This window comes from Bradysia coprophila, unplaced genomic scaffold (genome assembly GCF_014529535.1).
Source record: "Bradysia coprophila strain Holo2 unplaced genomic scaffold, BU_Bcop_v1 contig_193, whole genome shotgun sequence".
In the NCBI taxonomy this organism is placed as follows: domain Eukaryota; kingdom Metazoa; phylum Arthropoda; class Insecta; order Diptera; family Sciaridae; genus Bradysia; species Bradysia coprophila.
In genome coordinates this window covers 19,420-143,896 of record NW_023503456.1, presented here as the reverse complement: position 1 = coordinate 143,896, position 124,477 = coordinate 19,420, and the positions used below count along the sequence as shown (strand labels likewise).

Here is a 124,477-nt window from a genome sequence, read left to right as displayed (position 1 = left end):
AGTAAATTTGGCTGACGAGCACTGTCAACGTAACAAACAAAACTGCGTAAACGAATTTCATTTTTCTAAACGAAACACTGTTAAACTTTCGAAAGCAAACTGATGCTCTAAACAACGTGTACGACACATGTATAGGCGAAAATAAACGGAAAACGAAAAGTCAACAAAAAATTGTGGAGTAACCCATCGATTAATTTAAGTTAATTAACTTTGTTGTAAGAGAGGTGATAATTTCGAGTGGCTATCTGCATACAGTCTGTACAATCTGAAATGTTATAATTTTCCATTTTCTTTAGTTATAACCGTGACAGCTCCGTGTACAGACAGTAAGAGGGACTAATAATGTCAAAAGTAAAGGGACTCATAATGTCAAAAGCAAAGCAAAGTTGACGCTTTCGTGTTAGTGGTGTGTGTGATATAATTTTTCAATGAATTTCGGTCATAATTCCTCTAGGTAGTCTACCTCTATGGTAGAACTCAGGTTCAAATGGTTTGCATTTGATAAATAAATATTGGTTAGTGAGCAACACATAGAAATTCAGAAAACCTGGACGGTATTGACGATGACACTTCAAATGTAATGTATGAAATATCAGCTTGCAGGAGATAAAAATATTTTCGCAATTTTGCCGAACTCCATATAATTACAGACGTGACTCAATGTTGTTTGATTTTTGGGAACTGTGATTTTGTAAATAAAAACTTTGGAAACTTTAAACCTCTAGGTGAATTCAGCTTCTTTGGAAAGTAGCTGCATCAGGCTCTGTTTCTATTCCGCTATGCTTAGGAGTACAAGATACGTATTGTAGTTTTCCGAGCGTTAAGAGAATGTCATCTGAATATCAAATTGCAGGATTTATTCCCTGAACATTCGCTTCACCACGGGGGTGACAGCTCTTCGGGCTCTTCGTTCAAATATGTTTCGAAGAATATTTCACGTGAAGTTAGTTGATATTCAGAAAGTGAAAAGTCAAATTGTTGAATCATAACCAAAAAAGTTCGTTTTGTTATTGTGCTATTGGCATATTCGATTAGAAATAATAATTACAATTATTGATAGACAGTGATGTGTTATTATTTAAAAAAATAAAACGGAAGGTGCAAACGTAAAATACAAAATCATAAACAATGAAGCCAGTTCGGCACGAATGTCCTGAAACTATTTCTAACGCCAAAAAAATTTGGACGAAAAACAACTTTAATCAACATCAGCTCGCCACAATCAGTAAAACAATAGTTTATACACTATTTAGGATGGCATATGGTTTGATGGTCGACATTAACAACAGTATCCAACAAATGCCACATCGTTATAATTCGTCAACCATTGGGGTATATTCCAACCATTGGAAAAAGAATCGAAATAATTCTGCAAGTAAAATCTCTCTGACCGTTCCACATTTTACACTACATAGATCCACTGGCACGATGCCTTGACGATCGAGTACATTCTACATGAAGAGCATCAAGTTCAATGCCTACATCCACATTAAGTATGACAGTGGCAGGCACATGTCTCAGCCGGTTCTATTTCATCCGATTGTATCAGTGAAACGCAGAAGGATTCAGAGAATCAATCAAGCAAGTGACTGTTCCACTTGCGAATCGAGTTGCGATATTTTTTGACTCAATTCATTTCTCGTTCTTCAGACTGCAACACGGCTCAAACATTGCCGTTACGATGTGAAGACCGAAATTCGCACCAAACATCCCGAAATCATTTATGCTGAGGAAACGCGTTGTGGCGAAACTGAAACTACTCCGAAGCGACCTCAAAGAACAAAACGAGACTGGCAGCAAAGACGGATGTAATAGACCGCATGCAAAAGGTACTGGGAATAGTCAAAGACAACAACGAAGAGAATCATCTGTTCAAGTTGATGCAAAAATGGAAGAATCTGTGGCTGACCAAAATCGATTCGCTGCTGGCAATTAATGACGACTGGATTAGTACGACAATTTATGAACACCGTCGAAGGATGCTATGTCACTAGAAATACATTGCAGGTGAGTGTGATGATAGTGTTCTAGGTTCTGTCGTCTGTGCACCACTTGATCTCTGATGAATTATATTCGGATTGACAGGCGGAAAATTTGTGTCGAAACGTGAAAACAATTTAATGATGAACTGAACACCTTGGTTTCGTCATGGTTCAGTCAATTTATTCAAGTCTGGCACTACTGTCGTTGTTCAGGCAATGATAGTCTGGTTATTTTAGTAATCAGCTTATGCAGTTCAAGATTCATCAGAAGTTATAATTTTCCGGTGAGTAGATCATCACTGACTCCAATGAAACATTTTAACGTCATCAGCACAAAACAATATCAAATCGTGCTGATGCTCGGAACAGATTCAGTTTGAGTCATATAAAAGTTAGTCTAATCGTGTTGTAGAGATCGAAAATTGTCATGACTTGTAGCGGAAGTTTGCCGGTTTCCGTTACTAACTTTTGTATGACTTCACTGAACCTGTTCTGAGCATTAAATCATGAATATCAGCACATCAGGTTACACCGAAAAAAATTCCGTGGTGTTGGCTTGCTATAAAAGAGAGTGTATACGTCTGAGCTCATCATTTATTTTTGCAATAGCTTCCATCCGAGAAGGATCTGCTGATGAATTCGATAGTTTGTTATCATTTAGTTTTTTAAACAGTAGATTCAGTTCAACAAATTAGTTTTTATTTACACGTTTCTGGAAAAGATTACACTTCTTTACATATCTGTAATCTATTATAAATCCTCTAGTTATCATGAAATTTTACTTCAACAAAAAGTAAATAATAAAAAAATAACTTCATTTAGACGTAAATTTGAATTAAATAAAAATGATTTAAATGAAAATGAATTAAATGAAAATGAATTATATGAAAATGAATTAATTAAAAATGAATTAAATGAAAATGAATTAAATGAAAATGAATTAAATGAAAATGAATTAAATGAAAATATGAACTGTGAATATTGTGAAACTGTGATTTTCAATTAAATTTGTCGGAGAACTTGCCGATTCCACGTTTTTTCATTCGATGATCGAAGGCCAGCTTCTGTATGGAATTAGCTTTTTCAGGTAAAGAGGTTATTTTCCCTGACAATATTTGGTTGATGTCATTGCAGAACGAAAGAAGGATATGATCAACCGCCAAATTTTTTAGTTTCCGGTCAATCACATCTAAATGATCTTTACATCCAATAAAGTGGACGGTCACTTCTTGGACACTAGCAAGAAGTTTTTGCTTAATGAGATCTTGGGAGCAGATTTTGGAAATAGTTTTCGTCAATTTATCGAGAAGTTTCTCGACACTAAGCAACGTAGCATCATCGTCCATTAGTTCGAAGTTCTCTGTACATTCCGTGCAGCTCATTGTTTTTAAAAGTTTCTGACATATTTTGCTGGCTCCATTTGAAATGATTGTGTGCTCAAGGAACTGTGAATTTGAGCCTTCGACGAATTCTGAGTGAGTGATTAGACCAGTTTCAGAAACAAACTCATAATCCTTGTCCTCTGGATCGAAAATGACAAGCGAATCCAGGTCATCTGCTTCAGGTTGAACAAATGACGATGATGATGGCTCTGTGTACGACAACAAGGTCGAATCATTCGGTTGATCTTTACACACAGACAGGAACTCGTGTAAATTCGTTAGGAGTGCTGAAGAATCGTCGGGTTGGCAATTCGACTTCAATGAATTCGTTCCCGTAATGTTATTTACGATCATCGTTCCGTATCCAGTTCGGTACTGGCTCGCCGTGGTTTTATTATTTTGGTTGCACGATTTCACGCAACCAAAGAAATTTTCAAGTCCATCTTGAGTGGTTTCTCTGGAATCATAGGAAAGGAACACATTTTCAGGAAAATTGATCAATTTTAGATGCTAGTGGAAAGTGAATCCCATTCACACTCACTGTGTCAGTATTTCACATTCCGCTGGCATTAAAACAGTACGTAAATGATGCTTGGAACAGGTTCAAATAAGATCATACAAAAAATTAATCCAATCGTCTTATGAAGACTCCGGGTGGAGATCAAAAAATAGAAGGAATCCCATCTTACGCTAAATCTCTAAACAGGTCAGCTTCAGGTTCGAACCTGAACTCAATTCAGGTTTAAACCTGAAGCTGACCTATTTAGATAGATTTAGATGTTTCCAACTGTTGCATCGGCATGTGCAACGGGAAGCGGAAACCTTTCTAGACAAATCATACCACTTTCGATATCCACCCGAGTTTGCTTCGAGACAATTGGAATAATTTTTGTATGACCTGATTTCGAGCATTATACGTAATTGCTTCTAAGTTATAGCTTAGCCTTTGTGATAATTACTTTCGTTTTTCTCACATCACGCTAGCTAAAAAATAAATTTTGAAGCAAAAAACAGGAAAGAAAAAAGGATAGGATGTTTTGGCATTTAAGGAAGGAAAACCATAAAATGTCACACTGAAAAATAGTGGCATCATCATTTCAGGACTGAAGTTAAACCAAATGTGGATAACTTTAAATGCTAATATTGGACGTGATGAATGTTATCGAGACTGTCGTATTTCCTTAAGATTTCCAATTTCTTTCGGTGCAAATCAACGTTTCGTTCCAGTAAACACCAGATCATATAACTGAGATGAAATGATACCTTATCTGTAGTTTTGGAATATCAGCTTCAAAGCACGTCTTTGCCACCTGTTGGTAACCTCGAATGGTGGATTCAAACTTCTTCAGTACTGATGAACGGTTGTTTCTAGCGCCAGTGCCTTTGTCAACGAAAAACATGTTTTCGAGCATCACCAAAGCATACTCGTAAAATTCTGAATGGATTGACTTTGGCGTTACAGCGCTCTTAAGCGAATCGACGGGGTACTTAACGGAACCGTTAACGCTGTCGAAAAGGTCGTTTATGAATAAAACCAACCGTGCAGTTGTGGTGAAATCATCTGGCAACATTCCATCGTTCACGCAATCAAGCATCACAGTTCCGACAGTGTTGCTGAACACTTGTGTAGCTATCGACACCTTCATCTTCAACTTATTCGGTTTCAGGTGTTCATCCGTCAAATTCGGCAGCTTTCGCCGTAAAGCACGTATACCGTAAAGTTGATCTATATCGTTCCATGTAGCAATTTGAAGTGAAGCGTCGTAATCCGTATTGCCAGGTTGCCAACGTTCACCAATGAAATGAGCGATGTTTTTCACCTCTAAATTATTCCTGACCGCCTTAATGAGGTGAGATGGGTCGTAGGTGTGTGTTATTCGATGTCCATTTACTGTATATTGCAACAAATCTCCAGTTTGTTGGGTTTGACTTGTATTCGGATATACCAGTTCATTGACTGCGCTCGCATTAACGCTACATGTATCGCACACGGAGAGTATCGGTACCAGCCCTTTAGAATAAGATAAAGACGTGGTCAGAGACAGACAAATTTTATGCACATTAAGAGTCATATCGTTAAAACTTCAGGTGATTTTATTAACTTTGGGCACAAGCGGTCTCCGATTTTAATGAGTGATAGCTCGTTGGTAGAGTATATGTACTCCTTGGTGCGAAAATATGGAAGATGTTCGGAGAGTCCGTCTTCCCTGCAGCATCGGTGTTCGACGGAACTGAGTATGGGGTTTTGTAGCTGACCTCATCCACTATCGTTCCACATAAAATGAACCCATACTTTTGTGCTTAAAGCCTAAATTAGTCTTGGAAAAAAGCTGGTGCCAAAATACAGATTTTTCCTTCTTTCTGGGGACTCTACAGCTGGAGCGGTGCTACGGCAGTCATCCGCTATGTCGCGAATATATGTCGTTACGACAGATCCAGTGTTAGTAATATTAAGAGAAAAAACATTACCTTTTTCTTGGCGGATTTTAGTCAAATATAGTGTTAGCGTATAGCACATGACCTAAGGACTCCGGAACAGTAATTAGTTTCAATCGGACCAATATTTGCTACTCGACAGGAGTTTGGAAAAACGAAATGATCAAGTGGGAGCAAACGGTTTTCCAAACTCCTATCACGTAGCAAATTGAAAAACTAATTACTGTTCAGAAGTCCTGAGATCATGCGCTATACGCTAACACTTTATTACTAACACAGGATCTGTTGTAACGACATTATGTTCGCGATATAGCGAAGCGTTTTTCTATTGATAAGGTCAAAGAATAGTAGACGATAAATAATGACTACCGTAGAACCGTCCCGAACGCTGTTGCAGCAGATGTGCCACCAGAAAGAAAGAAAAAAACAGCATTTTGGTACCAACTTTTTTCCAAGACTTTTGTAGGCTTGCAGCACAAACGTATACCTATACTGGGCTCATTTATGTGTGGAACGATAGTGGGTGAAGCCAGCTACAAAACCCTATGCTCAGTTCCATGGAACACCGATGCTGCAAGAACATCTTCCATGTTTTTAGTCATAACTCTTGTGGATCTAGTCGCACCAAGGACTGCGTATACTCTACCTGTAGGTCTTTCCAGGGCCGACATTTGTACAACATTAAAATAATTTTTTCTTGAGTTATTGCCGAAAAACTGTTTTCTGTGCCCTCTGACATGTCTTTACTTTTGAACGCTTTTCACAGAAAATAATTTTTTTTTGGAATAAGTGAAAGATCAGTGTTTCATAGAAAGAATTGAAGTACGAATCCAGCGAGTTGCCACTCATTAAAATCGGAGACCGCTTGTATGACTCTTAAAAGAGCAGAGGCATTCCATTCATTAATGTCATGGTATAAGATAGATACAAATATGAATAATCGATAGACGTGAATCAAAAACTTTGTGAAATTATTAGGATGCTTTAAACGGCTCGACATTTTCGACCAAATCAAAATGACCTCAATTGTATCTATAAATGTACACTGTACATTTGCAGAGTTTCATCTCTATTATCTTATTGAAGCAATGACGAAAAATTCTTCACTTTTATAGTTACCTGTAGCGGATACTCGTTCTATCATTAATTTGATAAGCTCTACCAATTCAAATGAGCTCAAGCCGTTCGTATAAAAATATCCGACCGATTGCTTAAATGATATTTCGATTCCACGAACCATAAAGGTCAATGCGTGAGTCGCAAAAATTGGAACTTTCGGTTTGCACATTTCAACAAAACCTTCTATTTTATCCATCGACTGGCAATAATCCAAGTGTTCATTAAGGGAGACCTCGTCCCAACCGATTGAACAGTATTTGTCCTTTTGATGCCACTGTGCTACGATATTTTCGACGGCAGCCATAACTTTCGAATCGACTCCGGATTTAAACATTAATTGCGCGCTGTAGCGGCCCAAGGTACGTTTAGTGGGCAAACAACACCATTGTTCGTTAAAACGGTAGCTTTTCGGACCTTGTTTGTACATGGCAAGGCAAAGGCTCTTTTGTTCAGGTGTGTAGCGTCTTCCGTGTTTTGATCGTCCGCAGTTTTTCAGTTGCATAGTAATGAACTCCATCAGCTGTTCATTAAACTTGGTCTTTAAATAATCGAGGACTGTAGAATCATTTAGTTTGGTGTTTTTGACTTTCTGCTGTAGGACCTTCACACGTCGCTTGTAGTAACTCAACGTATTCGAGCGTGGTTCGTTCTAGAATCGAAATAAAAAATCTACGTAACACAGGGAATATGTCAAGTACAGACAATATACATAAATGGTTCAAAGTAAAAAATTCAGAGTGTAAAAACGGACAACGGAATTCAAGCAACTTGTAACAACAGCAAGAAGTGCCGATATACAACATAAAGCTGTGAGGGATTCTTTTGAATTTCGACTAAAAATTTAATCAAATAATTGCATTAGGGTTCAAAGTTCACCGAGGTTCAGGGGCGCCGACTCCTAAGGACAAGCGAGGCTCGGGCACCACTACTCGAATGATGAGCACCACTACATCTTTCCAGCTTTACTTGAAAGAGCACCACTACTACCAGATTCGCTTGTTGTATGAGCACCACTACTCCCAAACACAAGTCGGCGTCCCTGCCGAGGTTCCATCGATTCTGATAAATTTTCCGGAGTTCACATTTTCGGCCGTTTATCATCAAATTTTTTGCAGTTAATATTTGCCCCGGAAGTACTAGACCTCAGCTTTCCAATGAACCCATACACGCCCGTGTCTTCTCCACCTTACGGAAATGTAATCCGGACACCGAAACCACATTTTTCGACTTTTGACCGCTTACCATCAGCCAGGTACGGAAGATCAAAAATATCTGAGACCTGTTATGGGGCCTAGACACAAAGGCCTAACTAGGAATATTTTCCCCAAAAAATAGGAGGTCAAGACATTGTACGAGTGTTTATGCCACTCTGGAGTATATGAAGACTATGACTAGATATTTCTAAGAAATACAACATTTCATATGTGCAACACCAGTAGCTTGAAAAAAATGAAATCTGCCATCTAACGTTGTAGTTTGGGTTAATCACTCTGAGTCGATACATTACTAAGGTGACGAAGAATCTCCAATCTCAATTTCCGTAAATGATATATTAAGTAAGGCGGTCAAAAAAGTTACTGACCTGAAACTTCAGGTCAGGTCAGGTTTTCATTTATGAAGAAACCTGATCTGATCCGAACCTGAATTTATGAAACCTGTCAGGCCAGGTTTCAGGTTGACCTGAATTTTTCATACAAATTTTCAGGTCAACCTGTCAGGTTTCAGGTCAGGTCAGACCTGATACTTCTAATTAGGTTTCAGGCAAAATCAGGTCAGGTCAAAGTTGATTGAATCAGGTTCAGGTCGAAACAGGTTCAAATATTTTCAGGTCAGCTTCAGGTAAACCTGACCTGTTCCGAGCCTTAATATTAAGGGCTTTTCTAAGTAAAATGACAAAATTGTTTTCGATTTCCATGGATACCGATGTAAGTATACAGGCGACCCTAAAATAATTTTTCCATTTTTGTGTTACAAAATCAAAATTCTAAAGAGAAAATGAGATCGGAAGTGGAAAATAATGGGAATGATTGAGGTTTGAAAATTCTTCGACATTGTTAAGAGACCTAAGATAAAGTTGGTAACTTGCTTCCCTGAAATATTCTCTTTGATTAAAAAATCATTAAATAAATATACGAGACGATCACATTTATTACACATAAAACAAGACGGCACAAAACAAATAGACGTAGACGACATCCAACATGTCCACAAACCATGGCTTTGGAGCGATTGCCAATTTGACGTCCAGTGCCCTTTTCATCAAACTTGCGATCACTTTCAGGTTGATCCACTGATTTGTCCTTGTCCTAAGATATTTCAAATGATATAGTCGACCAAGGTATTTATAATTCCTTCCGAAAAAAACTCACGGCTGGCAGTGAATTGTGCTGGTGTGGAGGATTGGGAGAATTGATAGTCATCGCTGCTGGAACCTAGATTAGAATTTGAGTCATTAAGTGGTTACACAAAACATGAATGAATGTCTGGTAAGTTACGTTAGTATTATTTGGCAGGAACAGGCTCGGTGCGCAATCCTGCTTCACAATGATCTGTCCTTTTCCATTTTTCGTGAGATCAGATTCTTGGAAGTGTTTTCTACACACTTTGTAGAATGAACTCGATAGTTTGTTATCATTCAGTTTTTCAATCAAATGTACCGCTTGGGCAGCCGCAATCCACTTTTCTGCGATTTGCTTGTTTTTGGGGAAACTGTGGAAATTATTATTTCCAACAGTACCACAGTCTTTTACACAACATTGTATCACCATTTTAATGAAATAATTTTTCTGATTATTAGAAAATTGATTGAAATCAAAATTCCGGAGTCGTTAGTTGCTTATTGTTTAAAATTAAAAAACGAATATGTCAGTTGAGCGCAATGAAGTTAGCTATGCGGTTGATAGAAGTGTATGTGTGCGCCGAGGTAGTAAAAAAATAAAACAATGAGCTGACAGACCCCTGACCGACTATCACGAGATTTTATCATTTGTCAGAAAAGGTCACAAATAATCCATAGAATTTCATTTTATTTTCTAATTTTGTCGAATTTCACATAATAAGTTTGCGCTAACGATGGTTTGAATGACTCTCTGAAATGTTTACACACTAATTCTAATTTATTGATTCCTAAAAGGGTCCCCTCCCACAACAACCACTTCTTTCCGACAGATGTCGACCATACCCCATACACATACACCCAAACAAATAATAGTAGATTACATTGGTTGCGGTGAATGTTATTCATTACATGAGGGATCAATTTGTGATATGAGCCGAACTGACGAGTGTGTTTTAAGCGTTTTAAGCAACGAGGTTTGAAAGTGTTATTTTGACTCGTGTAGTTGCATACCTATTTGACGTTGCAAAACACACACACACACACACACAATATTTTGTATGGGAAAAGGACTCTCATAAACCGGCAGTTATTTTATTCAATTTGTGAGTTATTTTATAGAATTTGTCATTTTATTCATTTTTTTCAGGTATTTAATTCAATAAATGACTCAATTAATTCAATTTGTCAGTTATTTTAATCAAAATGTTAGTTATTGTATTAATTTGTAAGCTAAAAATGTATTCAGTCAGTTACACTCGAACTCGACATGTTATTTCAATTTTTTAACTGACAAATTCTATAAAATTACTTACGAAATCTGAAAATAATACCTGGAAGAAATTATTAGTAAAATCTACAATTTAAATTTGCACTAACTAATCTGACAAAATAAATAAAATAATTGAATAAATTAAAAGTTATATTTAAAAACGATTTTTTTTCTGACAAGAAATTTAAGAAAATGGGACGCGAAACACACGTATATTAATTGGCTAGAGGGATTCTTTTGAAAGTGAACCTACTGAAATCGGACGCATCTCCCAGTGAAATATTTTTTTATATGCCTGGTCCCAAAAATATTTTTTCAAAATTCTTCGCTCCTTGTTGAGCTGAAAGTTGGCTTAGATTAAATTTCGAACTTTTGAGACTTTATTTTGGCATGTATTTTTGTGGGAGCCAATTTGGGCGATTGGTTTAGCTTTTTTGTGCGAGAAATTTGATTGCATCGAGGCTACATACCGCAGTTGTTCCGGCGCCCGGCTTACGCCATAGGCAAGTTCGTATATGTTCGGAAAGTCGTGATGGGATATCAAAGTTGTGATGGATTTTTTTTTATAAATGACAAATTCAATTTTTTAATTCACAATTATTATTTCTCTTTAATTTCTAACTGACAAATTAATTATTATATTTGATATTGCTGATTTCGATTTTTCTTCTAACTAACAATTTTAATTTAATAACTTGTATTTCTTATTTTATAACTCGCGTTCTAATTTGTTCTAAGCTGAACTTCTTACTTTTATAACTGACAAATTAAATTTTATTCCTAACAAATTTATTTTTAGCCCCGTACGAAGTACGAAGGGGCTTATAGGATTACGATGCCGTGTGTAATTGATGGAATTCGAAGCAGACGGTAAGGGCAAAGTGTTTGCCTATGTTCATAGATGACGAATCCGCAATAAAAATTTGGGCCGTCTGTCCGTCTGTCTGTCACGTCGATATCTTGAGTAAATCAAATCCGATTTCAAAAAAAAAAAAATCCCTGAAAGATAGTCAAAATAGTGAGGCTAAGTTCGAAGATGGGCATATTCCGGTCGGCCCTTCGTGAGTTAGGGCCACATAAGTGATTTAAGGTCTTTTGGTGTTATTTGTGGCAAAATAAACGATGGAAATATAAATGACACAAATGATAGGTATTGTTAATACCAATCCAGGAAAAAAAAGTTTTTTAAAATCGGGTGAGTGGACCGTGAGTTAGGGCCTTAGAAGTGAAAAGCTATTCGGCCCTAAGTGTATTTTGCATATAACTCGAGTAAATTTGATCCGATTTTCCTAATTTTTGTTTCATTTGAAAGGTAATCAAAGGCCGAATAGAATGTTGTTGAAAAAAAATTAAATTTGGGTCCTTGGACTAAGGCCACTACTAGGGCCCTATGTGTATTTTGCATATAACTCGAGTAAATTTGATCCGATTTTCCTAATTTTTGTTTCATTTGAAAGGTAATCAAAGGCCGAATAGAATGTTGTTGAAAAAAAATTAAATTTGGGTCCTTGGACTAAGGCCACTACTAGGGCCCTATGTGTATTTTGCATATAACTCGAGTAAATTTGATCCGATTTTCCTAATTTTTGTTTCATTTGAAAGGTAATCAAAGGCCGAATAGAATGTTGTTGAAAAAAAAATAAATTTGGGTCCTTGGACTAAGGCCACTACTAGGGCCCTATGTGTATTTTACATACAACTCGAGTAAATTTCATCCGTATGTCGTAATTATTGTTTTATTTGGAAGGTAATCAAAGGCCGAATAGAATGTTGTTGAAAAAAAATTAAATTTGGGTCCTCGGACTAAGCCGCTACTAGGGCCCTATGTGTATTTTACATATAACTCGAGCAAATTTCATCCGTTTTTCGTAATTTTTGTTTCATTTGGAAGGTAATAAAAGGACGAATAGAATGTAGTTGAAAAAAAAAATTAAATTTGGGTCCTCGGACTAAGGCCGGTACTAGGGCCCTATTTGTATTTATACTCAATAAATTAAAATTTTAGGGCGATTTGAAATTTTGTTTCATTTGAAAGGAACGTCGTACGGGGCTTCGTAATTGCGCTATGCGCAATTTCTAAGATGTACACATTACATAATAATTTTACTTTAACTACATTAACCGGCGTAATAGGCTTACGGTCAAAGTAGGGTGACAGACGCACTAGGGTCATGTACGCAATAGATATACGGGTTTGTACGGGGCTCAGTCGCAGCAAACGCTCCGACTGTTCTGATGGCTCGTTTTACCTCGCGTTTGAATTGTCTTTTAATTTACGCAAATTAATTTATTTACTGACAAAATAATTTTTTTAACTGACAAATTCATTATTTTTTCTGATACCTGATTTTCTCATAACTGACAATTCGAATTTAATAACTCGCGCTTTATAATAACCGTATGGGAAAATAACAGTTAGCACATTGTGCACAAAGTGTGTTTTCCACTTCTTACACGGAAAACTCATATATGCACCCCAGACGAAGAAATCGGGAACAGCTTCACGATTATAGAACATTAGTTGTGTGCTGCATATTGATCTGAGGATCATACAATGCCCGCCTAATGAATATTGTTGTTGTGTGCTGGATATTATTTTTCAGCGTGCAGGTCTTAGCTGTATGCCTGTTTTATAATATAAAATGACGCCATTTTTTTCAATTCAATAAACAACCTGATTTATCGTTTAATAGAAGAAATTGATTTAATTAACTTTATCAATTTTATTTGCGTTACAGTCGAAGAAATTTAGTTTTCGGGTTTTCCAAAGGTATTAATCCTATTTACCCCACACTTTATCCCACAACAATGGAATCCACAAATTTAAATTTAGTTAACACAACGGTCACAATGACGGCGCTGCAGTCACGATTTCAAAATGTGATATAGGGTGGCTAAACTAAATTTTGGTTTTAGCTACATTTTCTCTTGGTTTTTAATAATTACATTAGGCTTTTAAATTAAGAGTATCTTTATGCAATATAAACCGTTTGAGTTTGAAAAAAGATGTTTTGTATCAGTGAACGATATAGGAAAGCGTTCAGTACGTCTCAACAAACAAAAGAACGTACAACATATTTGTACATTTAGCCACCCTACCTCCGTCATCGCATCTATTGTCTTCAAAAACATATTGTGTGGTTGTCATGATATGTATCAGAAGCTTGTTTATTTATGTGTCTCATCTAAAATGCTCGCCAGCAAAATTTTGATCATTAAATTCAACGGCAAAATTGATCTAAATGTTAAAATAATTGTGAATAATAGTGAAGTTACTGTGGTTTTGTTTTCTCCTCATAAAGGAATTTGCATCAGTTCGCTGTAAAGTGCGGAGCACCATTAGAAAAAAAAACTTGTCGCTTAAGAATGATCAAAAAGTTGCTGGACGCAGTAGCTACATCTAATGCTTTGCAGGATCAAGAATAAAAATTAGAGAAACACCAAGAGCCGTCCATTTGAAATCTTCACAATCATCATTTCAACTAAAGGTTTTTTTTAACGAAACGGAAGTTCGCTCGCAGATTCGGAACTTCGGAACATTCTTTTTCGCCGAATTACAATTTGGCATAGTAAATAAATTCAACTCTTTGTATAAGTGAAGCTCATGATTGAGCTAAATCATGAAAACAGAATCTGGTCAGGAATAAGATAAGAATATGAATATGACGAACTTCAAAGTTCCTGATTTATAAAGGCCTGCTCATGCAGTTATGCTTGTTGTTACGATTTCCAAAGAATTTTAATATCAAATTTTAGACAAAAGAACAATTTCCAAATCTGTTTTCTATTTAATTTATTGTATTGAACGACCTCGTTCTAGGGTAATAAAATTTTCTGTGGATAATTTGTAACTTCATGAAGATATTAAGATGAAAATCCTCAGAAACATTATTAGTTTAGTTGTTGTCCGTAATTATATTTTGACTTCGTAGAACATACTGTCCCGTACAATCTTTTTCTAAATAAAAAGTTGGGCTAAGAGTTGCGTTTTTTGAAGAAAAAAAAAATCTTCTGGAAGTTCCCCTCCATCCAGAAGCCGTGAAGTATCGCCAAAGTCAAATCGACAATATTGTATTTTTTGGTGATTTGTCATATTTTGGAGTTTCTTCACACTTTGGCGAAAAAAATAGACCTGAAGAAACGCCATAAAGACAAATTTTCAATTCTCTATGATCCTTGAAGTTTCTTTACTCTTTGAAGATTTTTCTTGTTGATTTAACAAATCAACCATAATGATGAATTGCCAAGAAAAATCGACAGAGCGTGAAGAAGAGAAAAATCGCCTGAGTGTGAAGAAACGCCAAAGTGTAAAAATACGTTTTTGAAATGTCTTTACATTATCTTTCGTAAAATGATGGTTTCCTCGAGATCCTTTATTTCGTTAAAGTATGAATTCCTTAGGATTGAACAAGATGCCTTTACGTTACCTGACATAAAATAAGAGTTTCCTTAGGATCGAACCAGGCAGCATTTCGTAACTTTTATAAAAGGATAGATTCACTAGCTTCGAACAAATAACTCCTTTGAGATAAATTACGTAAAAGGATAAATTTCCAAGGATTGAACAAAATCATCATCATTTGTGGTTGATTTGTTTAATCACCACGAAGAATCGCCAAAGTGTGAAGAAACGCAACAAAGACAAATTTATCATTCTTTGTTTCTGTCGGCGTTTCTTCACACCTTGCCGATTTTTAATTTTTGGCGATTTTACTTTGGCGATTCTTCACGGGAATCTTGATTCATGACGGCTACGAGCTTTAGCGAAAAAAACCCTTTAGTTGAAATGATGATTGTGAAGATTTTAAATGGACGGTTCTTGATCCTGCAAAGCATTAGATGTAGCTACTGCGTCCAGCAACTTTCTGATCATTCTTAAGCGAAAAGTTTTTTTTTTCTAATGGTGCTCCGCACTTTACAGCGAACTGATGCAAATTCCTTTATGAGGAGAAAACAAAACCACAGTAACTTCACTATTATTCACAATTATTTTAACACTTAGATCAATTTTGCCGTTGAATTTAATGATCAAAATTTTGCTGGTGAGCATTTTAGATGAGACACATAAATAAACAAACTTCTGATACATATCATGACAACCACACAATATGTTTTTGAAGACAATAGATGCGATGACGGACGTAGGGTGGCTAAATGTACAAATATGTTTTACGTTCTTTTGTTTGTTAAGACGTACTGAACGCTTTCCTATATCGTTCACTGATACAAAACATCTTTTTTCAAACTCAAACGGTTTATATTGCATAAAGATAAGGTAAGCGAGGTAGTAGCTGACCGGCTAAGCAATTTTTCAACTTTGGTCATCAGTATCTCAAAATGGTTTCGATGAAGCTAAGTTTTTCCTTCGTCAGAATTTAATTTGATCTGTTCCCATTCCGTAGAATATCAGAAATATTGACAATTAATTAATTTTTATTGTAAAAAACTGATTTTACTGAAGCACTGTTTTTGATGCAGTAGCTGACCACTAAAAAACGGATGTTTTTATACCTGACCAGTCTTGTTGCAGTAGTTGACCGCTACAAAATTAAGACATTTTTCACATTTTTCGCAATAATTTCGCATTATTCGACACATTTTCACTCGTAATTCACTGATATTAACCAATTTCAATGATAAAAACTCATAAAAACACAAAATATCAACGAATTTTAATCACATCATTTTGTACACAACAATGCACATGGAAGGTGAATTTGTCACATGAAGAAAAATGTACGGAATTTGGTGCGGTCAACTACACAAACATGGCATATTTTTGATGCAATGTTTTGACCACCATGTAATTAATCAAATATTAACTTTTAGACGCTATTTATGTTAATAATATTAATTGTCGAACTATTTACTACCTAAAAACACCAAAACTTTGTCCATTAATAATTCTTTTGTCAATAAAAACCTTAAATTAGACCACACCGATCTTTCGATTTTCTTAAGAATTGTGCAACTTTGTACTGATATGGTTTCATTTTATGGTTTTATCAAATAAGTAAACATAATAATCGCATTATTTTCATGAAAAAATTAATCTTTAGGCTCTAAAGATTAATTATAACGTTAATTTGCGTATTTTCATTTGTAATTATTTTCCAAAACAGATAAATAATATAGCTGGTCAGGTACACCTACACGGTCAGCTATACCCTCGCTTACCTTACTCTTAATTTAAAAGCCTGATGTAATAATTAAAAACCAAGAGAAAATGTAGCTAAAACCAAAATTTAGTTTAGCCACCCTATATCACATTTTGAAATCGTGACTGCAGCGCCGTCATTGTGACCGTTGTGTTAACTAAATTTAAATTTGTGGATTCCATTGTTGTGGGATAAAGTGTGGGTTAAATAGGATTAATACCTTTGGAAAACCCGAAAACTAAATTTCTTCGACTGTAGCAAAAAAAAAAACAAAAAAATTTTTTCAAAAATTTTTTTTTTTAATTTTATTATTATTATTTGTTATTAGCCGTAGATTTATATTTAAATTCATCATATTAAATTGCTAACAGATTTTTTTTTTGCTTACGTTTTTTCCGGTCACCCACCCAAATCTATCAAGCATCTATTACGCGAATTAATAAATTAAGATTGGCTCACCTAGTTTGTGTATATTACGTAGGTGGAAGCACGGGGTTTCAGGGGGTTTCGAACATTTAGTTTTTTCATATTGCAGATATTGCAGTGTCAAATTCTGTCCAAGATGTGACATATTTGCAAGGTATTGGCCTTTTTCACAAAGTATAATCAGCGTAACCTTCGTAAAAAGAATCTTGAATCTGACAAGAGCACGTGTGCCAACGTGTAAAAAACAAATGTTCAAAACCCCCTGCTGAACCGTGGCGATCCTCTTGTCAAACGGACAGTACATAAACAAATTCCATCATTTATTGCTGAATACCACCAACTATTTCTGTTAACATTTAAAAAGCCTTTAACACCGAAAATGGATTTAAAAGCTCGTTCGTCAAAATTTCTATTGAAATATATAAATGTAACATTATCATTGCATATTAATTCGGTAAAAATAGAAATAACTTTAAATGAAGGAATAAAATTAGATTTGATAATCATCTTTATGCGTATGTTCGGCATGCAGGTAAAGTTAAGTAATACATCCCACAACTAATTTGAAGATATAATTCAGCACACAGCAAATATATACCTGGGAACCTCACAATATTCCTACGAGCTGAATAATATTGTTGCCGGAACTATATTTTGAAAATATTCATATTACATGTTTATTGTAATACAACACACGGGAACATTATTCAGTCTGCAGCAAATATATGCAGCACACAACAAATGTCGAATTTGCCGAATTTTCCGTGTAGCGGAATGTGCAAAATAATAAAATTGTATAAAATTAATAGTGTCCTAGGTTCTAATAAGTGTAGCGAGTTCTATTGTAATTCCAAGAAACTCTTCTTCTCTTATAGGAGACTTATTATATAGTTTAAATGACACCGACCAAGCACTTCCCAAATGTGCTATGAGATTCTTCAAAGATATTTCTGGTAGAGATTTAAATTGAAATTTCTTCAATGAGCGAAACTCTTTAACGAAACTAACTACTTCATCGACGGTGAAACAATTGTTATACCATAAAAAATCGATTTCTTTCAGTAACGGTAATAATTTTGATATTTCCAAGTCATTCATTATTCGCCTTGACTTTAATGTGAATTTTTTAATGCTCGGATAATTGGCTATCAGTGAGTTGGTGAGAATACTGGTATCCTTTAAATGAGAAAAATACTTGATTTCTAATGATTCAAGTTTATCACTTGTAAGTGGTATGATCGTAGGTCTATTAAATACTCGTCCTTCAAAGTGAAGAACGAGCTCCCTTAGATTTTTTATCTGAATTCTCTCCTCTATGGTTTGTACAAAATGTTTCTCTTTCAGACTCAGATGCAATTTTTCCAAGTTTTGAAGATGTTCGTTTGCATATAAATTGTTTTTCGATCCAACGACAACATCCAACCGTATGTTACCTTTTAAACTTTTCAACTGAGGATGGGATCGCAAAAGAATTTCCACATTTTCATAATATTTTCCCCAATCTTGCACGAAAATCGTTAGATGTTCCAACAAAGGGAAGTGATCCGTAAATATTATTTCATTGGGAATAAGATTGCAATCCCACCCTTGATACCTAAATTCACGCAAATTTGGGAACAATTCACTTAATTTCTTTTCAGGTGGAAATGTGTCAATCATTTTTAGTTTTTCGACTTTCTTGAATGGCTTTGTTAGTCCCTTCAAGCTGCCTTCCTTGCAATAGGAAAATTCCATTTTCGTTAAGAACTCAGGACAATATTCATTTATGTATTTGATAATCAGGTCACGATTAACAATATTTGGTTTTGACCATGTGATTTTTAATCCGGAAACCAGATCACCACAACAGCGTAAAAACTGTAGGCTTAAACTGCCCATCCACAAATTATCATCAATTGTCAATAGAAAACTTCTATTTCCAAACACCCTGCTAAATTCTATCGTCACTTGGCGGCCCTTAAACGTCCGTGCTATTAAATATATGGCTACATGTCTGAGCTCTTTATTACAATCCGCAACGTTCAACAGTTCTTCGATATTTAAATGTTGAAGACAACTCTCCAAACAAGGTTTAATTTTATTTGTACAAATTGAATGACCTTTGTACAAATGAAATTCTTTTTTGTACACAAAAAATGACATTTTGTACATACAATTTCCATTTTGTACCATACATTTTGTACTAAAAGAAAACCATTTCGTACTTAAAAATTACTTTATGAACACAAAATGTAATTGTTTGTACACTGAAAAATTGGCTGAAAAGTGCCACAGTGTACATAAAAAATAACAGTGTATATGTATGGGCAAAATTGGCCACAGCTGAAAACATCAGAAAACAAATTCTATATCCAACTATATTTAAGTATGCCCGAGTATACTCGAGTACATCGCGTATATTCGACTATATCCGAGTATTTTCAACTATTTGACTATATCCAAGACTATTCGCCTGTATCCGACTATTCGATTGTATCCGAGTAAATTCGACTATTCGATTGTGTCCGAGTGTATTCGACTATTCGATTGTGTCCGAGTGTATTCGACTATTCGACTGTTCGATTGTATCCGAGTATATTCGACTGTATCCGATTATTCGATTGTTTCCGAGTATATTCGACTATCCGAGTGTTTTCGACTGTATCCGACTGTTCGATTGTATCCGAGTATATTTGACTGTATCCGATTATTCGATTGTTTCCGAGTATATTCGACTATCCGAGTGTATTCGACTGTATCCGATTATTCGATTGTATCCGATTATTCGATTGTATCCGAGTATATTCTACTCTTCGATTGTGTCCGAGTGTATTCGACTGTATCCGACTGTTCGATTGTATCCGAGTATATTCGACTGTATCCGATTATTCGATTGTATCCTAGTGTATTCAACTATTTGACAGTATCCGACTATTCGATTATATCCGAGTATATTCGACTGTATCAGAATATTCGATTGTATCCGAGTATATTCGACTATTCGATTGTATCCGAGTATATTCGACTATTTGACTGTATCCGAGTATTTTCGATTATTCAATTGTATCCGAGTATATTCGACTATATCCGACTATTTTCAACTATTAGACTATGCCCGAGACTATTCGACTGTATCCAACTAATCGACTGTATCCGAGCATATTTGACTGTTCAAATGTATCCGACTATATTCGACTGTATCCGAGTATGTTCGACATTCGACTGTATCCGAGTATGTTCGACTATTCGATTGTATCCGAGTATGTTCGACTATTCGATTGTATCCGAGTATATTTGACTATTCGATTGTATCCGAGTTTATTCGACTATTCGACTGTATCAGAATATTCGATTGTATCCGAGTATATTCGACTGTATCCGACTGTTCGATTGTATCCGACATCGAGTAGCTTAGATCATATCAAGTTCGATTGTAATTGGAAGATATAGAAATCGGTTGTAATTATAAATCACTTGATGCATATAAGTCCACCATCGCAAATGTGAATAATATTATTATTTTTATGGGAGAATCCGCGCCGCAGGCCGTGAAGAAATTGGAAAAATAAAAAAGCGGGGTCGAGGGGCGGCAGCCCCCGAAGAGGGGGTCAAGGGGGAGTATCCCCCCTTGAATGTTCAAAGGATTATTCACACGCTTTATCAGTGTGCTACTTGAAGAAAGCTTGAAGGCAAAATATAAATTTGTTCCATTTAGACACAGCCATTATGACCGAGTTTTTTTATGTCCAGGTTATTTTGTCCGGAGTTATTTAGTCCGAAAGCCCAACCTTGGGTACAATGTTTTTTTTATGTACACTGTGGTACATTTCAGTCAGTTTTTCAGTGTACAAACAATTACATTTTGTATTCATAAAATAATTTTTAAGTACGAAATGGTTTTCTTTCAGTACAAAATGGATGGTACAAAATGGAAACTGTATGTACAAAATGTCATTTTTTGTGTACAAAAAAGAATTTAATTTGTACTAAAGTCATTCGATTTGTACAAAAGTAAATGAACCTCCAAACAATCGAAATTCAAATCCGTAATTTTCATCGTATAACAATTTCCTGTTTACACCATTCCTGTTTACACCATTCCTGTTTGCACCATTCCTGTTTGCACCATTCCTGTTTGCACCATTCCCGTTTGCACCATTCCTGTTTGCACCATTCCTGTTTGCACCATTGCTGTTTGCACCATTGCTGTTTGCACCTTTACAAGCTATTACGAATAAGGCGACAGCTAGAGTGGTTTAGAGTGACTGGCGGTTGCTTTAGAGTGACTATCGGTTGCTTTAGAGGTACTGGCGGTTGCTTTAGAGGTACTGGCGGTTGCTTTAGAGTGACTGGCGGTTGCTTTAGAGTGACTGGCAGTTGCTTTAGAGTGACTGGCGGTTGCTTTAGAGTGACTGGCGGTTACTTTTGAGTGACTGGCGGTTGCTTTAGAGTGACTAGCAGTTGCTTTAGAGTGACTGGCGGTTGCTTTAGAGTGACTGGCGGTTGCTTTAGAGTGACTGGCGGTTGCTTTAGAGTGACTGGCGGTTGCTTTAGAGGGACTGGCTGGTGGTTGAGAGGGACTGGCGGTTGCTTTAGAGTGACTGGCGGTTACTTTTGAGTGACTGGCGGTTGCTTTAGAGTGACTAGCAGTTGCTTTAGAGTGACTGGCGGTTGCTTTAGAGTGACTGGCGGTTGCTTTAGAGTGACTGGCGGTTGCTTTAGAGTGACTGGCGGTTGCTTTAGAGTGACTGGCGGTTGCTTTAGAGTGACTGGCGGTTGCTTTAGAGTGACTGGCGGTTGCTTTAGAGTGACTGGCGGCGGTTGCTTTAGAGTGACTGGCGGTTGCTTTAGAGTGACTGGCGGTTGATTTAGAGTGACTGGCGGTTGCTTTAGAGTGACTGGCGGTTGCTTTAGAGGTACTGGCGGTTGCTTTAGAGTGACTGGTGGTTGCTTTAGAGTGACTGGCGGTTGCTTTAGATGGACTGGCGGTTGCTTTAGAGTGACTGGCGGTTGCTTTAGAGTGACTGGCGGTTGCTTTAGAGTGACTGGCGGTTGCTTTAGAGGGACTGGCTGTTGCTTTAGAGTGACTGGCGGTTGCTTTAGAGTGACTGGCGGTTGTTTTAGAGTGACTGGCGGTTGCTTTAGAGGGACTGGCTGGTGGTTTAGAGGGACTGGCGGTTGCTTTAGAGTGACTGGCGGTAGGTTAAAATTGAGTGGCGGTAGCTGGCGGTTGGCTTATAGTTACAGGCGGTTCATAAAAGGATGAATTTCGTTTATTTTTGCCTATATTCTCTTTATGGCATTTAGTAAGAGGGTGAATAATCAGTGGCGGTTGCTTTAGAGTGACTGACGGTTGCTTTAGAGTGACTGGCGGTTGCTTTAGAGTGACTGGCGGTTGCTTTAGAGTGACTGGCGGTTGCTTTAGAGTGACTGGCGGTTGCTTTAGAGTGACTGGCGGTAGGTTAAAATTGACTGGCGGTAGCTGGCGGTTGGCTTATAGTTACTGGCGGTTCGTAAAAGGATGAATTTCGTTGATTTTTGCCAATATTCTCTTCATGCCATTTTGTAAGAGAGTAAATAATCAGTGGCTGTTGGTTTAGAGTGACTGGCGGTTGCTTTAGAGTGACTGGCGGTAGGTTAAGATTGACTGGCGGTAGCTGGCGAAACGCCAGCCACGTTAAGCGAACCGCCAGCTACCGCCAGTCACTCTAAACCAACCGGCACTGATTATTCACCCTCTTACAAAATGCCATAAAGAGAATATAGGCAAAAATCAACGAAATTCATCCTTTTACGAATCGCCAGTAACTATAAGCCAACCGCCGGTCACTCTAAAGCAACCGCCAGTCACTCTAAACCAACCGCCAGGCACTCTAAAGCAACCGCCAGTCACTCTAAACCAACCGCCAGTTACTCCAAACCAACCGTCAGTTACTCCAAACCAACCGCCAGTTACTCTAAACCAACCGCCGGTTACTGGCGGTAGCTAGCGGTGGTTGGCTGGTCCATTTTCATTAGCCGGCGCTGACCGGCGTCTCAATTTAGTACAAAAAAACAACAAATTATACTCCGAAAATATGAAAAAAAAATGAAGAAACTGCCAGGGCTTCTTGTGGAGTGGTTTCCGCGCCCCAATTCTTGTTGTCCCCAATAAATACAACTTCAATCCCTATCAAACGTTGTAAAATAAACAAACTAAATGAAATAACTTAGCTTAGTCTAAAAGCTTGGCGGCCGGTTTTAAAGACTTAGCGGTAAGATAAAATTGCTTGGCGGTCAGTTTAAGCGACTTTGCAGTCAGTCTGAATAACTTGGCAGTCAGTTTGAATAACTTGGCGGTCAGATCGAATAACTTGGCGGTCAGTTTGAATGGCTTGACGGTACGCCTAAGAATTTGGCGGTCAGTTTGAATGTCTCGACGGTTGACTTGGCTGCTAGCTTATATATGGCGGTATGATAAAATTGCTTGTTTAAATAACTTAACAGTCAGTTGAATTAATTTGGCGGTCAGTTTAAATAACTTGGCGGTTAGTTTGAATGTTTGTAGGTAGGTCTAAAAACTTTGCGGTCCGTCCTAATGACTCGGATGTCAGTTTAAATGGTTCGGTTGTCAGCTTAAATAATTCGGCTGTAAGTCTCAGAACTTTGTGGTCAGTCCTAAGTATTTTTTTTTAAGTAGGGATCGGGCTTACTCTTTTATTAAAACTGGTCAATTCTGGCCAACCATCAATTTTACTCTGATTTTCTTAGCCTAAACATTGCGAATTTTTTACAGGTATCCGTTGTAAGTTTTTTCTGTGTTATGTTTTTTGTATTAATTTGCATATTACAGTTCTATCATTTTTTCATTTACACCTGAAAGTATACTGCGCATGGAACTCCGGACTTTGTGCCATGCTGCTGAGTGGTATTTTTTGAACACCTGATGTTCATTGGTACGATGATTAGAGTATCCCTTATCCTTAAAACCCTGTTTCACAGATATTAACAATAAGTACAAATATACCAAATGAACTCTCATATCAACAGCTACGCTTTTCAACAATATTTTCATTCACATTCTAATCAGAAAAAAATTTGGATTTCGCTTTACCCTACGTGTACTACAGAGCCTACACTTTGATGCACATTGTTTTCATATTTTACTCCATCATATAATTAATTCTAATTTCTCAAATTTCTCAAAGATTTCTCAAATTCTCAAATTTTTAAAAAAATTCTCTAAAATTTCTCAAAAATAGTCCCTGGTTATAGCTTATAATCGACGAGCGGTCAACTATAACCAACTCGCGAGAACACCTACAAATTGAATACAACTCAAAAATCGTCAGCCGAAATCACTTGTCATTTGTTTACAAATCATCAGCCCTAAATGAGCCCTAAATGATAGACTATAATTTTAGTCAGACGCTTTTTGAATATCGTTGAAAGAGCTAATATGACATGTTTGTGTTTAGAGAAAGCTGAATATCATTGGCGGGATAGCAGCCCTAAACTCAGGATTTGCTTCAATTGTCAGCCCTAAACTAGCCCCAAACGTTAATATATACTTTCAACTAGGAACACTATGAATAACATCCAAAACTTCCAATATGACATGTTTTTTCGAGAAAAAATTGAATAACTATGGTATTTGAGCAGCCCTTAACTCGGGACCGGTTTCAATCGTCAGCCCTAAACTAGCCCCAAATCATAGATTGAGTGGAAAGTCAAAAACCTATTCAGTTTATGACAAAACACTTAAGTGACATGCTTGAAAACTTCAAAACGGTATAACTCACGTAAATCGGCAGCCCTAAACTCGGGACCGGTTTTATTCGTCAGCCCTAAACGAGCCCTTTAAAATGAGCCATAACTCGACACAGCCCTAAATGGTGGCGGTGCCAGCGACATGTACCTCTTTTAAACTAAAATAAAAAATTCACGAAAATCAGATGAAATTTACACAAGATAGAAGCAAAAAAAAGCAACCCTAACTTCCGATCCCATCATCCGATATTGACAATTTTTTCCTCTGTTAGGGGAGGTATAGATGTCGTCAGCTGTGCCTAACAATGCCATTGGTTGCATAGCTCCGAAGATTTATATGCGAAAAACCAGTCCCCTATAATAGCTCTAATTTTACGATTACGAAACGGGAGCAAAACAGTTTATCAAAATCTGAATCGATTTACTCAAGTTAGAGCGGTGACAAACATTACAGAAGGAACTATTTTCTCGTTGATTCTCGTTTTGTTCCGAGGTTGGTTCCCAAAATTTGAGATGAGAGATGATACCTCTGGCACTTCTTAACTTCCACCAGATTTTTCGATGGATTTGGGTTGTTTTCGATATAAGTGAGGTGTTCCGAGGGTGATTCCTAAATTTTGTGATGAGAGATGATTTCTCTGGCACTACCTAACTTCCATCGGATTTTTGATGGATTTGGGTTGTTTTCAATATAAGTGAGGTGTTCCGAGGTTGGTTCCTAAATTTTGGGATGAGAGATGATTTCTCTGACACTACCTAACTTCCATCGGATTTTTGATGGATTTGGGTTGCTTTCAATATAAGTGAGGTGTTCCGAGGTTGGTTCCTAAATTTTGGGATGAGAGATGATTCCTCTGGCACTTCTTAACTTCCATCGGATTTTTGATGGATTTGGGTTGTTTTCGATATAAGTGAGATGTTCTGAGGCTGGTTCCTAAATTTTGGGGTGAGAGATGATTCCTCTGGTACTTCTTAACTTCCATCGGATTTTTCGATGGATTTTGGTTGTTTTCGATATAAGTGAGGTGTTCCGAGGTTGATTCCTAAATTTTGGGGATGAGAGATGATTCCCCTAGCACTTCTTAACTTCCATCGGATTTTTCAATGGATCTGGGTTGTTTTCGATATAAGTGAGATGTTCTGAGGCTGGTTCCTAAATTTTGGGATGAGAGATGATTCCTCTGGCCTGGCACTTCTTAACTTCCATCGGATTTTTCGATGGATTTGGGTTGTTTTCGATATAAGTGAGGTGTTCTGAGGCTGGTTCCTAAATTTTGAGATGAGAGATGATTCCTCTGGCACTTCTTAACTTCCATCGGATTTTTCGATGGATCTGGGTTGTTTTCAATATAAGTGAGGTGTTCCGAGGTTGATTCCTAAATTTTGGGATGAGAGATGATTCCTCTAGCACTTCTTAACTTCCATCGGATTTTTGATGGATTTGGGTTGTTTTCGATATAAGTGAGATGTTCTGAGGCTGGTTCCTAAATTTTTGGGATGAGAGATGATTCCTCTGGCACTTCTTAACTTCCATCGGATTTTTCGATGTATTTAGGTTGTTTTCGATATTAGTGAGGTGTTCCGAGGTTGGTTCCTAAATTTTGGGATAAGAGATGATTTCTCTGGCACTACCTAACTTCCATCGGATTTTTGATGGATTTGGGCTATTTCAATATAAGTAAGGTGACTGATATCCCCCAAAAAACCCTAAAGGGTGAAAGTGTGACGCAAGTCCCTGTTTCTACTTACAAAATAACTGATATCGCTGAGGGTGACACTTTCTGCGCCTCAACGCAAAAGTTTTATCAACAAAAAATTGACCCAAAAAATTTAAGAAAGAAAATTTTAGAAAAAATTGCGTCACATGTGGCAGATGATTCAGGACATATTTTTCCCTATTTTAACTATTTTCCTAACATTAGTTTCCTCAACATCTGCCACTTGTGACGCAATTTTTGCTAAAATTTTCTTTCACAAATTTTTTGGGTCAAGTTTTTGTTGGTAAAACTTTTGCGTCGAGGCGCAGAAAGTGTCACCCTCTGTCGTCATACGTATTTTATCCGGTGAGGCGGCAGCAACGCACTCTGTTATCATTTCTCTGAACAGGACAGGTGCTGATTGTTGTAGAGTAGAATGAAAGAAAATTGAAAGAAGGAAAATTTTAAAATTGTGTTATATTATCTATACACAACATTTACATTTAACAAAGCATTTTGTTTATATTTTTGTTTTTAATAATAATAATCATCATTGGGTCATTTTCATTTCCATCTCCATCTCGTCAATATAATTTATTTTAATTGTTATAATTATTATTTTAATGTGTCTCTTTTCCGGCCGTTGTTGTTGTAATGACTCACTTTCTCTATATTTCAAGAGCAATTTTTAATTTATAAGAATATAAGTGTGTGTGTGTGCATTCTTTAATGGATATTCCCTGGAATAATCATTTTCAATTTTCTATTTAATTGTTCTTTTTATACTTAAAATTTTATTCGCTTTTTTTTCTATCTTTCAGCTTCTTTGTTTGTTGTTGTTGTTGTTTTTTAAATAAATTTGGATGCTTGTCGAATTATTTTTTTTTATAATTTTTGTTTTCACTCAAATTTATATTAGCAAATCTTAGGCCTACTAATTATAATTTTTTATGTTTTTTTTCTTCTTATTTTAATTTTTTAAATCTGATTACTTTCTCTTTAAAAACTATTTTTTTTTACCAACTAATCACTTTAGCGAAAAAATGAAGCGACATATATATTTACCCTACAATGTACAGTATTATGGGGTAACATATTTATTGGGCCGATTGAATGTTCACTTAAAAAAAAAACGAAACAAAAAAATTAAAAGAAAAAAAGTTTCATTGGCAGACCAATATATTATTAACATATTTCTATAAATTTTAATTACAATTACAACATTCTCATACATATATTTGTCCATCCTCCATTTGTAGGTTAAAAATATTTTTGAACGATTTCCATTTTCCATTTCTTTTTAATTGTAAAAAAATATATTTTAAGTTTTAAATCAATAGAATATTATCATTGGGGATCAATTTTATGTATAAATTTTTTTAAGTTATATTTAAAAGTAGCGAATATATTGGTGTGAAGATGCTGCGCTGAAAAAGACTATTAAACACGGAAAAAGAAAATATTTCCGTGACGAGAGGCCGATTTTATTTTATTTTTTTAATTAAAAATTATTATTCAATAGAGCTGTGGTGTTGTCAGTGGTGATAATATTTTGTAAATTTTATTTTAAGATTTGTAAAGAAAGCGTTTCGGATTTGGTGTAAGAAAAGTAACAACTAAAAGTCCAATTTAGTTCCCAGTTGTTTATCGCATTAAAATTCGACGAGCCTTTTTTTTAAACATCAGTCCTAACTCTAAAAGAGCTAGCAAGTTCGGAAATTTCATTTATTCGCTTGAGTTGTTCGTGTACAAAATGGTATAGTAGGTATTATGAGTATTGTACCAGTACCACTTTCGCCATGGACTGAAGAGAAATGACAACAAAACACTCACGAGTGTTGTGCAAGAACGAACGAAGAACGAAACTTCGAAAGCTCACACATGATTGCTAATGATTCGCTAGACTTGTACATGTAACAGGATATGACTAGCCTTGTTTCCTTGCCACTGTCGTCATGGCCTGATGAGATGTTGGCAAAAATAATTCTTTCAAACTTTTGAGGAATTATGAAATTGCATTGCACGGTCTCTCACATCGAAACAGTGGCAGAAACCATGTCGCTGATAAGAGAATAGTATATTTCGTACCTAGGTCTAAAGCGTGTGAGAGGTTTCCAGACAGAGCCGAAGGCGAGGTCTGGCATCGAATACGCTAAAAAAGACTTATAGTCCTTGGTACGAATAATATTTTTCATAACCGACGGGTCCTAGCTATGAAAATGACATTTTCGAACTGATCGAAATAGTGGTCCTACTATCTAGAGTGAATTTAAAGAATATCTATCGTTTTGAGACTACATGCAAAGCAATGCGCACAGCATTAACATAGAAAATATTTAAAGGCTGATGATATCAGACTAGGCTTTGTATTTGTTTCGTTAAGACAGGAGTCCTATCCAGGGCTGTAAACTTTATGAATGTGACGTAATCACCATTTTCTGAGATCCACCACTTCTGATAATTTTACATGTAACAAAATTCGTCACATCATCACGTCGTGGAGAATCATCGCATGATGTGATGTACCAACATTTGGAGAATTTTTGACGTTTGACATATGTGGGTTAATGCTAGCAGTAGTGCTATGCTATGTGTGACGTTAAAACTGAGCAGAAAACTGTATTATTTGTTCATTTTGACAAGTCACTTTCATTGTTTTACTTTGTCTCAAAAGTCCGGAACGACGAAGACCTTCGACACATTGTGGGCCTCACACAAGGCAAAAAAAAAACAACATAAATCCGAGAGTTAAGGTTGTAAAAAGCAATTGAAAATTCACAATCCTGTCAGAGTCTATAACATTTTCAAAGAATCTTTCTTGAGATCTTAAAGAAATTCGTTTGGGCCGAGAGTTTTTCAGATTTCGAAAAATATGAGATCCTTTGAGGATCTCATCATATTTAAGTCTTATAGACGTACCCCAGTGCACAGTGTAAGTTTATAATGAGCTCGGGGATAGTTGTTGGTCCGGCTGTTGACATTAAATTTATCAGCGCGGAAATTGGGCTAATGAAAACTGTGACAGATCAAACATGACATCAAAATTTAATTTGAAATGTCAATGTCTGTAGACGAGTGCAGAGCTACGCTTATTGGGAACGACTGACTTTAGTATCATTTATGACGTGCAATAGGTTTTTTACGTCCTTTTCTTTCAGGCCCGGACTTTCCATGTGAGGCGTCTTGGACAATCACAAATGCGCCTTTGGTAATTTTATGGAATTTGCTATATTGTCGCCTTTCAATAGAGCTTCTTGACGTCTTTTGTACATTTCAAGCGCGTCTTCTCCTACATTTAACCTGAGCGTCTTTTTGTAGCCAGTTCGGCCCTGTTTCTTTACATACAATCTGGGAACAGTAAAGTAATTCGTCAATATTATCTTGTCTCTAATATCTAATTAGATTGTTTGGTTTTTTTAAAATTATTTTTTAAATTTAATTTTTGTTTTATTTCAATAATTTCTTCTCATTTTTATTAAATTTATAATTCAATTACTTTCTTTCATATAATATACGAAAATTCGCTGTTTCTATATAAAAAAGCTGTTTGTGTGTGTGTGTGTGTTAGTAAGTTCATTTCATCTAAATAAAATTCACAGTGTGTGTTAGTTCAAATATTATTAAATTTTCTTTTTTTACTTTCATAATTTCATATTCAATTAACATCTATTTGTTTATTTATGGTAAAAATAGTTTATTATTCATTTATACTTTTAGATAGTTAGACAATTTTTCTTTTCATTTATTATAATAGTTACTGTCGATGCCACCGAAAAATAAGCCAAATCTCATAATTTCTGTCACTCACATGTCAAACTTGCACTTGCCCATCTCTAAACGAGGAGACGTCTGTCATAAACAACCCTTACACAAAAGATAAGTTTCCAATGTTTAGATAATATTTCGAAGAAGACATTATTATAGCCGTAAGTGATCATTTTCAACTATTTCGTGGTTTCGCACTAACAGCCTTTTTATGTCTAGGTAGCTGAATCGATAGAGCGATGGACTCGTACCCTATAAGGCTCGGGTTCGATTCCTGTCATAAACATTCTTGAAAGGGTTTTTCCTGATCATAAATGAGTACTCACTGCTCTCGACCTTATTAGGACTCAAGAAACGCTCTATTGGCTTTAGCAGGTTTCGAGAAAACAACTAGAACGATGTTTTTATACGTCACTTGTTCAATTCACAATCATGACATCTATGCGACATCTGTGTTCGAATAGATGAACTATAATTGTGTAGAAAAACCAATAGCAAGTATAATTACCCCAGACAGTGGCCCTCGTGCGTGCTCTATTCAAGTATAGAGGCTTTACTAGCACCGATAACAAGTTGAAACTGAACAACGCCTCGAAGTATACAAAGAATCTATGAGGAAAGTTAGGCGCTTAATTGATAGATCGCCTAAATGTAGATTAGACATAATGTATGCAAATTCATCATAGGAGTCATTCAGTGTGTACATCGTTCCAGTCACCAAACACATAGGGCATGGATACTGTTGACGTTTTCACCACTTGTCAGCAAATTATCTTTAGCTGAATGTGGCGCTTTTGTAGTTTTCAGTAAAAAACTTCATGAAACAACCGTGTTCAGCTATGAGAACTCGGATGGCGCTTTTGTAGTTTTCTGGATAAACTAGTACGTCCACCATGCCCTATTGTAACTATCCAAAATATGAAGCTTTAGTGAATTGTTTTAGGACGTTACCAATGGGATATAATCACACGGGAATCGAACTCGAATTATTTTGTTGAAAGGCTTGTTCGGAACGAGTGAGCCATATGAAAATTAATGGGTGTCGTTTCGGCTCATATTTTACTTAGAAGAAAATTAGTATTGCGACTCGTCTTGGAAAGTGAGTCGTTTCAGAAACGCCTAATCATCTGTCATTTATATGGTGACACGTGAAATGAATGAAGTAATAGATTTTGTGTCAAATATTAGGTTTATGAGTTTCAATGAAAGAAGTAGCAGATTGAATATATTAAGATTCTAAACGGTTTTTACAGATGTGGTTCAGTCTGCATAAGAGTTGAATTACTGCAACATTTAGGAGAAAACTCGAAATAATATAGATTTTGTCCACATTTCGGTGCGATCGGCGGTTGGTTTTGTTTTATATTTAAAATTTTAGGTGCAAAAATGCACGCATATCATCTATATATAGAATAGTTCACTTTTTGTTTTTATTTTATTTTTAATTTTTAGTTTTTTATAATTTTTTTTAATTTTATTTATTTTTTATTTTTCTTAATCCATATGTATGTACAGATAAATTTATTTAGTTTTCCATATTTTTGTTGTTGTTTTCGCTACTAATCTACAATAATAATAGTTTTTGCATTTTTTTTATTTTCATTTTTCTTCTTCTTTGAACAATCATAAATAATCATTTTGTTTTTTCTTTATCGTTATAATAAGTTTAATCATTTTTTTTTTCTGCACCAATGGAGATATGTAAAGTGGTTTTAATTTTTCCTTTTCTATTTTTTTTCCTCTTTCTCTCTCTCTAATTATTTTCTTTTCTTATAAATTTTCCCTTAATGTGCGGTTAATGTGTGAACGTTTTTCTCTTCTTCTTCTTCTTCTTCTTCTTTAATTTTAATATTTTCTTTATATTTTGAATTAGTAACAGCTGTTAAATTGAGTGAGGAATTGAGAGTAAATGAGTTGTTGTCTTGCTTAAAGTTCTGTATTTCGTTGTTTAATTAATAGAAATTTGATATTTTAAAAATTAAGTTTTTCTTTGTTGAGGAAACGTTTTTTTTTCTTGTTGTTTTTATTATTTGAGCATGTGTGTATTGTGGTAAAAAGTCTGGATGTAACTGGATCGTTTATTAGTTTATTATATTAAGTTAACCTTGCAATGGCATTGCGTTCAATCTTTCGGCTACTCAGATTCAAACTGAACAAATCGAATTAAGGGCAAACTTAACAAATCGAATTAAAGTCAAGACATTAGGCCAGACATCGGCCAGGTCCGTTGATCAGTGTTTCTAAAAGCTTGAGGTTTTTTTTCCAGAAAATGGAAAATCCATTTTCCTTCCGGAAAATTCATTTATATGAAAACCATTAAAATATCTCCGAAAATACATCTTAAAAAAATGTCTTCTGTGTTGGGTATAGTATGGCTTAGTTCAGTGGCCATATTTTATGGAAGAAATTTTTTTACTGGAACGGAAATGAGGTCGGAATCAGGCTATTCCGAAAAAGTGTTCCGGAAAATTCTTCAACTGTGATGCTGTTTTCTCTGACCATTTCCAATCAATTATCAAAAATGAGGCTTCATTCGAAAGCTACATTCGATCACTTCTCATACTGACCGGCCGAGCGTGGACCCTCCAAGACAGCCAACTGTAGAGTCCGGGAAAGCCAAGTATGTTATTTCACAGATTTTCGAAAATTCTTCAAGACTTTTCAAGAGGTGCATAGCTGTACTTTGGAATTTGTTTTTGCCTGTTACTGGGACAGCCGATACTTCCTTCCTAATTTGGCTCCCTTCCATTGAGAGGACTCTATTTTCCGTGACCAGATTCTTTGATTTTTAAAAAAAATTAAGTTCCGTTTTCATCGACCTTTAATTTTTATTGTTTTCGAAAAGAACAGAGATAAGTTCCTAAAAGAAGTTTTCCACTTAATGTCCACCATCTTCTGTGTCCTAGAACTCGAAAACTACAGGTGATAGAGGTGATTTTCTTGATTCCCTTCTGGACTTAATTACCAAGGAAGGTAATATTAGGTCAGTTCCTAAACAAAAAACGTTTTTTTATTCTGTTCTATCAAATTTTTAAAAAAAGACGTATTTTCGGAGATATTTGATTTTGAAGGCTTTCAAATAAGTGGGTTTTCCTGCGGGAAAATCGACCTGCACCATGAGACAAGAACTATTTGTATGAAAACATTTTTCCAAACTTTCCTAAATTTTCCCGAATTTTTCTTAAATTTTCCCGAATTTTTCTTAAATTTTTCCAAATTTTCCCAAACGATTATTTTTTGGAAAATTAAAGAGTGAAAATTTGGGAAAATTCAAGAAAAAGATTTTTTTTCACGAAATTCTATGAATAGAAATTGTCTAATTGCAAGTAGTTTAAAAACAATGTTTCCGCTCTCAATTTCGCGAGGTGAGCCGCCGAAAAATTTATTGAGAATTTTAAAAATACAAAAAAAGAAAGCTTTTTAAAAGTTTTTTTTAGATCTCCGAGTCAGAATTTACAAAATTGATACAGGAACGATCCGTACTAACGTAAAATAAAAAATAAATCGCTTGTAACAGCAACGCCAATAATGCCAGGTGCGATTGGACTATACATCATTAGTATAGTAATAAAATTTGTGTTTTAGTTTACTAATTTTTGATACCAACTACAGCAATCATCATCTACTATGCATGAGTATATTTTTTAATTAAATTTTTTTATTTTAATTTAAATCTTTTTTTTTAGTATTTTGTTTTAATAATATTTTTTATTGGGTATATTACAATTAAGGCAGCAAAGACTGGGATCACATTTAGCGAAGTGAAACACTCAATTTTATATTTATATTTTCATTGGTTTATAATTGAAAAAGTTTTTTCTTTCTTTTCATTTTTTTAAATCTTTTTTGTGAGTTCCTTCTTTTTACGTAAATTTACATTTTAGTTACTTATTGTTTCAATATTTATAAGGGTTTTCAGAAAATTGAAATTAAGTTTCCTTTTATTTTCGGCTTTTTTACAGTATAGAGCGTCTCGTCGCATAATAACTTACCCGTGGCCAATTATGTTTTGAACTAGAACTGTGCAAGCTGACGACTTATTTTTATATTTTCGCTGGAACTTTAGAGCGATGTACGCTTTGGAAAAAAGACTACATTTAGGCGGAAAAATGTTCGCTTTTTGACGATTTCTCTGAGCCAAAATCTTTTTTTGAAAAAGTAAAATCATCATTAAAGCACGCAAAAATGTGTTACCTTTAAAGGAAAAATGGGTTTGTGTGTGATAACTTATTCCACTTGGAGAAACCTGTGCAGACTGCGTAAATTTATGTAATCTGCACAGGGTTCTCCAAGTGGGGTTATGTTATGAATCACCAACCAATTTTTCTTTTAAAAATAACAGATTGTTGCGTGCTTTAATGGTTTTACTTTTTCGAAAAAAGACTTTGGTTCAGATAAATCATCAAAAAACGAACATTTTCCCGCCTAAATGTAGGCTACAAATTTGCAAATGATACATTGCTCTCAATCTATGTAACGTCTATGTAACATATGTGTCCAATGAAGATAAAATGAGGAAAGTTAAATACACTTCTGTCAGGAAACTGAGAATCTTTCCAATTACGATTGTATTTGTCATAGTGACATCAACGCCCTTACGCATAGTTCATTTATTGTGATTTGTCATGTGTATTGAACAAGATAATTTTTTCAATGAAGAATTTATGAGAAGAATTTTCAGAATTTTCACACATTTTCCAGAACTTTTTAACATTTTTTTTAGAATTTTCCAACATTTTTACAAAAACATTGTTTGGGAAATAATCGGAACTATGGGAAAATCTAGGAAAATGTGGTAAAATTCAAGAAAATATTTTCCCAAAACCAGTCCCTGCCAAAAACATTAATTGAGTAACGACAATACAAGTTGTTAGTTTGCGAAGGAGAATGGGTCTCGAACGCGTATCTAGTGCGATACGTATGTCGGGCATGTTCGATAATTCGATCGATTATTTGGAAATTTTTTCATCAATCGATGATATTTGTCAGTAAACATGTCAAACGTATGTATGCTTTAGTGTCAAAACAATAGACTGATCGTCTAACTGTTGCAAAGTTTTCTGTGTACCCTCCTGTATTCTCTTCATTTTCAGATTCTTTAGCTCGATAGAAATCAGAATAATCTGAAGGTTTCGGGCGACCCGCACAGCTCTAGTTTAGGATATTCTTTTTTTTAATAATTTGATTCCAAAAAACAAATTGGCTACTTTAAAATGAGAAAACGGCATAGTTTTGAAAAATGGGCGGCTAAACACTTACCCAAGCAAACATGTTCCCAGTTTACTTAGTAATCGAAGGACATTCGTTGAAATTTTTCTTTAGGAAAAAATCTTGCAAAATAAACACTTTAAGCAGCTGAGCAAATGTGGAATGGTGTCTTTGAACTAATAGGAATTAAATGGAACGTTTATTCGTCAATTAATGCAGAACCGTAATGCCTCAAGAAAGCCTTTCGAAGCCTTGGTAAGAGTTTTTGATCAGATGATGTAGGACCAAGCTTTTGTTGGTTTAATAACCGCCCATTGAAAGGAGGCTTTTAGTGGATGCCTATACTACTGGGTTACCTATCCGTACGTCTGGTTTTATTAGATATTCTATGCTTTCTTAAGTTGTCTTTTTTTAGTTTAGAATGTCAATTATATGTAAAAAGTTGGTTTTTAGTTTTTATTTATTTTTTAAAAAGAAAATTTTAATATCGAAAAAGGAACCAAAAATGAGTCTCTGGCAAAAAAACGTTCAATTGAATGGTGTGTTTTTTTTGGAAGAATATAGATTTTTGTTTGAAGTTTAATATTGTTTTATAGACCCGAGATCTCACATGCCGATGAGTCACCGATAAGGCTACAAATTTGAAACCATATGCCACACTCTTTATACGCGTACTTACGGAGAGAAATATTGGTTCTCTTACACGGCAGAATTTTCTGTTTAAATCAATTTTATTCTTTGTCGACCATTAGTCCGCCAGTTCTGGAAGAGGAACAAAAAAAGGCGGCGAATGGACATGTAGCGACAGCCAGACCAAGTTTTTTTTCAAAATCAAACATTTATTATCCACCATTTTCTTGGCCTCGTCATTCTTCTTTTGAATTCAATATTTACCCGCTGCTAGATTCAGGCCTCCCAAATTGGTATTTAGCCACACTGGCTGGTGATTGAACCACATCCTTAATGTCATTCCGAACAACGCCTATAGGTTGGCAATCCTTTTGTGATTGTGTCTGGTGCTACTTATAAACCGCCTATAGTTAGACTTTGATATTTGTACACAGATTCATATTGTGATTGGGTTGCGTCATTCTTTTTGTACGACTCGTAGAGGGAACCAAACACCCCAACTACTCAGATTGTGAAGCTGCTACTGGTTATGACACAAAAGAATACGAAATGGTGGAGTGGATGGAAAAATTATCGAAAAATGTTGACGGAACTTATAGATGGACCCATCTCTGTTTTGATACAAATTTGATTTACTTCCGTAAGTTTTTGTGATAAAAAATTCCCAAAATTTTATTAAATTTTACACGAATTTGCCAAATTTTGTAAAATTTCCCAAATTTTGCAAAATTTCAACAATTTTGCATAATTACCAAAATTTTGTAAAATTTCCCAAATTTTGCAAAATTACACAAATTTTGCATAATTTCCCAAATTTTGCACAATTTCCCAAATTTTGCATAATTTCCCAAATTTTGCAAAATTTCCCAAATCGAAGCATTATAATTTGATCGATTCTACTCATTTAATTCATTTTTAAATAATTGTAGTTTCGAAGAAGTCATTTCGAAAACATTACAGTATAAAATCTTAGACACGTGCATTTGAACGGATTACCCGCAGGTATACCACGAGTAAAGAGCTCTAATGCGCATATGTAAGCTTTTATACTGTAATGTTTTCGAAATGATTTCTTGAAAAACTAAAATTATTTAAAAATGAATAGATTGATCAAATTATAATGTTTCGACTTTAATTTCCCAGATTTGGTAAAATTTTCCAAATCACGTAAAATCTCTCAAATTTCGCAAAAATTTTCAAAATTCGCAGAATTTCCCAAATATCGCAAAATTTCTCAAATTTATCAATCCTTAAGTTTATGTGATAAAAATTTTGCAAAATTTTATTAAATTTCACAAATTTTGCAGAATTTTCCAAACTTTCTTAAATTTCACAAATTTTGCAGAATTTTCCCAAATTTTGTATAATTTCCCAAATCACGCAAAATTTCCCAAAATTATCCAAATTTCTTAAATTTCACAAATTTTCCCAAATTCGCAGAATTTCCAGAATTTTTTTAAATTTCACAATTTTTGTTAATGTTGATAACGCAATGGAAACGACGGTTCGAAGGAAACTCCATATCACGGCATAAAACTCCGAAATCGGAAAATGTTTAAGATTTTGAACTGAGGTATCGCAAAATTAATTCCCAAATTTCCCAAATTTTCTAAAATTTCACAAATTTTTTAAATTTTTCCAAATTTTGTATAATTTCCCAAATCACGCAAAATTTCCCAAAATTATCCAAATTTCTTAAATTTCACAAATTTTCCCAAATTCGCAGAATTTCCAGAATTTTTTTAAATTTCACAATTTTTGTTAATGTTGATAACGCAATGGAAACGACGGTTCGAAGGAAACTCCATATCATGGCATAAAACTCCGAAATCGGAAAATGTTTAAGATTTTGAACTGAGGTATCGCAAAATTAATTCCAAAAAATCGGTCGCGTACTGTTAATCCGTGAAAGATTATGATCTAGGTCCATACTTCTATCTGTGTACGAAGTGAACTGATTGAGAGCACTAGGACAGTGATCAAACGATAAAATACCGGAACAGACAGTTGTTCGTTTTACGTACAATGTGACATGGGCTCTTGATCTATTTTATCTTAAATTTTTGGTTTCGTAATTGTGTCTTATTTGATTTTCTTTTTAATTTTTAATTTTTTTATTATTATTTTAAATATTCATATAAAATGATTTTTAAATTTTATTTATTTATTCCGTTTGTTCTTAATCTTTCGGTTTTTACACATTTTAAAAACTTTTCAATTTAGTTTCCGTTTGATTCCGTCAAAATTATATTTATATTGTAGTTCTTCTTATTGTTGAGAGTTAAATTTTATATTTTTATTTAGTACGTTTTTTCATTTTCATTTCTTTTTTTTTAATTGTTTTATTATTCGTAAAATGGTCATATATACTAAGCTTAAATGATATGTGTTTTAATGAACAATTTAGTCGCATTCAGTCAATAAAATATTTTTTTAAATTTTTTTTATCATTTTTTTCTCACTATTGTCTGACCTAAATAAACGACAACGCAAATGACCCTTTTTAAAATTGATTTGTTGGTCATTTTGCACTTGGGTGAACATTTTTTTTCATAAATTTTTTAAAATTATTTTTTTTTTCTTTGGTCTATAATCAAGGTTTGTGCACAAATTTTTCGTTTTACTTTTTCATTATTTTTTTTCAGGTTACTTGACGATGCACCAGACGATTTTGTGCTGTCTATGGGTAACATTCTCGAAAAATGTATTCGAAAGAATGGAATATGCCTTTTGAATTTTAGTTTTAGAACGAAACTGATTCGTAACATATTTTTCGAGTTAGGCCTATAATTCAATACTCATGTAGTACATGACATGTACTGTCGTCGAATGAATGCAACCACGAGGCTTGAGTTGCCGTATGATCTGGAATATTGTTTTTCCTTTGTCGTTTTAGGAGTTTTGGCAGCACATCAAGTGTTTTTGATAGAAACTGTAGCTACACTTATCGACGCGAAAGAGACCTAATTCAAATTTTCCTATTGTTAACTGTCAAACTTGACATTAGAACACAAGACAATTTTTAATTAGGTCTCTTTCGAGTCGCTAATGTGTAACTAGACTAAGCGTATTCCGTGTTGGCAAATGAAATCGGTCGCAAGAAGCTGTGATGCTGTCACATGAAATATTGATATATTTTGTGGAAATATTGACTTGTACAATATGACACCGCTAAAATCGAGACTTGTCTCATTTTCCAGCACTAAATTAGCATTTTACCGTAGACTACCCTTAACGGTAACATGACTTTAATTTTTGGTGTCAAAGCTCCCAAAACCACGTGTTTGAAGGAAAATCTCAGCACATGTTGACAGCACAAAACTCATGGACAAATGAACAATAAGTTATGGGCCTAATTCGAAAAATGTTTTGAATCCGTTTTGGAGTAACTGCTTAAACGACATATTTTAGGCTGAAAACAAACGACGCATTGAACACGTGTTTTGGTCCTTGTTTTCATGACGAAATTGTCGCAACTGTTAGATAAACTGTTAGAAATTTCCCTATCAAAAATTGCGATTGCTCCATCTGTCAATGAAAACTAGGACCAAAACACGTTTTCAATGCTTCGTTTGAGCTATCCTTTAGACTTTCAAAAAAATGTTTCTTTCAGCTCGAGATTGTTACCCTTAGACAGCACTAAATGGTGGGGGGTACAATGACATGTACTTTTCATTTTCTTCTTCTTTAATTTAAGTTTTCGTTTTTTAATTCAGAATATTCCGATTCATTTAACTTAAGTTTTCACTTAATATTTTTCTTCTCTTTTATTTGGCAAACAATTCCTCGAAAAAATTGTCTATTTATATTGAAAAGGAATTGGTTAAATTGTTTTATTCTTAATTTTAATTTTTCTTTTTGTGTTTACTTTAATAAAGCATAGCCAATGTATAGTTGAAACGCCCCTCTCTATATCAAATTTTCTTTTTTTTTCACTAAATATATTTTTCTGTTAAAAATTAAAATCAAATGAACCAAAAATAATTTATTTAAATTCGCTTTAAAATTGAATTACATTTTCGAAACGTAATATGCAAATGAAAAAACTTATTATTAGAAATAGGAGACTGTGTTCATATAAAGCGCCACTATTTGCACATGGTTCGCTTGTAGGATTAGCTGATGTTTGCGCTAAAAAAAAGAATTTTTAGTCGACACATTTCTAAACAACAACGTTCTACTAATATCTATGGGACTACGTTTAGTAGGGCGTATCGAATTTTATAAATTTTAAGGTCAAATTTTAAGGAAAACGTAGATCATCGAAAACTCTGTCCAGGCATGTGGTTAATGGATCCGAGGGAGCCCGGGAAGAAGTCCCCCGGACGACTTTAAGTTTCCAATGTCATAACTCGGAAAGTTGAGAGTATTTTTGAAAACAATGTTCTAGTGGAATGTAGAATTGAAAACTCTACAAAGCTTCTGAAGAAACCGATGGTCCAAAAGGTGCCACTGCCAAGATTGCCTTTCGAAAATTTGACATTTTTGGTTTTTGACTTATATTTCCTGAGAGACAAATGATTATGTTTAGCTTGTGGTATGAGGTGGTAGGGGAGGTCGAGCACTACCAGTACACTAGGCATGTCCCGGTATGCAATTCATCTGAAACCACTTTTTTAACATTTTTGAATGAAATTTTTAAGAGTGGCCACGTCTCCCACGAAGCCAGTGCAGCCACTGCAACTGGTGCTGCTGAGTCAAGGACACTTTGGTCAGTAAGTTATACATAATATTACATGACAGTAGGAACTATTATCCAAAATATTTATGATTTATGTTTAAAAAGCCAATCCCGCGTCATGCAGAATTAAACGACATCACCACCCGATGTTTACGTTCAGTCCACATTCCAGTAAAACCATTACGCCATTGAGTGCAATACTGCCAATATTCAATAAACCAAAAATTCACTGATGGTGCATTAAATCGGGCTGGGTATTCTTCACACACATCCCAGATGCATTATACACTCAGCGGTAATGTGGGCTTGCATTACATAATCTTTAGTTGCCTAGTCAAATACACATAGTGCAAAAATCACCAAGTGAAGAAGTTCTGAGAAAGACTGCAATGTGAACGACAACAAAAACATGTATTTGCATTGAAATATTGGCAGTGACAAAAATGGTCTCAGTGTAAGGAGACTCACAGCTTCATGCCTATGCATCAAAAAGAAATCCCAAATGTATGCTTTTCAGCAAAGCATCGATGCCTCTTAAGAGCAATGGACCAGTTGTGTAGCCCACATTTAGTCGGAAAAATATTCGTTTTTTGATGATTTCTGTGAACCAAAATCTTTTTTTTGAAAAAGGAAAACCATTAAAACACTCAAAAATGTGTTACTTTCAAAGGAAAAATTGGTTTGTGAGTCATACCTAATGCCACTTAGAAACCTGAGCGGATGAAATAAATTTACACAATCTGTAAAGGTTTGTCCAAATGGGAGAAGTTATGACTCATCAACCAATTCTTCCTTTAAAAGAAACACATTTTTGCGTACTTCCATGGTTTTACTATTCCGTCAATTCTTTTAAGTTTCATCTTCAACCACACTTCCCCCGGAGCCCATAAATGGCGTACGTGACTTTTAGCAGGTGCGCATGGTTTATGTTGTTTCCGTGAGGAACCAATATATTCCAATTAAGCTGTTTTACGGTTCTACTTTTTCAAAAATAGATTTTGGTTCAGAGAAATCATCAAAAAACGAATACTTTTCCGCCTAAATGTTGGCTACTCGAAGGGGCCATTGCTATTATAAATTGAGATTGGCTCGTTCGGTTCGTGTTTTTTATGTAGGTTGAAGCACGGGGTTTCGGGGGGTTTTGAAATTAATTTTCGCTATGTTGCTCACATTGCAATGTCAAATATGTCTAAGGTCGTTTAATTTGTGCTAGGTGAGTTCCTTTTTCACTAAGCAATCAGCGTAACCTTCGTAAATAAAAAATCTTGAATTTGTCAACAATGTGTGGCAACATGTAAGAAACAAAAATCAAAACCCCCTAAAAAAAGGTGGCGATCCACTTGTCAACGAACAATACATAAACAAATTCCATCCACTATAAGCGAATCATAAGAAAACGTAAATTGAATTTTGTATGAAAATTTTCCATTGAAAAATTTGTAACATTTTTGTCATGATTCGCTTAGAAATCATTCATAAAAGATATCCTTTTTTTTCAGTGCTGCCAGCAGATTTGAATCATTAATGTCTCTAAAAAATGCATTTTCGTGAGCCAAATATGTGTTCTACTCGCCTTATTCGAAGGTAGACCACACATCAGCCTCTCCTGAACGCATATTCAGTTAGTTATTTGTGATTTAAATCTGCTGGCAGCACTGAAAAAAGCGGATGTCACTTTTGAATAATCCCTTAACATGCACATGCATGAAGTTAATACTAGTCTCCTTAGGTCTTGATTTCCTCTTACGAAAAAAGCACTCAGTTTTCTCTCCGTTTACACTTAAAACAATAGAAAATAGACGTGGTTTAGCTAAACGGAGGCAAAGCGGAGTGGTTTTTTTGTAGGTGGAAATCAAGCCTTGCACTGAGAACATTTTTGCCACTGCCTGCTGAGACGATCTTGTTGTCGGTAATATTTACATTGCGCTGCAGTCTTTAAGGGTTTTGAAACAGTGGCCTATGTGGGAAGGTTTGTTGTTGTAGTTTTTCTCTTTTTGGGAGAAAAGTTCTCTTTTCTTTACTCTGGAAACCTGTGTCTAATAACCGTCCTCATTTCGATATCGCAAAGATATCAAAAAACAGTTCAAATTGAAACTGTTCAAATCCTTCACGAGGGTAATTTTGCCAAATATGTTCGTGAGGAATGGTTGTGCACGATAAATTTAGCGACCAACAGACGAAGACATTTCGAAGAAGACAAAATCAAATGGAAAAAACATAAAATGCTAAACTTACATGTCGCTTGTATCAATTGCGGTAAATATTCTTTCCAAAATGCACATTGTCTAAGCCGTGGTCCTCGTCCCACATGAGTCGTATTTATACCCAACTCCAAGTAATGTTTTCCAGTTGCAGTATGTTTAGGCCATACTTGAACATCTGGTGTCGCACCATTCGGATCTCTGGATAATACAGCACCGACATGGAGAAAAATTATTAATAAATTTCGTTTATCACACCTAAATCCCTGCGATGCAACATATTGCAAAGCGAAACAACACTCACCCGTACTTAGCAAAATTACTCCAGTATCTCATAATTTTGCGACTAAAGTCCTTTTCCTCCTCAGTGTAACTGTGATTGGGATTTAATGGCTCACCGAAAATGTAATTAATTTCATCGCCATGCATAACGCCAGTCCATCGAGGCCAGGGATTACTTTTCGTTCGATGTGTATACAAATACATGTAAACGTTAAGTCCTTCTTTGGCATATCTGGAACACAAACGGATTTAGCGAATATCATTAATTATATCCGAAAATTATGAACGCTGCTGGTACAGCTCTGTATGGTCTGTTGTGCCCGTTCGCACGTTAAATGTATACATTTACATATATCGATGCTTACCTATTAGCAAATTCGTTAACATTGCATGTGAAATGCAGGTCACCCACCATTTTATCGAGTGCATCTCGATTGCTGTGTACGTTATCTGGCTCGATCCAATCGGTGTATTCGAAGATAATAGCCTGTCTAGCTGGATTATTCACATACGGATTAAGTTCTTTCACAGCCTGGTAAAATTCTTCACGAGACACCGTCACACCCTCCTCTTTGCGTAACAGTTCCGTTAGATAATAAATGATAAAATAGTAACCCTCTTCGGTGTTGCTGCCAGTTAAGATTTCGGTCTTTTTGAAGCGGCCGTGGGCAAGACTTTTCTGTGGTGTTTCATCCAAAAATGCCCCATCCACAACCGGTACGAAGGGAAACTCACAGATTCCTATAATAATTGGCACAGCCGAGTTTTTATGTGGTTGCACCAAAAAGTGACGATAAATTTACCTAAAGTTCCCCATTCGTTATCAACCAACTCTTTAGCGTCCTTTGTGCGTAGACATTCAACGGTATCGGTTAGCTTGTGACGATCATGTGGACAATCGACAGCTTCTGCTAAACGTAGAGCTCTATCGATGTTTTTAAAATAAAAAAAAATTCTGGCAAAACATTGAATTGTCGTTTGTCGTCTTACCTTAAAATAGCCTCTTCTCTGGATATTAAAGCCCAGGGAGCTGTTGGTGAGCCACTCTCTAATATGGCTCGTTGAAAAAGATCTCGTGATAGGGATGAAAGTAAGTGCATCGACACCGATACGGCGCCGGCACTTTCACCGAACAAAGTGACTCGGTTAGGATCGCCACCAAATTTATGTATGTTGTCTCGTACCCATCTAAATGTTCAATATTTTTGGAATTATATCTTTCTGCTGAATTTTCTTAATCAACCGCTCGCAGATCAGCTTTGTGAACCTTTACGAAACCTTCGAATTGATTTTATGGCTCAACGGTCGGATTAATAAGAAAGGCATTTTAGGATTTGTAACCTGTATCTTCGTGCCACGAAGCAGAACTCTTCAACCCCTTCCCTTGTTCGTTGCGTGGAAGGGCGCTGAATAATAGGATACTGTGGAAACTTTGGAATCGATGAGAAATGGGCTGAAGAATCATTCAATATGAACCAGTGGGAGAGTTATAGAATGAAAAACATCCGACCGAAATCGGACGCATTTTCCAGTGGACGTTTTTATATGTGGGAAAGGTATTTGACCCTAGAAACCAAAACCACTTTAAAACAAGAATAGACCGGCTTAAGCCTGGTGAGGTCTTTTTTCTTTTTCTCGATTTTTTCTGGAGGCAAGCAGGAAGAATAGTTTCATTAGTCGATATCCAGATGTTGAACAATAAACATCTCCACCTAAATAATTTCATCAGTCGGTGTGCAGCTCTCAAACAGTAAACATCTCTTCCACATCTCTATCAGCATGGTCGTCAACTACCAGTTTGGTAGTCAATTACCAAAAATTAAGCTTTAAATAGGCGAGCATGTAGAATAATTTTGTCAGTCGTCGTGTAGTTCTCGAATAGCAAACATCTCTTCTCCAAAAATTACGCTTGGTAGTCAATTATAGCCTTGGTAGTTAGCTACAAACTACCAAATTTTCGAATCGCAATGTTAACTGAGAGCTATCGGTTATCAGATAACAAACAATTATTATTTGCTTGGTGTTGATTTGCTCATAGTGGCTTTGCAATTTGGAATATAAATCCAGCTACCAAAACTACCATAACTACCAAAGCTACCGACTGCCAGATTTTCTGTCTATAAAAAGGCGAGCAAGGAGAATCATTTCGTCAGTCGGTGCTTACTTCTTCAACAGTAAACATCTCTGTCGAAAATTACGTTTGTTAGTCAATAATATTCTTGGTAGTCAGCTACCAACTACCAAACTTTCGAATTGCAATGTTAACTGTGAGCTATCGGTTATCAGATAACAAACAATTATTTTTTGCCTGGTGTTGATTTGCTCATAGTGGCTTTGCAATTTGGAATATCAATTCAGCTACCAAAACTACCAACTTCCAAAACTACCAAATACCAAAAATAGTAACTACCGACTGAGAGCTACCAAAACTACCAAATTTGTGGAACAGACAGACCGACCGACAAAGCGGCCATAATAGGGTATTTTTTCTAGAAGAAAAAAGACCTAAAAAATCCGTAAATCTACTGCGTACGTGGCCCTAGTGTGTCTGTCACCCTACTTTTACCGTAAGCCGACAGACGAACGGGTTCGTACGGGAACGGGGCTCAGTCGCAGCAAACGCTCGGACTGTTCTAATGGCTCGTTTTGAAAGTAGTTTTGGCTTCTATGGTCCACTAATGGTTCCGATTTCGGTGGGCTGTTTTTCAAAAGAATCCGTCATATCAGTTATTACCAAGTGATATGTTATTGCAGTGGTATGACCCACAAATATTCAGCGAAGATGATCCCATTTGAACTTTTTGCCTCTAAAAGCAAGCTTCACCTTCCAATCATTTGTAGATGATGGAGATTTCATCTCCTGACACGCGGAATGCTAGGAAGTCATACAGATTACTCTTTGAGATGTTCAGAGAAGCACCTGAAATATTTGCTTCATTTGCATGATGATGTGGGAGTAGACACAAAGGCACTGACAACAGACCGTCGCAGCCTAATCAACAGACAGCAGAATAAGAGACATATTTTACAAAAAGTAAAAGTTAATGGAATTCACGCGCGCGCTTATGAGACAGATCATTAAATTTTATGACTTCCGTTAAACACATTATTGGCATCTCACCTAAGTGCTAAATTTTGATCAAAGAGACCAGCATTTCCTGGTGCATCTGGGGTTCCCAGGTAAAGGAAACCAAGACTCGCCACTCTGTATTGCATTGACACGACAATGACATTCTCTTCAGCAGCAAGTGTTCTGTGTGAATATAAAACGGTTTTAGTTCACGTGCAAAGTTATACGAACCGAATGAGTGCACCTACTTGTGATCGTACACATCTAGCGTTGCAGTTCCCGAATAAAATCCACCTCCAAATATCCACCTACGTGCAGAATGAGTGGATTTAATGGAAAAGAAATATTTGAAATATGAATCCATGTGGATACGTACAACATAACAGGCGCATTTTTCGGTCTAGGCCTAGGAACCACCACATTTATGTAGAGACAATCTTCGGATAGTGGCGTATTGGGATTCCACATTGTGGCGCCCGGAAAATCGCCAAACACAACATCCACAATTTGAACACAGGAATTCGAGGGTGTTGTTGCATTTCGAACGCCAGCCCATCGTTCGACAGGCCGTGGAAGTCGATAACGTAATGCACCGATCGGTGGTTGCGCATATGGTATGCCAAGCCATGCATCGACCTTTCGTCCGCTGCCCGATGTCAGCACCGTGCCCCGAATTTTACCTTTATCCGTTGTGATTATCATCGGATCGTCGTCGTCCGGATCTGCGAACAATATTTCAATCAAGTCCAGTTCATTTGCACTGAAAAAATTTTTTAGCTCTCTGTTACCATGCGACGATGATTCTCTTCTACTGACGCCTCTCCGGCGTGTCGACGCTTTGGTATCCCTAAATTGTTCCATTTCCAATGTGCCCAGCTCTGCATCTAATACTCTGACGGCTTCACCATGACCAAGATATGGGGTAAAAAAGGCATCTTTATAATAAATTGAAAACATCAATGGAATCTGAAAGTAATTGAACGGTTTCGCAACATACCATCATCATTTGGCACCGACGATGATTGTGAATTGTGTTTTTGACTTAATTGAATTTGAGCATTCTCTAATTCACGATGCCGGCATTCGACCAGTATATGGTCGAATACACCGAGCATTCCTATTGTACATAATAATAATTGGCGTAGTCGTATAGGCCGCGGCATTAAACCGAATCGATAATGTCCACTGTGTTTCTCCATTTTGGAGAATTTTTATGTCAACACCGGGAGTTCATCACTTGCACCATATTACTTAGCGGGTGTCCGGTTGGTTTTGGCGGTTCGATCGTCTTCTATGGTCTCTCTGCAAAGTAATCGGAATAGATCTTAATTATTCTGTCGGTCGTTACTCAATTAAAATCTCCTTAAAGTAGGAAAAGGGACTAGAAGCGACTATGTCGGAAGACCTGTGCAAAATTTGAGTTTCTTTTTTGTTATGTCAACACACCCCACAGTCAACCGTGTTAAAATAGTACATCACGTCCTTGTTGGGAGATTTTCATTTTGCCGAGAGGGAGGTTTTGTAGCCCGAGCCGAAGGCAAGGGCTATAATACCTCGTGGCAAAATAACAATCTACAAACAATTACGTAAAGTAACTTTATCGCATACGCGTTGTGGTTGCTAAGGCTAAATGACGGTTGCGAACGCATAATGTTCGTTGCGAATGTGCAATGTTGGTTGCTTAGAAATATTTTTTTGTTTCGTTTTCGCTTATGCGATAAAATAGAGTATGCGCCTATGAAGCCGGAGTCTCGGGAAGCCTCGACAACCGCTTCATAAGTGTATAATATTTATCACTTGCGAAGCCCTGCGAAAACGAAATTTTCAAGTAAACTTTTTTATTGCCTGCCCCATGCGAAAGTTGACCATTGAATAGCAGTTTACCCGCAGCGAAAATGATCCATTATATGAAGAATAATTTCGGTTCATTTAACGTGAATTCCTGTGTGACTTTATCATTTTGCTGGCAATTGACCAGAATACAGGCATCCCATTAAATTTTGTCTTGTCCGAATTTCGGACATTTCGGACAATTTTTATAAAAAATTTCGGGCAGTTTTATTCAGTTTTTGGACACTTTTTTGCAACATTTCGAACTTATTTCGTAGCACATTACAAGACCTTACATGTGTCATTGAACGAATAGGTTCCAAACGAGCCTAGTCTTTTTTATAAAAATTTCTTCAGCTAGATTCAAGGCAAGCCATGTTCAACTGTCTGTTCTGAGCTTTGGCTTTTCTGAAACTTGGAATTCAAACCAGATTGAAGTGGGTGTGGTTCAGATCAAGAGATGAAAGTAAGCAAAACTGGTTCATTCTTGTTTTTGAATGAAAAATCAACATTGATGCGCCGCAGGCAACATTTTTTTTTCTTAAATTATCTTTAGTCAAAGAAAAAACAGAAAATTACTCCGGGTCAATGAATTAGTTGACGAAAATTATGTTGAATAACTTATATAGACAGCGCCGCAGGCGATTTTTACGATATATATTATCGGTCAAATCTTGAAGAAAATTTCGGACATTTCGGACAATTTCGGACAAATGTTTAAAATTTCGGACATTTCGAACAAGTGGGACGCCTGCCAGAATACATGGGATGCTGATATCACAAGTTCTTGCACAACATTCGTACAATGTGTTTTTTTGGTATGTTCCAGCTTTGTGGTAGATTCACCACTTGTCCCGTATGTGACTGCATTGCTAGCGATGAAGTCGAATAAAAGTTTATTTTCATTTCGCTTATGATTCGCTAGACTTATACTAGCAACAGGGTATGACTAGCCACTTGTGGCCTGTAGCTCCGTCTCTAAAACTCTATTGGCCTGGAGCAGTGATCTTAACGGGTTCCGACTCTATAAGTTCGTTCATCCAAAATGAGTACTACTGGCTGAACGGCTAAGGCCAGTTTGTTCTCTATCTCGAACAGTAGCGACTCCTGTGGTGGATAACCAAAATGCTCCAGGGAGTATTGCAGTAAGGATTATGGCGGGTCCTTACTCCACCTTTGGCTTTGCTGGTGGATGAACACTGGTATATAAAGATCGTCAATTGACGCGCTGATTGAGTGTCCCTCAATCTATTCCTCTTAGAGAAGATGAGGCTTAACAGCTACGGGTAGGTAAGCTCGTTAATCTTTTATTATGTGGTTAGTTGTTTCCTTGCCACTGTCGCCATGGTGGCCTGATGAGATGTTGGCAAAAAAAATTCTTTAAAACTATTGAGGAGTTATGCACACAGCACTGTCTCTCAGATCGAAACAGTGGCAGAAACCATGTCGCTAATCACAAGTACGTTCTGTTTTCTCGCAGTCGGTTGTGATATAAAATCTCTACACCTGTCAAAAAGAAAGCTATCCTCATGTAATGAGTTACTTACGCAGCATCTATTATAATCTACTACTTTCATCGTAAAGTTTGACCACCCCGTTCTCATGTCATTTCCAACAAAATCATTGAAAGATGTACCTGTTATCAGGCATTTTGAAAGGAAAGAAAAACTTTCAAAAACCACTACATCCTATTTTGTACGAAAATGACGTCAGCAAAGTAAAACCATTTAACCAAACCACGTTGACATACATAATAACTAAAACAACTACAAACTCAACACTATGTCATCTTCAATAATTGTAATGTCTTAACCGAAACAATTGTGGCAAATTATACACACAAAACTATACACTTTCTGATGACGTAAAAAACTTTTCTGTCTACTGAGGGAGGAAAAGACAATAAAAAAGTTTGCAATTCAGAAAGTTCTTATTCGCTTGTTGTTCCGTCAAAAAACCTTAAAAGAGTAAAACGAGACGCAAGTCCCTGTTTAATTCTGTTAATAAAATGCTCTTGATTTGACTGAAGAAATCAATCAGTAAAAGCATAGAATTCTGAAGTTGGAAGCGGTCGGGGAGGAAAGCTTCTTGTGAGTTTCATCCTCATTTGACCTCAGGAATGTAGTTCCTGCAAAAACCAACGATTTTGGTCTTTTCTAATCCTATTCTCAGGATGATTTGCTAGGAACGGTTCCTGAGAAACCCACACCCTTTGAAAAATGTGTTATCCTCACTGAAGTCCACTGAATCGCTGCTGGCCGACCAAAGTTCTGGAACACATACGAGTGAAATTATCGAGGTGGACCAAATCAGGGAATGATATTGAGGAATTTTGAGAAAAAACTTTTTTTTCTTCACGTTTCAAAAGGTCCTCTAGCCGAATCTGTAATACAAGAATTTTTGTCTTCAAATTTCTCTTGTAATTTGCGACACGCCCGCTATGCTGCCGCGCGAGCATCATATTCTCGACGCTATACCAAATCGTTGCTTGGTGCATTTACAGTAGAAACAATACCAGTATTGTGCCGTACACAATTTTCGTTGAATAGGCCGGCTTCCGATTGTTTAGTTGGGTTGAGAGAGATAAATTTTGCTTTTAACCGAAAGCTGTCATCATTATACTTTTCGAAAGTTTGTTATTTTCTCGTGTTCTAGTTAAAAGTCTAAGCTTTCATTTTGTGAATGTGGAGGAAACCATCTGGAAAGTTTGATGATCATACGACAAATGGTGCATTGTTCGTTGGATGTGGATGGTTTTAATTAGAAAATTTCAAATTGTATGCAATTAATACGACACAACTTTCAAGTTGTGGAAGTGACATGGAAAACTTAAAGCGAAACGAGAATGGTTATATAATATACTATTCGTGGCTGTTTTGGTACTTTTGAATATAACATCCTTTTCGAGTATAATGTACTTATCTCTAGAACATTCTACATGGTTGGTAACGGTTGCTTGGTTTTTCTGTCAATTTAATGTTTTGAAACTTTTGGGCTACGGAGGATATGTCTCAACGAAATAGCGTTTTATCGAGGACCGCACTGAATTTGCAACTATTTCTTTGGTCGTGCAATTCTTTTTTCGCGCAACTCTTTTTCATCGAACACACCGATGAACGGAAAATCGGTTGCATTATTATTATAATTACTTGAATTCAATAAAGATAGAAATGAATGGTTGTCTACGAATAGAATATTTATAATGGTAGATTACATTGGATGCTGCGGAGGTAGTTCATTACATGATGGATCAATTTTGTGATACAAGCCGAACTCACTCGTGTGGTTTTAAGCAACACGCTTTGGAAACGGTTATTTTGACAAGGGTAGAGTTTGCATATCCGAGCCGAAGGCGAGGTATGCAATTACACGAGTCAAAATAACCGTTTCCAAAACGAGTTGCTTCAAAGTTCATCAAAAACAATATTAAAATTTTTAGCCCCGTACGAAGTACTGGGGGCTTATAAGATTAATATGCCGTTTGTAACACGTCGAATTGGAAGCAGACAGTAAAAGCAAAGCATTTGGTTATGTTCATAGATGACGAATCCGCAATAAAAACAAGGCATCAGAACAGTCGGAGCGTTTGCTGCGACTTAGCCGAGTATGCCGAATAGAATGATGGCGAAAAAAGTTTCAAATTTGGGCCCTTGGACTAAGGCCGCTACTCGGCCCTAAGTGTTTTTTGCACATAAATCGAGTAAATCTCATCCGATTTTACTAGTTTTTGTTTCATTTGAGAGATAATTGAATGCCGAATAGAATGATGGCGAAAAAAGTTTCAAATTTGGGCCCTTGGACTAAGGCCGCTACTCGGCCCTAAGTGTTTTTTACACATAAATCGAGTAAATCTCATCCGATTTTGCTAGTTTTTGTTTCATTTGAGAGGTAATTGAATACCCAATGGAAAGTTGGCAAAAAATTTTGGGTTTCTAAAATAATGTCGTAAATTGTTGGTTTTATTTGAAGGGTACTTCGTACGGGCTTTCGTAATTGCGCTATGCGCAATTTAAAAAATGAACAGTTTCAGTAAATTTGACAATGCCCAACTTGACTTGCATTTTGGTAACAGACGCATTAGAGGGTTGTAGACGTATTAGGGTTCCGGGCTTATTAGGGCTACGGACGTATTATGGTTGCGGACGAAATAGGATTACGGGTTGTACGGGGCTAAGTCGCAGCAAACGCTCCGACTGTTCTGATGCCTTGTTTTAGATTTCGTCATGATGTTAAAAAAATTTATTAGTATTTTACATGACTAGGAATAAAAAGATGAAAAGTAGAGGTTCGGTGTGAATTTTGTTGATCCGAGGTGAAGCCGAGACTTTTCATTTTTATCCCGAGATATTTAATGGATTTTACATGCTGAGAGCGTCGAAACTAGTGATTGAAACATGAAAAGTTTTCGGTTTTCGACGCATGTAGCATGTAAAAATTATTAAATCGTTTTATTCCCAAGATATTTTAGCGAAAGATTAGCGATCGATATTAGCGGCCGCTGCTAGCGCCCTACCTTTTTTTCGTTTAGCAAATATGTTTAGCGACGCTAACATTTTTCGAAATTAGCGTTAGCGTTAGCGTCGCAACCTTGGTAATGACAATGGTGAGACCACATATGAAAATGGGCATATTATGGTCGCCCCTCTAGGGCAATTAAAACGCTACACTTGTAAGTGATCCGTCAAATGAAAGGTTTTTACAATGCCGATCGACAAAAAAAAACGTTTATGGAAATTGGATGACCGACTCGTGAGTTAGAGCCCTTGATGTGAGCCAGAGCGCGAAGCAGTTTTGGCTTGTTAGTCGGTCAAATTTGAAATTGACCAATCACTGAAAAAAAAAGTTTATGAAATTTGGTTCACCAGAGCGTGAGCTAGATCTCTTGGAGTGATCCCACATCCAGCTACTCGGCCGTACAGTGAAGGTGGTGTTTGCCAATATCTCGAGTACACTTTGACCGAATTTCATGTTTTTTTTTGGTTTGAAAGGTAATAGAGAAATGTGAAGCCTCAGTACTATTTCCGGTCTCCTAACAAAATGGCTGCTGGCGGTCATATTAGATTTTAGTAAAAGTAATATATCTTGAGAAAAATGGTACTTAGACAGGTTCTGTTAACAGAGAAGTAATTGGTTATGTGTGTGGTGTGTCTCGAGCATACTGTATATCACGCATATGGACAAAATTTGGGTTCTTAAAATTCCGCCGTAAATTTTTGTTTTATTTGAGATTACGGGCTGTCGTAATTGCGCTATGTGCAATTTTAAAGATGAAGAAGATTGCACGTGGTGCACTTGGGCTAAGTGGACAATAATGCCAAGTATGCAATAGGATTGCGGAAGCATTACGGTAACGGGCGCATAAGGGTTATAGCTGTATTAGGTTTACGGACGTATAATGGCTACGGAAGGATTAGGGACATGGACGAATTAGGGTTACCGACGCACTAGGGTCACGTTCACAATAGGTTTACGGGTCGTATGGGCCTCAGTCGCAGCAAACGCTCCGACTGTTCTGACGGCTTGTCTTTATTGTGGATTTGTCATCTATAATCATCGGCTTTGTCCTAACCGTCTTCTTCAAATTCCACATGATACAAACGGCATGGTGTTCCTATGGGCCCAATCGCCCAATTTAAACGAGTAGCTCGTAGAAAGTACGTTTTAAATGTACAATTTACGGATGAGTAAACCATTGGTCTTATCGTGTTTTTGGGAGTTTTATCCGTACATCGATGTACACTTGATCCGTAGACTGCTGTATATCAAATAAGTTAATTTTGATGTGGTTAGCCAATGCTTGGATTTGTTAAGTAAAAACTATTTGCTGGCGGAAGACTGCCAAAACGATTTATAGTGTCAGGTATCAATATAAACGTTCCTTTTTATAGATTTGGCCGAGATCGCTCGGTAATTATGTTTGATTAGTTGCGAAAAATTCAATTGCAGAATAAAACTTAGATAAAATTTAAAAAAACCGACAAACATTTTGGTAATTAGAAAATGAAACTGAAAAGACACAACCATGTTACTGGTCCAATCAATAGTTCACTTTGCTTTTCAACCGTACATTATAAACTGTTCGAAATTACATTCACTCTTCTCAGCAACCCGTTAGTTGGTCTAGTACGTCTGAGCCTAGCAAGTAAGAGGTGCCGGGTGCAAACTTTTTTAGGTCTTTTTTCTTTTAGAAACAAACCCTATTGTGGACACTTCATCTGTCCGTCTGTCTGTCTGTCTGTCCGTCTGTCTGTCCGTCCATGTGTCTGTGTCACAAATAAAAAATGAGACGATAACAGCCTCGATTCAAAATTGCACTACTATGAGCAAATCAACACCAGGCAAATAATAATTATTTGTTATCTGATAACCGATCGCTCATAGTTGGCATTGCAATTCGAAAATTTGGTAGTTGGTATCTGACAACCGAACGTAATTTTCGGCAGAGATGTTTACTATTCGAGAACTACGCACAGACTGACGAAATTATTCTACCTGCTTGCCGATTTATAAAACGAAAATTTGGTAGGTGTTAGTTTTGGTAGGTGATAGTTTTGGTAGTTGATATTTTTGGTAGTTGCCAGCTGAAATTCAAAATTGCAAAGTCACTATAAGCAAATCAACACCAGGCAAATAATAATTATTTGTTATCTGATAACCGATAGCTCACAGTTAACATTGCAATTCTAAAATTTTGTAGTTGCTAGCTGACTGCCAATATTATAATTGACTACCAAACGTAATTTTCGGCAGAGATGTTTACTATTTGAGAGCTGCGCACCAACTGACAAAATTATTCTGCCTGCTTGCCTATTTAAAGCTTGAATTTTTGGTAGCTGACTACCAAACTGGTAGTTGACTACCATACTGATAGATAGGTGGTAGAGATTTTAACTGTTTGAGAGCTGCACACCGACTGATGAGATTATTTAGGCTGCTTGCCTATTTATAATTCGATAATTTGGTAGTTGACTACCGAACTGGTAGTTGAATACCAAAATGGTTGTTGAATAGTTGAGTTTGGTTTGAATACAAAATTGGTAGTTGACTACGAAACTGATAGAACGATGGTGGCGATGTTTACTGTTCAACAGCTGGATATCGACTGTAGAAACTATTCTTCCTGCTTGCCTATTTGTAACTCACGTATTTGGTAGTTGGTATCTCGAGAAGTGAGAAAATTGAGAGAAAGAAAAAAGACCTCACTAGGCTTATAGCCGGTCTATTCTTGTTTTTGCTTGTTTTCTCGTCAAAAACCATAAAAGTAGATGATGTGATATGATTGTATCATTACGAATCATCAATTAAAGTTGCATTTATTCTTAAATAAACATTTAAACGTCATTGCCTGTCTGACATTTACTGTACGTTTTAAATGTACATAGTGTACGGATAAGTAAACCATTGGTCTTATCGTGTTTTTAGGCGATTGAAACGTAGAACTTTTTTTTGGGTGTACGGGGCTAACAATGCGTTTCACCACTTACTATTCTAAAAAAATCTGTTTGCTAAGAAATCGCCGGAAAAATACCTCAACAATCTGCTAGAAAGATGCCACGCAATTTGTCGGAAACAATTTTTTCCTCCATTCTATCGTTTAATTGAATTCTGATGAGGATATCAATTTATTATTCAGTGTTTATTAATAGAATGCATCCACTTATTGTTTATGGGCTTTGTTTATTAGGTCACATTTGCTGTTGCAATCTTAATGCAATATTGATAGCACATTAAGGGCACGTAAATTCCATTACCGGAGAAATTGTTACGGACATTTTCAAATTGAATTGGATATGGTAAGTGGTTCGATTCAAGCTGCTTTCTTATAATGTCACAATGTGCCGTAGAGGAAAATAATTTGAAATATTGGCTGACGTACAACACAATGCCATTACATAATTGTGTGCACTAAAAGAATTAGCTCTGACATACCCTCCAGCAATAGTCTTCATAACTTCCTTCTCAAGATTATATTATTGTCGCATACCAACAGCAATATATCAAAGGATACGTCTTCGTTGTTCAACCCTACCTACATCCACTTTGTGCATAATATTATTTATATACATTGCTAACTCCTGGTGCTCTGACGAACACATACGTTCATATAATATTAAGCAGAAAAAGGTTTAAATTTCAACAAAAGCTTTCTCATAACTTTTTCCATAAATTTTTCATAAAACAACAACGCACTCGGAAACGGTAATCAAAAAGAGGTCAATGCAGGAGCACATTTCATGTTAAATTGTACAAAAGGCGGCGGCAGCATTCACTTCATTATGTTGGAATGCAGATAGTGTTTTTTTATTCTCTCTGTTCAAATTAATTACGGCGACCTATTCTGGCAAAAGTAAAACAATGAAAATTAAATTAACTTGGGGAACGGTTGGAAACGCGGGACGCGACGACGAAGTTACGAAAATCATTTTTTCCGTGAAATATTGTTATTACTTTTTGCAAATGGAAATGTAAATATGGAAAACTGTGCTTTTATCACGCACGACCGTCCAAACCAAATTATAAAAACGGAACACATTGGCAAAAAAAAAGCTGATGAAGGATGAAGAGGATCATTTTTAGAGTCATCTCTCTCGCTCTCTCTCTTTTACATCTCGCATAAATATACAGTTAACTTCAATCCAGTTTCTGACACAATTTGTTTCAGCTGATTTTCGGCTGGTGCACTGATACAGCTTCACTGCCTTTTACGTGATTAATATGAGTTTAGTTGTCACAATCACGCGTGAAAGTGGTAATAGTAGATTATTCACTTCGCCTTCGGCTCATGTCCCGAGTGTCTAAATAAACATGTGGGTAGAGGTGAATACGTTCTTTTTCACTGCTATTATTTTAGTAAATTTGGTTTTGATGAAATGTCAAATCGTCTCAATAAATTTTTAGTCTCGAATAATATGTGTCGAAAATTTGTAGTATTTCGCGTAAAACGAAGTGATTTAGTTTCAAATTCAGTCAGAAAATAGTTCAAAGTGTGCTCATTCTAGTGTCTAAAATGTAAGTTAAGACAAATTTTCCGAAATAATTTTAAATTCGAATTAATTTGGTGAAACATTGCGGGTGTCGTAAAAATGTGTTTTTTAAAAGTAATTTGGTTTCCATTGTTCAATTCAGTGTTAAATTCCCCGAATTTATGTGCCATTTAGGTAAACAAAAACTAATGGTGTTACCGGAAACGTACACACATTCAAACTAAAGCGTTTCCGCTAAAACGCAATTTTTAAGATTACCGCCTACATTTTATTTCTACTGGGTCATCTCTTCTGCAACTCACACCACACCAAGCGACAATAGATCATCTTCAAGTTACGGTACTTTCAAACGTAACCTCAGATAATTTTCGTTGTATGAATTTAAAATCCTGTGTAAAAAAGAGAGCGAACAATAGGCGGTGGTTCAACCAAAGTATATAAACACCGAAGGTAATGCAGATCAGCGGATCAGAGAAATTGCGGATCCAAACTTTCAGGTGAATTCATTTTCGTATGTTGTCTAACTTAGACTTGTGCAACATGACGGCCCTAAATCCTTCCAATTCACCACTAGATACAACTTGACGCAAACGAATGTTATATGTGTGCAACATAACGCCGCTAAATAGTTCCAAATTTACCACTAGATGCAACTTGACGCAAACAAATTCAATACGTGTACAACATGACAGAGCTAAAATTCACCTGAAAGTTTGGATCCGTGTGTAACTGAGGATTTGCATTACCTTCAGTGTTTATATACTTTGGGTTCAACTAGGCTTGGAAAATTTTGTATGACGATTTCAACTTAACAAAAAAAAATGTTTTCAAGTTGACTTTTCAAACAATATACATGTGTGAATTGTCAAGATTTGTGTTTCACCCGCCTTCGTAAGTGTCTTAACCTGTTCTATCAGAACCTTGGATGTAATTTGGGTGTAAAATTGAGTGTGAAGTGCTTTTTTCAAAGATTTTTTTTTTGTAAAATCTTTTAAATATGACAATATTGTGAGAATGCCCGATGTACCAGTTTCTTATTTTTCGTATTATGCTGATATACCGCCCATGTTTAAAAAATGTTTTTTTTTTTGAGAAAATGCTTTTATTTGAATTTGTGCACGTTTCCGGTAAAAAAGTGATAAAGTCACCACTATTGTGGACCTTTTAAAATGCCATCATTAGTTAAAGTTGATTGGCATAGGCTAAAACGTCTGTTTAAAAAATTACGAAAAAATCGTCATTCCTTAATGTTATAAAGCAGGACACGTGCCACATACATGTATGTACATACATGTCACATAGTCCCATACGTTTTAGTTCCATACGTCTTACTTGCATTCGTCTTAGTTCCATACGATTTAGTCACATATGTCGGGAGTCAGGGTCCTATAAGTCTTAGTCCCACACGATTTAGTCCCATACGTCTTAGCCACATACGCATTAGTCCCATACATCTTAGTCCTTTACAATTTAGTCCCATGCGGTTTAGTCCCACACAATTTAATCTTCTATGACTTACTTAAAAAGTTGCCCCACGCCGTGGGCAAACTTCAATAATGTAAACCATTATAAAGGATGACGACAGCAAATAACTGCAGGATCGATACAAATGAAACATTACTCGAACCAAAGAAATAGAGTTTTATCGAAATATAGTGGATCAATGGTACAAGCGCTATCGCATCAACGAGTCATTTTCCGTAGAGGCGTTTATATTCGTGCGCATCTGCTTGTCAGAATGCATTTAGAAGTTGTTTTGGGACAAATCTAAGCAGCTGATGCGTCGCAAACGTTTGACCAGATCCACGCTGTACTAAAGCGTATTATAAAACGATAAATTATATTTTTGCTTAAATCAAGCAATCTATCAATTTAAACACAAATTCTGAAGACCTTGTTTTATACACCTTACAACGAACGTGTCATTTCCATACACGATTTAAAATATTGATTGCGAAAATGCTTCCGGAAATTGAATGTTACTGAATACTGTCAAGATGAGGTTTTCTTTTGATTTTACAAACGAAAAACATAATTTCATTTCCACAATCGTCGTCGTCTTGTTCATGTTCTGTTTGCCAACAAAGGTTGATCCATAAATTTGTTCACTCAATTCAATATATAAACAAAATTGATTTATTATAATTCAGCCTTCGATTCGACCCAATTTTGCATGTTTTCGCTCGATACCATTCCCGCCAAGATTTTCAGTCAAGCTGGTTAAATTCCCTCGTGAATAATTAATAAAATAATTAAAACATTTGAATTACGAAAAACGGTACTCCGGCATTAGACAAAAAAAATCTATTGATTTTTGCGTTGATTCAAGAACTAGGAACACAACACCCATCGCATACGTCTCTGAGTTAGAGTAGGAATAATGAATGCAATGGTACCACCAAGGCCCAAACCAAACATAATGAGAATCCGGGATGGTAGTGTCCACCGTAAAAAATGTCCGCCATTGACGCCACTGGCTGTAACAAAGCACATCTGATTTTGAGGTTGAAATTTGGTGTTTGTGATACCACCAAAGCCCAAACCAAACAAAATAAGTGTCATAGGGATGCACGGATTCAACAATCAACATCAGTAAAAAAAAACAGATGATGTCTCTATTTCCTAACTTCTTTCGAGCCTAATTTCCGTTGCTTCGACGTTTTCAACATTTGTTAATTTGACAGGTTCGATTAGCCGAAAAGTAGGCGGAGAGGTCAATCATAGACTGTTATGATCAGAGCGAGAGATCCGAAGACTAGTTAATTTAACTTGCCTTGGGGTACTTGTCAAAATATTGCTTTCTCTTTCAACGTGTTACGTTGAGAGCGAGAGGACCGAAGACCAGTTTATTATAAGTTGCCTTGGGGTACTTGTCAAAATATTTCTATCTCTTTCATCATAACACTCTATAGTTATACAGAGAAACGATAAGTTGGTATGCCTGTGGCGAGATAGAAGGAATTTTTTCAAAGGCTGTATACTTTGGGGAGGTCACACAGATCGCCATTTTATTAGATACGCGGGAACACACCTTTTCCATGCAAACAAATTCACCAAAATTGAATTTGTATGGCGTGGTGAAATTTTTGTATGAAACGTGGTGTGTAACCCGCGTATCTGCATCTGCGTGACCTCCCCAAAGTATACAGCCTTGATTTTTTCGACATGCTCCTTCTATCTTGCCACAGGAGTACCAACTTATCATTTCTCTGTAGTTATATTATTGCCAGAGAGATGCTAATATGACGACTGGGTCGTTTCGACAGATAGAGGGAATATGTCGAATGACATGTCGAAACGACCCAGTCGTCATATTAGCATCTCTCTGATTATTGCTACCGGGTTTTAAATCAAACGTTACAGAGAGTGAACCAAGGTAACGCTCCGCTGCAATATAAAGCGAAAACGTTCAATTTTAATTTCTAATTGGAGATGTTGTTGCGAAAATTGGAAAAGTAAAATTTTAGAACGAAAGTCCGAAAGATCAATAAAACCCAGTAGATTGTTATGATCAGAGCGAGAAAACCGAAGACCAGTCAATTATAATTTGCCTTGGGATACTTGGGAATGTTTATTTAAAGTTCCATCAGTCCCATCATGTACTACAAATTGTAGTCTACAATACATGTACAACAAGTATAATGTAACGTGGTGTCAGCAGTTCTCAGCTGCGGACACACAAACTCACTGGGCTCACAAACTCACTGGGCCCAGGGGTGGAGGTGCGGACACACAAACTATATATTACAATATGTAAAATGTATCATACTGCAATATATACAACAAGTACAATTAGTAAGTATTTTATATAATTCGGCAGACACACAAACTATTTTTTTTACCAGACTCGTTACTCTAGCGAGTAACGGGAATAATAATAACATGTCATGCACATCGAAAAACAATGCTGCTGTAATTTGGATAAGAAACTTAACTTAAATTTTTCCAGAACAATAGAAATTCTTTTGTTAGGACAGAATCCATCATTTTCATTGCTGCCGCCATTTTTTCTGTTCGCTTCAGTTTCAATTGTTTTTATTCGTTTTGTGTGAACAACTAAATGAAATTAGCTAAAGTGAAACCATTAAAGCACCAGAATCAATAGCAGGAATCTGTGAAGTGTGCATTTGTATTATGAAAGTTTATGTGTGACGAGAAATATGTGCAATTTATGGAAAAATTCGGTTGAAAACGGGCATTTTAAAAGTTGAAAAAACAATAATCCGAATTACTTTTTCAAAAATCAGAAACCATTATTGCATCCAGAAACGTGTAAATTAAGTGTGTAAATAAACCATAAGCCTCCTTGTGTTGTACCCTAAGAGAAATCACTGCAACTTTCAGACCCTTTTTTTCGGTTTTGTGCTATGAAAAAGGGGTGATTCCTCTTAACCGAATAAATTTACTGCTGTCTCGGGAAGAACAAAGTGGAAACGACTGATGAAGGCTAGCCCATTCTAGCTAGCATAATATATTATATGAATGAGAGATGTATCATGCCCGCTCGTTAGTAAGCGGACGTGACGCAAGTCAACTACTACAATATTTTCCAAAAAAAAGATTTAGGGTCTAAGGAGCAACTTTTTGACTTCCTTTTGAGGGATTCTTTTGAAAAACAGCCTACCGAAATCGGACGCATTTTCCAGTGGACTTTTTTCAATGTACCTAGAAAGGACTTCGACCCTAGAACCCAAAACCACTTTCAAAAAAATTCTTCGAAGCTTTTGTGACTGGTGAAAGGTGATCAAAAACCGAAAACTTGCACTTTTATCACCAAAATTTCTCCGGGTACACGAGCCGTACATGGTCGTATGGGGTGTCATTAGAAAGGTAATCACATGTACTATTGAGCCGAATAGAGACTCATTGGTTTTAAAATTAATCCACACTGAAACATGTGCAGTTGAAGTTTTCAACCGAAAACTTGCACATTTCTTACCAATATTTCTCTACTTACACGAGCCGTACATGGTGGTGTGGGGTATCATTTGAAAGGTAATTTTATGTGCTTTTGGGCCAAATAGGGTCTTATGGGGGTTTGAAAGCATCTACGATGAAATATGAAAAGTTGAAATGTTTAAGTGCCCTTTCACCAGCCATAAAAGCTTCGAAGAATTTTTTTGAGAGTGGTTTTGGCTTCTAGGGTCGAAGTCCTTTCTAGGTACCTATAAAAAGTTCCACTAGAAAACACGCCCGATTTCAGTAGGCTGTTTTTCAAAAGAATCCCTCTTTATCTTACTTACAAAATAACTGATATCGCTGAGGGTGACACATTATACGCCGCACGCAAAAGTTTTATCAACAAAAAATGACCCAAAAAATTGTAAAAAGAAAATTTTACAAAAAGAAATTTGCGGCACAAGGGGCTTTCAGCTTTCTTCCGTTTAAATTCTTTCAGTACATTTTTTAACCATTTTCCTAACAATATGTTCCTCAACATCTGCCACTTGTGAAGCAAATTTGTTTTTGTAAAATTTTATTTCAAAATTTTTTTGGGATCCATAGATCTGCTACCTGAATTGCAAAATTGCAAAGATTTTTCCTACCATAAATTTCCCTTCGCAACGAATCGATTATGTTTGGAACAATATTGAAAAATAAAAAAGTCACTTACGTAAGCTTGAACCAAATCCACATTTTATTTGATTCCTAAACCCATTCCACTCCACATCCACTATACTATTTGTTTGAATAAAAAAATAAAACATAAAAGTAACCCATTAACCCATAAATAAAAGCCCCCCTTAGGTTTGTATTATTCCACTCATTTCGATCCATTTGAATCCTTTTTTATTTTATTTTTATTGTTTGCTTTCTCTATTCTTTCGTATGTGTGTGTGTTTTTCCTCCGATGTCCTTATATAAACAATTTGAGAACGAACACACAAAAGAATTTAATTGTTTCAATGATTGCAATGATTGCAATGACATTTCTATGAAAAGAAGAACTGACATAATTGCTGTCAGTTATGCAGCAAACAGGTCACTGCATCTCGATTCTAATCACAGCACAGTGTTATTGCACAAATTTCGTTGATTTATTGGCATGTCCTATTTTATTTGTCGCATTCAGCATCTTGTCACTCAACCTTAACTGTCCATCCTGTGCTACTTCTTCTTTTCGCAGTAGTTTGATGAGGCCAATCAGATCAGAGTATCTTATCGTGAAGGTGATGTTTCTAAAAAAATTGAAGCTTTCCAACTTTGACAAAAATAGTTATTTCTTTCTGAAGACTCTTCATTGAAGAGCTTAAAATAGGAAGTTCGAAATTTCCTATATTTCACCTAAGTGAAAAGGCTTTGTTTCAGGCAAAATATCAACATTTTTTATCTGTCATAAACAGTCCCTACGATCCGCCGTTTTCAAAATTTTTAGCGACTTAAGGCTCCGACTGTTCCGATGGCTCGTTTTACCGTCGGATCAGAAAATCCGGGTGGTTAAAGTAAACAAGGAACTTGTGCTGATGTCAATGTTCGTTGCAACAAACTATTGCATTCTCGAGAAGCCCCTATTAACATTGTTGACTTCGGAAGTCGAACCTTCAGGATTATACACTGGTCATATGCGTGCGATTTACTAGAATGAGACTACCCAATGTGAGGGCCAAGGGGCATTCTATCAGAAACTGTTGAAGCCTTGGAAGGACTTCGACAAGGCGATGGACTGGCAGCTTTATTCTTCAACATTGTTCTTGAGAAGGTTCTTGAGCGACGTAAAATCAGCGGTGCAGTTTTCAGAAACTTGAGTCAGTTGTTGGGATATGCTGACGACCTAGACTTATGACGGAATGTTGACATCGTTTAAGAGAATTTCACGAAAATTGAAGATAAAGGTGCTGAGTTCGGTCTAAAGGTCAGTGAGAGAAAAACCAAGTACATTTTCAACTTCATTGTCTGATGGCAGGCCAACGGACCATACGCTGGAATGGAAAACCCTTCGAGACTGTCGACAGCTTTATTAACCTTGGGTCGCTGGTCAATAGTGATAATTGCATCGGAGATGAAATACGTAGAAGGGTAACGCTTGGCAACAGTAGTTGCTAGTCTTCAAAAACTTTTTCGGTCAAAAACACTCAACCCACTCAACCACAACCTTAAGTGTGAACTGTACAGATCGCTGGTTCTCGACCAGTTGTAGCATATTGACCAGAGTGCATGACACAACGAGATGAAGTTCATCTGATGAACAGACACTTTTGGTTTTTGAAAGGAGAATTCTTCGATCAATTTTTGAAGGTGTCAATGTGAACGGCAATTGCCGAAGAAGATACATCCATGAGCTACTTCAGCGTTACAATGAGCCCGATATAGTCAAATTCATCAAAATCAATCGACTAAGCCAAAATCAATAGTAGGTTGTAGTACCCATCTAAGTAAGTAAGCATATGCGTGCGAGTATATTTAATACATCTTTGATCCCTGTATGCGGGTGAGAAAAAAAAAGTTAGAGCAGATCTGTCCTCGGACATACATCGATAAAAATCCTTACAACGTTTCGAAAATGGTGACCTTGCTTTAGCCATAAAATGTACATTTTACATGATAGCAATTTTGATTGTAATCTTACATTCCGGCTCTTTTCTTTTTTGCTTTCGTTTTATTTATTTGCGATTCTTTTTCCTTTAAAAAAATCAATACTAGTGACCCTGTTCCGTACAACGGCAACATCACATTTACCACCAAAACATCGAAACGACCCACCGCAGCCACTCACCACCGTTCATCGTTACCATCATCAGCCGCACACAAAAGCTCTACATATATTCCAAAATGCTATTTAAACATATAATAATGTTGGGACTATACAAACACAGATAACAGCCGTACGTATATATACGGTCTAAATGATACTCTTATATACGAAAAACGAGCCATCAGAACAGTCGGAGCGTTTGCTGCGACTGAGCCCCGTACGAAGCCGTATATCTATTGCGTACGTGTCACGTACTACATGACCCTAGTGCGCCTGTCAGCCTACTTTGACCGTAAGCCTATTGCACCCGTTAAAGTGAAATTATTATGAAATCTGTGCATCTAAGAAATTGCTCATAACGCTAATTTTTTAATATAGGGGCTCATTGAAGACCAAAATTTTTTAGTAGTGGGGCGCACTGAACAAATTTTAGTTTTAAATAGTATGAACCGAAATCCCAATAGTGGGGCCCGAGCCTCACATGGCCTTAGAAGTTGACCTAAAACTTTAATTTTTTGAGTATAAATACAAATACACGTAGGGACTACTAGGTAGCGGCATCAATCCAAGGACCCGAATTTAATATTTTGTCAATTAGGCCTTCAATTTATTACATTACAAACAAAACAAAACAACAAAAAAATAGGAAAATCGTATGAAAGGGCATAGCAGGGTTAGCATGTAAAAAATGCCCCCAACGGAACTAAAGCCTAATCATTCAAAAGGTCTTGGCCTAGAACTACTTTTATTGTAGTATGAAACTCCAAAATAGAGTTATAGTGGATTTATTGACGAAAATGTGAATTTTGTTTTTTTGGTAACATCTGACATTTTTTTCAGATTTTTTGGACCCCTAGTTAAGGGTGAAAAGATTCGAAGAAAAATTCAATGATTTTTTTCCATACGTTAGACACAAAGTGCTACCATCATTTTTGGTTCATTGCATTGTGTTCACGGGACGTACATTATGTGATTTTTTCAGATTTTTCAAAATGGTGGGACACACACCAATTTATCGAAGAATATTTGAATGAATTTTTGCACAACTAACCAAAAATCCAAAAATTCTACAAAGAAATCACAGATGTTACTCTACAACATACAGACATTTTTTGAGAATTTTTCCAGAATTTTCAGTTACAGCCATCGAGAGATATAAATTACAGACAAAACTCACCCTCATACCCAAAAACTCACCCCTAGCGTGCTTTTTAGGGCTATATTTTACCAAAAAAAAAATTTTCGCTCCGACAGCCAAAGTGCACTACAAGCTATCGGGGCACATAAACTACACTCAGCACTCGTCCTGGATTGCTCCGATAACCTTAATCGGCTCGCTACCACCAATTCGGTCACTGTTGCATGGGTCCCGGGACATAGTGATAACGACGGTAATGAACTAGCCGATAATCTTGCAAAAACCGGATCAGCAGTCCCATTTATTGGGCCCGAACCCATACATAAAGCAGCGCCATCTTACTTTAAAAATCTTATAAAAAATTGGGTGCAAAACTCCTTTAAAAACCACTGGTTAGCTATCACATACGCTTCGTTCGCAAAAGAAAACATTAAAATCAACCCTAAAAACTCAAAATACATTATTTCTCTAAGCAGAAGGAACATAAGAAGAGTCACAGCGCGTTAACAGGAAGCGTATATTCTGCCTCACAATAATATCTGATATTTACCTCCTCAAAGCGCCCTGGACTTCCTCGATCGAACTTCTAGATTGTAGATAGTCCAGCGTGGGTACGCACAACAGGCGCCCACTAGAAACTTAGGTGCTAGGGTAGCTACTTTACCCACTTACAGTAACTAACTATATGCAAAATATTCGGCCCCAGTCCAAGGACTTAAATTTAACATTTTTCCAACCACATTCTATTCGGTATTCGTTCTCCATCCAAATAAACCAAAACATATTAAAATCGGATCAATTTTACTCGAGTTATATGCAAAACACACTTAGGGCCGAGGAGCGGCCTCAGTCCAAGGACCCAAATTTGAAACGTTTTTCTCACCACATTCTATTCGGTATTCAATTATCTTCCATATAAGACAAAACTAGCAAAATTGGATGAAATTTACTCGATTTATGTGCAAAAAACACTTAGGGCCGAGTAGCCTTTAACTTCTATGGCAACTCACGGTACACTCACCCGATTTTAATAAACTTTTTTTTACCTGGATTGGTATCGACGTGTCATTTACATTTCAATCGTTTATTTTGCCCTAGATATCCTCAAAAGACCTTAAAACACTTAGGCGGCCCTAACTCATGATGGACCGACGCGAATGTGCCACACTATTTCGACTAAATTTCGGGATTTTTTTTTTGAAATCGGATTTGATTTACTCAAAATGTCGACGCGACAGACGGACAGACAAAATTTTTATTGCGGATTCGTCATCTATGAACATAGACAAACATTTTGCCCTAACCGTCTGCTTCGAATTCGATCAATTACACACGGCATCGTAATCCTATGAGCCCCTTTGTACCTCGTACGAGGCTAAAAAGGACTCTTTATATACCTTACAATAACGACAACCGCTTATAAGTAAAGTCATCGTATGTCTTTAGTTCTGATGAGAAAAAGCAAATATATTTTTTCGGTCTCGGTGTGTCTTGTGCGCCTTTTTTCCCCGTTGTTGTTGGATTATGGTGTGGATAGGATTGTAGCGATTTTCCGAAAATTGTATGCGTTATAATATACAAATTGGTTTCGTTTTTGGATACAAATTTTTTAGTTGAGGCCAAATTCTTTTTTTATTTTTATGATGTTAGAGCACGCAACGGAAAAAACTTTATTCGTAAAGAAATTCAATTTGGTTTTGGTTTTTGCTTTTCTTCATTTTCGTCTTCGTTTCTTTGCTTATTTTGCGAAAGACAAGGAGTCGAATTTATGAGAACATCATAAATTATGAGGATCATAGGAATTAAAGATTATATGGCACCATTATGGAAATATGTATAACGTATAGAAGACCCGAACTATCTATGGTATAGATGGTGAAAAATCGATAAATTTACATATAAATACAATTTTTGGCATGGATTTCAACAAATTTCGGGCAAAAAAACATGTGCCAAATATAAGAATATATTTTCTGTTAAAAAAAGTTCACGTGGCATATACGTATACTTCAGTTGTTCATATACGTATATGACTTTAGGGGTGGGGATTAAATTTGTGTTCGGTTTTTTTATTATTGTTTTACGGGTTTCCTATCGTAAAAATTTGGCTGAATTACCCTAAGCACTAATAAATTAGTTTGTGTGTAGATACCTCCCCGTGTACCGTTGCTGCCTCTCTTTGCTGTACACCGAAACATTCTACATGACCGTAGCGTAGCCAGGTACGTTACAGGGGAGAGGATGCAGATCCAGAAGAATAACTTACTAAATTTTTCTGTTTAACTCGTCAAAATTGCTATTAACTACGAAAGCTATTGTCCCCATTTTTTTCGCTGTGCGGACGAAATTTTTATCCAGAGAATGTGACGAAGCTGTCCTCTCCCTCAAATGACCAAAAAAACATAGCTAATGCCGACCCGTACGAAACACTAATTCGTTTCAAAAGCCTTTAATGTGAAACTCATCCCCAATCCCCAATTTTTTTTTGTATGGAATCTGGCCAGCCTCAATCCACTTGTTTGTTACAGATTGTAAATTATTGTGGCTTGTAAACAAACGCCGCAACGAAATTTCTAAGTAATTTACAAATGACAAAAATGACAAAATATAAGTGCTATCACTAAAATGAAAATGATCCGTTTATAATAAGAGCATCATAAAAGAAAAGCGGAATCTTGAACTAATAAATTTGTAATTTAACGATACAGTTCATTGAGGAACTATAACCGTTTTCGTTGAACAAATTTTGTGTGAAATTATTTTCAAACCTCGACAACTCCCAAATTAGGAAACATCTATTTGGCGTTACAAATCATTTCCCGTTTCTAGTTTTCAGATCAATTCTTCTCAGTGCAAGTGCAAGCTCGGAAATATATTCCATTTTTTCCTTTTGCCTGGTCTATTTTGTAATGTATTACCTCTTTTACGTCAATTTTCCGATTTCCCGATGTTAAGTATACGTTTACCAGGAAGTACAGTTCACAGCGAAGTAGAGCAGGAGACAGGAGATTAGGACAATCTTTATTTCAAACTTATTTAAACCTTTGAAACCTCATCTCTAGGAAAAAATGTAAACTAAAGTAAAATAAAGTGGCCGCGCAGCGAAAAAATAATAATATTTGTTAAAATTTAGTATTTTTCTTGATCGTGGAATTGAAGATTTTGTTTTAAAGAATCTACTAGGTCCCACCTCTTGGGTGGGTCAGGTCCCTTGACTGGCTATTTTTTTTTCTATAATTCCAGCCTTAGTTTTCTAACCATTTTTAAATTAGGTGGTGTTTTTGAGATCACAAAATTAAAGTCACATGAAAAGGTGATGTCTCTTTTATTCAGAAAACAGCAGTCATCACATGCTTCATTTTACTCATATTTATTTAATTTCCTGAAGAAACAAAAAGAGCTATGAGTTGAAGGTCCAGCGAGCGATGTCTTACTTCTAAGTTGAGTCTCCTATATAGTCTACTAAAAGCGCTGAACAGGTGGCGCATTTCTTGCTTACCTCTTTAAAAAAAACTCATGTGAATTACGGCTCTGGCAAAATTCACACTCGTGCAAACACTTTAGGAACGAAAAATTTCTTTTAAGAACGCGATTTCACGCAAAAATTGTCGTATATCGCAGATTACCAGTCCAATAAAGTCCAATGTTCGAATTTAACCACATGAATTACGATGCTGGTCGAAAACACTTAATATTTTCAAATCTGCGATTTTCGAAGCCTCTGAGAATTACTCGAGTTATCGTGTTATCAAGCAAGCAAGATTGTTCTAGACTTCCAGAAATCCAGATTCACTTACTCGTCGAATAATTTTTTTTTCTGGAAATCCGTTGCAAAAATGTCGCGGTAACAAGTTGTGTTTACAATTATACTCCAACCTCACTACTCCAATATTATCCATCTACGAACTTAAAATCGGGTAAAAATTACTTAAGTTATCACGATAACAAGGAAAAGCGTCTGAGTATAATTTGGCGTATTCTTTTTTTTACGGGCTGCATCATTGTGAGCAGCCTTTTTTTTCGCATATTTAAATAAAAAAAAATAATTGTAAATTAGAAAAAAAAAAAAAAATTTTCGTATTTCCTGCCTACCTCTTGAAAAAATATAACTCGTGTGAATTACGGCCCTCGCTTCGCTCTGGCCACAAAGTTCACATTCGTTCAAACATTTTAGGAACGAAATTTTTTTTTTAAGAATACGGATATCACGCAAAAATTGTCGTATATCCCAGATTACTAGTCCAATTAAATTCCAATGTTCGAGTTTAACCACATGAATTACGCTACTGGTCGAAATTGATTTTTGAAGCCTCTGAGAATTACTCGAGCCATCGGTTTCTCAAGCAAGCAAAAACTCTTTTGGGAAGTACTTCTTAATTGTTAGACCAGAAATCCAGAATTTGTGTAGAATTTCTCCCATCTCGTTGTTCGAACATTATCCATCTGCAAACTCAGCCTCAAGATTTTCAATCTTCGTCGATTAAGACAAAATCTTTGAAAATCGGATAAGAATTATGGAAGTTATCGCGGTAACAAGTAAAAAAATCTCTTGAGAATTACTCCCATCTCATTACTCCAAAATTGCCCATCTACGAACTTAACCTCATGATTTTCATTCTCCGTCGATTAAAACCAAAATTTTGCAAATCGGTAAAGAATTACTCGAGCTATCGAGTCCACAAGGAAAAGCGTCTGTGTAGAATTTCTCTCATCTTGTTGTTCTAACATTATCCATCTGCAAACTCAACCTCAAGAATTTAAATCTTCGTCGAATAACACAAAAAATTTGAAAATCTGATAAGAATTAGGGAAGTTATCGCGGTAACAAGGAATAAAATTCTCTTGAGAATTACTCCCATCTCATTATCCCAATATTGCCCATCTACGAACTTAACCTCATGATTTTCATTCTCCGTCGATTAAAACCAAAATTTTGCAAATCGGTAAAGAATTACTCGAGTTATTGAGTCCACAAGTGTACGGACGTTTTCTGTATTTAACGTTTTTTGCCAATGTAGAACATTTTCAAAATATCAAAGTGAACTTAGCATTACGGACATTTAAGGGTATTTTCTTTCATAAGACCCTGACTTTCAGTCAAGGGAATAATTTAGTATCTGTAACTTGCCAGGGAGGCGCATATTTTCTCAGGGAGGGCGGAGCCCCCTGCGCCCCCTAGCTACGGCCCTGGGTCCAATCATACAAACAAATCTCATCATACGGGCTTGCACGAGCGCATAAACACGTATAAGTACATTTGTTCATATCAGTGGACTAGCTGAAGCAAATTCATGTCTAAATTGCATTGACGTCGCGTCGCATATTCGTTCGATTAATTTATTGAAACACAAAATGCTATAAATAAAAACCATCCAATTCAGGCAGACACACGGTAGACAACATAGCAAATTATGCCGTTGAGTCTCGAACAGTGCACATTTCGTTGCTAAATATGGTGAACTCTTTTATGGCTGATTTGTAAATTTTAATAATAAATCTCAGTTGTTCTCAAAATAATCACATTTTACCAAGTGTGACTAGTGCTATGTATGGTAATTTCAAATTGTTCGGTATTTTACTTCTACTTCTGATTGTAAGTTAAAAAAATATTTCATCAATTATTAAATACAGGCCGCTTGACAATTAAAACGCAGAGCTATTAAAAGTATTTAACCAAAGCACTGCTTCTAGCACGAACATAGAAAGTATCATGACATCAAAATAGACTGTTATGACGAGAGAAAAGGAAATACATATTCGGACCAGTTATTTTAACTTGCCCTGGGGGATATGTCAAAAAATTATATGAAAATATGCAATGACAAGTCCCCAAGGCCAGTTATAATTAACTGGTCTGCGGAACTGTGTCGCTCTGATCATAACAGTCTATATAGAAGTTTCTCGAGAGCATTTCTTTCGTTAAGATAGGAATCATTGAACATTAATGTTTTTTCGTGTTTTTTGATATTCTCGTTAGACATTAATTCATATATAGGAATCATACTTTCTTCATACATACTTTACTATTTTCCATTGCTGCCTGTGGTGAATATCGAATTACAATTGAAAACGCAGCATAATTGTCGATTTCATCAATGCAAAATTTCTCGTGTGCTTTCGGTCTGATGTTGCGGTTGGTTTTTTTTTCTCGCGCTACATTTCAAGAAACACGAAAACAGCTACGTTTTTGAATAATATGTCAAACTTTCCGCAACTTTTTTTCTTCTTTCATTTCATATTCGGAACACATTTATTAGGAAAATTGTTCCGTAATTTATTCATAAATTCAAGATTCAAGATTGTGGTCCCGAAGTTATTTTAATTTAAGCATGTTCATTGTTAACTACTAACATCATTTATATTAATATCCATATAAAGAGTTAAAAAGGAAACTGTACTAACATTGTTAACAAAACGACAATTAAATTAAAAGGTCTCTTGAATTCATGATATCCTTCTAGTAGACGGTGGAAAGGTGCCACATAACTACTACATGTCTATGTATATGTGTTTTTCGAATAAATTATGTAAATTGTGTCTTTATTATTCATATTCAATGGTGATACATGCCTTTGCGATATAAGTTATGATTTGATGTAAATATATGTTTTCCATTGAACACCGTCGTGTGGCTATGAATTATAACAGTACAGACATGGAAATTATATGGAAGTTCCATAATGGAACGAAAAAAGAAAATTTATTTAAATTCTAACTCTGCTGTTTTCTGGAGTTTCTTCGTATACTCTCGACTATACTCATTGTATACTGAATTGGTTGGAGACTTGATGCCAATATTCTTCCTATACTTTACGATAAAATGTCGAAGCGTTGCTTTGTTCTTATCTGTTGTATGCAAGATTCTGCTTGGTATACATTAATGAACTTTCGAGCTTAAATGAAATTGGGTTTTCAGTTTTGTGCAGGCGATATCTAACGGTAACAGCGTAAATATCTGACAAGAGTGTCATGGTATTGGAAATTGTGTAATTCCATTCAGGGCCGGACTAACCCATGGGCTAAGTGGGTTGAGCCCAGCGCTTTGGATCAGCTAAGAGCACTAAGAGTGAGTGAAAGTTTTGAAAGTACGAAATTTTAAAAACTCCTCGCTCGCTACGCTCGGTTTTTACTTATCATCAACAGCCCGTGACGCTGGAATTGTTAATCTGGCCCTGATTCACTTGACCAATTTTTTATTTAAAAGTAACACCTTTTTGCGTGCTTTCCAAAAAAAAGATTTTGGTTCAAAGACATCATCAAAAAACCAATATTTTACCTCCTAAATGTAGGCTACAGATTTGCAAATGGTCCATTGCACTTAATAGTATTTTTCTTGTTATGTCATTTTGCCTTGTTAACCAAAGCGAATAATCCAGAGAAATGATAACAGATGGCGCTGCGCCGGCCCAGCCGGATAGAATGATTATGATTATTCAGAGAAATGATAAGTTGGTACGTCTGTGGCGAGATAGAAGGAACATTGGAATGACAGTTGGAGAGAATGTGAGAGAGTTATACACAAATTCTCTCCCATAGAAGCCACCTGCCATTCCAATGTTCCTTTCAATGTTCCTTCTATCTCGCCACAGGCGTACCAACTTATCATTTCTATGTTTCTATGGACATACATCATTTTCATGACCTTGTAAACGTCAGACACGATGTCAGCTGTCAGACATGTCGAAAAATATCGAATGAATTGAACGAACGATTTGCACGTAAAAACCAGGAAATTGAACGCTTTTATGTCAATTAATTTAGGTTAAGGATCATTTGACGAAAAATTAAGTGGGGCGACGTCGAAGTCAAAGAAAGAGTAATTCCTTTTTCACCGTGTGAAACTGAACGCAAGATATTTATTTTTCCTAATTATTATAAAAGATCTCTTTGTTTGAAAATCGTCGCAAAATTTTTCAAATTTGCCGCATTCTGTTCGGTGAGGCGGCAGCAACGCCATCTGTTATCATTTATCTATTCTCTGGATTCCAGGGTCTGGAATAAACAGAATAAAAATAAACGCTAGCGCTCTGGTAGCATTTCACATGAGTTTAAGTTTTATTGAAGACATGAGCCATTTTTTAGCCGGAACATTTTTTAGACAATAACGCTTTGAAGATTTTCAGTGAAACTAGACGAAATTGAATTAACAATGAGAGATCAAGACTGTTCTAGCAGTTCTATTACTAAGCATATTTTTGTGGCCATCAAACCTTCAATTCATTGAAATAAATCAATAAATCATTACTAATACAAAAACTATTCAGACAGGCAAGGAAACTGACCCATCCAACAGGTGGGACCGAAGTAAATAAAGAAACAATAAATTGCATCGCCCGGTTATACAGTCACCATCATCATCATATTTATCAAAACATCATCATCATCATCATCAGAGGCTTCGTCGCTGACATTATCACATTAAAAAATATAACTCACATTTGGTGACAGCAGCACAACGTTGCCGGAAATGCATGATTAAAATATGGTTGGTAATATTCGAGCGTTATTAGTTTTTGGTTGAGAGTTACAAATAATTCATTTTTACAATATTATTAAATGTTAATAAATTAGCTAACAATCAGCTTGTTTTGACTGAGAAACTGTCAGGGACTGTTTTTCGGAAAATATGTTGCCATATAGTTTCCCAAATTTTCCAACATTTTCCCGAATTTTCGGGAAATAAAGAAAAATCTAAGAAAATGTGGGTCTGAAATTGTAGGAAAATTCAAGAAAATATGGGAAAACATTTTATTCCTGTAGAGGGATTACGGCATCAGTTTCAATTCTCTTTTCTCAATTCTATCAAAACTCTTCTGATTGAGAACTGTTCACCATTTCACTGAAAGATGTCGCTGTAACAAAAACAATGTCAACAGAAAAATAATTAATTTTTTACTCGACGGATTTTAGTCAAATAATATTCATTCGTATAGCGCATAACTTTAGGACTCCGGAACAGTAATCAGTTTTTCAATCGGCACTATATCGGCTTGATGATAAGGGTTTCAAAAAACGTTTGCTGTCGTTTGATTCAGACATTTTATTTGACTAAGATCCGTCGGTAAAAAATTAATTATTTTTCTGTTGACATTGGTTTTGTTGCAGCGACATCTTTAGTGAGATAGTGAATCGTTCTCTATCGGTAGAGTTTTTGATTGAATTGAGAAAAGAGAACTGATGTCGTAATCCCTCTCCTGGTTTTGACGAACTACAGAGGACGACACTGAAATTTGAACATGAATTTGCATCAGTTTTTTTTAGCTGGGTCCACTCATTCAAATAAAAATTGTTACAATCACGGGTGTGGTAGTGGTAAAACCGAATAACGACGTATACGCAGTTCTGATTGTATGAGTGGATCAGCTGAAAAACAGCTAAAGCGAATTCATGTTTAAATTTCACTGACTTCCCCTGTGAGACCGAAGCGCAGCTGTAAGAAGAGGAACAATATCACGCCCGCACGTTAGTAAGCGGACGTGACGCAAGTCCACTACCAAAAAAGTTTTAATTTTTTTTTGGGACAGCGGAGCATGTTTTAAGCAATTTTTTTACTTTTCTCCCTTGGCTTCAATGGCCCAAACTAGGATATCTAGAATCTAAGATTTATACGAGCTCAACGAGCTATCACACGTTACTGCAGCTTCAAAACTGACTGAGATATTGAACTTCTAAATATTGATGTTTGTATGAAAATAAGCAAAATTTGGAGTTTTCAGAAAATTCCTCAGATAATTGCCTACGTTAGTTAGTTAGTTAGTTCCTATGGAAAAGTGGATCCAGCAACTCCTAAATGTTTCAATAGATTTTCCTGAAATTTTGGTTATAGGCTAATAATGGCCCAAACAAAAGAATGGAATTTTTAAAAGTTGGAAAAAATCCATATCTTTTGAGCTGGAGCTCTCCAAAGTCTCCACACAAATGCCATAAAGCCAAAAGCCAATTTGTATGTTTGTGTGTGTGTGTTGTATATTTTGGTGTATGATATGGACGGTAATGTGGTGAAAGGTGTGTGTTGTTTTGGGATGTGTTTCTTGTTGAAAATTGTGGGGATCAGTAAGTATTAACTTTCACGAGATAGGTTCTTTAATTTTGGGATGACAGATGATTTCTCTTGCACTTCCTAACTTCCGTCGAATTTTTCGATGGATTTGAGTTATTTTCGATGTAAGTGAGGTGTTCGTAGGTTGGTTCCTAAATTTTGGGATGACAGATCATTCCTCTGGCACTTTCTAACTTCCACCGGATTTTTCAATGGATTTGGGTTATTTTCGATAAAAGTGAGGTGTTCCAAAGTTGGTTCGTAAATTTTGGGATGACAAGAGATTCCTCTGGCACTTCCTAACTTCAATTGTATTTTTTGATGGATTTGGGTTATTTTCGATAAAGGTGAGGTGTTCCAAAATTGGTTTCAAGATTTTGGTATTCAGACTGATTTCTCTAGAATTTTTTAATTTCCATAAGGTTTTTTGATGCTGTCGAAACAACATACTTACAAAAGTGGTAATATCTGTCAAAAAACCCTTAAAGGGTAAATGTGACGCAAGTCCTATATTTTGCTCACAAAATAACTGATATCGCTGAGGGTGACGCATTGTGTGCCGTACGCAAAAGTTTTATCTGCCACTTGTGACGTTAATTTATTTTTGTAAAATTTTCTATCTCAAATTATTTGTGCCAATTTTTTGTTGATAAAACTTTTGCGTACGACGCACAATACGTCACCTCAGCGATGTCAGTTATTTTGTAAGTAAGATGAAGGACTTGCGTCACATCTACACTTTAAGGGTTTTTTAACTGATACTTGAATACTTTCAATTTTAGTAACGATTACCACTGAATACTACAGACTCTGGATACTATGTAATGGTTATTCGACATTAGCTATGCCATCGTGCCATATGCTCTAGATAAAAGTTCATTTTAATTTAGCTACCAAATTTACGTATCGATTTAATGTGACCTCAAATCATTACGTGGCCAAATCAATAGAGAGTGTTACAATAACATTGCCAGGAGAACCGTGGACAGCCTTATTCAAGAAAATCATTTGATTTATCGTCCTGTCCATCAATCTATACCATTATAAAATACGAAACTGTTTGTTAAACACTTTAATCGTGCGTATTTACGAACGTACATCGGACAAAAAAAATTATTCAAATATTTTCCACTCACAATAATCTACCTACAGAGCCGTCAATCATTTTAATGAATTAATGAAAAGGGTTTTGTTTTTGTTCGCATTTGTACATACACACAACATCCACAAAATATTTTAGTGGTGGTATGGGATGGGGTATAAAATAGTAATGTTAATGAAAGCGTTAATTGTTTTGTTTAGAATTTAATGTACATGTTATGTTTGGTATAGACGCCTCCCCCTCAAACTCCAGTCATTCAGATCCTTTACGTTCTATACAGAAGAGAAAAGTTTTGAACAAAACTTTAAAGTAAATGGAAATGGTTTACTGTGACGACTATCCGAACCCTTGCCATTACCGGTGACAGAATCGCAAAATTTAAAGGCTTAGTAAATATGCTCAGTAAATTTAGAAAATTTAATATTTCTTACGACTATTCGACATATGGTCGTAAGAAGAAAAAAGAAGAAGAAGATTCGACATATACGAACGCACTGTACCGGAAAGTCAAAGTAACTGGAAATACAATCCCGATTCTACTCGGGTCTACAAAATTAATTTGATTAAATTAATTCTACGAGAAATTGATGGATGTGTCCGAAGTTTAGAAATCAGAATAATAAATGGAATTACTTTTTGCAACTTTTCCGGCATGAATTGTTTCACAGGTGACGAAATCCATGTTGTTTAGCGGCAGGAACAGTAGTTGGACCTCGTCGGATGTTTCGCCCTCTAATGTTGAGGAGCCTCTTTCAGCACCATCTTGTAACGTTCCTTGCACTTTGGTGCATATTGATTTCGTTATAAGCAATTATCGTGGCTACAAAGTTGAAAAATCGTTCAAAATCAGAAAACAAACGATACTTTTCAATTATCGCTTCCAGCAGTGACAGTAAATTCTACGAAGCGACATAGAATACATCTTCTTCTTCTTCTTTTTCTTCTTTTTCAGCCTGTTTCTATCCACTGCTGGATGTAGGCCTCTCCAACTTCTTTCCATTTCGTACGATCCATTGCCATTTGCTGCCAGTTTGTACCTGCAATATTCTTAATTCCGTTTGTCCATCTCTCTGGTGGTCTACCTATAGCTCGTCTTTTATATGGTCGCCAGTTCATGATCTTTTTGGTCCAACGTTCGTCTGTCCTTCTTGCAATATGTCCCGCCCAGCTCCATTTCAGAGATGCTATTCTTGCCATGACATCAACGACCCTGGTTTGTTGTCGAATCCATTGATTCGTCATTCTGTCTCTGAGTGTTATTCCAAGCATACTCCGTTCCATGGCTCTTTGTGTCACTCTCAATTTATTTTCGGATGCTTTCGTTAAAGTTAACGTTTCCGCTCCATAAGTGAGCACTGGAAGGACGCAAGTGTCGAAAACTTTGCGTTTCAGACTGTTATTCAATTTGCTTTTGAAAATGAGTCTGAGTTTTCCGAACGCTGCCCATGCAAGACCAATCCTACGTCTTATTTCTGCAGTTTGGTTGTCCAGACCTAACTTCAGTTTATGTCCTAGATATACATAGCTGTCGACTCGTTCAATGACTGTGTCACCAATTTTGATTTCACTATCGTCCCCGATAATGTTGGTCATGACTTTTGTTTTCGATCTTGAGGCCAACTTTGCTCGCCTCTTCACTTAACTGTTGTAGCATAAGCTGAGCCTGACCTAGATTCGCTGCTATCGGTACAATGTCATCAGCGAAGCGGAGATTGCTCAGGTACTCTCCATTTATCTTTATTCCCATTTTAATCCAGTTTAACTTCCTAAAAACACTCTGCAGAATCGCCGTGAATAATTTCGGTGAAATGGTGTCACTCTGCCTTACACCTCGGCCGATTTTGAATTTCTCCGTGCTCTTATGAAGTTTTATACATGAAGTAGCATTTTTGTACACATATCGAATTGTATTGCAAATGCAAATGGTCGTTGCCTATCAAAGTGCACAGTGCCCGACGGGGTAGTGTTACTCTTTTTGAACATTCTTTTCCATAAAGCTTTGCCCATTCTTTTGAACCTATCTGAGTAAAAGGTTATTGGCGTCTTTTTTAAAGGACGTCCTTTAAAAGCTTAACCTAGTAGCTAATAAGAATTCTGTGATCGTTCTATCCTTGGACTTCCTGATCGTGTTGTTTCACCTCAACGTTGGTCCCTTAACCCTAATTAGTTTCGGCTTCCAGCTCACGATTCATTCAGCCTTAAGATTGATCTATCTAATCCTATCTTATATACTGCTACGTCCTCGTTAAACTTCATTCCCTCCACTCTTTTTCAAACTGGCTTGGGACAGTCTTTGGCGGTGTCTATTTTACATCAAAATAAGACCTAGTCTGAAGCGGAAGAGCGGCGCTACGAGATATAATAGAGAGAATTTCTGTTACAATCAATTGAAGGATAACTCAAAATTTCAAAGTTAAACTAAGAAAATGTTTCGTAAAAAGAGTGCGCACGCTTTTTGAAAACTCCCCCTCTGAACCACACATTTTTACACGATTTTCGGAATCCTCCTTCCAGTTTCAGGTGTGTGCACACTAATTGAAGGCCCCTTATGACAATTTTATATTAAGAGGGTATTCCAAGTCTTGAGAAGTTTATATTCGAGATATATTGAGTGTATTGAGTATAAATGACAACTGTCAACAGAACATAAATTTTGACTTATTGTCAAACAAAATGCCATTGTGTAGCCAATGATCTCAGGACTCCCCTAAAGTAATTAGCTTTTCAATTTTTAATAACATGAGATCATGTAAACGTATACGATTATACTCGATATACAGTGTTTAAGCAGAGAGTTTTTTGACCAATCAAGTGTAAGTGATCTCGGGGTATAGCTGTCAAAACAGGAGGCAAAATTTGAATTTGTTTTGTATTTTGCAAACAAAATTAAATTAAAATTTCGGAAAGACCAATTCAACCGAATGAAAGATTATAGTTTATTTACTATTCAATTGTTTTGAAGTCAAACACACTACATCTACATGCAATTAAAACGAAGAAAACTCAAAATTGTTTTCACATGAAAACATACTGCCACGCAAATTCAAATTTTCAGCTCACTTTATTGTGACAGCTATACCCCGATATCAGTTATATTTCCTCTACTTAAACACCGTATAGACTGTTATGATCAGAGCAAGAGAACCGAAGACTAGTTAAATATAAGTTGTCTTGGGATACTTGTCAAAATATTTCTTTCTCTTTCATCATAACCTCTATACTGAAATCAGTCAAAAACACTCAAAAGAGTAAAAGTGACGCATTATTCGAAAACAACTGATATCACTGTAGGTGACCCATTCTGTGCTTGTACGCAAAAATTGTAAAAGCAAAAATTTGATCGAAAAATTTCTAGAAACAAATTTTACCAAAAAAAATTTGCTTCACAAAGTGGCAAAGTTTGTCTGATCAAAATCCGTCGAGTTGAAATTGAACTATTTTTCTGCTCACAGTTGTCAAAATAAGCTAGATATACGGAAATATACTGAGTATATTTCTGTATATCTCACTTCATGAATTCGTCGAATAACTTTTTCTTAGAGTTACGTTCTGTGTGGAAGAGGTTGAAATCCTGTTCGTACCTAATTGTCACTGTTGATCAAAGTCAATCTAATGCAAATAAAACTAAAACTCGTCTCAACTAAATCGGTACAAATTGTCGAAACAAATTTAAAGTGCTTTTCCAACCCCGTTATTATCCATGGAATTTGGACGTCAGAGTAGGGAATATTTTTGAGAAAAATTTTCTTGCATTTTTCCAAAAAAAATAGTTGGGAAAATTAGGAAAAATGTTGGAAAATTCCGGAAAATATGAGAATTTTTTTCCTAAAAATCAGCACTGCGGCAGATGGAATAGAAGATTATTCGGGAAATCGGATAATCGTAGGCCATAAGATTGAAAATTGTGATTTTCGTAGACCTTCTTCATTTTTTTTTTTTTAAAAAAAACATGGCATGAAACCATGTTTTGACACCTTTATTGGTATGCTATAGTACAATCTTAACTTATATGTTAATTTATTACTATTGATGACAAATGTTACCAACTGTCTCTCTGTTAGAGACAACCAGCCGAACGTGTGTGAGTTTTTCCATTCCATTGATTGGATCTCATTTTGATGATGGTAGCATCGTTCACTGCGACATCTGTATTTCAGCAACCCAGACCTTGAGAACATTCTCTTCAACGACATAGCCAAGCACCTTACTATATCGCTTGCTTGATTGCTGATTGAAGAGCTTTTCCCATGATAATACCGACCAGAAATTCTATGAGAATGTCTTCTACGACGTAGCCAAGCACCTTACTAAATCGCTTGCTGACTGCTGACTGAAGAGCTTTTTGTTCCCACCATTTGCTGATAGATGGCGATTGGTGTCTGATGTATTCGCTCGTTGGATTCGTATATCACATAGCATTAATAATTTTTTTATTAATGTGTCAGCGATTTCGAACTTACGAACTTTCAGCACAATAATTCAGTGTGAGGCTAACGACTTACACACTGCGCTATTGAGTCGACCTTCTTCATGGACAAATGTTACATTGCTACTAAATGAGTTTCACGCACACTAACGACTGAAAAACATTTTCGATTAGTGCCCAATCAAAAAGAGCTGGTGTCGCAATTATCACAGTTATCACAATTCTTTTAATCAATTTGGCTAAACGACTTAAAAACGGCAGACTCAGTTTCCATTTGCTATACTATATGATACGTTCATCCTGTATACCCTCAAACACATTTACGCAACAAAAAGCATCAACAAAAAAATGTAAATTGATAATTTCATGAACCTAAAACCGTCCTATCCTCAAAAAAATACGTCCAAAATTTTCGGTGGCTGGCTGCTACTAACCGCAAGAAAATATTTGTCGGGAAATTTAATACTGTTTCGTTTAATTTTCATTAAATTATTGGCCGATGCTATTCGCCCGCGTGTGCTATTGGTGCCCCAAACGCTATTCTACCACGTACGGGCTAATAGCCTACAGGAGACGGCTGTAAATGCATTCATTATTACATTGTCAATCGTACCTACTACTACTACAGTCACATTTTCTGTGTGAAATTTAATTCAATTTAATATTTTGCAGTCTAAAAGTGCATCGAAAATACTGTACCACAATTCAATGCGCCAATTCTGACTCTGACTGCAAATTAACCAATTTAAATGATTTCATCAAAAAAAATTCAAATATTTACTGCGACTTCTGTATTACGTCAAATTCAACCTTGCTGTTCACTTTTATTTATCATTTTGTTCTATACAGTGTTAAAAGAGCGTAAAAGAGAAGAAAATGACCAGTTACTTAACAATGGATGATACGTCGAAATTTGTTTATAAAAATGCAGGCAACTGGGCACAAACCAGCGTATTTAACTGAGCTTGATGGGAGAATACTCATTTTGACATTCTATTGAGAGCGATCTTGTACATTGTTAAGTCAAATAAACAAAGCAAAAATTGAAAAAGTTGAATTTTGTCTCTAACACGGAGTACTTTTTTGGTAAGAGGAAATTAAGCATTAAGGCCCAAAAGCTGTTCGCCGCTTAGGGTAGAAAATACGCATGCGCACAAAGAGAGTTCTCTCTATGCGCATTATTATTATAACGGCGTGATAAATGAAGTGTCTGCGATTCCAGCTTTATGCTTAATTTCCTCTTACGCTGTTTACGCTCCGTTTGCACTCCGTTTACGTTTTAAACAATAAAAAAGAGGCGTGGTTTAGCTAAACGGAGCGTAAACGGAGTAAGAGGAAATTAAGCATTAACATCGATGATCCTGGCTTTTACAAAACATGATGGAGCAATGGAGCATCGATTGTTGTAGGCCATTTTGTAAGAGGCCTCATCAGTTTGATCACGCGACAGTTTATAAATGGGATCATTATTTTGATTACGACAGTCCTTTAAGGGGTTTATTACAATTTTTAGCATGTGGCAACCGGTACGTTGAATTTATGGCCCGGTTTGTTTTTGATAAATTGCTTTTAAAGGCAGAAAAGAAAGACTTTTGACCCGGACATTCTTCACGGCCGCTCACAGGTTGATCCGCGGTAAATTCGGTAAATTCAATTTTTGAGTACATTTTTCGCATTTACCGACCAGAAGCACGTAAAGCACTGTACGTCCGAGGTTCCAAATTTTTATTTTGACGAGTAAGAATACAGCCCTACCCTTCGTGTCGGGCCATAACGTTCCCACTCGTCAAAATGAAAATTTGGAACCTCGGTCGTAATGCGCTAATACTCATCGGATTACAGTGTAATGTAAATATGAATTTGCGGTCGAATAGTCTGTATTAGAAAAATCGCACGCGTGGACGAATAGTGTGGAGGAAACTAATCACACACGCGGGCGATTAGTCACTTCGTAAATTATTTGACTGAGGTGTTCCGGCTTATCCCATTAAAAGGTACACACATAATATGTTATACATATGTACCATGCAGAAGATGGTGTGTCTATTGTATGTACCAATATGACCCTAAAAAAATGAAGAAGGAAACGCTGAACACATCGAACATAATATATCTAAATAATATATTCCGTGAAGTGTGCTTCAGATCATATATGTACATAGATTTAAGAAGTGTAAAGGCTTCATTCATTCTATACACATGTAAATATGTTCATTCTGCGACGATGAAGTGTAAGGAATGAATATTGCCAAGTGTGGAATGAATATATATTTACATGGGTAGAATGAATTCCTCCGAAAAGGTGTTTTTATATACTTTTACCGGTACGACTCGTGTTATGTATTGACATGGTGGTACATAGATATATATATACATTTAAACTCTGCAGCATATACAGCAGAGCGAGAGACATGTACGTATATACATATCTAGATTGTATGATGGGCGAAAATTCACGTATAGATTTTCTTTTTCTCATTTTCTTTTCCCATTGTTCTGGATACACCGTTGTAGTATCTTTTGAATGTCCTTGATCCAACCCAGTATAGTATTTTGGATGTTTGCTCGATGTTTTTATACATCGCTGTTACTAAATATGTAAATATATTGTGTATACCGTCGTACACACGGAATATTAAGGGTATATAAGCGAAAAATTTTTGACTTATGTGTACATACACATAGCAGCAGAACATACAAATTTTATTTGTTCGGTGTTCGTTGGATATTACAGGTTTAAAAGTCGTATATTATTTGTTCATTACCAGGCTATATGTATGTACAATGTGAATACACAGATGTAAAATCATTTCACCTCCTGTTTGGCTTTTGAATTATAGGTGTATCCGTACGCTTAACCTATATTTGCAGCTTTAAATGACTAAATAAAAGAAAAACTTTTTTTTCCTTTTGCTGTTCCAAAGAAAATGCTTTTAATGATTTAAAGTTGTTGGACGATCGGTTTTTGTTGCGAACATTTTTCCTGGCAATGGAATTAACAAACGAACATAAACCGGTCCATAAAAAAAATTCTAGTGCTCCATAGACCTCATAAGTTTTTCGAGGTCTGTGGACCACTAGAATTTTTTGTGGACCGCGGTTTCTTTCGCGCTCCGCAGAATCGATTAATCAAATATTTTTTACGCTTCTCCTTGCATCGGCTCAGTCAACAACAAAATGTCCCTTCAGTTTTCTATAAATTGTAAAGCATATAAAACCCGCAAAATTCATCTGAATTTTAATTTTAAAAATATTCCACAACAAAAGTGTGTTACATACTATCACGGTCTGATAGTTCAGCAGCGTTATGGAGTCACTGATGCGGAAAAAATTTGCCGAAGCGTTGCATTGAAATGAATTTTTTGTGTTCAATGATTATAATACACATCATGGCACACCCAATTCAATTAGGACTGTTGAGACCGAAAATCAGGTGTTGGAAATGGAGTAGAGGGAGTCGAATGAAAGAAAATTCACTGAAGATTTTCAAAGAGTAAATTCTCACGAGAGGTTTTAACGATTGTTGCTGGATTTTCAAGATAATTTTTGAAAATTTCTTGGATAGAGGATTTTTGGAAAATTGCCTTAGATTTTGAGAATTTTCTATTGAAAGCATTTGAACCTCTCCAAGGACCATTTTTCGTTTGACAGAGTATTTTCGACTATATCCGTCCAATAATGACGTCCACAGTTTCGATAGATGAGGAAATACCTGCTTGTTGGCATACACATAATGAGTACTTCGAGGGAGGCGAGCCAAGAATGGAGGAAATTTTTGTAAAGTAATTATTGGAAAACTTGTTACAAACAACATAAATATTCGATTGATGCACAGATAAAACAACATACGTCATGTATTTATAAAATGGCTGGCAGCCAGCTTCACTTTTGTCTTACTTTGGACGCGTATGCTGCTAACGTTTGACATGTCCGTCGTGTGCACGGTGTACACATACGAGTGATACGAATAATCACGAGGATATGTACGTCGTATGTGTCATACGTTAACAGCATCCGCATCCGAAGTAAGACGGAAGTGAAGCTTTGTGCCAGCCATTTTGTACATACCTGACGTATGTTGTTTTATCAGTGTACAAAAAGAAATTGATTTTATCACTTTTTTTGTATACACCAACACCATTCCCATTCCCAACGTTTATTTCATTAGCATTCGTTAGTCTGTTGTTCCTATAATTGTATAAATCCAACATTCAGTTTCTATGAGTTTTGATCTATTAGCTCGACGGATAAAATCATTCATTAATCTCATAAAAAGATTTGATTATTGCAGTTAACTGTTGTTTGAACTATCACTATATCGAACGGGCCTATAAAGGAAATTAGATTACGTCAATTAAAATTTAAAATTGAGCGGGTGTTGAAACGGATTAATGTGGAACCGAATGCAATTCGACAAATTGGATTGATTAGGAAAATTTTTTGTTTTATGATTTCGATGTGCATATTTATTGACTTTGAAGAACGTCACTGTTTGTCGAATAGGACTTGTTAATACATTCGAAATTACGTCATGACCGGACGAGTCACCAAAAGGTGTCCGTGGAACTTCTTCGACTGTCTGACCTCTTCTTTGATCTTGCATAGAGTAGTACTCTATTAGAGTACACACAAATATGCAGATAGACTTAGTCAAGTGATTAGCTTTAAAAAGCTCTCTGCAAGCCTTGAGCTGCAAACAACGAACGATTACAAACTAAAAATGACTACAGTGCGATGGAAGCGGACATGAAATGGTTGTTTTTGACATCGAGTGCAATGCACTTTCTTAGGCTCTAAAATATATTTCGTTGTAGGCTTTCTTACGAGCACACACACACACACACACACACACACACGGGCTGGCATCTTGACGTAGCAGTCATTTTAAATTTGCCTTAGTTCGAGAAGCTGAGATTTCTAGTAAAATCGAGCTAGAAAACTTCGGAGAATTCTTTTGAAAAAGTCTTTTTATAGAATATTCGAATCTACTGCCGTTAGCTATCATGTCGCTATTTGTTGCTATTTTATTTATCTACTTTGACTCAATGTCTACACACTTGATCGAAGTGAGTGCACAAAAAAATCTTTAGATCAGTTTCTTTTGGCTATCCTCAACGCAATCCAATAATAGGAGGCACAAGAACAGATTTTTTAACGGTCATTTGGCTTCTTATTTTGTATGGAACGTCCGTAACGCATTTATATGTGAATTTTAGACTGCTGCTTTAACAAGACACCTTAACATCTGTTAGTATTCTCAAATTTATCGACAGTCTGCTATTTCCTCGATTTTCATGTTCGTTTCACAACTTATTGAGCACCCGTAAATAAACTCGGATCGAATCGCCGATTTCGGACCCCCTGCTATTCTGATACCATCAGTTTCCAAATATGTTCTATGTTAATGCTTGAATCAGAGCTCAATATATGGGAGTCTCCCCTGGCACTAGTGTGAAATAGTTATATGTTTACCGAGGGGAGAAAATAGGAAATTCCAAAAAGAGTGATGTTTGCGGCCAGAGCGAAGCGAGCGACGGTTCGAGTTAGAATAACATATTTCTCCCAGAGGTCAACACACAAAACCACGAAACGGAAAGATCGATTCGTGATATCATTTTTCAAAACATAAAACAAAGTGACAGTTCCATTGAGAAAAGTTCTATTTTTTTCCCCACTGGAGAGAAAGTGCAGTTTTCTCACTAGAAGTGTCATTCGACGCAGGGCCTATTATTTGGGAATAATTATTTGGTAAAAGACCAGACGGCATGACGTTGATACCGTGGTAAATCACTCTTGTGGGATGTGACTGTGAGGGATACTATGGTTGCTTCTTATATTAATGATTCTTCAAAGAAAGCTCGCACAATCGCAGACAAAGCTGAGAGACATAAGCATAACCATTATATTTCTCTAAAACAAAATTATTTATTAACACCACTCGCCTTCGAGACTCTAGGTTGTATGGGCCCAGAAACGAAGAAATTCATAGACAATTTGGGAATTATTTCCCAAAATTCTCAAATATTCCCTACAATGGAACTGAATTGAAGATGTCGTCTGTAGAGACGCAGACGTCTTTTCACTTAGCAATAGCTATTGCTAAGTGAAAACACTGCCGTTTGAATATTTGAACGGTCAGTGGATATTATTCTTATGAAATTTTTAATACACAAAATTACCTGTTTTAAGACGATGGAGGAACTCCAAAACTTTTACGTGTTACTTCAATGGAAATGGCACTTCGCTCATATGGAATATGCATTGACATTGCCTAATCACATAAAGCACATTACGTTCGAGGTTCCCAATTTTTAGTTTGACTTCAAAAACCTTGTCATCTAAGTCCCATTTCTGATAAATTAATCTGGTTTTAGTCGGCCCTGATTCTAAAAAGACAGTATAATTGAGTCCTTAATCCACCCTGGAGCGGTAGTACGGCAATCATTTTCTATCGTTTTCTCTTCTTCTACTTTGCCGATAGAAATACGCTTCGCGAATAGAGGTCTTTCATGGCTTATTATTTGGGAATTAATTTTGGAAATGTTTGAGAATTTTGAGAATATTTAACAATGTTTGAGAATTTTTGTGAATTTGTGAAAATAAACTTCTGATGAATGACTCTAAATGCCAGTGGTATTAGACACGACTTACAACGCCTGGTTGATAACAATAAAAAAGAATAAAAAAGTCGTCAAGAAAGCACAATTTTCTCATTGCCTATTGAAGGTGGTAAGACAATAAGGCAGAACACAACGTGCACATGAAATAGCATTTTGTGCACCGGACAATTGAAATACGACTTTTTATTAATCACAGCACTGAAATGTATACTTTTGTCAATCTAAAGCGAGAATGAAATTTTATATATTTTACTCGTTACAGTCGTTTTCCGTCACGGGTGCTTGCAGGAAAAGTTACTTCCAGCAGGGCTTAACGAGTAAAATACCATACACGTACATGCTGGTTAGGAAATTTTTTTTTGCCAAGTGCAAGGCTGCCAAGGCTGTCACACAAACCAGCATGTAATGTACTATTCCCGCACGAATTGTCGTAGACTAATTGATTATTTGAGAGTTGGTCTATTTCAGTTGTTCTGTGCACCAAACGTTGTTTGTACCTCGACAGGAAAATGATTTTTTCAGCATATTTCCTAAAAGAGCCAAAAATACTATTTTACACTGTCAACCTGCGTATAATAATCCTGCTAATTACGATATCAAAAAGGGCAAGAATGAGTTAAATTCCGTCACAGTAACTTTATTATGACCGCATCGCCCCATCATAAAGGAAAAGTAATATGGTAACCGTTGTTGAAGAAGAACACCACCACCATTGGTGGCATTATTATAAATAAAGAAAACAAATTTCGAATTAACGAAATAAAATTTGTTATAATCAACATTACCACCGACCACAATATGGCACGTCGTCGGTTGTAATGACAACCGGTCGTAGGGGAATTTTCCTTTATATTATTTGATCTAATTTATTCATTGGGAAAAGGTTAAAATTAATAAAAAATGGACGTGGTTTATTTCTGTTTTCGAAAGGCATTTTCTATCCTATAAAAACAATATTTCTTATTCATGTTACCGAGTTTCATATACACACAGACATTATACACACTTTTCCATATATATATAGTCCATATATACGCTACAGAAGGTTTAATGCAGAACTTTATGTTTGACTTCCGTTATGTGTAATGTTTAAAATTCACCATATGGTCTCCTTATATAGTGAGTTGAGTATATTCTAACAATAATGTCCATATTGCGTAAAATGGATTTTTAGTTTACTTTAATGTGAAAAAAAAAGATGTTGTGTGGAAAGTTTCAATTAGTACCTATATACGACGTGCATTTCACTCAACAATTTTCTTTCTTTCTTACTTTATGGAATTTTTGGTGCAATTAAATTTTGTTCAAGGAGAAGCTTCATAAATGTGTACAGGTTGATACAACGTTTTGATTAGCGTTGTAGCCCGTATATATAGTGCGGTTCATGTTATGGGCATTTTAAAAGGAAACCTTGAAAAGGAAAAAGAAAAAGAAAAACTTGTTTCCAAACCCCGTTTTCCCCATGTCATTTTAAATAATGGAAAAACGTTTATTTTCATACGTGACTGCCTTTTCTCGGTGCGGCAGTCACTTTGATTTTCCTTTGCTCTTACACCATTTCAAACATAGCTGACGCCGACCCGTACGAAACACCTATTCGTATCAAAAGCCTATAATAAGAATCTCTTCGTTTTCTTCTCTACTGAAAAGCTATTCGCCCTTTAAAATCAGTTATAATCTCTTTGCCTTGTCATCAAATAAATATCGACAGCCCCGTACGAAGTCAAATTTCATAAATTCCTATTTTCATTACACCAACTACGAAAGTTGTAATTTTCGCTTCCCGAATGAGATGCGAAAGTATAAAAATTCAACTCTCAGTTAACCACGACATCACAAGAGGTGCGAAAATACTTTCGCCCCTCAAGCGAGGATGCGAAAGTAAATGACAGCAACAACATGTGTTCCGTCTGGTGTCGTTGTGATCACTGTGATTGTTGTGATAGAAAAGAACGTTGCCAATAATTTATAAATTTTTCTTTTACCAGGGGGCTCCCGCCCCCTGGACCCCCGCATATTTCAGCTTATTTCGGAAAATTTCATCAGTTGGAACATTATAAGGAAGCTCAAATTACAGTTTTCGTAGTTGTTGTAATGAAAAGTTGTGTGGATCACATGGCACGACGTAAAAAAATTCAACCAGTGCGATTGCCGCCCTGGCCTTCGGCCACGGGCTGCAAACTTCGCACATGGTTGAATTTTTTTACTTTCGTCCTTTGTGATCCAAATAACCATTAAACACCTATATATCCGACTAGTTTTCGAAGTAGCAAATTTTTGGCGAACACTGTTCCCGAGTGAATCAAAGAATCTTTCATATCCAAGTAAATCCCAAATTAAATCCATATAAATCTTGAAGAGTGCGTGACCCCTCTATATATCGCTATATTTCACTATAAATAAACTAAACATCTCACAGATGAATATCCTATTATATAGCTCTATATGCCCAAATATAGCTCAATGTGGTGTGACCCAGGTACAGAGCGCCAAGCAGTTTTTGCTTCTAGGGCTTCCAAATTTGAACATATTTCGTCTACTTTCGCTGTATTAGATAACCGTAGATTAACCGTACCAATCAGGGAAAAAAGACTTTGAAATTCGATTCACCAGAGCGTGAGCTAGGTTTCTTGGAGTGAGCTTATATCAGGCTACTCGGCCGTACAGTGAACGTGGTGTATTTTGACAATATCTCGAGTAAACTTTGACCGAATTTCATGATTTTTTTGTTTGATAGGTATTGACGACTGTAAAGCGTCAGTACTATTTCCGGTCTCCAAACAAAATGGCTGACGGCGGCCATATTGGATTTTAGTAAAAGTGATATATCTTGGAAAAATGGTATTTAGAGAGTTTCTGATAACAAAGAAGTAATTGATTCAGGGGTTATATATGTGGGCATCTATATACATCTATATTGAGCTATTTACAGGCATATAGATCTCTTTTCAGCTACAAAATAGTATATTTATCTGTAAAGTCATCATTTATAGTGAAATATAGGCTAATATGGCGTGATTTGGAATATTGGAATTTCGTAAGGTTGCCTCCGGCAATTCCTTGTACATGATAACAAGGAAAAGAGTGTGTAATGCAAGTGATTTTAAAAGTCTCATAACTTTTCAGCAGCGCAGAGAATGAAGTGAGAGAGATGAAGGGTTCCATATTAAAGAGTTTTGATACGGATAGGTGTTTCGTACGGGTCGCCGTTAGATTATTCCGTTGACTGTAAGTCATGGGTTCTACAAAAGAAAATACACCGTACGTAACACGTTCACTATGATTAAAAATGTATGGAAATGTGATGAAAAAACGTTAAATGTTAAAATTTTGTGCCCTTTGTTAACACGATAACTTGAGTAAATCTTAGCCGATTTTCAAAAACTTTTTTTAATCGACGAAGTATTGAAATCCTCAGGTCAAGTTCGAAAATGGGTGGTATCGGTTCAACCATCTGGTAGTAGTTCTCGAAAGAAGCCTTATCTGCTCTTTGTGAACACCGTAACCGGGGTAATTGTGAACCGATTTAAAAAAGCACAGTTTGATAAAGTCAGTTTGATAAAGCACAGAACTCCTGAGGTTAGGTTTCAAGATAGATTATATTGGTTTAACGATGTAGCTGCTGTTGCTAAACGAATTTTTGGATCTATTTCAGTAATTGTTTCTTGTTATTTTATTTTGTCTTGTTAACAAAAGCGAAAAAACCACAAAAAACTAACGAGTGTGAAGTTTGCGGCCAGAGCGAAGCGAGGGTCGCAATTCACACGAGTTTAATTTTTATTGAAGACATTCATCATTTTATAGACAATAACGGTCTAATATGAGCATAAAACCAGACCAGTAACAGAAAATGAAGCTTTGAATCAAAAATTAGTATCGTTTTGTAACGTTCCAAGACTTTACGAAGATATTCAGGAACACTAAACAAATTAAATTATTAATGAGAAATTTAGACCGTTCTAGTAGTTCTTCTTAATCAACCAATAAAAAATATATTAAGAAACTTAGGTTCAGACAGTCAAGGGGTCTGACCCACCCAACAGGTGGGACATAGTGTTTTTAAATGATATAATGGCTGTAAATTTCAATTTTTGAGTATCAGTGCTTTGATCGTGACTCTTTTTTTTGCATATCACTTCTTCTGTAAGTAGAATATGAAGGACTTGCGTCACGCTTTCCTTATTCAAGAGGGTTTTTTTCTCTGTGATCTGATTTCTGCCAACAATAAAATCCGTTTGTGTTTGATCAAACTTAATTTCTATGATATTTAAAGTTGCCGAATGACATTGTGACTGTTCTAATACCACACAAAAAAAATATAAAGAAAATCCCTGTGCATTACATCTATTAATACACGTATACAGCAGAAAAACACTTCTTTTTTCATTCTGTTGAACAATCTTTTTCATATACACAGAGCTTTTCTCAACTCCCCCTCAAAAAGTATTTTATCTAATAAATATTCTGATACAAAGACTGGAGAAATACATTTCGAAAGCCACCACTACGTAATTTTTCTGATACGATCATCTTCTGGTCCATTTAATCTCATCCTCCATTTATTTTCAGTTTCTGAACGAATACTGTCCGTAAAATAATATTTGGAATTCATGCTCCTCACCTTACAGTGTGCGAATAGTGAAGAAGAGACTATTCGCACATTGTGTCTATGAATCGAGTAATTTACCGAACCAAAGAAAAAAAAATCCGAATCGAATCACGTTTCTGTTCTGTGCGTCTCCGATCTTAAATTTCTTGTTTCTAATAACGAATGCATTGGAACCACCAAGGCCCAAACCAAACAAAATACGAATCTGGTATGGTAGTGCTGGATGTCAGCTACACATTAAGTGCAGTGTCCACCGTGAAAAAATGTCCGCCATTGAAAAAACACTTAATTTGTCTTAACACAAACGAAAAACAAATTCGTCTGTGTTCAGTGTTCGCATTTATTATATGTACAGTCAGTATAATACCTCTCTCTACTCTACTCCATCTCTATACGTTATATTATATATCCACACTCTGTATCTCTATATTTCGACAACGAGAAACAATTCCTAACCAACCAACCAACCCGAAAAAATAATAATAACAAAATTGAGTTGACTAAGTGTATGGACGAAACTGGCTGGAGTAGATATGCGGCTGGAAATATACATATACTGTTTCTAGCCGCATCTTGTCTCCACTGGAATTTATGACTTACTATCTACTTTTACCCCTGCCTTGCATATCAATTGTGTTGCACCCAAAAAAAACATTTATGTATAATACCATCCGCATTGCATCAAACGAATATGTGTAACAAACGTGTATATTGTTACGAACGATACTACAAAAAAAACATTTTTTCGTTTTTTTTAACAATAATTTATTTAGGTTGAATAGGAACCTATACAGATCGTGAATGTTTGGTATATAGATTTTGGCACACCGTATGCAATTAAATTGTCAATTAATACAGAACCAACACACAAAAAAAAGAAGAAGAAAATTATCATCTCTCTCGTTAAGTTATATTGTATAGTGTTCCTCCGCAATATCTGTTCTATTTATCTTCGGTATACACGTCATACGTGGATGGATATGTTTATATCTAGGCGCTGAAACTTTTTGTATATACACTCTACTCATCCCTATTCCGCCATTTTGTTTTTTTTTATTTGTCTTCATTTATATTTCACCGATTTGTCATTTTCAGGAAAACTATTATTCAGTACAATTGATGTCTTTCTCTTGTAAGATGAAAAAAAAATTAATTCCATTTACAAACCCCATGTCAGTTAAAGTTTAATTTAATGTTCTGTTGGTATTAGATCAATATAAAAAGAAAAAATATTCCGAAAAATTGAAATATTTTTTTTTTCTTAAGCTTCAGACATAAAAAAGAAATGAAAAAGGATAAATCCATCGAAATCGGTATACACACAAGAGGAGTGATAAAAGCTTACCCTTTTTTTGAAAGCAAAAAAAAACCAAACAAACAAAAAGCTCTCCTATGTAATCAGCAAATAAATCAGCAAAGTCCCCGGATAGTTAGTTACTCGTATAATTATAATTTTTCATATCATTCACCGATTTTGTCTTTAATATAACTTTGGATCGGGAAAATTTTGTCCTAAACACACGTACACTCGAACACTGGCTGTTTATTCGAATTGTAATTTTTCCTTTTATCAAAAAACAATTTTCAATTTGAATTTATTGTTTAATTTTTCATTTCGAAATGTTCGTATTTTTCTACTGTCTGCTTCAATGTGATTTTTAAATCTAATGTCACCACTAAAAGTTTAATAATTTTTTATATTCCACAAAAGAAGAACTTTTTTTCAATTTCTTCTGTTAGTTTTCTCTCGAACACCGCAGTTTGGTACCACTATCTGAACTGAGATTAAAGAATTCTTTCGCATAGTTCGGTGGTTATTATAATTTTGTGAAAATCAAGAGGGGAAATTAACGCATGCTCAATTTTAAATAACATTTTTTTTTTCGTGGAACATTTCTATGGAGCTGGATAAATAGAGGAGAGAGCGAGCATTATATTCGTATCAAATTTGATGACGTCAAAACGAAAAACGATGATGTCATCGACGACATACGTTGCTTTTCGGTTCGGAAACAGGTGGGGAAAGTGTGCCAAAAGTTCAAAAATTTAATTGTTCACTAAAGAAAAAAAAGGCGGCATCGGTAGCGTTTTTTCACTGTGGCCATCCGAACTGACAGTAAAAAAAATCTCATAAATTTTATTACATATTTTTCGGTGGAATATGATGGAAAAGGAATGTGGAACAGAAAACGAAAATATTTGAATTATTTCTGCTGAACATGCAAAGTGTAACGGACACACTACTTTGGTTTTCGGGTGAGCGGATATAGCAAGTTTTGGTTTAAATTATTCGATATATGGGACAGTCCATTTAAATTGTGACATTTTGGAGATATGTAAACTAAATCTAAACCGATTTCGGAGAACTTTTTCTTCCCGAGTGCAGCCCGAGTGAAAATAATCTCAAATCCTCACAGCTTTTTGTATGAGGGTGGGAAGTCTAATTTCAGCAGATTCAGACCTGTTTGAGGTCTCACTACTATTGAGATTTTTCCGAGTTTTTCTCAGAGACATCAAGAAAATAAAATTTCCAACTTTCTCCCAAAGTGAAAACAACGTTTTTCATGCTAGCGATGCGAAAATCCTTATTGCTTTTGTGAAAATGACGTTTTGTTGTCATTCTGAGAGGCGCCATTTTAGGTGAGAAAATTATAATTTTGCCCCTCTAAAATGGCGAGTACAGCCATATTGGTTGAGAAAATAAACATTTGTAGGCCTGCTAAGAGAACCGTAAGTAATTACATTTCGAGAGGTGAAAGTAAATATACATGTTTGCTTTCGGTCCTCTTAGCTGGCCTACAAAACTCAATTCGTCATACGGAGAAGTACTTTGGGACGTCAGACTTCAGTCTGACGTAAATGACTATTGTTCAAAGTGGACAAAAATGAGGATTTTCACAAAACGCTTACATGAAAAACGTTGTGTTCACCTCGGGGAGAAGTAGGAAATTCCACCTTGACCGAATTGTAGCCCTCGCTTCGCTCTGGCCGCAAACTTTCGCAAACGAATATGGCTGAACCCGCCATTTTAGGCATCGTTAAATCGATTTTTCATCATGACGCCATGACGACTCATTTTTGGTCAAATGGAGAAAAATGTAGACCACAAAAAGATCTACATTTTTCTCCGTTTAGCCAAAAATGAGCCATCATAGCTTCAGGGTGAAAAATCGATTTAAAGAATGCTTTGGCCAGAAATATGTTGGATTCTGTTTCTTCGCCCTGTTTCTTGTAAATAAACAAACACCGCTTTTTTCGCTATATTTCGAGATTTGGTCTAGCTCTTCTTCATGCTATATTTCGTAAAAATGAAAAATGAATCTAATTACAATTTGTCTTAATTTAAACTTAAATTTGGCCAGAAATATGTCAGTAAGTTTTATGATTCCCTACTTTAAAAAGAGTAAAGTCTCACAGATGACGAAATTTGTAACGCAACTATCTTTGGACTTGCCCATATATGACTGGAATGTGTATGGTGTGTATGAATTACTAACTACATGTTTGAAATATTATATATATTCAACTGAAGGCGAGATGGATTCATATGGACAAATTAGAGAAATTATTAAAATTACATTTTTAGTACTCGTAAATATCAATTTTTATCATTTCTGATGCAGTAAAAATAAAAATAGCTTTAGCAGGGTCAACTTAAAGTCTAAATGAAGAGTTAAATGCAAACACGGACATGTCACACTAGCGACTTATAAAAAAATGAAATTGAATTCATTTAGGTCCGTTTCTATTAGACTTACGATATTTTTTGCTTGAATCACAGAACTGCTTCTGGCATGAACATACACTGAGGAAAAAGATTTGAAAACTACAGCTGCAGTAGGTAACAGATCAGCTGTAATTGGTCTTCTTCTTCTTCTTCTCCTTCTTTTTCTTCTTCTCCTTCTTTTTCTTCTTCTTTTTCAGCCTGTTTCTATTCACTGCTGGATGTAGGCCTCTCCAACTTCTTTCCATTTCGTACGATCCATTGCCATTTGCTGCCAGTTTGTACCTGCAATATTCTTAATTCCGTTCGTCCATCTCTCTGGTGGTCTACCTATAGCTCGTCTTTTATATGGTCGCCAGTTCATGATCTTTTTGGTAATTGGTAATGTTTGGAAAAATTGCCCACAGAAAGTGAAGTATTACCTGTGGTGAGTAATTTTGAAAAAAGTTACTCAATGACGGTAATTTTTTAAGAAAAAAACGAAATCTTTCGAGAAAATTGGACAACAAAAATTAAGATAAAACTTTAACACGACTTACTTATTCTCCGCTTATCGAAATTTTTAATTAAAAAAACGCAATTGGTGGGAGCTAGTTATTGTAATAGACTCCACTCCGCAAAAATATGGAAGTCATTCGATCTGCTTCTTCAGTTCTATTTTATTTCGAGGATTCTTTTGAATTTCGACAGGCCGAAATCGGTGCTATTCTTTCCGGGACTTATATGGATAGTTAGGCTCATATATTTTTGATCTTCCATAACTGGCTGGTGGTAAGCGGCCAAAAGTCGAAAAATGAGGTTTCGTAGTCCGGATTTCATTTCCGTAAGGTGATGAGGACACGGACGTGTATGGGCTATGGGATCGTTGGAGTACTCTCGAAGCAAATAGTACCTTTAATAAAGTTTGATGATAAACGGCCGAAAATATGACATCCAACAAATTTCTCAGAATCGATGGAACCTCGGTGGACGTTGACGAGGGCTATGACCTCACTAATGCAATTATAGACAATATTCGAAGGCTGATGAATGCGCAGTAAGCTTTACGTTTCTTTTGTAAAGATAAATGACTTTCTTTCGTTGTATGAGTCCAAAAATGCAATCCTAAGAGGTAGCTCTTATCACTAAGGCCTCGAAATTTGACACTTGTCAATTCAGTGTTCACGCTAGGAGCAGTGCTGTGGTTTAATCTGTCAAAAGAAAAATTTTATTGACACCGTCAGCCATTTTGAGCCGGAGTCCAATCAATGAAACTTCACTTTGCTTATAATCTACGAATAATATTCTCTACATTCCAGAGCCGTAGGTAGAAGATATATTCATCTTAGAACACCAACGCCTTCGGATTCATGCCTAACAAGACATAGCCTGAAAAAAAAAACGTGGAGGTATGCTTGGAAGTTATGAGGAAAAAAAACATCTCCTCAACTGTTATACAAGCTGTCCGAAAAATTTGCTCTTTTTATCGAACAGTATAGGATGTACCTTCCATAAAAAACTAAATCTAGCAAAATCGGATGAGATTTACTCGATTTATGTGCAAAAAACACTTAGGGCCGAGTAACGACCTTTGAGCCCTCCCAACAAGCCCGCGTTGCATCTTACCCAAAAACAATGTTCAGCAACTTTGTTCTACTCGTCAATACCTTTCATTTAAAATATCACAAGCAGCTATTGCGTGCGTACTTCGGTAGATATCGTCGAAAGACTGAAAAACACCTATAGGGCCCTAGCTCTGGAAGGGCCGACCCTACCATGCCCATTTTCGAACTTGACCTTACTTTTGTCGATACCAATCGGGGAAAAAAAGAATTTTGAAAAAAGGTTCTGATTTGCTCAAGCTAGAGGGGCCACAGACGGACGGACGGACGGACATTTTTTTTATTGCGGATTCGTCATCTATGATCATAACCAAATGCTTTGCCCTTACTGTCTGCCTCCAATTCGACGTGTTACAAACGGCATATTAATCTTATAAGCCCCCAGTACTTCGTACGTTTGTACGTTTGTTGACGACATTGTTTTGGGGTAAGATGCAACGTGGGCTTGTTGGGAGGGCTCAAAGGTCGTTACTCGGCCCTAAGTGTTTTTTGTACATAAATCGAGTAAATCTCATCCGATTTTGCTAGATTTAGTTTTTTATGGAAGGTAATTGAATACCGAAAAGAACGTGGCGAAAAAAGTTTGAAATTTGGGCCCTTGGACTAAGGCCGCTACTCGGCCCTAAGTGTTTTTTGCACATAAATTGAGAAAATCTCATCCGATTTTGCTAGTTTTTGTTTCATTTGAGATATAATTGAATGCCGAATAGAATGATGGCAAAAAAAGTTTCAAATTCGGGCCCTTGGACTAAGGCCGCTACTCGGCCCTAAGTGCTTTTTGCACATAAATCGAGTAAATCTCAACCGATTTTGCTAGTTTTTGTTTCATTTGAGAGGTAATTGAATACCCAATGGAAAGTTGGCAAAAAATTTTGGGTTTCTAAAATAATGTCGTAAATTGTTGGTTTTATTTGAGAGGTACTTCGTACGGGCTTTCGTAATTGCGCTAAGCGCTATTTTAAAAATGAACACTTTCAGTAAATTTGACCATGCCCAACTTGACTTGGATTTTGGTAACAGACGCATTAGAGGGTTGTAGACGTATTAGGGTTCCGGGCGAATTACGGCTACGGACGTATTATGGTTACGGACGAAATAGGATTACGGGTCGTACGGGGCTAAGTCGCAGCAAACGCTCCGACTGTTCTGATGCCTTGTTTTTTTTTACAAATTGCTGAGTGTTTTGTGAAAAACTAAAAACCATTTTAAGCTCACAGGTACTGTGCCCGATATGCAGTGGAAATAGATAACTAATTTCGAAAAAATGTTTTAATCTTGGAATTTTACGACAGTGGAAATGTTGGTCAAAGCTTTTCAGTGTCGATCGTCATTTTAGAATATTTGCGATGAGTATCCCATATCCCAAGTACGAATATTCAAAAGTTATGCTAGCATTTCAACCAAATAAAAGCATTTGAAGGGTTTGATTTTACATGCATACCCATTACCAATTGAACATTTATTTCCTCCCCGCAAAATTTAAAACTTTTTCGCACATCCTGCAACAACAGATTTAGAAAAAAATATCTAAAGAACGTCGAATCAGCGTAGGTCACTATGAGGACAATTTAACCAAAGAAAATTTCAAGAATACTGAACAGTTCTCGTGATATTATAAATAATTCACGTCCATGGAAGACTTTGTTACTGAAAGCAGTTATATTGTCATGAAGGAAAATAATCGATTTTTCCAATATGAAAACGGTTGTGTACAGTTTCGGTCCCAGTTTAGATATATCCTTCCCGCCCATTTTTCATGTTTGAATAAATTGAAATGAAATTCAATTCATAGAACACTGGAACAGTTTTTGTTTAATTCCTAAAACGTACAACAGAAGTGGACATACGGGATAATAAATCGTTTGGAATATAAGAGTTGGAATCGACAGGGCGGCTCATTTTAAAGCTTTCAAGTTTGGCTTTTTTAGTTATCTTAGCATACTTTGTTAGTCAGTCCGTTTGTCCGAGCGTGTTTCCTATCTCCAAAACGCTTCGTTAGAATTTCTGCAAATTTTGAGAGTATATTCTAGTCGCCATTACATCTAGACATTACACACGCCATGAAGTTCCCATTTGTAGCGTGCGGACGAACTAAAACATAGCTAACGCCGACCCGTACGAAACACCTATTCGTATCAAAAGCCTTTAATGTGAAACTCTTCATTTCTCTTACTTCATTTTCTTCTCTGCTGAAAAACTATTCTCCCTTTAAAATCACTTACATTATCCACTCTTTGCCTTGTTATCATATACAACTAAATTGCCGGAGGCAATATAGACAGCCCCGTACGAAGACAAATTTCATAAATTCCTATTTAAACAGCTATATACCGCTATATTTACCTATATTTCACTGTAAATAAACATTTCACAGAGGAATATGCTATTATATAGCTCTATATGCCTGTATATAGCTCAATATAGCTGTATATAGGTATATATAGATGTCCATATATGGAATCCCTGAAACCCCTCACACTTAACACATTATTTCCATGTTAACAGAAACTCTCTAAGCATCATTTTTCCCACTTTATATCGTTTTACTAAAATCCAATATGGCCGCCGGCAGCCATTTTGTAAGGAGACCGGAAATAGTACCGACGCTTTACATTCGTTAATACCTTTCAAACAAAAAAAAAATTAATGAAATTCGGTCAAAATTTACTCGAGATATTGTCAAAATACACCACGTTCACTGTACTTCCGAGTAGCCAGATAAGAGCTCACTCCAAGAGACCTAGCTCACGCTCCGGAGAACATAATTTCATGAACTTTTTTTTTAACCTGATTGGTACGGTCAATACCTATCTAATAAAGCTAAAACAGACGAAATATGTTCAAATGTGGCCGACCTACAAGCAAAAACTGCTTGCCGCCCTGTGCCTGTTCCACACCAAGGGGTCTAACTCACGAGTCGGTCATCCGATTTCCATAAACTTTTTTTTTGTCGATCGGTATTGTAAATACCTTTTATTTGACGTATCACTTACAAGTTTAACGTTTAAATGTCCGGAGATATCTTCGAAAAACCGTAAAGCACTTATTGGGCCACAGCTCGGGAGGGGTCGATCCAAAATCACTCATCTTCGAACTTAGCCTGTCTTTTGACATTACCAAACGGGAAAAAAAAGAATTTTCAAAATCGGATGCGTTTTACTCAAGTTATCGTGCAGACGGACAGACGGACAGACGGACATTTTTTTTTTCGCGGATTTGGCATCTCTAGACAACCACAATAGGTTTCCCCTTACTCAGGGAGTCCAATTCGACGTGTTACAAACGTATGCGTAAACCTATAAGACCCCAGTACTTCGTACGGGTCTAAAAATTAACTTTTGATATTTTGTAGACGAAGTTTTGGGGATCCCAATATAAGTGGGGTTTCGCGGTTCTTGCGGTCAAAATTTCGTTTTGCGCCTGACGATCATAATTCGACGCTTTTCGTCACCTCTAATGATGAAATGTTCGTTTTGTCGGTACTGCTCACACCAAGATGGCCGCGTCCGAAAAAGTAACTTTTTTGGCCATTGATTCTTCTTCTTCTTCTTTTTCAGCCCGTTTCTATCCACTGCTGGATGTAGGCCTCTACAACTTCTTTCCATTTCGTACAATCCATTGCCATTTGCTGCCAGTTTGTACCTGCAATACCTTCTTGCAATATGTCCCGCCCTGCTCCATTTCAGAGATGCTATTCTTTCCATGACATCAACGACCCTGGTTTGTTGTCGAATCCATTGATTCGTCATTCTGTCTCTGAGTGTTATTCCAAGCATACACTGTTCCATGGCTCTTTGTGTCACTCTCAATTTATCTTCGGATGCTTTCGTTAAAGTTAACGTTTCCGCTTCATAAGTGAGCACTGGAAGGACACAAGTGTCGAAAACTTTGTGTTTCAGACTATTGTTCATTCTGCTTTTGAAAATTAGTCCGAGTCGTCCAAATGCTGCCCATGCAAGACCAATCCTACGTCTTATTTCTGCAGTTTGGTTGTCCAGACCTAACTCCAGTTTATGTCCTAGATATACGTAGCTGCCGACTCGTTCAATTACAGTGTCACCAATTTTGATCTCTCTATCGTCCCCGATGTTGGTCATGACTTTTGTTTTCGATAAGTTCATCTTGAGGCCAACTTTGCTTGCCTCTTCACTTAACTGTGGTAGCATAAGCTGAGCTTGACCTAGATTCGCTGCTATCGGTACAATGTCATCAGCGAAGCGGAGATTGCTCAGGTACTCTCCATTTATCTTTATTCTTATTTTACTCCAGTTTAACTTCCTAAAAACACTGCAGAATCGCCGTGAATAATTTCGGTGAAATGATGTCACCCTGCCTTACACCTCGGCCGATTCTGAATTTCTCCGTGCTCTTATGAAGTTTTATACATGAAGTAGCATTTTTGTACACATATCGAATTGTGTTGGAGTACCTTGAGTCTACTCTACATTCGTCTAACGCGTCCAATATCGACCATGTTTCCACTGAATCGAAAGCTTTTTCGAAGTCTATGAATAGCAAGACTATGTCGATGTTGTATTCACGACACTTCTCAATAAGCGTTCTCATCGCCTGCAAATGGTCGTTTGTGCTGAAACCAGATCTGAAAGCAGCTTGTTCAACAGGCCGTTGATTGCGTCCGTAAAAGTAACTTTTTCGGACGCAAAAGATGATTCTTAGAATTTCAAAGTAATTTCAACGTTTATTCTCGCAATACTGTAATACCGAATTGACAGGTGGAACTGCAATCGCCGAATTTACTCGTGCACCGTCGACATAATTGACTGGCTCAACTTCATCCATTTGTCCAACCACCGAATCGACTACAGCAGTGTCGACAGAAATTATGTTGCTCGCAGAAGATGTGGTCGCATCACTTACATCAACTGAACTGACTGTTGATGTGGGTCGGATACCCAGGATATGTCCTGCAATTTTTCGTTTGTTGTTGATCGATGTCTCGATATATTTCTCGGCCATGCTTTCGTTCATCCAACCGCAATGTCTTCGCATATCACTTAAAAGCTTTTTCGTAAATTGGTGCTGATTTTTTAGGGAAAAGGTTCCGAATTACTATCTCAGCCTCCATCTCAATATCGAAAAAGTCGTCTTCGGTTTCGGATCCGCTCATTTTGCTTTTTTTTGCAACACTAAATTATTTTACGTAGCCTTGAGTCGACACTCAAAATTGAACTAGAATGTTCATGAGTCGTTTACGATTATTTGGTTTCTGTGCAACATTGATTTTTACATGACGGCCATTTTTGTTTCATAGAGTTTTTTTTTAAATTCATTTATTTTATTATTCCTTTATTATAATGTGGGGAATACTATTAGTATATGCGAAACAAATCACAAATTAATCTTACAGATAAATACAAATACATCGAAAACTTGGTCTAAGAAATTTTAGTTCAGCGATTAGAAATCAAATCTTTATCTAAGCGTTAGGCTATATCACAGAGTCAAATAAATAAATAAGTTCAAATTGCACATCTCAATTCAAGTAAAAGTAAGTCGATATCACATTATAATCACTGGTACCTTTCATCACTTCGATCTTCAACTTAGACCTGAAAGTTTTTATACACTTCAAACTTCGAAGGTTATTACAGAGGCTGTTGTATTCATGCGTGGCTTGTTTCAAGATTGGATGATAGTCGGGGCATCTTAAGTTGTCCGCATGGCGAGTATGGTGGGAATGAACATCGCGATTGTGTCGAATTGTGAAATTGGTAGCTGAGTGGTTTTCATTTTTATTTATTTCTATTTAAATTTGTGTTTCGTCTCATTACGATCGTCAGGCGCAAAAAACGTAGTTCGTAACATGATGAAAGCAATATTTTTCAGGACACGTCGTCATAGCATCATAATATGCTAAATTTGCAAATTTAAAAATCTCTGTGGCATAAAACGTTGTATGCAACTCGACGCAAAGTACTTTATTAGGCTCACGATGTGTATTATAAGACACTGCCTGCGGCCGTGCTAAAAGTGAAAATTGCCTGAGGTGAGGAGTCTTTATCCGCTGCTATCTAGGAAGTCGAAGTAAACATAGCTAACGCCGACCCGTACGAAACACCTATTCGTATCAACTGTGAAACTCTTCATTTCTTTTACTTCATTCTCTACTGGAAAGCTATTCGCCCTTTAAAATCACTTACATTATCTTTCTTTGCCTTGTTAGCATATACAAATAAATTGCCGGAGGCAATATAGACAGCCCCGTACGAAGTCAACTTTCATAAATTCCTATTTAAACAACTATATACCGCTATATTTACCTATATTTTCCAATAAATAAACATTTCACAGATGAATATGCTATTATATAGCTCTATATGCCTGTATATAGCTCAATATAGGTGAATAAAGATATATATAGATGACCATATATGGAATGCCTGAAACACCCCACACACATAACAAATTATTTCCATGTTAACAGAAACTCTCTAAGTACCATTTTTCCCAATATATATCACTTTTATTAAAATCCAATATGGCAACCCGCAGCCATTTTGTTAGGAGACCGGAAATTTTACCGACGCTTTACATTCGTTAATATCTTTCAAAGAAAAAAAAATCATGAAATTCGGTCATAATTTACTCGAGATATTGACAAAATACTCCACATTCACTGTACGGCCGAGTAGCCAGATAAGAGCTCATTCCAAGAGACCTAGCTCACGCTCCGGAGAGCTTGCCGCCCTGTGCCTGTTTCACACCAAGGTGTCTAACTCACGAGTCGGTCATCCGCTTTCCATAAACTTTTTTTTTGTCGATCGGTATAGTAAATACCTTTTATTTGACGTATCACTTACAAGTGTAACGTTTGAATGTCTGGAGATATCTTCGAAAAACCGTAAAGCACTTATTGGGCCACAGCTCGGGGGGGGTCGATCCAAAATCACTCATCGTCGAACTTAGCCTGTCTTTTGACATTACCAAACGGGAAAAAGAAGAATTTTCAAAATCGGATGCGTTTTACTCAAGTTATCGTGCAGACAGACAGACGGACAGACGGACATTTTTTTTAACTGATTTGGCATCTCTAGACAACCACAATAGGTTTTCCCATACTCAGGGAGTCCAATTCGACGTGTTACAAACGTATGCGTAAACCTATAAGACCCCAGTACTTCGTACGGGTCTAAAAACATCATATACAAAGCGATGATACGCCCCGTCATGACGTACGGCTGTCAAGTCTGGCACAAAGCGGCCTACACGCATGTGAGGAAGCTCCAAGTTATTCAAAACAAAAGTCTCACGCTACGTTTTTGAATACGTACGGAATTTCACAAGGAAGTTTGACATCAGTGTACGGTTTCGGATTTCGAGCTGATAAGAAATCTGGTCGATGATTAGTCTCTTTGATGGTTAGTTCGGAATCGGATATAGTATTCCTATGTATGTATAGTAGTATATATGTATGTGTTTGATCCGCTTTATGAATTTAGTTTAGTTTTATATAAAGTTCATGTGGAGGCTTCAACTTTTTTCCTCCGATTTCCGGGATGCGCTCTTAGCAAAAATGTTTTTATCCCTTGTAAAGGGAGATCGTGTCTATTTGTTGCAAAATCTTTGAAGAGGAAGATTAATTGCCACAACCGAACCAAATTGACAATGAAAGCTTTCGATTCAGTCTGGCACAACGGTCTGATATATAAGCTGAATGCCCGGTTTGGCATACAGCTGCCATCACACACCAAGAAACTCTAAGTCATCCAGAATAAAAGTTTGAAGCTCATCAATAAACTTCCATGTAAATATCCGACACTGATCAACTACACCGAGACAACCAATACGAGACAGTTCACGACTACACTACACAACACAACGCTTCGACTTTTTAGTTTCTAGTTTTTAAGGTTTTTTTATATAATCGTTTGAATGAAGGTTTTCGTCGCTTCCCCTTCGATTTATTGCGCTTCCTTAGCAAATGTTCTCCACGGTAGAGTTGATTGTTTCATTTGTTGTAAAGTTTTGATAAGGACCAAGCTAAATCTCAAAATGTGTTGAAGGTCGTAAGACGCCGTGATTTTTTTTGGACGAATAAAGATTGAATTGAATTGAACTAAATTGATTGCACAGCACATATTAACTAATTAACAAAATATTTTGAAAAGAAAACTAATTTTCACCAAAATTGTATGAATTATTACAGAATCGACGCGATACTAAATTTTTCTATTTACACTATCCCAACAAAAATCTCTTCGAGAAAAGTGTGACGCAGTCTTTGAAGTACAATTTCTAAAATAAATGATATAATTTGACGAAAATAGAAAATTTGACGAAATTCGAAAATTTGACGAAAATCGAAAATTTGACGAAAATCGAAAATTTGACGAAAATCGAAAATTTGACGAAAATCGAAAATTGGACGAAATTCGAAAATTTGACAAGGAAAGTAATTCTCTATCTGCCACCATTCAAGAAATATCTCCAAAACCCCAATTGACCCACCCATTTCCAACTTTCGACATTTTTCACATATGCCCCTCTGTTCTACTCGTAAAACTCTGAGACTTTGCCGAAGAAAGTAACTCTCTATCTGCCACCATTCAAGAAATATCTCCAAAACCCCAATTGACCCACCCATTTCCAATTTTTGACATTTTTCACATATACCCCTCTGTTCTACTCGTAAAACTCTGAGACTTTGCCGAAGAAAGTAACTCGTTATCTCTCATAATCGCAAAAATATTAGTCCTTTCATCCTACGCTCGAGTAGCTCAAAATTTGGTCACTCTAATCACTCTAGCTCAAACGAATCTGCCCCGATTTTTTTAATTATTTTTTTGTTCGAATCGTGTTACGAATACCTTTCATTTGATGGGTCGCACGCCTCTGGTTTCAATACAGCTAAGCTACAGCCGAAAACGCGTTCCCGACCCTCGAAAACCACACTCAGAAACCACTTCGAGGCCAATAAAACAAAATTCTGGTTTTTCCTGGGGTAATGGCGTATCACAGTTTCATTTTTATGCCCACCATGAGGTTCCTGCAAAATTTCATGGAGATTGGCTGACTAGTTTCCGAGATCGACCGTCGATAGATAGACAGATAGATAGACAGATAGATAGATAGATAGATAGATAGAAACATACAGAGTAAGTTGAAAGATTTTGATTGTTTGGAAAACGTTAATTTGGTGCATTTTCTATCAAAATGACCAACTTCAAAACGATGTATCTCCGGCAATTTTAAAGTTACATAGTCGAGTGATAGCTCGTTTTGCTCGTATTTGAAGCGCGAGTAAGATAGAATAGGATTTGTGGTGATAAAGGCCAGCTATATATAGTTGCCGCGTCTCAAAAAAATTTCTTCGTTCTTTTTTTGGAAGTTAGACTGCGTCAAGTCCTCCGCTATCGCTCCGGACATGATAGATAGATAGATAGATAGATCATGGAGATTGGCTGGCTAGTTTCCGAGATCGACCGTCGATAGATAGATAGATAGATAGATAGATAGATAGATAGATAGATAGATAGATAGATAGATAGATAGATAGATAGAAACATACAGAGTAAGTTGAAAGATTTTGATTGTTTGGGAAAAGTCAATTTGGTGTATTTTGTATAAAAAGTGACCAATTTCAAAACGATGTATCTCCGGCAATTTTAAACCTACATAGTCGAGTGATAGCTCGTTTTGCTCGTATTTGAAGCGAGATTATGATAGATTATGTTTTGTGGTGATATAAACCAAAGGGTAGAAACTGAAATGTTCGGCTATATATAGTTGCCGCGTCTCGTCTCAAAAAATTTTCTTCGTTCTTTTTTTGGAAGTTAGACTGCGTAAAGTCCTCGGCTAACGCTCCGGACATGATGATTGTGAATGATTCAAATTCAAAAGCCGGGTTTCTATGATCAATAGTAGATTACGCCCGTGGGTCCAAATTTTTATTTTGACGAGTCTTAATAACAAGAATAGACCGGTTAAAGGCAACTGGAGCTGCCAACTACCAAATACGTGACTTTTATATCAAATTATAAATAGGCAAGCAGCCTAAATAATTTCATCAGTCGGTGTGCAGCTCTCAAACAGTAAACATCTATACCACCTCTCTCTATCTCTATCAGCATGGTTGTCAACTACCCGTTTGGTAGTCAACTACCAAAAATTCAAGCCTAAAATATTCAAGCAGACAGAATAATTTTGTCACTCGGTAAACGCAGTTCTCCAATAGTAAACATCTCTGCCGAAAACTAAGTCAGCTACCAACTACCAAATTTTGGAATTGCAGCGTTAACTGTGAGCTATCGGTTATCAGATAACAAATAATAATTATTATTTGCCTGGTGTTGATTTTGCTCATAGTGAATTTGCAATTTTGAATATCAATCCAGCTGGCAACTGTCGACTACCAAATTTTCGATTTATATAAATATAATCGATGATTTGTGACACCTGGACAGACGGACAGATAAGTTTTTTCCTAAAACAAAAAAGACCTAGAAATTTGTACCCACTTAAATCACGTAAAGTAACTTAGAGATTTACGATTTTTATTAAATAACATAGCTAACGCCGACCCGTACGAAACATCTATTCGTATCAAAAGCCTTTATATGAAACTCTTCATTTCTCTCACTTCATACTCGTCTCTACTGAAAAGCTCTTCGCCCTTTAAAATCACTTACATTATCCACTCTTTGCCTTGTTATCATATACAAATAAATTGCCGGAGGCAATATCGACAGCCTCTTACGAAGTCAAATTTCATAAATTCCTATTTAAACAGCTATATACCGCTATATTTAACTATATTTCACTGTAAATAAACATTTCACAGATGAATATGCTATTATATAGCTCTATATGCCTGTATATAGCTGTATATAGTTATATATAGATGTCCATATATGGAATGCCTGAAGCACCCCACACACATGGCCATTTTGTTAGGAGACCGGAAATAGTATTGACTCTTTACATTCGTTAGATGGATTCTTTTGAAAATCCACCTATCAAAATCGGACCCATTTCGTCTGGGATGGATATATACATGGTTTGAAAGGTCTTTGCCAGTAGACCTTAAAACAGGCCTCACACAGTCTCGAGCCACACCTGGTTGCTGGTGGAAGATCTCCGAAGTTGGAAAAATAGTCTTTTTCATCCGAATTTTTTGGTCGTTATAAATGATCGTTCCGGGTGAGATTGGGCTCGTTGGAAATCTGAGCTTAAGTACTTTCGAGTCATGCCTAGTTTGATTAGATTCATTGATATATGTTTGCAAAAAATGCAAGTTCACTGTACGGCCGAGTAGCCGGATAAGAGCTCACTTCAAGAGACCTAGCTCACGCTACGGTGAATCTAATTTCATAAACTTTTTTTTTCCTTGATTGGTACAGTTAATACCTATCTAATAAAGCAAAATTCGTCTAAATCCGTTCAAATTTGGCCAACAAGCCTCCGAACTGCTTGGCGACTCACGAGTCGGTCCCGATTTCTATAAAAACGAGCCATCAGAACAGTCGAAGCGTTTGCTGCGACTGAGCCCCGTACAAACCCGTATATCTATTGCGTACGTGACCCTAGTGCGTCTGTCACCCTACTTTGACCGTAAGCCTATGCGCCGGTTAAAGTAGTTAAAGTAAAATTATTATGTAATGTGTACATCTTAGAAATTGCGCATAGCGCAATTACGAAGCCCCGTACGACGTTCCTTTCAAATAAAACAAAACTTTCAAATAGCCCTAAAATTTTAATTTATTGAGTATAAATACACATAGGCCTAGTATCGGCCTCAGTCCGAGGATCCAAATTTATTTTTTTTTTCAACTACATTCTATTCGGCCTTTGATTACCTTCCAAATGAAAAAAAATACGAAAAACGGATGAAATTTGCTCGAGTTATATGTAAAATACACATAGGGCCCTAGTAGCGGCCTTAGTCCGAGGACCCAAATTTAATTTTTTTTTCAACTACATTCTATTCAGCCTTTGATTACCTTCCAAATGAAACAAAAATTACGAAAAACGGATGAAATTTGCTCGAGTTATATGTAAAATACACATAGGGCCCTAGTAACGGCCTTAGTCCAAGGACCCAAATTTAATTTTTTTTTCAACAACATTCTATTCGGTGTTCGATTATCTTTCAAATGACACAAAAATTACGAAAAACGGATGAAATTTACTCGAGTTGTATGTAAAATACACATAGGGCCCTAGTAGCGGCCTTAGTCCAAGGACCCAAATTTAATTTTTTTTCAACAACATTCTATTCGGCCTTTGATTACCTTCCAAATGACACAAAAATTACGAAAAACGAATGAAATTTACTCGAGTTCAATGTAAAATACACATAGGGCCCTAATAGTGGCCTTGGTCCAAGGACCCAAATTTAATTTTTTTTCAACAACTTTCTATTCGGCGTTCGATTGCCTTCCAAATGACACAAAAATTACGAAAAACGAATGAAATTTACTCGAGTTCTATGTAAAATACACATAGGGCCCTAGTAGTGGCCTTAGTCCAAGGACCCAAATTTAATTTTTTTTTCAACAACTTTCTATTCGGCGTTCGATTACCTTCCAAATGACACAAAAATTACGAAAAACGAATGAAATTTACTCGAGTTGTATGTAAAATACACATAGGGCCCTAGTAGCGGCCTTAGTCCGAGGACCCAAATTTAATTTTTTTTCAACAACATTCTATTCGGCCTTTGATTACCTTCCAAATGAAACAAAAATTACGAAAAACGGATGAAATTTGCTCGAGTTATATGTAAAATACACATAGGGCCCTAGTAGCGGCCTTAGTCCAAGGACCCAAATTTAATTTTTTTTCAACAACATTCTATTCGGCCTTTGATTACCTTCCAAATGAAACAAAAATTACGAAAAACGGATTAAATTTACTTGAGTTATATGTAAAATACACATAGGGCCCTAGTAGCTTTCCACTTCTAAGGCCCTAACTCACGGTCCACTCACCCGATTTTAAAAAACTTTTTTTTCCTGGATTGGTATTGACAATACCTATCATTTGCCGTGTCATTTACATTTCCATCGTTTATTTTGCCATAAATATCACCAAAAGACCTTAAATCACTTAGGTGGCCCTAACTCACGAAGGGCCGACCCGAATATGCCCATCTTCGAACTTAGCCTCACTATTTTGACTATCTTTCAGGGAAAAAATTTTGAAATCTGATTTGATTATTCAAGATATCGACGTGACGGACAGACGGACAGATGGACAGACGGACAGACGGACAGACGGCCCAAATTTTTATTGCGGATTCGTCATCTATGAACATAGGCAAACACTTTGCCCTTACCGTCTGCTTCGAAATCCATCAATTACACACGGCATCGTAATCCTATAAGCCCCTTCGTACTTCGTACGGGGCTAACAAAGCATCAGAACAGTCGGAGCGTTTGCTGCGACTTAGCCCCGTACGACCCGTAATCCTATTTCGTCCGTAACCATAATACGTCCGTAGCCGTAATACGCCCGGAACCCTAATACGTCTACAACCCTCTAATGCGTCTGTTACCAAAATGCAAGTCAAGTTGGGCATGGTCAAATTTACTGAAACTGTTCATTTTTAAAATTGCGCATAGTGCAATTACGAAAGCCCGTACGAAGTACCTTTCAAATAAAACCAACAATTTACGACATTATTTTAGAAACACAAAATTTTTTGCCAACTTTCCATTGGGTATTCAATTACCTCTCAAATGAAACAAAAACTAGCAAAATCGGTTGAGATTTACTCGATTTATGTGCAAAAAGCACTTAGGGCCGAGTAGCGGCCTTAGTCCAAGGGCCCTAATTTGAAACTTTTTTTGCCATCATTCTATTCGCATTCAATTATCTCTCAAATGAAACAAAAACTAGCAAAATCGGATGAGATTTACTCGATTTATGTGCAAAAAACACTTAGGGCCGAGTAACGACCTTTGAGCCCTCCCAACAAGCCCACGTTGCATCTTACCCAAAAACAATGTTCAGCTCGTCAATACCTTTCATTTGATATATCACAAGCAGCTATTGCGTGCGTATTTCAGTAGATATCGTCGAAAGACTGAAAAACACCTATTGGGCCCTAGCTCTGGAAGGGCCGACCCTACCATGCCCATTTTCGAACTTGACCTTACTTTTGTCGATACCAATCGGGGAAAAAAAAGAATTTTGAAAAAAGGTTGTGATTTGCTCAAGCTAGAGGGGTCACAGACGGACGGACGGACGGACAGACGGACATTTTTAGCCCCGTACGAAGTACTGGGGGCTTATAAGATTAATATGCCGTTTGTAACACGTCGAATTGGAAGCAGACAGTAAGGGCAAAGCATTTGGTTATGTTCATAGATGACGAATCCGCAATAAAAAAAATGTCCGTCCGTCCGTCCGTCCGTGACGAGTAGAACAAAGTTGCTGAACATTGTTTTTGGGTAAGATGCAACGAGGGCTTGTTGGGAGGGCTCAAAGGTCGTTACTCGGCCCTAAGTGTTTTTTGCACATAAATCGAGTAAATCTCATCCGATTTTGCTAGATTTAGTTTTTTATGGAAGGTAATTGAATACCGCAAAGAACGTGGCGAAAAAAGTTTCAAATTTGGGCCCTTGGACTAAGGCCACTACTCGGCCCTAAGTGTTTTTGGCACATAAATCGAGTAAATCTCATTCGATTTTGCTAGTTTTTGTTTAATTTGAGAGATAATTGAATACCGAAAATAACGTGGCGAAAAAAGTTTCAAATTTGGGCCCTTGGACTAAGGCCGCTACTCGGCCCTAAGTGTTTTTTGCACATAAATCGAGTAAATCTCATCCGATTTTGTTAGATTTAGTTTTTTATGGAAGGTAATTGAATACCGAAAAGAACGTGGCAAAAAAAGTTTCAAATTTGGGCCCTTGGACTAAGGCCGCTACTCGGCCCTAAGTGTTTTTTGCACATAAATCGAGTAAATCTCATCCGATTTTGCTAGATTTAGTTTTTTATGGAAGGTAATTGAATACCGAAAAGAACGTGGCGAAAAAAGTTCTAAATTTGGGCCCTTGGACTAAGGCCGCTACTCGGCCCTAAGTGTTTTTTGCACATAAATCGAGTAAATCTCATCCGATTTTGCTAGTTTTTGTTTCATTTGAGAGGTAATTGAATACCCAATAGAAGGTTGGCAAAAAATTTTGTGTTTCTAAAATAATGTCGTAAATTGTTGGTTTTATTTGAGAGGTACTTCGTACGGGCTTTCGTAATTGCGCTATGCGCAATTTTAAAAATAAACACTTTTAGTAAATTTGACCATGCCCAACTTGACTTGCATTTTGGTAACAGACGCATTAGAAGGTTGTAGACGTATTAGGGTTACGGACGTATTACGGCTACGGACGTATTATGGTTACGGACGACATAGGATTACGGGTCGTACGGGGCTAAGTCGCAGCAAACGCTCCGACTGTTCTGATGTCTTGTTTTTATTGCGGATTCGTCGTCTATGAACATAACCAAATGCTTTGCCCTTACTGTCTGCTTCCAATTCAACGTGTTACAAACGGCATATTAATCTTATAAGCCCCCAGTACTTCGTACGGGGCTAAAAATGTTGTCCATCGGTCTTAAAAATGTCTCAAACCCTAAAGCACTTATTGGGGCCCAGCTCGGGAGGGATGGTCGTCGACTAAGGCTAGAAACAGGTCGACCGATGCTGACCTGAGCCTGAAATTGGTTGATCTGATCAGGTCGGGTCAGATTCAGGTTGCTCCTCAAGAAATGACTTGACCTGACCTGATCTTACTTTTGAAAAACCTGTTTGACCTGAATTACCTGAAACGACCTGATCTTAAAATTAAATTTTTCACATGGGAAATCTTACAATTATGTTGTAGATGATGAAGCAAAATAAAAATACAGAGGAAATACATTTATATGTAGAATTTACTGAAAAACTTACAGACAGGATTTGGCGTATGTATGCAAGTCGATCGTTTCTAAAAAAAATTAACTTTTCGAATCGTAATACGAAGATTTGACAGTAACGATTTGTTTCGTAACAAGATTCAAGACTCAAAACTCTAGTATCAATAAACAATTATAGTTTAAGGCATTAGATTGATCCTTCTTCTATTGCCTCAAACTGTTGAAAATTTGATCTCCGTCTCCAGCAAGTTTTATTCGTTCCCCATAGAAACTCAGGCGTCCGCTGATAGATGATTTTTCAGATTTTGAAAATTAACAATAAGCGAACCGCCGAGTTATATAGGAGGACAACCAAAACTTTCGGCGATGGATAGAGCATTAAAATCTGTGGAACAAATCCGTTTCCGCCCGTTAAAAAATATTGATAGTGAAGGTCGTTCGGAGGCTTTTAAGTTCCAATTTTTTAAAGCATGTCCTTAACGCAGAAATTGTCTTTTCTTTTAAAGATGCACGGAACAGTGGCCCGATCACAGTTGTGTGCCTTGAAGTACTTATTCAAGGCTATCATAATGAGATTTATTGAAAAGAGATAAAATCTGCAAGTGCAAGTAGCATATATTTCAATATTCTGTTATTTAGTATTTAGTAGATCGTTTTATCGCGGTAAAAATCGAAATCTTTAAGGCAGCTTTTATATAGTGAAAAATCCAAATTCTTTGTTCTGGCATATTTATTGTCCAGGTCAATTCAGATCATTCAGGTTTTTCCAAAATTAGGTTTTCAGGTCAACTCAGGTTCAGGTGACCTGTTTCAGGTTTCAGGTTGACCTGACCTGATTCCGAGCCTTTTGTCGACCCACCCCTGGACACTTCGACATAATATGTGAATAGCATGAATAGTGTCCGCCCCTTGGGTGTCGACCCGAAATCACCCAACCTTGAACTTAGTCAAAAGACATTACCAAACAGTAAGTTTACTTTTGTATGCAAACATATGTAAAATGTTATTTTTGTCACTGGATGTGATGTTATCAAACGAGCGAAGCGATTTTGATATTGACATAGTGAAATTACTATGTTTTCTGTCGAATGAAATTATCAACGCGTCGGGATGCACCATATGCGTATATATTACCAGTCAACACAAATATACTCACTTATTTTTCACCTTTTCCACTCATAATATTCTCTTTTGTTTCACCCACAATTCATAAACATCGCGGAATAGAATATTACATAACGAATTAAAGTCGCATATGCTCCTAGTTCTCCAATTTAATTAATTAAAATCTGATTTTTTTGTAAAAAAAAAAACTTATAACAAGCAGAACACTTCTATTGATCTGGAATTTTGATTAGCTCCCGCAAACCCAGTCACATAAATCGACAAACATTTTAAATGCAAATTTAACCGATTTCTGGGATGAAATTGGAAATTCCAGATCAAATGAATTGTGAAAATAAAATCAGAAATTAATTTATTGTAATTAAAAAAAGCCACCCATGGCTCACTAACACGACGGAAGTTATCGAAAATCGATCCGACTTAAATAAGATTTTTAAAACCCAAAAACTGATAAAAATGCCCGTTTTTGTGCAATGAAAAATGTAACTTTGCTCAAATGTCCGTTTTTTGTGCGGTCAAATGGGTTGGTAATTTACGTCGTTACAGCCAGCCAGTTACACGTAAATTCAACTTGACGACCAAACAAAAAATCCAAAAGCTAACGAAGACTTATTATTTCCCCCACGGGTGTTTTTTATTTAGCGTATGGATGTGTCTACAAATCGTACAAATGCTCGTCAAATACAAAAAAGATTAAACAACTAAGAATAATAAATAGGAAAAGTGACAAAATAAACATCTAAGGCATCACAGAACAGGGAGAAGCTATGCTTCAATCACAAGCAACTTAAGAATTCTTGAAAAGATATCACAGCTTAAGCGTTTTTAACCAATCCACCGCTTCGGTGGTCATGTTGGAGAAGTCACTGATGTTGCCACCGTATTTATAGACTGGGCAATCGTGCAATATGTGTAACATTGTTTGTTGGGGAAAACCGCAGCAGCAGCTCGGGTCGTTTGTGAAATTCCATCTGTACCTCATCGCGTTACAATTTCCATGGCCAGTTCTCAGCCGGTTTAAGTTGCACCATATTCGACGTGTTAGCGAGAATTCCCGTGCTTCGTTGAGGTGAGAGTCGAAATCGAATAGTGGGTTCTGTATTCCGGCTGCTGTCCATTGCAGTTTCCATTCAGATCTTTGATCAAAGTTGTCTGTGTGTAGTCTAATGGCAGAGGCAGAGGCAATTGGCGGCTTCCTGGATTCAAGTCTGTTGACAAACGGAGTTGCCAGATCGTTGTGCAATGGTATCATCGAATTTGCGTGGACTTTGCGGTATTGAGACAACAATGCATTTTGTCGCCTGATGTCGGGTGGAGCGATTTTACTAAGTGCAGGTAGCCAAATGACCGGTGTTGATTTAACTGTACCCGTGATTGTACGCATCGTCTTGTTTAGTTCAATGTCGATCTTTCCAGCATGGACACTGTTCAGCCATGTAGAGCAGCAGTACTCTGCGCAAGAGTACACCAGAGCGAGTGCTGATGTTCTCAAACAGGCCGCTGACGCACCCCATGACGTTCCGGCCAGCATGCGAAGCAAATTATTTCTCGTTGACATTTTTGATCGAAGTTTAGTGATGTGCTGGTTATAGGTGAGCGATCGATCCAACTTGACGCCCAGGTACACCGGCTCAAATTCATGCTTTAGACAAATGTCTCCAAATTTGACTCGTAATTCAATTTTCGCTGCTCTGTTATTTAGATGGAAACATGAAACGACAGTTTTCTTTGCGCTGGGAATCAGTCTCCATTGCCTGCAGTATCGTGCTAGAGCTGACATGTCTTTCGATAGTGCTGAGTTGATTGCTGCGAATTTAGCATGCTGGTATGCGTAAGCCATGTCGTCTGCGTACAGAAACTTTCGCGATTTCGATGGTGGTAAGTCGCTGATGTACAAATTGAAAAGCAAACACGACAGAACCGATCCTTGCGGCAATCCGTTGTTAAGTTTCTTGAAGCGCGTGCATTGGTCATTGAGCAGAACTTTAAACAACCTATCACTGAGCATGTTGTTGATCAAGCTGCAGATGTGTAGACAAGGCACGGTCTTGAGTAGTTTAAACAGCAGGCCTCTTTTCCATACCGTGTCGTATGCTGAAGTCAAGTCGACGAAACAAACACCCGTTTTGAGTTTTTGTTGGTACCCCGACTCTATGTGGTTAGTCAGAGTCAGCACCTGCTCCGAACAGCTCCGTTCTTTACGAAAACCAGCCTGCTCAGGGGGAAGATGTCTTTCAATTTCCGGTGATATGCGGTGGTATATCAATCGTTCGAAGAGTTTAAATGTAACTGAAAGCAACGCTATTGGTCGATAGCTCTCTGGGGCCATATCCGGTTTCCCAGGCTTGAGAATCGAAATAATTTTTGTCTTTTTGAAGGCCGACGGAAGTGAATTCGTAGCCAAAACGTTTGAAAAGAAACGAGCAAGCCAAAGTCTTGTTCGTGGCCCACAGAATATCAAAAATTCTGGATATGCTGAATCAAGCCCACTGGCTTTGCCGCTCTTCATAAAAAGTATCGCAGTGTTGACATCGTCGACAGTGAAACGGCTAGAGAACTCGTTAGTGGCAGGTGTTGTTTTTCGAAGGTTATTGTACTCACGGTTTACTTTCCTCGTGAAGAGTTTGTCCGATGGTGCCTTCGATGTGCGCACAATGTGTCTAGATATACGATCAGCATTGATTTTTGGCTTATTTCCGGCGAGTTTTGAGCCTCCACCGAGCTTCCGGATCAATGACCAGCCTTTCCTGCTAGAGCGGGCTAAATCGATGTTCGTTACAGTGTTTATCCATCTTTGTTTACGTGCCTCGTTCAGCGATGCAAGAAGTTCCTTAGCCGTCTCTGGGTCTTCGTTCTCTTCGAACTCGGCATACAAACGATCTGAATCTTCATTCCAGCATGGTATGTATTCTTTTCTATATCCACGTGGGATGCACTTCTTTGCTGTGTTGATGACCAGTTTCGTAAAGCGATCGTAGTTCTTCGGTACTGGTGGGATGAAGCGTGTGGCAGCGTCTAGCAGCATGGAGTATTTCACCCAGTTCGCTTTTTGGAAATTCCACCTAGGTCCACCTAGGTCCACCTACACTTTACCATAAAAATTGTCGTAAAATACCATCGATGTTAGGCAATTGCCGAAGACAATTAAAAGTTACTATAACAGAAAATCGTTGTTGCCGAAAACTATAAACATTAACGAACTACATGAAAAAGGCAGCAGATTTTGGTTTTGATTTTGTCAAATTGAATTTCAGTGTAGATCCTGGCTGTAAATTACCATTTGATCGATTACCAGCTGGTCCACGGGATAATTTACTCGTTAAGCGCATCTACTTCTTTAATTAAATTAATTAAAATTTGATATTATTTAAAAAAAAAACCTTGGAACGAGCCGAACAATTCGTATGATCTGGAATTTCCAATTGTATCACAGAAATCGGTTAAATTTGCATTTAAAATGTTTGTCGATTTATTTGACTGGATCTGCGTTGGGTAATCAAAATTCCAGATCATAAGAATTGTTCGGCTCGTTCCAAGTTTTTTTTTACAATAAGAATCAGATTTTAATTAAATTAATTGGAGAACTAGACGCAAATGCGACTTTAATTCGCCACCCACCGGTTCAAAAAATATTTCGGTACATGTTGTGGTATTGTCGGTAATGAGCTCATTCAGAAAATTAAAAAACGATTCGATGTTTTTGAACGACATTCAACAGGGCTGGTACAAATATCAAAAATGTTCTAAGCAGCGACAATAAAAATTGTTCTAATTACACCCCTGTGTATTTCCCACAACGATTTAAACGTTTGCGACGATTAATTTTTCTCCGAGTTTCGTTAAAAAAGTAAACAATTCACTCAATTTCCAGAGTTTCTCTCTATTTATCTCTCTCAACAAGAAAAAAAAAACGAAAAACGAAAAATCAAGCAAGCTGGTCCGTCTACATTCCATCAGTTTGGCAGAGAGAGCATTGCAGTGTAGACGTGTTTCCGTGCGCGATTTATGAAACAAATGTGTTTTAATAAACTGTTGAGAATATAGTGATTACACTAGATATTATATCGAGACTCTGTTCCGTGTGTTATCGTTTTTTTTTGTTGCGTACATTGGGGACACACACCACAAAGTGGGGTTCTAAAAGTGTTGCAAAAAATATAAAAATTGAATGTAAGAGGAAAGGAAAATTCATTCTTTATAAGAAATTGACACAATAAAGAAAAAGAAGAAAGAAAAGAAAAACGAAGTTAAAAGTGATATTTCACATAATTATATATAAACCATTCAGTCGGTGGGAATTTTAGTGTCGCAAAACAAAATTGTTTATTCTAAAAAAAAAATTGAATTGTACTGAATGGAGTGTAGGCTATTATATGAATAGCTATACACACAATTTTGTGTTATTGTAGGCTGGCAGTATACTTAATAAGTGTGGAAAAATTGAAGAAGAAGAAGAAGAAAAAAAGTGAATGTTGTGTGTTGCGGTTTTGTGTGTAATATAATAAACGATGTGAGGTAATCATAATATTGAGAAGAAATAAAATCAGCAAAATATATCACTGTAAATATATATCACGGTGTTACATATACCCATGCATACATATATATGTATAACATACTTCCGTAGCATATCAAAACAGATGTCGGAATAAAGTTATTTTTGTGAGTTTTTGTGATTTTGTTTGGATAATTATGGTATGTAATCCGAATGCCTGAAGACTAAACAAATGGGTTTACTGCCATAAACAGACCGTTCGAATTATAGGATGCTTTGGATATTGGCTGTTAATGTGAGTATACAGAAAAAAAGGACATACCGTCAAAATGACATATTAAATTGAGCTTTTTGTTTAGTGGTTAAGTACATACATCAATTGGTATTTGCAAGTGATTTGTATTAGATACGATACCATCAGTGTTACAGCCGTACTAAACAAATTTATTATTCGTATAGACAGTCCACACACACACACACACATCCATGCACAAATTTAATTATTTTTTTCTTCTTCTGATTTTATTATGTTCTCTCAGTTCACGAAAGTGACGTAATTTTTTGTATTTCTTACAAATTACGACGTCGCTTTTTTGTTTATTGTTATTGTACACAGCTGTGTACATTTTACTTACTGATTGATGATATGGACCGTCGGAATCGTTATGTGGTTTTCGAAAATGGAAAGCACTTTGCTATTATTAATAGTTGTTTTTACTCTACGGAGGAGCAGCAATCGTACATTTTCGTTCGTTTTATAGATTTCTGTGCTACACAGAACCACTTACACACGATACAGAGAATACAACATAACGTCGAATATGCCATCGAAATTGTATCACATATGTACGAGCAACATTAACCCCACCCACACAAAAAATAAAAAGATTTTCTGGCATTTTCTGAGTATTGATTTTAATTTCTAAATATTGACATGCATTTCGCTCTGGTGCAGTAAAGTGCACGGTGTAAAATAAACGAAAAAGATCAGATTGCACAGATTGCACACGGCAATCATGTACACAGGTTTCGTCTTGCAAAATTTCATAAGGTACACACAAGAAGCACGTAATAATGTATACCTCAACGTTTACATTGTGTGTTTTCTTCTTCTTTCTTTTTTTTTGAACCTGTTGCTTATCATTTGCTGGGAGAAGGGATTAAATTGATATCTCGCTTAGAGGTAAAGTTTGTCAAACTGTTTTCATAGTTGTTTCGGGTTACTGTTAAATTGGAAAACTTAAATCTCTGTATTATTATCGAAAGATTAAAACGAAATCTTGTCGAGTCCAATCTTTCCATTTAAATGATATTCGTTCCTGTGACGAACTCATAGCTATCTTTTGTGCGGAGGAAACAGTTTTGTTGCTGCGTGAAGATTTTCATTATCAGGGCAGTTTACCAGTGAAAATAAAAGAGATGCACAATTGATGGTGGTGCAAATACACATCGCTTTTTCATCTGACTATAATTTTATGATCTTAAAAGCATCAGTTCATTGAAAAATGATAAACAAACTAAGACTGGGATTATTGAAAAATTGAATCCGTCAAGGGACGTGACCCACCCGGAGCCTAGCTAATAATAGTTGCTTTAGTTTACTGAGGATCATTGGTAAATTTTTGTACGTTTCATAGATTTCTGTATAGGTTGGTCTCTGACTTAACGCAGAAAATGGGTCTACCACCCAGCAGTATTATACAGCCACAAAAGACCAATCAGATAATTATATGGCTGAGAACTGGTCAACGTCAGACCTCAAGCGACTTTAGCATAAAATTTGTCAATAACAGGCGTCCCTACCTTACTTACTTACTTACTTACTATAACGGCGCTACAGCCACTACAGCGGCATTGGCCTGGTCGAGAATTCGGTTCCAGCGTGCCCGGTCATTTGCTGCATTTTGCCAACCTCTTATTCCCAGCGCCCGACGATCTGATTCGACGCCATCTATTAGCTCTTCTGGATCATTTCGGAATAACATTGAAGAGGCTCTGTTCCTGTCCATGCGTGTTACATGTCCTGCCCACCTCAACCGTTGGACTTTCACCACTGCCACTATATCCGGCTCGCCAAAATCACGTTTAAATTCAAAGTTGTATCGTCGCCGCCACGCATCGCTCCGAAAATAGTAGCTACCTCGAGGTTGTCCTCTTCAATGCTTATCGTTGGTCCCCTTGTTGATTGGCAACCGTATTGGGCTCGGCCTTCATGCACTTGGTTTTCGATTCGTTGATCATCAAACCCATTCTTCCCGCTTGGATGTTCAGATTTGTGAAACTGTCTACCGTTGCTGCAAGATCCAAGTCATCTGAAAAGCTCAGAACTTGAACTGATCCTGATCCTGAACTGAGCCTCGACTTCTTCGTGACAGGTGTGTAATATATAACATGTTACTAGATCTGCTGCGTCGAGTACACATATCGAGGGGTGTATACCACAATTATCTCGGAATGCTATTTTCGGATATACTGCGGGTATGCATGAGTGGAACGTGTTACTCATATATATACCCGACGTGTCTCATTTTAAGTGATCCAATCGAAAAATAAATTCATGTCGCCGACACATCAACACAACCGAACCCATAGAACTCTGCTGGGATATGGGATTCAGTCTGCTCGCTACATTCAGACAGGGTAAATAGTTACAGTTAGGTAAGCCTACATGAATCTAGTCCTCTGCAATGTCTCTCTATTGTTGCTCTATTGACCCTATGGGAGAATTTATGGAAGCTCATTGAATAAAACACTGTAACGAGCTTCGTTGTACCGGGCTGCTCACTCGGTCCGCTATATCAATTAAGTTCACAACTCCTATTAAAATAATGAAGGAAATTCAAGGAATTTAATTAACTGTCCGACAGTGTGATGTGCGAAAAGTCCGTCAAGATTTCACTACAAACTTATGCTAAGAAAAAATTGCAAACTTAACTTCGTGATGTATGAAGACGTAATCATTTTACGGCATATTCTATACAGTCGGCGATTGTTACTATGCGTACAGGTTCGTTATATATACGATTTTATCACACCCAAAGGATTAGCAAAAATGTAAAAGTTCTATTCGAAACGATTCTTTGAATATCACTTTCGCCTTTTTGCTTTTCTCTCATTTCATAGCAACAAATTCCGAAACTTTTCATTTATCCAAAGATTTGGCTGCCAGATAAAAAGAGAGAAGAAGGTGTAGGGGGAATTAGCGGAATTCGTACGTACGTAGAATATTACTGAGCACCAGATGCTTCATTGTAAAATATCTAGGGCAAACATCCATGACCAGTAGGAATGTATTGAATGGTACGTGTAGTCGGTATAACTGGACCACGCCTCAACAACTCTGAAGCAACAACAAGTAGTTGTTAGTCTGGTCTGAATCTCTGCTTCGATTGTTAACTAAACAAGGAATGTGGAACTGCGGACCAACTGGCGAATTCAATTGCACGAAAAAATCTCCGGTGCTACAACCTCGTTGTCCGTTATCGACTTCAAACTAACATGTTGTTATTAATTGACTGGGTTGATAATGCCTCGAAACACTGAATCAATGCTACAGGGCGACTAAATATCAAAGTCAAAATCTCTTCACTGGCTGTACTAGAACATTTCACCAGCGACGACTGAACGACTCAGTCCGAGTCAATGAAATTGAGTATATCTAGATGGATTATTTACAGTAACAAAATAAAGATTACCATCCCAGCTCATGTAAAATGTAAAACAGTCTATATCAGACGCCATGCCATCACACTACACGCGGGCTCTTCAATATCAACTATTATGAAAATAACAAGACTCTCAGACCCTGTTATAGTGTGTTACATAATCACGGTGCGCTTGAAAGGACGTTACTGCACTTATGATATTTTGGGATATTACTAATCAGTTCGGAGTCCAAGACAAGGTTTCCCATTTTTTTTAAACCGTACCGTTTGGTGCAGTGGTCGAGAAATGCGATCGGTAGTGGTTGCAATTCTGCTCGTACAGATCGTTTTCAAAAATTAATTTTTTGTGGGGCCAATTAGAAAAATCAATTTGCTTGCATCCCGATGTGAACGACCTTCCGAAAATTCTAATTTCTGATCTTTAACCAGTCTGCACCAGCTTTCCTTGCACATCCATGGAACCAATCCTTTGTACCATTGTTATCAGAATTGCAACTTAAATCAGTTCTACACCATTTTCTCTGCAGTTGTTGGTGTCGTAGATTCAACTGCATCAAATGATGCAAATTCGAATTGTACGAGCGCTCCTACAGATCGTTTTCAAGAATTCTTTTTTTTTATGGGACCAATAATGCAATTCGCATGATTCCAGACGTGACCGACCTTCCTCCACCAGCTTTCCTTGCACAGCCATGGAACCCATCTTTTGTACCACAACTATCAGAATTGCAAATTGCAGCCCAGCCAGATGACTTCTACACCATTTTCTCTGTAGCTGTAGGTGCCGTAGATTCCACTGCACTGCATCAAATGATGCGGTTAAAAAATTCAAAAAAAAATTGTTGGACCTTGTTCAGGGTTCCAAGGTCATAAAAAATAGTCAAAAATATCGACAATGAATCCGCATGGTTAATTAAAGTCCATTCAACCGCACCGTACATACTTATAGTGTACACATGTCAAAGAAAACATTTTCGGTATAAAAATACTTAAATATCAAAAAAGAAAAGAAAAAACAATTTGTGTTTCTGTTCTGAATCTGAGTATATATGGATAATACCAAACAATTTTTTTTTTTCAAACAGACAGAAAGGTGGTTTATGTCAATAAAAAGAAAGGTTAATGAACAATATATATAATTTTCGTTATTATATTATATTGTCATGAGATGAGTGTA

General features: G+C 36.6%; 2 protein-coding genes and 3 long non-coding RNA genes across 6 annotated transcripts; 1 reads left to right on the top strand and 4 right to left on the bottom strand.

Annotated features, from left to right (window-relative positions):
* Positions 1-9,043: 9,043 nt before the first annotated feature.
* LOC119075176 lies at positions 9,044-9,874 on the bottom strand. The gene is made up of 2 exons (XR_005087321.1): positions 9,415-9,874; positions 9,044-9,351 (listed from the first exon to the last, which is right to left on the bottom strand). It is a non-coding gene; the product is annotated as an uncharacterized LOC119075176 (long non-coding RNA).
* Positions 9,875-12,770: 2,896 nt separating this feature from the next.
* On the bottom strand, positions 12,771-21,183 carry LOC119075173. Its single transcript, XM_037181570.1, has 3 exons — positions 21,112-21,183; positions 17,881-19,169; positions 12,771-12,980 (listed from the first exon to the last, which is right to left on the bottom strand). The coding sequence occupies exons 1-2, from the start codon at positions 21,145-21,147 to the stop codon at positions 17,925-17,927; spliced, it is 1,281 nt and encodes a 426-aa protein (XP_037037465.1). The 5' UTR covers positions 21,148-21,183; the 3' UTR covers positions 12,771-12,980; positions 17,881-17,924.
* Positions 21,184-27,381: 6,198 nt separating this feature from the next.
* Positions 27,382-31,591, bottom strand: LOC119075175. The gene is made up of 2 exons (XR_005087320.1): positions 28,455-31,591; positions 27,382-28,410 (listed from the first exon to the last, which is right to left on the bottom strand). It is a non-coding gene; the product is annotated as an uncharacterized LOC119075175 (long non-coding RNA).
* On the top strand, positions 29,847-35,463 carry LOC119075179. The gene is made up of 3 exons (XR_005087325.1): positions 29,847-29,857; positions 33,152-33,157; positions 35,404-35,463. It is a non-coding gene; the product is annotated as an uncharacterized LOC119075179 (long non-coding RNA).
* A 3,005-nt stretch (positions 35,464-38,468) lies between these two features.
* LOC119075169 (acetylcholinesterase-like) lies at positions 38,469-94,601 on the bottom strand. 2 transcript variants are annotated; one of them, XM_037181563.1, is made up of 12 exons: positions 94,160-94,601; positions 47,371-47,675; positions 47,162-47,308; positions 46,750-47,095; positions 46,622-46,681; positions 46,425-46,556; positions 44,294-44,491; positions 44,107-44,228; positions 43,669-44,044; positions 43,326-43,535; positions 43,056-43,222; positions 38,469-40,270 (listed from the first exon to the last, which is right to left on the bottom strand). In XM_037181563.1, exons 2-12 carry the CDS (start codon positions 47,570-47,572, stop codon positions 40,140-40,142), a joined length of 2,091 nt encoding a protein of 696 aa, XP_037037458.1. In that variant the 5' UTR covers positions 47,573-47,675; positions 94,160-94,601; the 3' UTR covers positions 38,469-40,139. The 2 variants fall into 2 exon arrangements, with proteins under 2 accessions (XP_037037458.1, XP_037037460.1); XM_037181565.1 differs by having other exon boundaries at positions 47,162-47,272; positions 94,160-94,592.
* Positions 94,602-124,477: the final 29,876 nt, after the last annotated feature.

What these genes read in the sequence shown, in the direction of transcription:
- LOC119075173 (XM_037181570.1), bottom strand. Translation starts at nt 21,147, where the DNA reads ATGAAAATTACGGATTTGAATTTCGATTGTTTGGAG. An exon ending in TGAATTTCGATTGTTTGGAG is followed by an intron (nt 19,170 to 21,111) that starts GTTCATTTACTT and finishes CCTTGTTTGGAG; the next exon opens with AGTTGTCTTCAACATTTAAA.
- LOC119075169 (XM_037181563.1), bottom strand. Translation starts at nt 47,572, where the DNA reads ATGGAGAAACACAGTGGACATTATCGATTCGGTTTAATGCCGCGGCCT. An exon ending in AAGAGAATCATCGTCGCATG is followed by an intron (nt 47,096 to 47,161) that starts GTAACAGAGAGC and finishes TATTGTTCGCAG; the next exon opens with ATCCGGACGACGACGATCCG. An exon ending in GATCAAAATTTAGCACTTAG is followed by an intron (nt 44,492 to 46,424) that starts GTGAGATGCCAA and finishes TTGAACATTTAG; the next exon opens with ATGGGTACGAGACAACATAC.